At 40.8% G+C, this 144,179-nt stretch overlaps 1 protein-coding gene across 2 annotated transcripts; it reads right to left on the bottom strand.

Moving 5' to 3' along the window:
* Nucleotides 1-23,333: 23,333 nt before the first annotated feature.
* On the bottom strand, nucleotides 23,334-84,668 carry LOC308684503 (uncharacterized protein). Of its 2 annotated transcripts, none has more exons than XM_081355748.1 (13): nucleotides 84,477-84,668; nucleotides 81,726-81,848; nucleotides 52,833-52,929; nucleotides 52,622-52,752; nucleotides 52,442-52,509; nucleotides 51,979-52,098; nucleotides 47,101-47,190; nucleotides 46,661-46,777; nucleotides 31,954-31,998; nucleotides 29,327-29,458; nucleotides 29,044-29,070; nucleotides 28,866-28,909; nucleotides 23,334-25,037 (listed from the first exon to the last, which is right to left on the bottom strand). In XM_081355748.1, the coding sequence occupies exons 1-13, from the start codon at nucleotides 84,613-84,615 to the stop codon at nucleotides 25,028-25,030; spliced, it is 1,143 nt and encodes a 380-aa protein (XP_081211874.1). In that variant the 5' UTR covers nucleotides 84,616-84,668; the 3' UTR covers nucleotides 23,334-25,027. The 2 variants fall into 2 exon arrangements, with proteins under 2 accessions (XP_081211874.1, XP_081211873.1); XM_081355747.1 differs by having other exon boundaries at nucleotides 29,024-29,070.
* Nucleotides 84,669-144,179: the final 59,511 nt, after the last annotated feature.

Below are 144,179 nucleotides of genomic sequence, written 5' to 3' on the forward strand. Positions count from 1 at the left end.
TAATCTCATACATTTATAAACTAATTAACTTAAATTTAATAACTAATTAACTCATAAACTCATGAATTCATAGACTTATGAACTCTTAAACTCATAAATTAATAAACTCTGAACTCTAAACTCATTTAAACTTATAAACTCTAAACTCAAAAACTCATACACTTATAAACTCATCAGTTTATTCACTTATAAACTCTAAACTCATAAACTCTGAGTGTGTGTGTGTGTGTGTGTGTGTGTGTGTGTGTGAGTGAGTGTGTGAGCGAGGTAGTCTGTGAGTGTGTGTGTGTGTGTGTGTGTATCTATCTAACTTATTTATCTATCTATCTCTCTGTCATAAACTTCAAACTACTTTAAACTTTAAACCAATTTAAACTTCTTAAGTTTAAAGCTCCCAGCTCCCAAGCAACTCCATAGCAACCAAACTTGAATACCCTAGCAACCGTTTTGCAAGACCTATATCTCTGTATCAGAACATCGTATAGAGATGAGGTTTGGCTCTTTTGACTCATGCTAGCAAACAGCACTTCTAACATGCTACATATGCTAGCAGTGAATAGCTACATGCTAATAGCGATTAGTTAAGTGTTAAATCATGCCAAGATCATGCTAAGAACTCTATAAAAACTCCATAGTAACCATCTGTGACAACTACCAACCACCTAGTAACACCATATCAACCGCCCTGAATACCATAGCAACCCCCCAGAACACCCTAGCAACCGCCTAGCAACCACCCAAAAGACCCTAGCAACCACCCAGAACACCGTAGCAACCACCCAAAAGACCCTAGCAACCACCCAAAAGACCCTAGCAACCACCTAGCAACCACCCAAAAGACCCTAGCAACCACCCAAAACACCCTAGCAACCACCCAAAAGACCCTAGCAACCACCAGAAATATCCTATCAACCGCCTAGCAACCACCCAAAAGACCCTAGCAACCACCAGAAATATCCTAGCAACCGCCTAGCAACCACCCAGAATATCCTAGCAACCACCCAAAACAGCCTAGCAACCACCCAGAACACCCTAGCAACCGCCTAGCAACCACCCAAAAGACCCTAGCAACCGCCTAGCAACCACCCAGAACACCCTAGCAACCACCCAAAAGACCCTAGCAACCACCCAAAAGACCCTAGCAACCGCCTAGCAACCACCCAAAACACCCTAGCAACACCATAGCAACCACCCAGAACACCCTAGCAACTGCCTAGCAACCACCCAGAACACCCTAGCAACCACCCAAAATACCCTAGCAACTGCCTAGCAACCACCTAAAAGACCCTAGCAACCACCCAAAATATCCTAGCAACCGCCTAGAAACCACCCAGAATACCCTAGCAACCACCCAAAACAGCCTAGCAACCACCCAAAATATCCTAGCAACCGCCTAGCAACCACCCAGAACACCCTAACAACCACCCAAAAGACCCTAGCAACCACCCAAAATATCCTAGCAACCGCCTAGCAACCACCCAGAACACCCTAGCAACCACCTAAAATACCCTAGCAACCACCTAGCAACCACCCAGAACACCATAGTAACCACCCAAAATACCCTAGCAACCACCCAAAACATCCTAGTAACCACTCATAACACCCTAGCAACCGCCTAGCAACCACCCAGAACACCCTAGCAACCGCCCAAAATACCCTAGCAACACCATAGCAACCACCCATAACATCCTAGCAACCGCCCAGCAAAAAAACGTTCTCCTCCAAACTTTCTCAAGCCAACTTAAAGTTTGTCTCGACGAACTTTCGCATCTAGTTAAGTTGGCTTGAGAGAGCCAACATATTGAAATCCTATTTAAACTTATTATTAAGTTGGCTTGAGAAAGCCAACTTACTGAAATCCTATTTAAACTTATTATTCTTCTTCTTCTTCTTCTTATTCTTCTGACCCAAAATTTATCAACTCTAACTCCTCCTAGAGCTTTAACTCTACAAACTCCAAACTCGGGTCAGACTTTCAGACTGTTCTGACTTGGTGTGCTATATCTTTTCAGACTGATTTGACTTTCAGTTTTCTTAAAAATTAATATTAAAAACCATAAAAATCCCTTAGACTTACATGGCAGACTGCTCAAATTGAGCCAAGACTACGGTGGCCCATTAGTGTACAAGCCAAAAACTCAAATCTAAACTCCCTGAAGCCCTAGACTCAATTAAACTACCATTCAATGACCTAATAAACTTCTATCTATCTATCTATCTATCTATCTATCTATCTATCTATCTATCTATCTATCTATCTATCTATCTATCTATCTATCTATCTATCTATCTATCTATCTATCTATCTATATTTCTAACTAACTTATCTTTCTATCTATCTTTCTAACTAACTTATCTATCTTTCTTTCTCACTAATCTATCTATCTTTCTAACTAACTTATCTATCTATCTTTCTTTCTAACTAATCTATCTTTCTTTCTAACTAACTAATCTATCTTTCTTTCTTTCTTACTAATCTATCTATCTTTTTAACTAACTTATCTATCTTTCTTTATAACTTATCTATCTATCTTTCTAACTAACTTATCTATCTATCTATCTATCTATCTATCTATCTATCTATCTATCTATCTAACTAACTTATCTATCTTTCTTTCTTTTTAACTAATCTATCTTTCTAACTTATCTATCTTTCTTTCTTTTATCTTTCTAACTTATCTAACTTTCTTTCTTTTTAACTAATCTATCTATCTTTCTAACTAACTTATCTATCTTTCTTTCTTTCTTACTAATCTATCTATCTTTCTAACTAACTTATCTATCTTTCTTTCTTTTTAACTAATCTATCTTTTTCTAACTAACTTATCTATCTTTCTTTCTTTCTTTCTTACTAATCTATCTATCTTTCTAACTAACTAATCGATCTTTCTTTCTTACTAATCTATCTTTTTAACTAACTTATCTATATTTCTTTCTAACTTATCTATCTTTTTTTCTAACTAACTTATCTTTCTATCTATCGATCTTTCTATCTTTCTTTCTAACTAATCTATCTTTCTTTCTAACTAACTAATCTATCTTTCTTTCTTTCTTACTAATCTATCTATCTTTTTAACTAACTTATCTATCTTTCTTTCTTACTAATCTATCTATCTTTCTAACTAATCTATCTTTCTTTCTTTTTAACTAATCTATCTATCTTTCTAACTAACTTATCTATCTTTCTTTCTTTCTTACTAATCTATCTATCTTTCTAACTAACTTATCTATCTTTCTTTCTTTTTAACTAATCTATCTTTTTCTAACTAACTTATCTATCTTTCTTTCTTTCTTTTGAACTAATCTATATATCTTTCTAACTAACTTATCTATCTTTCTTTCTTTCTTTCTTTCTAGCTAATCCATCTATCTTTCTAACTAATTTATCTTTCTTTCTTTCTTACTAATCTATCTTTCTAACTAACTAACTTATCATCTTTCTTTCTTTTTAACTAATCTATCTTTCTAACTAACTAATCTATCTTTATTTCTTTTTAACTAATCTATCTATCTTTCTAACTAACTTATCTATCTTTCTTTCTTACTAATCTATCTTTCTAACTAACTTATCTATCTTTCTTTCTTTTTAACTAATCTATCTATCTTTCTAACTTATCTATCTTTCTTTTTAACTAATCTATCTCTTTCTAACTAACTTATCTATCTTTCTTTCTTTTTAACTAATCTATCTATCTTTCTAACTAACTTATCTTTCTTTCTTTCTTTTTAACTTATCTATCTTTCCTTCTTTTTAACTAATCTATCTATCTTTCTAACTAACTTATCTTTCTTTCTTTCTTTTTAACTAATATATCTATCTTTCTAACTAATTTATTTATCTTTCTTTCTTACTAATCTATCTTTCTAACTAACTTATCTATCTTTCTTTCTTTTTAACTAATCTATCTATCTTTCTAACTAACTTATCTATCTTTCTTTTTAACTAATCTATCTCTTTCTAACTAACTTATCTATCTTTCTTTCTTTTTAACTAATCTATCTATCTTTCTAACTAACTTATCTTTCTTTCTTTCTTTTTAACTTATCTATCTTTCTTTCTTTTTAACTAATCTATCTATCTTTCTAACTAACTTATCTTTCTTTCTTTCTTTTTAACTAATCTATCTATCTTTCTAACTAACTTATCTATCTTTCTTTCTTTCTTACTAATATATCTATCTTTCTAACTACCTTATCTATCTTTCTTTCTTTCTTTCTTTCTTTCTTTCTTTCTTTCTTTCTTTCTTTCTTTCTTTCTTTTTAACTAATCTATCTATCTTTCTAACTAACTTATTTATCTTTCTAACTAACTTATTTATCTTTCTTTTGTTCGTTTTAACTAGTCTATCTTTCTAACTAACTTATCTATCTTTCTTTCTTTCTTTCTTACTAATCTATCCATCTTTCTAACTAACATATCTATCTTTCTTTCTTTCTTACTTACTAATCTATCCATATTTCTAACTAACATATCTATCTTTCTTTCTTACTAATCTATCCATCTTTCTAACTAACATATCTATCTTTCTTTCTTTCTTACTAATCTATCCATCCAACTAATTAATCTTTTTTCTTTCTAACTAATCTTTTTACTTTCTTTCTTTCTTTCTTTCTTTCTTTCTTTCTTTCTTTCTTTCTTACTAATCTTTCTTTTTTTTCTTACTTTTCTTTCTTTCTTTCTAACTAATCTTTCTTTTTTCTTTTTCTTACTTTTCTTTCTTTCTTTCTTTCTAACTAATCTTTTTTCTTTCTTTCTTTCTTTCTTTCTTTCTTTCTTTCTTTCTAACTAATCTTTTTTCTTTCTTTCTTTCTTTCTTTCTTTCTTTCTTTCTTTCTTTCTTTCTTTCTTTCTTTCTTTCTAACTAATCTTTCGTTCTTTCTTTTTCTTACTTTTCTTTCTTTCTTTCTAACTAATCTTTTTTCTTTCTTTCTTTCTTTCTTTCTTTCTTTCTTTCTTTCTAACTAATCTTTCTTTATTTCTTTCTTTTTCTTACTTTTCTTTCTTTCTTTCTTTTTCTTACTTATCTTTCTTTCTTTCTTACTAATCTATCTTTCTAACTAACTAACTTATCATCTTTCTTTCTTTTTAACTAATCTATCTTTCTAACTAACTAATCTATCTTTATTTCTTTTTAACTAATCTATCTATCTTTCTAACTAACTTATCTATCTTTCTTTCTTACTAATCTATCTTTCTAACTAACTTATCTATCTTTCTTTCTTTTTAACTAATCTATCTATCTTTCTAACTTATCTATCTTTCTTTTTAACTAATCTATCTCTTTCTAACTAACTTATCTATCTTTCTTTCTTTTTAACTAATCTATCTATCTTTCTAACTAACTTATCTTTCTTTCTTTCTTTTTAACTTATCTATCTTTCCTTCTTTTTAACTAATCTATCTATCTTTCTAACTAACTTATCTTTCTTTCTTTCTTTTTAACTAATATATCTATCTTTCTAACTAATTTATTTATCTTTCTTTCTTACTAATCTATCTTTCTAACTAACTTATCTATCTTTCTTTCTTTTTAACTAATCTATCTATCTTTCTAACTAACTTATCTATCTTTCTTTTTAACTAATCTATCTCTTTCTAACTAACTTATCTATCTTTCTTTCTTTTTAACTAATCTATCTATCTTTCTAACTAACTTATCTTTCTTTCTTTCTTTTTAACTTATCTATCTTTCTTTCTTTTTAACTAATCTATCTATCTTTCTAACTAACTTATCTTTCTTTCTTTCTTTTTAACTAATCTATCTATCTTTCTAACTAACTTATCTATCTTTCTTTCTTTCTTACTAATATATCTATCTTTCTAACTACCTTATCTATCTTTCTTTCTTTCTTTCTTTCTTTCTTTCTTTCTTTCTTTCTTTCTTTCTTTTTAACTAATCTATCTATCTTTCTAACTAACTTATTTATCTTTCTAACTAACTTATTTATCTTTCTTTTGTTCGTTTTAACTAGTCTATCTTTCTAACTAACTTATCTATCTTTCTTTCTTTCTTTCTTACTAATCTATCCATCTTTCTAACTAACATATCTATCTTTCTTTCTTTCTTACTTACTAATCTATCCATATTTCTAACTAACATATCTATCTTTCTTTCTTACTAATCTATCCATCTTTCTAACTAACATATCTATCTTTCTTTCTTTCTTACTAATCTATCCATCCAACTAATTAATCTTTTTTCTTTCTAACTAATCTTTTTACTTTCTTTCTTTCTTTCTTTCTTTCTTTCTTTCTTTCTTTCTTACTAATCTTTCTTTTTTTTCTTACTTTTCTTTCTTTCTTTCTAACTAATCTTTCTTTTTTCTTTTTCTTACTTTTCTTTCTTTCTTTCTTTCTAACTAATCTTTTTTCTTTCTTTCTTTCTTTCTTTCTTTCTTTCTTTCTTTCTAACTAATCTTTTTTCTTTCTTTCTTTCTTTCTTTCTTTCTTTCTTTCTTTCTTTCTTTCTTTCTTTCTTTCTAACTAATCTTTCGTTCTTTCTTTTTCTTACTTTTCTTTCTTTCTTTCTAACTAATCTTTTTTCTTTCTTTCTTTCTTTCTTTCTTTCTTTCTTTCTAACTAATCTTTCTTTATTTCTTTCTTTTTCTTACTTTTCTTTCTTTCTTTCTTTTTCTTACTTTTCTTTCTTTCTTTCTAACTAATCTTTTTTCTTTCTTTCTTTCTTTCTTACTAATCTTTCTTTTTCTTTTTCTTACTTTTCTTTCTTTCTTTCTAACTAATCTTTTTTCTTTCTTTCTTTCTTTCTTTCTTTCTTTCTTTCTTTCTTTCTTTCTTTCTAACTAATCTTTCTTTCTTCCTTTTTCTTACTTTTCTTTCTTTCTTTCTAACTAATCTTTTTTCTTTCTTTCTTTCTTTCTTTCTTTCTTTCTTTCTTTCTTTCTTTCTTTCTTTCTTTCTTTCTTTCCTTCTTTCTTTCTAACAAATCTTTTTCTTTCTAACTAATCTTTTTTCTTTCTTTCTTTCTTTCTTTCTTTCTTTCTTTCTTTCTTTCTTTCTAACTAATCTTTCTTTTTTCTTTCTTTCTTTCTTTCTTTCTTTCTTTCTTTCTTTCTTTCTTTCTTTCTTTCTTTCTTTCTAACTAATTAATCTTTTTTCTTTCTTTCTTTCTAACTAATCTTTTTTCTTTCTTTCTTTCTTTCTTTCTAACTAATCTTTCTTTCTCTTACTTTTCTTTCTTTCTTTCTAACTAATCTTTTTTCTTTCTTTCTTTCTTTCTTTCTTTCTTTCTTTCTTTCTTTCTTTCTTTCTTTCTTTCTTTCTTTCTAACTAATCTTTCGTTCTTTCTTTTTCTTACTTTTCTTTCTTTCTTTCTAACTAATCTTTTTTCTTTCTTTCTTTCTGTCTTTCTTTCTTTCTTTCTTTCTTTCTTTCTTTCTTTCTAACTAATCTTTCTTTCTTTCTTTTTCTTACTTTTCTTTCTTTCTTTCTAACTAATCTTTTTTCTTTCTTTCTTTCTTTCTTTCTTTCTTTCTTTCAAACTAATTAATCTTCTTTCTTTCTTTCTTTCTTTCTTTCTTTCTTTCTAACTAATTAATCTTTTTTCTTTCTTTCTTTCTAACTAATCATTTTTCTTTCTTTCTTTCTAACTAATCTTTCTTTTTTCTTTTTCTTGCTTTTCTTTCTTTCTTTCTTTCTTTCTTTCTTTCTTTCTTTCTTTCTTTCTTTCTTTCTTTCTAACTAATCTTTTTACTTTCTTTCTTTCTTTCTTTCTTTCTTTCTAACTAATCTTTTTACTTTCTTTCTTTCTTTCTTTCTAACTAATCTTTCTTTCTCTTACTTTTCTTTCTTTCTTTCTAACTAATCTTTTTTCTTTCTTTCTTTCTTTCTTTCTTTCTTTCTTTCTTTCTTTCTTTCTTTCTTTCTTTCTAACTAATCTTTCTTTCTAACTAATCTTTCTTTCTAACTAATCTTTCTTTCTTTCTTTCTCTTTCTTTCTTTCTCTTACTTTTCTTTCTTTCTTTCTAACTAATCTTTCTTTCTCTTACTTTCTTTCTTTCTTTCTTTCTTTCTAACTAATCTTTTTTCTTTCTTTCTTTCTTTCTTTCTTTCTTTCTTTCTTTCTTTCTTTCTTTCTAACTAATCTTTCTTTCTTTCTTTCTTTTTCTTACTTTTCTTTCTTTCTTTCTAACTAATCTTTTTTCTTTCTAACTAATCTTTTTTCTTTCTAACTAATCTTTTTTCTTTCTTTCTTTCTTTCTTTCTTTCTTTCTTTCTTTCTTTCTTTCTTTCTTTCTTTCTTTCTAACTAATCTTTTTACTTTCTTTCTTTCTAACTAATCTTTTTACTTTCTTTCTTTCTAACTAATCTTTCTTTTTTCTTTTTCTTACTTTTCTTTCTTTCTTTCTTTCTTTCTTTCTAACTAATCTTTTCTTTCTCTTTCTAACTAATCTTTTTCTTTCTTTCTTTCTTTCTTTCTTTCTTTCTTTCTTTCTTTCTTTCTTTCTTTCTTTCTAACTAATCTTTCTTTCTTTCTTTCTTTCTAACTAATCTTTTTACTTTCTTTCTTTCTTTCTTTCTTTCTTTCTAACTAATCTTTTTACTTTCTTTCTTTCTTTCTTTCTTTCTTTCTTTCTTTCTAACTAATCTTTTTTCTTTCTTTCTTTCTTTCTTTCTTTCTTTCTTTCTTTCTTTCTCTCTTTCTTTCTTTCTAACTAATCTTTTTACTTTCTTTCTTTCTTTCTTTCTTTCTTTCTAACTAATCTTTTTTCTTTCTTTCTTTCTTTCTTTCTTTCTTTCTTTCTTTCTTTCTAACTAATCTTTTTTCTTTCTTTCTTTCTTTCTTTCTTTCTTTCTTTCTTTCTTTCTTTCTTTCTTTCTTTCTTCCCAACTATTATTTCTTTCTAACTAATCTATCAATCTAACTTTAACCTACTTTAAACTTCTAACTTCTTTAAACTTCTTCAAACTCTCTGGTCAGGCTTTCTCAAGCCAACTTAAAGTTTGTCTCAACAAACTTTTTTTTCTAGTTATTATTATTAAGTTGGCTTGAGAGAGCCAACATATTGAAATCCTATTTAAACTTATTATTATTATTATTATTCCGAGACTAAAATTTCTATATGAAACTCGTCCTAGAGCTTTAACTCTACATACTCCAAACTCGGCTCAGACACTCAAACTGTTCTGACTCGCGTTGCTTTATCTTTTCAGACTGATCGGACTTACGGTTTTCCTACAAATGACGATCAAAACTCGGAAAAACTCCCATTGACTTACAATGGGGAGTTCTAAAAAATTCAAATCCAGATTCAAACTCACCAACCGACAAAAATTTAAATCTAAACACCTTGAAGACTAAACCAAACTGCCGTTCTATATATATTAGCCAATGAAACTCATTTAAACTAATAAACTCTAATCTCATACATTTATAAACTAATTAACTTAAATTTAATAGCTAATTAACTAATAAACTCATGAATTCATAGACTTATGAACTCTTAAACTCATAAATTAATAAACTCTGAACTCTAAACTCATTTAAACTTATAAACTCTAAACTCAAAAACTCGTACACATATAAACTCTAAACTCATAAACTCTGAGTGTGTGTGTGTGTGTCTGAGTGAGGTAGTCTGAGTGTGTGTGTGTGTGTTTGTGTGTGTGTGTGTGTTTGTGTGTATCTATCTAACTTATTTATATATCTATCATAAACTTCAAACTACTTTAAACTACTTTAAACTTCAAACCACTTTAAACTTCTTTAGTTTAATGCTTCCAGCTCCCAAGCAACTCCATAGCAACCAAACTTGAGTACCCTAGCAACCGTTTTGCAAGACCTATATCTCTGTATCAGAACATCGTATAGAGATGAGTTTTGGCTCTTTTGACTCATGCTAGCAAACAGCACTTCCAACATGCTACACATGCTAGCAGTGAATAGCTACATGCTAATAGCAATTAGTTAAGTGTTGAATCATGCCAAGATCATGCTAAGAACTCTATAAAAACTCCATAGTAACCATCTGTGACAACTACCAACCACCTAGTAACACCATATCAACCGCCCTGAATACCATAGCAACCACCCAGAACACCCTAGCAACCGCCTAGCAACCACCCAGAACACCCTAGCAACCACCCAAAATACCTTAGAACACCCTAGCAACACCCTAGCAACCACTCAGAACACCCTAGCAACCACCCAAAATACCTTAGAACACCCTAGCAACATCCTAGCAACCACTCAGAACACCCTAGCAACTGCCTAACAACCACCCAGAACACCCTAGCAACCACCCAAAATACCTTAGAACACCCTAGCAACACCATAGCAACCACCCAGAACACCCTAGCAACCACCCAAAATACCTTAGAACACCATAGCAACACCATAGCAACCACTCAGAACACCCTAGCAACCACCCAAAATACCTTAGGACACCCTAGCAACACCATAGCAACCACCCAAAACACCCTAGCAACCGCCTAGCAACCACCCAGAACACCCTAGCAACCACCCAAAAGACCCTAGCAACCGCCTAGCAACCACCCAAAAGACCCTAGCAACCACCCAAAAGACCCTAGCAACCGCCTAGCAACCACCCAAAATATCCTAGCAACCACCCAAAACACCCTAGCAACCGCCTAGCAACCACCCAAAATATCCTAGCAACCACCCAAAACACCCTAGCAACCACCCAAAACACCCTAGCAACCGCCTAGCAACCACCCAAAAGACCCTAGCAACCGCCTAGCAACCACCAAAAAGACCCTAGCAACCACCAAAAATATCCTAGCAACCACCCAGAACACCCTAGCAACCACCTAGCAACCGCCTAGCAACCACACAAAAGACCCTAGCAACCACCCAAAAGACCCTAGCAACCGCCTAGCAACCACCCAAAATATCCTAGCAACCACCCAAAACACCCTAGCAACCGCCTAGCAACCACCCAAAATATCCTAGCAACCACCCAAAACACCCTAGCAACCACCCAAAACACCCTAGCAACCGCCTAGCAACCACCCAAAAGACCCTAGCAACCGCCTAGCAACCACCAAAAAGACCCTAGAAACCACAAATATCCTAGCAACCACCCAGAACACCCTAGCAACCACCTAGCAACCGCCTAGCAACCACACAAAAGACCCTAGCAACCGCCTAGCAACCACCCAAAACACCCTAGCAACCACCCAAAACACCCTAGCAACCACCCAAAAGACCCTAGCAACCACCCAGAACACCCTAGCAACCGCCTAGCAACCACCCAGAACACCCTAGCAACCACCCAAAATACCCTAGCAACCACCCAGAACACCCTAGCAACCACCCAAAAGACCCTAGCAACCACCCAAAAGACCCTAGCAACCACCCAAAACACCCTAGCAACCACCCAAAATATCCTAGCAACCACCCAAAACACCCTAGCAACCGCCTAGCAACCACCCAAAAGACCCTAGCAACCACCAAAAATATCCTAGCAACCACCCAAAATACCCTAGCAACCGCCTAGCAACCACCCAAAAGACCCTAGCAACCACCAAAAATATCCTAGCAACCGCCTAGCAACCACCCAAAAGACCCTAGCAACCACCCAGGACACCCTAGCAACCACCTAGCAACCACCCAGAACACCCTAGCAACCGCCCAAAATACCCTAGCAACACCAAAGCAACCACCCATAACATCTTAGCAACCGCCTAGCAAAAAACTTTCTGCTCCAAACTTTCTCAAGCCAACTTAAAGTTTGTCTCAACGAACTTTCGCATCTAGTTATTATTATTATTCTTCTTACTAAAAAATCTGACTCAAACTCCTCCTAGAGCTTTAACTCTACATACTCCAAAATCGGCTCAGACACTCAAACAGATCTGACTCGGTGTGCTCTATCTTTTCAGACTGATCGGACTTACGGTTTTCCTAAAAATGACGATCAAAACTCGGAAAAACTCCCATTGACTTAACATTGGGCATTCTAAAAAAATTCAAACTCACCAACCGACAAAAATTTAAATCTAAATCCCTTGAAAACTAATTCAAACTGCCATTCTATATATATTAGCCAATGAAACTCATTTAAACTAATAAACTCTAATCTCATACACTTATAAACTAATTAACTTAAATTTAATAACTAATTAACTAATAAACTCATGAATTCATAGACTTATGAACTCTTAAACTCATAAATTAATAAATTCTGAACTCTAAACTCATTTAAACTTATAAACTCTAAACTCAAAAACTTGTACACTTATAAACTCTAAACTCATAAACTCTGAGTGTGTGTGTGTGTGTGTGTGTGTGTGTGTCTGAGTGAGTGTGTGAGCGAGGTAGTCTGTGTGTGTGTGTGTGTGTGTGTGTGTGTGTGTGTGTGTGTGTGTGTGTGTGTGTGTGTTTGTTTGTATCTATCTAACTTATTTATATATCTATCATAAACTTCAAACTACTTTAAACTACTTTAAACTTCAAACCAATTTAAACTTCTTAAGTTTAAAGCTCCCAGCTCCCAAGCAACTCCATAGCAACCAAACTTGAGTACCCTAGCAACCGTTTTGCAAGACCTATATCTCTGTATCAGAACATCGTATAGAGATGAGGTTTGGCTCTTTTGACTCATGCTAGCAAACAGCACTTCCAACATGCTACATATGCTAGCAGTGAATAGCTACATGCTAATAGCGATTAGTTAAGTGTTAAATCATGCCAAGATCATGCTAAGAACTCTATAAAAACTCCATAGTAACCATCTGTGATAACTACCAACCACCTAGTAACACCATATCAACCGCCCTGAATACCATAGCAACCCCCCAGAACACCCTAGCAACCGCCTAGCAACCACCCAAAAGACCCTAGCAACCACCCAGAACACCGTAGCAACCACCCAAAAGACCCTAGCAACCACCCAAAAGACCCTAGCAACCGCCTAGCAACCACCCAAAAGACCCTAGCAACCACCCAAAAGACCCTAGCAACCACCCAGAATACCCTAGCAACCACCCAAAACAGCCTAGCAACCACCCAGAACACCCTGGCCACCACCTAGCAACCACCAAGAATACCTTAGCAACGCCTAGCAACACCATAGCAACCACCCATAACACCCTAGCAACTGCCTAGCAACCACCCAGAACACCCTAGCAACCACCCAAAATACCCTAGCAACCGCCTAGCAACCACCCAAAACCGCCTAGCAACCACCCAAAACACCCTAGCAACCGCCTAGCAACCACCCAAAATACCCTAGCAACCACCCAAAAGACCCTAGCAACCACCCAAAATATCCTAGCAACCACCCAGAACACCCTAGCAACCGCCTAGCAACCACACAAAAGACCCTGGCAACCGCCTAGCAACCACCCAAAACACCCTAGCAACCACCCAAAACACCCTAGCAACCACCCAAAATACCCTAGCAACCACCCAGAATACCGTAGCAACCGCCTAGCAACACCATAGCGACCACCCATAACATCCTAACAACCGCCTAGCAAAAAACGTTCCGGTCCAAACTTTCTCAAGCCAACTTAAAGTTTGTCTCGACGAACTTTCGCATCTAGTTAAGTTGGCTTGAGAAAGCCAACATATTGAAATCCTATTTAAACTTATTATTATTATTCTTCTTACCAAAAAATTACACTCAATCTCCTCCTAGAGCTTTAACTCTACATACTCCAAACTCGGCTCAGACCTTCAAACTGTTCTGACTCGAGTTGCTTTATCTTTTCAGACTGATCGGACTTACGGTTTTCCTACAAATGACGATCAAAACCCGGAAAAACTCCCATTGACTTAACATTGGGCATTCTAAAAAAATTCAAATCCAAACCGACGTTTTCACACACACAGACACAAAGGGCCTGACACCCCTGCATTTCTCTCCCTCTCTCTCTCCCTCAGAGGATTTATATTATCAAGCAGCCAATAAGTAATGGCCTAAAATCTTCATAGCAACCACCCAGGACACCCTAGCAACCGCCTAGCAACCACCCAGAACACCCTAGCAACCACCCAAAATACCCTAGCAACCGCCTAGCAACACCCTAGCAACCACCCAAAACATCCTAGTAACCACCCATAACACCCTAGCAACCACCTAGCAACCACCCAGAACACCCTAGCAACCACCCAAAATACCCTAGCAACCGCCTAGCAACCACCCAAAAGACCCTAGCAATCACCCAAAATATCTTAGCAACCACCCAAAATACCCTAGCAACCGCCTAGCAACCACCGAAAATATCCTAGCAACCGCCTAGCAACCACCCAAAAGACCCTAGCAACCATCCAAAAGACCCTAGCAACCGCCTAGCAACCACCCAAAAGACCCTAGCAACCACCCAAAATATCCTAGCAACCGCCTAACAACCACCCAAAAGACCCTAGCAACCACCAGAAATATCCTAGCAACCGCCTAGCAACCACCCAGAATATCCTAGCAACCACCCAAAACAGCCTAGCAACCACCCAGAACACCCTAGCAACCGCCTAGCAACCACACAAAAGACCCTAGCAACCGCCTAGCAACCACCCAGAACACCCTAGCAAACACCCAAAAGACCCTAGCAACCGCCTACCAACCACCCAAAATATCCTAGCAACCACCCAAAACACCATAGAAACCGCCTAGCAACCACCCAAAAGACCCTAGCAACCACCCAGAATACCCTAGCAACCACCCAAAACAGCCTAGCAACCACCCAGAACACCCTAGCCACCACCTAGCAACCACCCAGAATACCTTAGCAACGCCTAGCAAAACACCATAGCAACCACCCATAACAGCCTAGCAACTGCCTAGCAACCACCCAGAACACCCTAGCAACCACCCAAAATACCTTAGCAACCGCCTAGCAACACCATAGCAACCACCTATAACACCCTAGCAACTGCCTAGCAACCACCCAGAACACCCTAGCAACCACCCAAAATACCCTAGCAACCGCCTAGCAACCACCCAAAAGACCCTAGCAACCACCCAAAATATCCTAGCAACCACCCAAAACACCCTAGCAACCGCCTAGCAACCACCCAAAAGACCCTAGCAACCGCCTAGCAACCACTCAAAAGACCCTAGCAACCACCAAAAATATCCTAGCAACCACCCAGAACACCCTAGCAACCACCTAGCAACCGCCTAGCAACCACCCAGAATACCTTAGCAACCGCCTAGCAACACCATAGCGACCACCCATAACATCCTAACAACCGCCTAGCAAAAAACGTTCCGGTCCAAACTTTCTCAAGCCAACTTAAAGTTTGTCTCGACGAACTTTCGCATCTAGTTATTATTATTATTCTTCTTACTAAAAAATCTGACTCAAACTCGTCCTAGAGCTTTAACTCTACATACTCCAAAATCGGCTCAGACACTCAAACTGATCTGACCAAGTGTGCTATATCTTTTCAGACTGATCGGACTTACGGTTTTCCTACAAATGACGATCAAAACTCGGAAAAACTCCCATTGACTTAACATTGGGCATTCTAAAAAAATTCAAACTCACCAACCGACAAAAATTTAAATCTAAATCCCTTGAAAACTAATTCAAACTGCCATTCTATATATATTAGCCAATGAAACTCATTTAAACTAATAAACTCTAATCTCATACACTTATAAACTAATTAACTTAAATTTAATAACTAATTAACTAATAAACTCATGAATTCATAGACTTATGAACTCTTAAACTCATAAATTAATAAATTCTGAACTCTAAACTCATTTAAACTTATAAACTCTAAACTCAAAAACTTGTACACTTATAAACTCTAAACTCATAAACTCTGAGTGTGTGTGTGTGTGTGTGTGTGTGTGTGTGTGTGTGTGTGTGTGTCTGAGTGAGTGTGAGTGTGTGTGTGTGTGTGTGTGTGTGTGTGTGTGTGTGTGTTTGTTTGTTTGTATCTATCTAACTTATTTATATATCTATCATAAACTTCAAACTACTTTAAACTACTTTAAACTTCAAACCAATTTAAACTTCTTAAGTTTAAAGCTCCCAGCTCCCAAGCAACTCCATAGCAACCAAACTTGAGTACCCTAGCAACCGTTTTGCAAGACCTATATCTCTGTATCAGAACATCGTATAGAGATGAGGTTTGGCTCTTTTGACTCATGCTAGCAAACAGCACTTCCAACATGCTACATATGCTAGCAGTGAATAGCTACATGCTAATAGCGATTAGTTAAGTGTTAAATCATGCCAAGATCATGCTAAGAACTCTATAAAAACTCCATAGTAACCATCTGTGATAACTACCAACCACCTAGTAACACCATATCAACCGCCCTGAATACCATAGCAACCCCCCAGAACACCCTAGCAACCGCCTAGCAACCACCCAAAAGACCCTAGCAACCACCCAGAACACCGTAGCAACCACCCAAAAGACCCTAGCAACCACCCAAAAGACCCTAGCAACCGCCTAGCAACCACCCAAAAGACCCTAGCAACCACCCAAAAGACCCTAGCAACCACCCAAAAGACCCTAGCAACCACCCAAAAGACCCTAGCAACCACCCAGAATACCCTAGCAACCACCCAAAACAGCCTAGCAACCACCCAGAACACCCTGGCCACCACCTAGCAACCACCCAGAATACCTTAGCAACGCCTAGCAACACCATAGCAACCACCCATAACACCCTAGCAACTGCCTAGCAACCACCCAGAACACCCTAGCAACCACCCAAAATACCCTAGCAACCGCCTAGCAACCACCCAAAACCGCCTAGCAACCACCCAAAACACCCTAGCAACCGCCTAGCAACCACCCAGAATACCCTAGCAACCACCTAGCAACAGCATAGCAACCACCCAAAATATCCTAGCAACCACCCAGAACACCCTAGCAACCGCCTAGCAACCACCCAAAAGACCCTAGCAACCACCCAAAAGACCCAAGCAACCGCCTAGCAACCACCCAAAAGACCCTAGCAACCACCCAAAAGACCCTAGCAACCACCCAGAATACCCTAGCAACCACCCAAAACAGCCTAGCAACCACCCAGAACACCCTGGCCACCACCTAGCAACCACCCAGAATACCTTAGCAACGCCTAGCAACACCATAGCAACCACCCATAACACCCTAGCAACTGCCTAGCAACCACCCAGAACACCCTAGCAACCACCCAAAATACCCTAGCAACCGCCTAGCAACCACCCAAAACCGCCTAGCAACCACCCAAAACACCCTAGCAACCGCCTAGCAACAACCCAAAATACCCTAGCAACCACCCAAAAGACCCTAGCAACCACCCAAAATATCCTAGCAACCACCCAGAACACCCTAGCAACCGCCTAGCAACCACACAAAAGACCCTGGCAACCGCCTAGCAACCACCCAAAACACCCTAGCAACCACCCAAAATACCCTAGCAACCGCCTAGCAACCACCCAGAATATCCTAGCAACTGCCTAGCAACACCATAGCAACCACCCAGAACACCCTAGCAACCGTCTAGTAACCCTAGCAACCGCCTAGCAACACCATAGCAACCACCCCGAACACCCTAGCAACCGCCTAGCAAAAAACTTTCCGGTCCAAACTTTCTCAAGCCAACTTAAAGTTTGTCTCGACGAACTTTCGCATCTAGTTGTTAAGTAATATGCCATTTATGGGTTTTGACAGTTTGCACATGCAGTGAATGTAATGTTGGTGAATGTGTGTGAAGGATGGGTAAGTTGGGCTACACACAAATATCAGCACACCAGAATCTGAACTCCTGAAGCTGTTACACTGTGTTTAAACTGGACGAGACCAGCTGTCTACACCTGGACATGATAGACCATCACAAGTCCATTTGTCCTTCATAACAGAACTAGCACAAGAGCTCAGAGTACGTCAGTAATAGAGTGTGGCATCGGTTTACTGACTGGGTTTTGTCGTGTAGTGTCTCGACGCATCCAGTGTAGTATCACTGACTATAATGGACGTTCTATTGTCTTTGTCCAGTCTAGACAGTGTTATGAAATAGCAGAGCTCAACCGCATGTGCTCAGTGTATGTTAACCTGACATAGTCCTGTGCCATGAACAACAAAGTTCATCGGACTCAGTGAAATCTTGGTTGTACATGGTTGGAAATTGAAATCCATGGCTTAGTGTGGATGTCCAAACCAAAATGGCATATTACTTAACAATTAGTTAATAGTCATGTGCCTCAACAAGTAAAGTCATAACATAATGATACATTTGCAAATCATTAGTTAATGATTAATTAAAGCAGACAACTGGAAGTTGAAGTACATTGCCTTGACCAATTGTGGTAATTAACGCATTGATTTAGACTTTTAGTTAATAAAATAAGTTATTAATGAATTAATACATTATGACACATTTAATTAATAACAATTCATATATTACTTTATATTAATCATTTAGAATCTTCATGATGCAGTAATCATTAATTAATGGTTTAGTTCTTCATGAGTCATACATTAACACATGATTATCTGTGCATTAGTTAAGCATGAATTAATGGTTATTAGTGCACCCGTATTGTAAAGTGTTACCAAATATTATATATAGTAATTACATACGGTTTTTCTTTTTACTTTTATTACGACAGCCAGTAATTACGAGAGCCATCTGCAAACGGAACAAAAGTCTGCAAGTTTTTTTTATTTTATTTTTTTATTCAAGCTGTTTATTCTTTTACAAGTCCGCAAGTCACAAATAATGCAGTCAAGCTTCATGTCAAACCATTTTCTTTTCACTTCTGGGACTGTTCGATTAGCCTAACAGATGAAACTCCATTAACTGCATCTATGCTGCCAAGCTTCCTTTTTTTTAGGCCTGATACGCCACTGTGTACGCTTGAAAACAAAATGTGGCGTTTTGAATGAACTTCTGATAATAAACTTCAATTTCTGCATCTGAGAAATTTCTCTTCTTAATTCGTTTTTGAGAAGACAAGTTGAAATCCTTCGTTTGGTGTCATAATATGATGCCCATATAGCCTATAGTTTTCAGTCGGTTTTAATGGGTGGGATTTATGGTAATTTAGAGAATGAGCGTGCACACGCGTCCCATTTACAACTGATTGGAATTCATTAACACACACACACACATTTCACTATCACATCTGACGTTTACGAAGTATTTCTGAATCAGGAGAAGAATTTTCGGGAATGTCGCCTTTACCACTTTAAATCACTCACATATTTACTTGTATATTTACGAATGTTTCATGAATGAGACCCATTGAGTGATTAATGAGTGTCTGTGTTAAATAACTGTCGAAAAGTTCGATTAATGTGTCATTTGAACTGCGCATGTATATGATTTGTTACTGAAATGTTGAATCAGAAATTAATTATTGTACGTTTGCCTTGTGTTTTCCAAGGCTGCGTTTTCTTGTTCTCTGTTTTTTTCCTATGTGAACGTGATCGGCAAGTGTATCCTGTTTTGTGCCATAAATAATCCTGTGGAGGTGAATCGCCTGCCTATTGAATACAATTAAATATGCACAAATGGCTAGCTGACCAGTGCCCATGGACCGGTTTCCACTTTGAACCATAATTTGAAACCATCAACTGGTAGGATAATTACAATTTTCTTTTGTTTTTCGGACTCACAGGACTTTTAATTTGTGAAATAATTTTTTTTTTTTTTACATCTGAAATGGAGAGACTTGAACTGATCGAGAGAAGTCTGAACAACTCTTTAAACTGAATCATTTGATTCACGAACTCTGGTCAGCTACGTCGTTATTCATGTTGTTGAACATACTATTTTACTATACAAAGATAAGGTGGTTAATTGGAAGGAATGATGAATCACATTGTCTTTTGAGTCAGATCCGATATCGGATTACTAGTATTTCTTTCGTCAACAAAAATTATAACTAAATATTGTCGTCAACGAACTACGTGACGAAAACGAGACGCAACGTAAATGCTGGTCATGTGACAATAACTATAATTAAATGTATAATGCAATATTGTTGACGAATAAAAACGAGACTAAATGTGGTTTACAAAATAAAAACTATGTTAAAATGTCTCTTCATTTTCGTTGACCAAAACGAGATGAAATGTTATGACGCTATTTCGTCTTGTTTAGTCACATTATTATTATTATTATTTTGCAGTATTTCTGTTTCCCGTGTCTCACTTCAGGGGCTGCATCAGGGCGCACTGCGCAGACGACGTCACTTCCTCAAGCCTCACTAGCGGCATTATTTAGAAGATGCAGCTGCGGTGAGTTAACGTAAACGACAACAAACAAAGTTAAGTCTGACGCCCGTTTCACACATAGGGCCCGATTTTAACGATCTGAAACGCAAGTATCAAGCGCGAAACGCAAGTAACTTTGTGGCCGGGTCTTGGGCGCTGTTGCTATTATACCGGCGGGATAAATGACTCTTGCGCTCAACGCAAATCTAAAATGGGTTGGTCTGAAGTAGCTTCATTATTCATAGGTGTGGTTTGGGCGTAACGTGAAATAAACCAATCAGAGCGTCATCTCACATTCCCTTTAAGAGCAGACACGCTTATTCTATAGCGGATTCCTATTATAACGGTGGATTTGCCAGACGCGCGCCAGGAGCGGTTCACAGCCGAGGAGACCGACGTTCTCGTCAGGGCCGTAAAACACAGAGAAGTGACATTGGGGATGGAGAAACACACCCAAATTAACTTCGGTTAAACAGGCGTATGATAATTTGGGTAAATGTGTAAACTAGAAGTATGCTTTTATAATTATCTATCTATCTATCTATCTATCTATCTATCTATCTATCTATCTATCGTAATGTATGATTTGCAAAAATGAAAACGGCTGCTTCTGTGTGAGAGAATCAAAGTGTATGCGCGTTGTGCACACGCTACATTGATTATGGCCAAGCATGCGCCCTTAAAATATCATAAGAATAACATGTGCAACGCGCCACTGACTTTAAACTAGATTTTTTCAGTTAGTGGCGGAATTGTTTTCTAAACGTGCAAAATAACATGAGGGAACGTTTGCGCCGGAACACGCCGCCTCTTTGCGCTGAACCGCCCCCGGGAGCGCAAGTGTATTTCTTAGTTAACCGACGTGCGTCTGTGGAGGGAAAAGTCCGCTGTGCGCGGGTGCAAAATAGGAATGATACATGCGTCGGTGTACAAAGTCAATTGCGCTGGGTGCAAGATAGGGCCCATACTCCGTGTGCAGTGCATATGCGGTGCAGGAGCAGCACTCGCTATAGTGCTTTCACATATGCTGCGTTTGCAGTGCGTAACTGATCCACGGCTGAACCACAAACACATACTCACTATTTTTATTTCAAATCCAGAAGTTATCAAATACTTTTATTTAAAAAAAGTTTTGTCAGCATTACGATTCTCTTTGTACACACATACTCTTTAATGGTCGTAATTCACATTTAAGCACAATTTAAACAATGTATTCAATGCACTACTTCTATCTAGATTTATTAGCAAGTGGTAAAATATTTAGCCATATAGTTATATTAAAATGACAAATATTTTAAATTAAAACTTAAAATTGACAAAAACAACTGACTCTCATGCCTTTTCTTTTGCATTTAAATTAATACAGTAAATCTTGGATGTCAGAAAGAACTTGTTTTTCAACCTCCACGAATGAGACGAGTGTTACTTTTCTGTTCACTATTTTAGCTATTTTTCCATAGTGATACACTATATTGACTGGGTTAAATAGAATTGCATTTCTAAAAAGAGACTAAAATACAATTTTCATTGACTAAAACTAGACTAAGGGCGCTTTCACACTTGGTTCGATTGCCTGTTCCTAACCCGAGTTCGATTGCTCCCCCCCTGCCCCCGATGGACTTTTGTTCACATATTATTTGTATCCGAACCGCAGTATGCTTGTGTCATCAAGTTGCAGCTGGTGCGTAATCGTGTTGCTTGGTAACCGCTATGAATGAAAAGGCGTCAAAATGGATAGAATTGCTCGCTTCACATTTGTTCTTTTTTTTTTTTTTAACCTTTGGTTTTGTTTTCAAAGAAAAGATCCAGAAAGAGAAACACATTTGTGTTTGTCTGCCGCAAAAGTACTAAAATCGTTCCAAAGACAGCGGGCTGTCCGCCGAAGACAATTTTTGCGGAGGCAGCCAGAAATCATCTCTCTGCTTGCAGTGCGTCAATCCCGCTTTTCATCAAGTTAAGTGTATACATGACGAGAATAATTCCTGTTAGTGATCCAGAGCGCGATCCATTTGGACGCCGACAAACTTTATTGCTGCGGATAAAACAATAAACCTCCGCAGAAGCATTCCAGAGGTACTCCGCGAGGAACAAAACATGTTCCAAACATAAAACAGGCTATAACCACCTGACCGTTAGTCCAATTGACTTGAAAATTGGTATGCAGTGTCTTGGTCCAAGGTGCCATGTATGTCTATGAGGACGTTGGCGTATCTCGAAAAACATGGCCGCCATCGACCAATGAAATTTGAGCACCTATTAGACAAGATTAACGGAGGCCAATCGGAACGAAACTCGATGGGCATGTTCGACTCATGGCCCTAGAGGTCTGTAAGAGTTTTGAAAGAAATCAGCCACTAGTTGGCGCTAATGAGTTTTATGGCTCTGTAATAACGTGGTGTAAAACTTAACAACTTTTGATGCTTTTGTGCTTAAAGTCCTTAAAGGCCTTAACTGCTTGAACCCCGATAAATGCTGCTTGCAGCTTTAATTAAGGTTGTTTTAATAGCATAATCAACATATCTCAGTGTATAGACTTAAAATGAGGTTTTATTTAACAAAGTTCAGGAGGAGCAGGTTCAGATAATTAACCAAATTATGCACAGCTGTTGATTAATCAGTAATCAACTCAATGACAGAGTATAAATTCACAGCAGACCTATCTCTGTTCATTGAAAGTTTGTCAGCATCCCTCCTCCACCCCATCTCCTCACTTCCAGTTCCATCTACACTTACCAACTGGGGGGAGTACTCTGGGTTCGGGCCTAACTCCGAGCCCTCCCCCCGGACAGCACGCCAAATACGCATAAACTTATTGTATTAATTATATGTAGATGTGAACTCGTGAAATTAAGATTGTTTTCAGCATAATCAACATATCTCAGTGTACAGACTTGAAGTTAGGATTATCCCACGGTGCCAGAGGAACTGCACAGGCGCTTCCGGTGGCCTGGAGTGCTATCTGGTGTTTTATGGTGCTTAATTTAACCCCTTGTTTGGGTCTTAAATATAGACACCTTCTACCTTATTTTGTTTATTCTCAGGTTAGGTAAAGTCAGTCGAATTCGTTCTAAACAATAAGTATATAAATTTCCATACTTACAATTCAGTCGAAAGACTGCTCCGTGGTTTAGTTCAGCTCAATATTTTGTAAAACAGAGACTTAAGGCAGGCGAGCTTCTTACTTTCAATTATATGTATTGTTTATTAAATACAGGTTAACTAGTTTACATAAACGGTACTAATATATAAAATAAAAATAAAAGTAAATCAAAACCAAATAATTTACAAGCTTTCATCTTCATGAGGCGCAATGGCAAGGCATCTCACACCGGAGACGTCCTGGTGAATCAGCGTCTGACTGGACATGTCATTCCAGCTCTTTTGAAGTCCATCAATTTTTGGACATCTTCAGAAATCTCCTCCTGGAAACTCCCTATAACTTGTTCATTGGTCATCCTCTCCTGGAAACCCCCTAGGACTTGGTTATAAAGCCTTTGTCTCTCCGTCCTCCTTCTTCTGGACCTTTTCTTCATCGCTGTATCTTCTGTGTCTCGTCCGCAACACCTAGACGGTAATGATTGCATTTTTCTTCTTTCTTTGGTAAAGCTCTTTCTAATACATTTTCAATTCCTCTCTACTCTGCCATATGCTTAATAAATGCTTACAACATTCAGTGTGGTCTGTTTTTCTTTATAAACCATCTTCTCAATAAATGACTTTACATCACCAATTGCAGTGTCTCTTTATAAACCATCTTCTCAATAAATGACTTTACAAACAACAGTTGTGGTGTCTTTTCTTAATGACAATTTCTTAATAAACATGTTTATAAAACCAAGTCTCAGTGTCTTTTCTAATGAACCAGATTCAAGGGTTTCTTATAAAAACTCTTTACAGTGTTTTTCTTAACAATAAGGTTTCTTATAAAAACCTTTTACATTGTTTCCATATAATAAGGTTTCTTATAAAAACCTTATACAGTGTTTTTCTTATACAACACTTTTCTTACACAACGTTACAATTATACTTAATACCCTATTAGAAGCCTATATATTATGAGGCATAAAAGAACAAATTGCATGTTTCACACAACACTGGGTCGCTCCATCGCTGCCAGAGGTGCCCTGGGCACTATCTGGTGTTGGGGCAGACAGCGGGTTTTTAAACCACCAGTTGAGTCTGCCCTTGCTGGTCCGGCAATTGGCGACCGCGCTTGTAATTCATTTCTCTTTTTACCCGGTGGAAATATCTCCCAGTAGTCTAATGCATGTACCTCACTTATGATTCATAAAAACTTTAGAATATTAAAAGAACTCTGTTATAAGAGTAAAATGATTAGTAAGTGATAAAAATAGTAAAAACATTCTTATCTTTTCCCTTTATATCTGGTTGCATTACCTCTCATTCACATATTCATATTTGTGACAGTTAGTGTGATTATATGTAAAAATATTCTCAGTAGGATTATAAGTGTAAAAAAAGAAACACTCAGGAAGGGGTCCTTTATAAAAGTCAAAGAAACAATTCTAATTTTACCCCAAAAATAAAATACAAAGTGTGGCTACCTCCCTCTCTATCAAAAACAGTGTCAAATTGTTAAACCCAATAATAGTAAAGTAAAAAGAAAGAAAAAACAAGAATAACAAGGCACCCTCTTCCTTACTCCTCCACCAGGACTTTTTACAGGAAGTCGTCTAGCTCATCCAGTCCTGGCCCAATCTGGTGCACTCTTGTGTTCGTGCACCCGATGTCAACTCCCGAATTATTTATTTATTATTTTATTATTACAGGGACAGTGCATATTAATAAACATTTCTGCCAATATGCCAGAGTTAGCCAGAAGGCTATTTTTCATCTGCAGTCCCGGACAGATGTCAAGTCACCCTAAAAGAGAGTAAAATGACATATAAAAATAAAAAAATTGTACAATGCATTTAGTAAGAAATCCTATTATGTTCAAAAATACAGTCGAAATACAACAAACCAACAATCAAACAAACATCTGACAAAAACATGACATATACACACACACACACACACACACACACACAAGGCAAGAAGCCAGCAGTGGATAGAGCAGGTCTAGAGATGTGTTAATGTTGACAGATCTGAAATTCATTTCTTTAAATGGTTCTTAAATGTACAATATGTGTTTAGATTTCTGATGATTAAGGGAATGCGGTTCCATTCAGTAGCAGCTCGAACAGAAAAAGAAGTATGACCAAATACACTTTTTCTAAAGGGAATGACACAATCTCCCCTCGCTGCACGTCTGGTTCTGCTGTGATCAGCTGTACGGATGTTAACAAACTGGTGGAGTGGAGGAGATGATAAACCATTAATAATTTTGTATAGAAGACATAGATTTGAGTATTTGACCATGTTTTCCCAGCTGAGTAATCTATGTTTTTGTAATATTGGACAATGATGAGAAATAATTGGTTTCTTATCCAGAATTTTAACAGATCGTTTGTAAAGTGACTGCAGAGGTTTCAGAGATGTAACACCAGCGTGACCAGATGGGTAGACAGTAAGTGATATGTGATAAGATCATAGAGTGCATGTGCATTTGCTGCCTGTGTGGACATTTGATGGCGAATGTATCTAAAATTCTTGAGGTTAAATTTGATGCGATTACAGACCCTTTTTACATGCGATGTAAACGACAACTTTGAATCAATCAAAACCCCCAGATATTTGTATTCTGACACGATCTGCAGCCTTTTCCCAGAAACGAAAATATCTGGCTCAACACTAAAGTTTTTGTGGGACTTTGTGAAAAACATTGCTACTGTTTTGATGTATTCAGCTGTAGGCAGGAGTGTTTCAACCAAGCTGTAGAGACATAGAGACATCAGGACAGACGGACGGAAGGTCATTTATATAAAGTGAGAACAATAGAGGCCCTAAAATAGATCCTTGAGGAAGACCGCTGGACAGACTAAGAGCGGCTGATTTAAAAGACTGGACTCTGACATGTTGGAGACGGTCAGTGAGGTAAGACTCAATCCATTTAAGCACATCTGAGGAAAAGTTAAAACTGCATAGTTTTGCCAGCATAATTGTATAATTAACAGTGTCAAAAGCCTTCCTGAGATCCAGGAACACCGCACCAACAACCCCAAATCGGTCCAACAGAGCCCTGATGTTTTCAGTAAAGAAGCAAGTCGCAGTCTCGGTGGAGTAATTGGCTCTGAAGCCGAACTTCATAGGGTGGAGGGCAAAGGGTGTGGAATTTAGATGGTTAATAATTTGTTTTGCTATTAGTTTCTCTGCAATCTTAGACACTGTAGGCAATATGCTGATGGGTCTGTAGTTTGACATGGAATGAGGATCTCCACTTTTGAAAACTGGAGCAACAACAGCTGGTTTTCACACGCTTGGGAAGATATTTTGTGAAATAGACATGTTGATTATTTTGGTGATGGGGGATATGATTGATGTACTTAGTGCCTTGAGCATTACCGTATCCATATCAAAAATATCTTTACATTTTGATGGTTTGAGTGATTTAATGGTCTGTGATACCTCTGATTCTGTGATGTTAATTAAACTAAAAACTAATTGACTTTTGTCTATTGTCGGAGTGTATATGTTCTCTGGTGTAAAACAGTTCGCTATGTTAGCCACAGAATCAATAAAATAGTGCAATACTTTTAAATGCAATACCGGAAGATTGTTTGTCTGTTTTTCATTTATTTTAATTACTGGCATAGGCGCCGATACCGTAGGAAAATACCGAGCACCCACGTGTGCCAGACTGCCAGTAGGCTAACGCTCTGACTACATTCATTTAAAATGAATCATTGCAGTTGGTGCTGTGTGAAGCGTCTGTCACACTGTGATTGGTTATGTCGCTGTCAGTCAAGTAGTATCACCCATAGATATCACCTGCTCCATAGCTTATCCACCAATCACAGCGTTTCTCGGATGAAAACGCCTCTTTAGTGACCTTTAGTTCTTTTAATTCTGTTCCTTCTGAAAAATTAACCGCAATGGTGAATCAAAAAATCTAATTTTTACTGTGTGGACTTGTGTGACTCACGGGTGCGGGTCGGGTCGGACACGGGGGAAACACGGGTCTAAACACGGGTTTAAAACAATCACGTGCAAAAGTAAAAATATATGCACATTTTTAGGAACACATCTACAAAAATATGCCCGTATTTCAAGTTAATAAAATAATTTAAAATCCACATCAGTTTATTTGTGCCCACGCCAACCCTGCTCTTGCCGATCGACTGTCCTGCACAGTTCATCTCCAACCCTAATCAAACACACCTGCCTTTAATTTTCAAGCAATCCTGAAGACGTTAATTGGTTGCTTCAGGTGTGTTTGATTAGGGTTGGAGATAAACTGTGCAGGACAGTCGATCGGCAGGAGCAGGGTTGGGCACCATTTCGTCGTTACGCCATTTCTCTTTAGGCCAGTCTATGTGTTCTTTGGCAAATTGTACACTCTTCAGCGCCTGTCGTTTTTTCAACAATGGGACTTTGCGGGGACATCTTGCCGATAGCTTGGCTTCACAGAGGCGTCATCTAATTGTTCCAGTACTCACGGATAACTCTAGATCTTCTTTGATCACCCCTGGAGATGATCATTGATGAGTCTTTGCCATTTGGCTATTCTTCGATTCATTCGAATGGTAATTTTCCGTTATCTTCCACGTCTTTCTGGTTTTGGTTGCCAATTTAAAGGATTTGATATCATTTTAGCGGAGCAGCCTAGCATTTTCTGCACTTCTTTATATATGTTCCCCTCTCCAATCAACTTTATCAAAGTACACTGTTCTTCTGAACAATGTCTGGAACAGCCCATTTTATTCAGATTTTCAGAGTGAAATGCACAATAACCCCCATGTACAGTACAGTACTGCCTTCGTCCCTAAATAAGGGACACTTATTGACAATAGTTTTTTCACAGAATGAATAACCTCTCTAATTGAACTCCACACTGCTATTATTTTATAATGTGCCCCTTTCAATGATTCAGTTACACAGAATCAGCAGCATGTCATGACTGTTGGGTCTGTTGTTTTTCTATTACTCTACTACACCTACTAGTCATTTTTTTGCCATGTGGAAATATAATTTATACCGAAGACAGTGATTGATCTGGTTAGGGATGTTGGACTGCTATTATTTTGAACAAAACTGTATATATATGTATGTATGTTAGATTACTTCAGTAGGTAGCTACATGTATATGTAGGTTTATACTTGTTTAAGTTATACTTCTACTGTTTATGTTTATATTTGTTAAATATGTAGCCGTGATCCTGCGAGGCATTACATTTCATTCCACTGAATGTCTCTATAGCAGAATGGCAATAAAGCTCACTTGACTAAAAGACAGAATGATATAATGCAAGGACCGTAAAAGGTTTTGCCACAAACTCAACACCATCATGCTTGTATTGTGAGACAGCTTTTCACCTCGACAAGAAATATAATAATAATATAATAATATCAGCACATCCCTAATAACAAGTAATAAAAAATAAAAAGCCATATGTACAACCACAATGCTGACTGTCACAACTGTCATCTCTTAGTTACTGTGTTTCCCATGTTTACACAGTAACTGTGAGCTCTTCATCTGTGCAGTCATGATGGCGTATAACTATGATTGAGTTACTGACAGAACATTGCAGATCATCATGCTGACACTGACCTTCTCTCACTGAAATCATGAAATACTGTGATACTCACATTACTTTCTGTGTCTGTACATCAGTAAATAGGCTTCTGAACTCCTGTGAAGAAACACACATTTTAAGATCCGATCAGATATGAACTCACAGAAACATTAATATCTGTCAATAACAAAAGTCTCAGAAGCTGCAGTGATCAGAATATAAAACTGATACCCTTGGTCTTTGGAGCTCACGTTTCTGAAGACGTCGTTCAAGGATATCTTTGAGCAAAAAATAACATGAGATGTGAGTAATTATATACTGATTTTCAAAATAAATTACAGGAGACCTAACAATCAGTTTGCAACAAGAATATGTTCATACTCCTAAGGCATGTTCAGACTTTTATTTTGAAATAGTGATGAATGTGGGGTGAACACTTCAGGGGTTAAGAAATATGACAGACTAATACTTGACTGGATACTTGACAAAACAAAGCTTGTGCATAACTTATATATATATATAATGTATAAATACCTCTGATACACTGCAGTCATCAAATCGACGCCAGTTTCCATCTTCACATTTGATGTCTGCATCATAGTGTCCACCATGATATGAGCCATAATGGTTTATAATGGCATAGAGTTCATACGTGTGGGAGGAAACCTGCAATACAACAGGAGGAACTCAGTCAAAAATAATGCAACTGTGTCAAATTTTATGTAATATTACAGCTTTTTTATTGTCTGCTTTGGTTAAAAAAACTGTAATGGGTTTAATTATAAAGTCAGACAGGTCTCAGTAACTGCTGAAGAGGATGGATTCACAATCCCTCTCCTTCTATTATATAATGAATTGGAAATCATAGTGTTACGAGTCTGTTTCATTTCATTGTGTTTTGTTTTAATTTGCGTATTTTTCATTGTTTTCGTATACAGTTCCATTGGTTCCGTTTTACCTGTATTCTTGTTCATTATTAGTTTCCATGGTTTCTGAATAATAACCCACATGTTTCTGCTCCAGTTAAGTAGCTTACTCTGGGCATTTCTCAAATCTTTCAATTGCAACTAATGTACTAACTAGTTTTGTTTTGGTATTGACTTTGAAGTGCTACATATTGCAATACAATATCGTCACTATCTATAGCAATGCTCTCCCACAAATATTAAGCTATTGTAACTGCACTTATTTCCGTCGTTGGTATACGTGGCAGTGGGTGGTAATAGACAAGAAATGTGCAGTTTTCAACCATCTTGCCAATAACGTAATTTAGTCATTCGGCAGTTCTTGCAGCTTGAACCACTGCAGGAATTCCACCCTTACACCAACATGTTTCTGCTCCAGTTAAGTAGCTTACTCTGGGCATTTCCCAATACCAAGTATGTACATTTCTTACTTGCGTCATTGGTTGTTTGGATTTGTCAAGTTTGACTTAAGAGAAAGAACTCCCAAGGGTGGGAGGACAAATGGTAAAGCAGCGTTCTTGATAACGTCACTGAGCTCGCTCTGTCTACTCCAGTTATATTTTAGGCAACATTAGGGGCTTTCGCACTGGGTAGTTTTAGGGTTCCCCTAGGAACGTTTTCCTGGTGGCATTCGCACCGCCAGTAGGAACTCTGAAGGGACGTAAGCCGCGCTTCTTGTTGTGACTTATTTTGATGGCGCTGAGAACGGCAGAGCCTGAGCTCATAGAGCCCGCATTCTCTGTGTTCATTAGTTTACGATCTAATAGTCCTGTCTAATACGTTATTATATATAACTGTTATACATAGATAGACAGTAAATGAAAGGATATTAGTGTATGCCGTGTGGTTGATGTCCAGTGTTGCTGAGCACAATTCATGTTTGGTTTGGTCCCTTCAAAGTCGCAATGGATGTTCTCCTCAGCGTAAAGGTTAAGAGGCTCATCTATCACTGTTTTCCATGTTCATAGAGTTAGTTTCTGGAGTAAATATATAGGCTATAATCTGCTATAAAACACAGCTTTTTAAATGGCGTGTGCTGGTGTTTCGCGTGCGTTCAGCCAATCAGCGAACACTACCGTCACGGATAGATCCTATAGAGCTGGTTCAGTCCCGACTCTGAATTAGGAGTAAATCAGTTCCTCAAAGGAGTTCCTAAAACTAAAATCGTTCCTAGTTCCTGCGGTGCGAACACGCCAAAATCTGGGTATTTCCACCAATAGTTCTAGGAACTGTGAAAAGGTTCCTCCGGCTTAATAGCCACAAATGTGGTTTAGGTAACGCGTACATTGATTAGGCTATCTTCACTGCATGCATATATTTATAACAAAACTAAATATAAAACTCAACCCTGCCTCTTTTCATTTACATTTTAAAAATATGAAACATATTAATGGTTCAGGCAATATATGATCATATATAAATATAAATAAATATTTCATTTTATTACAGTGAAGATTATCAGAGTACATGTACTCTAGTACAGTGGTTCCCAAACTTTTTGAAAGCATGGCACCCTTTTGTAGTGTTTTTTTTTCGACGGCACCCTAACCCAATTAAACTAAACGAACATATGTAGGCTACATACATATATACAATTATATCCAGATGAGCAAACAACAAATGAAGCATAAACAGCAGCATGAATTTATTATGAATGCATCACAACAGACATAATATGAGGCGAAACAACCCCTTCAGATGAATCATCAGTCCATTAATAACTGGACACACGTCAACAGACTGATTTTAACCAATTAGGCTACTGTACGTGAGAATCATTGGAACAAAACAGATTTAAAGATACTTAACTCTTTAAATAATAATAAACAACTCAAAATATTTTTTTATTTTGTTCCTCGTTTGCTTTGTTCAAACCTAACCTTATTAGTTTTAGTCTTTTTTTGTAATTTGGGTTATTTGTCAGGGGCAAGATTCAAAAAGATTCAAAAAGACATAATGACATAACATTATTTAATATTTGAATCACAGCTTATATAGTGTTTTGACATCGACAACCACAACCAAAAAGTGCATTTTACCTCAAACTTGCGACTAGTTAAATTTCTAAAGAAGGCGCAATCGCTTCTCGGGTCGACAATAACACACTGACAAAATTATATTCAGAATTTAAAATATTTTTATACCACTTTTTAATGTGTGATTGTGTAAAGGTGTTCACGAGATAGAGATACCAACCTTTCGCGAACTTGCTTTCAACGTCGAACGAACACTCGTTCTCACCTTACAGAAAAAACACATGAATTTCACGTTATCACAACGTTTCACCACATGTGAACAACGTGTCACCACATGTGAACATAATGGAGCATGTGGCACATGTGGAAAACACGTTAATTTTTAACATGTGAATCATCCCAGCTAACAATGACCTGGCGGTCCACCAGCGTTTTTTGGGCGGCACAAAGTCAGCAGTTTGACATGGTCGGACCTCTGGCGGCACTCCATCGGCAACCCGAGCAATCTGAAAATCCCGTCGGTCTGCCAGCGTTTTTTGGGTGGCACGCCACCAGCGGTTTTCCGCGGCTGGGCCACCGTCGGCAGGGTTGCCAGGTGCCAGCAAGGTTTTCCAGCCCAAAACCTCGTCAAAAACCGCCCAAAAAACCGCCCAATTTTTTGTGTGGCTTGTTTCTCGTTTAAACACATTAAAATCATTAACAAGCTTTAAAATGACCCATTTTTCGACTTAGCCTATCCAATTTTAGAAACAATATTCAATCAGATGAACGCAAAAGTAGGCTACTGACCTCAATCAGACTATTCTACTAAACTATAAGCTTACGTTACGGAAAATAATGCGATCAACTTATCGATGAGTCTCTTTATTGTCAATAAAAGTCACTTGGAAAAAAAGCATTCAGTAACAGTGGATATATGGACATAAAAAATAATCCACTTTAACATTTCAGTTATTTCAAATGGCAATAAAACATGCATATTAGGGCTTGGAGAAAAAAAAAATATTTTTTTAGTGACTTTAAAATCGATTTTTTTTATTACAGATATTAATTCAAATTAAATTGCTTTTTTTTTTTTTTTTGCCCTTGCTTATAGATGAGGTTGACCGAAGTTATAGCCACTTTCGTTTCAACAGAGGATGAAATGTGTCGTTACAGAGCTGCACCATTCTTTAAAAGTCTGTGATCTCGATTCAAACACTCGCGCGCGTTCTTCTTCATTTCTAGGTCTATTAAACCTTTGACAAAATCATATCGCAACATTCAAATCTGTGTTGGCGTGCGTGCGTCACTTTAAGGTAGTGGGAGGGAGTGTTGTGAGGTTCAGCCAGAGTTGTAGTGTGTGTGTGTGTGTGTGCGTGTGTGAGTGAGTGAGACTGCTGCCTGCTGAACATTGGGTCGCAGGAATAAGGATCTGAAGTGCCGGTGTTTCGGGAACAAAAACCCGCCGAACTGATCCGAAACCAGCCCAACTTTTATCCACCCGCCCAAACCCATTTTTGCCCGCAAAATAGATTGCAAAACCGCCCAATCTGGCAACCCTGACCGTCGGCACACCAGTGGCAAGCCGATAGTCGGTCCACGTGTTTCTGAGCGCTTTCAGGACATCTTTAATTTATAAATGTATATTTGTTTTAATTTATTTTTTACAGTTAAAAAGAATCTGAAAGCAAAAAAAAAAAAATGGTGAAACTGACCTAATAGCTGTAGCAATATCAAAAGCTGGTGGTATAAAAAAAAACTGCCTATGAGCATTTTTAGCACGCGTTCAAATGAAATATGGGGTTCGTAAAAACAACAATAAAAAAAATTGAAATTATAAAAAAGCCACAATTGTCCCACTAATACTATCACGTGCAGTAGTGGTAATTTGCACCTATGAATGGGTCATAGAACTTCAAAATGAGTTTTAAATTCATGATTTAATAATGAGATTTTTATTCAGTAAGGTTCTTATTCTAGATGTTTATGTTTGTAAATGCTGTGTGACTTTGACGCGTTACCCTCTGGTGTTCTTCATTTCAGAGTCACACTCAGGACCTTCGGGACCAAATGGTCCGGGAGGGTGGGAATAATATTTATAAAAAAAAATCATCATATTTTTTTTTTATAATATTTTTTCTTTTCTTTTTTGGTGTTTTGAGAAAATTTTATGATTTATAATTAATATTTATGCAATAATTATGACCCATTTTTTCCCATTGAATATAATAGAATTTTTTTATATATATATAATTTTTATTTTATTTTTATTAAAGCTGTATTTCATTTTAGAGTCAAGCCTAGGCCTCATGAAAGCAATTTTTGAAATGAGATGGGCGCCAACTGGTGGACACACTGAGCATTTTTATCACGCAATAGCACGTTTTTACCACTAGTGGATTTACAGCTCTCTGTAGAAAGGCTTGCGAATTCTAGTGATTTTGCCTGAACAGATTTAGTCTGTTTTGCACTCTTGATGTTTTAGAGATTCACCCCTTCACTGTTGAGTCCTTTTTTCTGCATCCTGGCTGATTTGTAGATTGTATGCACGAAAAAACTTTGTGTTTTCATTTTTTTGACAATTTCCCATTAATTTCCTATGGGGGTCATTTTTGACCAAAGAGCAGAAGTGTGACGACCACTTAGCATGCTTGGATCATGACCTCAATATTTTTTGTGTGTTCACATACCTAATACCATAAAAGTCACCTAGTTTCGTAACATTCCGATGAAGCTGTGATTTTTAAAAATTCAAAACAGATTTTTGTAATCTGAATTTATTAGTGTGTATGTGTATAAAAGTGTGTTTGTGTGTGTGTGTGTGTGTGTGTGTGTGTGTGTGTGTGGATGTGTCTGTTTTGCACTCTTGATGTTTTATAGATTCACCCCTTCACTGTTGTGTGCTTTTTTCTGGATCTTGGCTGATTTGTAGATTTTTTTGTGCGTACAAACTCTGTATTTTCACATTTTTGCCAATTTCCCATTCATTTCCTATGGCGGACCATTTGGTCCCGAAGACCTTGAGTGTGACTATTTTTTTTTACAACCACTTAGACTATTCAAATCCTGTCACCAATTTTTTTGGGTGTTCATATACCAAGTACCAACAAAGTCACCAAATTTCGGACCATTCCGATGAAGCTATGATTTTATACATTTTTTTATTTAAACATTTTGGGACCATTTGGTCCGAAGGACACCAGAGGGTTAATGTGCGTGCGCGTGAACACTCGAGCCGCCTTCAAGTTCAAACACTGGAGCGGAGATGAGTTGCCATGGAAACGGCAACCGTTTACTGCAACTGTCAGCAAAACTCATGCTGAGTCCCAATTCGCATACTATCCGTCCTAAATAGTATGCGAAACAAGAATTAGTACGTCCCAAATCGTAGTATGTTGAAAAGAGTATTCCAAAGATACCCGGATGGTCTACTATTTCCGGTTAGAATTCGAAGTGCAGATCAATGCACACTCTAACGGCTAATATTGCCCACAACCCATTGCGTGCGGGAGGGAGAAGCTTTGTGGTGATGGTGGTATCTATGGTGATGTAAACATGGAAGCCGGATGCAGCCGCGGAGATTCGCCCTCAGTTTTTAAGTGTAAGAATTCAAATGTTTAACCCTTATTAAAGTTATATTTTATTGCCTCGTAATACTAATGGGGTTATGTTGTGCCAAAAAGTACCGTGTTTATCTTGTAGGGTCCGATGAAATAAAAAGTACAGTGTCATGCAAGTGTCTTTTTTTTATGTATTTCTTCTGATGTTTCTGTCTTAGATAAGTTACCTTACTATAAACTCTAATGAAAATAAACACCTTTTACTACACTAACCATAGTTTAACCACACTGACTTATTTGTAGTAATACTGTGGCTGTACAAATATTAATTTTATCAATCCAACCAAAGAAATATGGTTACTACACTTTTACTATAGTAAAAGCATGGTTCATTTTCATCGGGGTATTTTTGAGTATTATACATAAGTATAAAATACGTTAAACAATAGTTATACTATAAACTTTAAATATTTTAGCTTTCGTTACACACATTGCACATGAACGTCAGAACCAGCCGCCTCACAAACGACCTGCGTTTGGTTGATCTACGACGACAGCCTGCTTCACTCCTCAATTTGGTAGGACCAAGGGCGTAACTTTGGGTCTACCATTGGGGGGGTTAAACTCGCGGCATATTTATTAATTTATTTATTTATTGAATAATTTTCTTGTGTAAAAGGTAACATGCTAATTTGTATTATTCCTGTATTAGAAATACATTGTGATACTTTTACTGATTTAGGCTACTTAATGTAAATGCAGCTGTTCACTTGACTATGTATGCCATAATGACACAGTAGTTAAATTAAGTGTTTCTCAAACTTTCTCTGCCATTCCCCACTTCGGAGGTAGGAAAGGGTTCCGAGCCCCACCTGTCCCCAATCACCCCAACAAAATGTTAATAAAATAGGCTTTAAGTTTAACTCTTAAAATGTATTTTATTAACATCACATTTTAAAAACTTTACATCAAATAACAGCATTAAAAACTTTCAAATAGAGAAAATGAAAGTGCAATTATATTATCACTTTGCATGAAATAAGACTCAAAAGTAGATAAAAAAAAAAAAATGTGTGTTTGCATTTAGCCTCTGATAACATCAAATTCAGAAACTGGGAAAATACAAGTGTGGACTAACGTTAGCAGCTAACTTAGTTGTGCTTTGATTCATTTTGTCACTTTGCAAACTCCATGCAAAAAGAACTAAATAATAATAATAATAAAAAAATTAAATAATAATAATATCAAATTGAGCCGGAGGTGGTAAATTCCTAATAATGTACGTATTTTTTTTTTAGGTATTTTAATAAGATAACGTTACCTAAAATACGTTGCGCATACAGCTCAACTAACGCGATCGTTATAAAGGTGTTTGAACAACAAAACACATCCACTTGCACATATTTGACAATCGGAATATCATATACAGTGTGTGCAGAATTATTAGGCACGTTGATTTTCTGATCATATTTTATTTCCAGGAACATTTTGCCAATTCCAAACCATATTAATCTTAATAACTACTATTAATTTTGTATTTAATCATGTATAAGTGATATATAATTGTTCATGAAGGCTGGAAATGAAAAATGTCTTATTTTCAGGTGTGCAGAATTATTAGGCAAGTTTTCTTTTACAGATAAAATAAGCCAAAAAAGAGATTTAACAAAGACTGAAAAGTCAAAAATATTAAATGCCCATGAGAAGAATGCAAAACTAATGCAATACTAGAGATTACAGTTAAGGCATGACCATTGGACAGTGAAATGCTCATTGGGTCAGCAGGGTCAGACAAATACAGGTGGAGAAGAAAAGACACATGTTAACTGCAAAAGAATGAAGAATTAAGGTGAAGAATTAAGTGTGAAAACCATCGGGAACCCTTTAGTCTTCAGCGCCACCATTTTCCAGAACTGCAACCTACCTGGAGTCTCCAGAAGAGCAAGGTGTCAGGATCTCAGAGACTTGGGTTAGGCAAAGAATCCTAAAAAATGACCCCCTCTTAATAAGAATCACAAGCTGAAGAGTAGTAAAATACATGAAGACTGTTTTTTTATAGGCTTTATAGACAGACAGATTGAGAGAGACTCTTGAAGGACCAGCACCACGTCCTCTTCTACCACTGTTTGAAGAATTCATCTTCCAGAATACGTTTTAATACGTTTTGGGAGTTAATTTTTAGTCCATCTCTGCAAAACGGACTTCAGGGTAGGAGATGGACTAAAAAAAAAATCACAAAACGTATTAAAACGTATTGTGGAAGATGAATTCTTCAAACACTGGTAGAAGAGGATCTGGTGCTGGTCCTTCAAGAGTCTCTCTCAATCTGTCTGTCTATAAAGCCTATAAAAAAACAGTCTTCATGTATTTTACTACTCTTCAGCTTGTGATTCTTATTAAGAGGGGGTCATTTTTTAGGATTCTTTGCCTAACCCAAGTCTCTGAGACCCTGACACCTTGCTCTTCTGGAGACTCCAGGTAGGTTGCAGTTCTGGAAAATGATGGCGCTGAAGACTAAAGGGTTCCTGATGGTTTCACACTTAATTCTTCACCTTAATTCTTCATTCTTTTGCAGTTAACATGTGTTTTTTCTTCTCCACCTGTATTTGTCTGACCCTGCTGACCCAATGAGCATTTCACTGTCCAATGGTCATGCCTTAACTGCAATCTCTAGTATTGCATTAGTATTGCATTCTTCTCATGGGGATTTAATATTTTTGACTTTTCAGTCTTTGTTAAATCTCTTTTTTGGCTTATTTTATCTGTAAAAGAAAACTTGCCTAATAATTCTGCACACCTGAAAATAAGACATTTTTCATTTCCAGCCTTCATGAACAATTATATATCACTTATACATGATTAAATACAAAATTAATAGTAGTTATTAAGATTAATATGGTTTGGAATTGGCAAAATGTTCCTGGAAATAAAATATGATCAGAAAATCAACATGCCTAATAATTCTGCACACACTGTATATCCTGCTATAGCTAACAAATTTGTGAAATGTTGAATAAAAAAGGAAATAAAAGCAGATCATCAGTCATTCAGCGCTATTGTGGCTGCGGTGTGACAAGCAATGAATGACGCGTCTCCATGGTAACCATAAAGTGATACTACGATCAATAACGGTCGCCTTGAAAAACTTTTAAAATTACGTGTGTAAAGGTTAAGTAAGGCTTACATTTAAACGTGTCTTTGTTTTGTTTTGAGTGTATGGTCAATAAATAAAGGAATTAAAAAGTTGGGCACAAATCCTGTTTGTCGCGCCCCACTTGTCATGGCTCTATTCCCCACCAGTGGTCCGCGCCCGCGCCCCACACTTTGAGAAACGCTGAGCTAATATAGGGGGTACCTCCGTTTGGTCAGGATTTTTCCTCTTTTTGTCTGGTGTTGACCAACAATGAAAAATCGTTGTCTGGCTGCCTTTCAGTGTCCTTTTCATCTTTCCATCCGTTAGCATGCTCTCCAACCATTCATCCCAGCGACTGCGCAAAATAGTTAAACAAACTTGGTAGAGAAAGCGGGTTGGGTAATACCAAGTAGTCGGTGCGGTGGGCGGGGGTACATTACAGATTTTTTTTAAATATGATACTATCTTTCTTGCTGGCAAATGAAATTAATAAAGAAAACGAACAAAAGTATTAATTCGGAATATTTCATATTTATTTTAATCTGAATGATGTGATGATATTGAGGGGGTTATATTAGCTGGATCTGATTTTTGAGGGGGTCATGACCCCCGTAACCCCCGTGCAAATTACGCGCATGGGTAGGACACATTGTAAATGTATTTTGGAAAAAAAGATGGGAATAGTAAATACATTTATATATGACATAAGAATGAATGAAATGTAAAATGTTTTGTTAACAGTCATGGTGTGCGTAACTAAGCAACCACGTTCTCGTTCACGTTGCATGACGTCATCGAAGTATGTCCCAGAACGTGCATACTTTTTTGCTACACACTCAAAAGTATGTACTTTTTCCTCACAAAAAAAGTACATACTTTTAGGTCGTAGTATAAGTAGGCGAATTGGGACTCAGCCTCAGTCTCTCGCTGTTGTTTTCACTGCTTTCAGGTGAGTTTAGCCTCTAAAATCACACAAATAATACACACAACTGTTCTTGACACTTATCTTACTTGTAATTGACACGCTTCTGTTGAATATTTACTTTATAGAAATGGTTTAGTGTCTTCGAAAAAGTCCGTTATTATCTCAACCGTTTTCAGAAGAGGTAGGCTAACTTTATAGCTTGAGCTTTTGTTTATGAAAGTTTGGGCCTTTAATCACATCTTATGTGTAGATGAGAGGTTTTGATAGTTTTGTAAAGATTTTGCTTGGACGTGAGCTAATTTATTTAACGTAAACGTACTGTTAATCGGTGACGTCACTTACATGGAGTGCTTAAAAATTGCTGAAACAAATATTGATAAAAATTGTTCTGTGATTTCAGCAGCAACACAAATAATCCCTCTACAACAGAGGAAAGCTCCAAAATGTCAACATTTCTGAAGAAAGCTGCTGCCAGAGAAGTGGGAAACACAGGTGAGGTGAGGAAGCTCATTAAATAACAGAAGGAAAATTGGTTGCAACTCCGGTTTCATCACAAATTTAAGGAAACAGGCCTAACTAATATAGTTATGTTAAATTATTTTATAAGTGTCAAATTATTATTATTATTATTTTGTGATCAATTGTACTTTTATTTTTTGTGATCAATTGTACTTTTATTTCTCCATCAGGGTGTGGCCAAAGTGATGCTCTGTCGTCATTGCAAGTTTTCTGACAAAAAGCCAGTCAATTCTCCTACAGCAAGATCTACTGAAACACTGGCACGTGACCAGAACACTTCACTGCATTTACATACATTCAAAACCAAAGGTGCGTTAAAGACTCATCTGGCAAGATTTCACTCTGGAAAAAAAAGCAAGAGAGTTTTCTACATTCAGTTGTTCAGTTTGTGAGTTCAGTGACATCTGTGAGGAAAAGACATAGTTTAGCCATCTAAAGCAACATGAGACTGTAACATGCCCTTTTGCCCATAATTGGGCAATTCCACGCAAAACTGTCACATCCATAACGCCAACTAAATACAATGGCATTGTGCTGGCGTTATGGATGTGACAGTTTTGCGTGGAATTGCCCAATTACAAGATTCTAGAAAGTTCTTCAGCACTTCAAGTGGCTTTCTCTATTTTCTTTCTCTTGTATACCTCTCCTCTTTCTACACTGATAGAGAGACTACAAAAATGATGTAAAGGAGCTTGAGGAGAGGCTGAAAAACCAAGGAAAAGGAGATAAGGCGTTTGCGAAAATTAAACTGTCAAATGCAAGAGGGTAAGCATTTCAATTTTACAGTTCCACCTGTACTGCATTTTGCAAAAAAAAAGTGATGTGAAAATTTAGATGTTTGGGTGAACAATTTTAATTTGATCATTCATACATGTATCGCCTTTTGCTTTGTTTCACACTGACTACTCACTGACATAAACATCTTTATCCTCATGGAAATAATATACAACTTTAATAGCTTGTTTGCATATGACGTCACGTCACTGCGTTGCCATGGCGCGAAATGCAGATGGAGGGCAGGAAGTGTTGTGCTACATTTAGGAAGCACTATAACAAACTCAAAATGCCTATGTTTTGCGTCGTTTATGGTTGCTCAAATCGATCAAACTTTTCAATTTTGCTTATAGTTTCTATAATTAGCAAAGAGCATTTGTGTTAAATAGGAATACATTGTAATAATGTTAATCAAGCTGACTAAATCACACGACTGTGCAGCAGTTCACATGCACTCACAATAAAAATACAATATAATTTAAAACAAAGACAAGCTCATTATACAAAGGAAATAATATTACATATCTAGACAAATTGGGTTGCTTATAGTTAAAAGAATGTCATGAACGATTTAGGCTAGATGTATTGATTGCATTAGTGCGTGATATTGAAGAGTGCGCGCCTCGAGCGCACGGCTGACACGACAGGAAAGTTCGTGTTTCTGAGTTTTATATTCGGACATATACCGTGACAACATCTCATCTGACAGAGGACTGTGCGGCGCTGCTGACTGCGTTATTTATAAAATTAAAAAAAATTGCTGTGAGATTGTTTGCTGTTGCGCGCAAATCCTGGAGAAATAGGCTGAAATCATTCACGTGGTGCGTCTCTGAGTGAGACAGATTTCAACAATCACCAGTCAAAGACAGCAGCAAAACCATAGCACAATGAAATAAGGCAACTTATGATTTCGGAGGTTTACAATAGGCTGTTGTCCGGTTTCATATTTGTCAGTTAAAATTTCAAAATACATTCGGGACTGAAGCCCCGGCAAAATCGGCTGGCTGCCTACTCTGCTTGCAAACCTACGTCTGCGGTCGGGAGGAGCCGAATCGGAAAATGCCCGTTTGTGCAGTGATCACTTCGTCAAAGGTGAGTCTTATGTGGCTAGTATGTTTGTGTAACGTACCAGTTTCCGAACTTTGTAAAGTCAAAGTAATTGTTTCTTCTTTTCTTTGGGTTTGTAAGTTACCCCTGTAACTGAAGACAAACGTAACGTTACAGGCAAATCTTTCAATTCAGTTGAAAAATCGCTCCTCTTCCTAGCGTAAAGATCACGTCCAACATATGTTTCGATTTTTTTGTTATATCTTTCTTTTGTAATAGCGTCTAAAGTAGTACAGTATGGACTTTCCTCCATCTCGTCCATTCCGCTCTTCACTTCCTGCCCTCCATCTGAATTTCGCGCGTCATCACAATCACGTGACTGCAAACCACCTATTAAAGGTACACTATGGCTGCGTTTACACTCGCGTCTCGCCCTTCCTCAGTGCTACCGCGACAAAGCACGTACGCGACAAATGACGTCAGAAAAGTGTCAGTACATTATAATCGGTTATGGTCTATTACTATACCGATACCGAATCGTCCTCGTTTGCATCGCGATGCATCGTTGAAACGATTAATTTCGACACCCCTAATGTCACGTTGTCACTTCACTGTACATTCGCTCCTTAGTACTCAGCTGCTGCAGTGTGCCAAAATCGAAATCGTTGGCACTTTAAATCGTTGACGCTTTAAATGCCGTTTCAGTATTTTATATTTTGTTCCTGGAGTTCATAAAGTTTGTGAAGTGTTTTGCGCTAAAAATGTCCAATGTTTGTAAATGTGATCATTTTCTAATCTCACCTCTTAAATGTGTAAATATCAAGAATATTTTGATTATCCATTTCATGACTCCTTTAGCACACAAAAATGTTCTTTTTCACGTCTCCAATTTAAAGCTATGGTAGGTAATCCTGTTCAGAAACACTTTTTTTTATACTGGGTGAAATGGTCCTTCCATCCTGAGAGTAGTCAATACATTTATGTGCTCAGAAAAAGGAATGAAAACAATCAGACCTCTGTAGCAGCTGCAGGACAGTAAAAACTCTGACCAATCACTGCCACTCGGTCCGAATGTAAAGAACCAATCAGATGCCTTCATGTCTCGTGCCCGAGCCCCACTGCGTGCACAGCCCTGCGTGCACTCATCACGTGTCACCGTTCCCGGAAATATTCAGCTCACTACACCGAGTAAGCAGGAGTTTGCGGCACAATGGCAGATAAAATGCAGCAAAAACTACCAATGCCAGCTTTGCTTGTAACTACTCGCCCTGATAAAAAGGCTAAAAAAAGAAAATCGGAGGCAGAAAAGGCTGCAACGAAACAGGCACTGGATAAAGCCAGAGGAAATTAACACAGACGCGTTTCGGCGCATGCCTTCCTCAGTGTGCAACAAAGCTGTTGCACACTGAGGAAGGCACGCGCCGAAACGCGTCTGTGCAAATAAAAATAAAAATATATTTAAGCATAGTGCGGCCTCTCTCCCATTTTATGTATTACATGTGATTCTGACATGATGTCACTGCATGCACTGCGCTCCTTCCTCTCCTCGCGCGTTCATGTGTTTTGGGGGCGTGGCTTTGGAAGGAGCCCAGAAGGGAGGGGGTGGAGTGAATGGAAATAATGAGCTGTGTTTACAACAGTCGTGAGAGGTCTACATACACTCGATTTTTATACTCTCTTTTTCAGAGTACTTACATTTTAATTATGTATTGGTATATAAAGACAGTTTAAACAAATTTGGAATGTTTTTTTTTTTGAAAAATCCTACCTACCCTGCCTTTAAAGAGAGGTCATACTCTAATGAAAATAATACTTTTGCACTTTTTGATGAATCATTGACATCTTTTTTACACAGTATGGATTATTGGATTATTTAGGCCCTCTTTGGCATTCCAAACTTGTTTTCAAATTTTAATGTTATCAATCTCATTTCTTACAGACCATGTCAAAAAGACACATCGGAGGCACTGAGATCAAGGTCTGCATGGCACAAAAGTTAAAAGATCTGAGGAGACGAGCAGAAAGGTAATCTTCAGATGATCCAACATCAGTCTATTCCTCAGTCTATTTTGTGATCTATTCACAAATTGTCAATAGTGCTTTTTATAAAAAAGATGCATCACTTTTATACAGTTGTTTAAGCCAAGATGAAAACGACATTGCTGTTCGCCAGCATTTTTTGTTTCCATAGCATATTCACAAAACATTTAATGACTGACTAATAACAATACAATTACAAATTATTAATAATAATAATATCACTAAAAATATATAGGCTAATAGCTAACGGTCTTTAGATCCGAACACAGCAACACAGTCATCTGTGAAAATCAAAAGCAGCTTCAAACACCGCCTTAAAAGAAAACGTATATCATGAAATCAAAATTGACCCTATTTACTTTGTTAGTGCACATTACTTTGTCTTTAGGTGAACAATTAATCTGTTTAAGTTAATACACAGAAAACTAATTGTTTGTCGTGGTAATCATTAATCAAAATCTGAAAATTTGCTTTCGCCCTGGAATGGCGTCCCTTCTCTGATGACGTCTGTTTGACGAGTTGGGTTTGAACATCCTTAACCCTCCCGTCCAACCGTTAGTCTGCTATGAGCAGAGATGGAGAGGAGGAGCGCTAAAGTAAAACCCTGCCCTCTGTTCAATATTCCCTTTCACTTGGAAATGCGTCACAACACTGAAATAAAGTCGGTTGCAACTTCCGATTCACGCAGACTTTAATGAAGAGACAGATGCCAAAAGTTAGGACCATTTTGCTTTCACTTTTAGGGAATAAGAGCACGTTTACATCCATGTTCTTAATGCTATTATGCTTAATAAGCCGACCATGCATGTATGGTCACGTAAACGTGTTAATCCATTTTAAACTCCAGACAGAGCGAGCTTTTCGCGGGCGCAAACTTTGAATCTTTCTTAAATGTGTTTTCATCTTGTGCAGAAGTACTGTCAAAATCCTATGTAACGGCATGAGAAGATATGTGTCCGTAAGTTTCCCGATTTCATGTTGGAATACTTTATTTACATCACAACAGACATAATAAATGGAATACTCTGAGTCAAACAATAATATCGTGTATCGCCGCTCGAACAGGCTGACGATAGGATGATATGAAAATTGAGCATATCGCCCAACACTAATTTATTCTGCATATCAGGGGTGCCCAATCACGCTTCTGAAGATCTACCTTCCTGCAAAGCTCAGCTCCAGCCCTAATCAAACACAGCTGAACCAACTCATTAAGATCTTCAGAAATGCTTGATAATTGGGCACAGGATTGGGTATTGCTAAGATACCAATGACACTAAATCCATTTTAAGGTTTTTATCCAAAGGAAACTTTAAAGACCATATATACGTTTTTTTTTTTTTTTTTTTGCTCTTTTATAGCATTTCAACTTCTTACATGCCAAGGAACCTTGGCTGGCATGCCATTAAAACACCAACCAACCTACAAAGATACTAATAAATGTGTAATCCTTAGAACCTTCTAGAGGGCATGCTGTAGGATCTGCTTGTTCATCGTTTTAGAGGCTTTTTTTAATGTATAATTTTAATTTGGTTTTGCTTTGTTTTAAACATTCAATTTGTACTGCATATTTTGAAATGAAATAAAAGCTTAATTTGAATTATTTGTTTTAATGTTGGGAAACATTAGGCCCTACAAAAGAACATGGTAGGCCTACTGTTTTCTGTGGTATAGTGCTTAATGATTTTTACATGGGTTTCACATGAAGTTGCAGGTTACATGGGGTGTAGGTTTAACATAGATTGTTGATGGGTTTCAAATGTTATTCCACGGGTCTCGCATGGGAATTTTACGTTTCGCATGTGATTATAGGTTTCACATATGATCTCATGGGTTTCACATGGGAATTTCAGGTTTCACATGGGAATTTTACATGTTTCACATGTGATCACATGGGTTTCACGTGTGATCACATGGGTTTCACGTGTTTCACATGTAATCACGTGTAAATGTTCCAAAAGCACACATTTCCCATGTGCAAAACACATGTTTCACATGTGCAAAATCACACGTGCATGTGACCACATGAGTTTTTGCACATGTGAAGTTCATGTGTTTTTTCTGTAAGGGTCATGGAGACGCGGTGTGCACGGAGGGGAGGGGCTGTGTGTGTGTGTGTGTGCGCGTGCGCATGTGAGAGACGCATGAGTGACAGAGAGAGCAGGGAAAGGTACGGAAATGCAGCTGAACAAATACGCTGCGTGTTTTAAATAACGTTAAAAAATGAAAGACCTTGACAAAGACGAAAACTAAGGACATTAACTCTATAATTTTATTTTATTTTACTTAGTTTTGCCAAACACTCATTACAGTTTTAGTTAGTTATCGTTTTTTTGTAATGCCTCGTTTTTATTTTTATTTCAGTTAACGACAATGTTTTTTCCCACCTAGTTTTCGCTTTTTCGTTCGTTTTCGTTAACGATTAGGCTATAACCTTGGCTCAGTCTGTAAAAGGTTATTATATGGTACGATAGTTATTTTAGGCTGTTTAAATTGGAAAATAAAGCTGAGATTCTGCGGCACCCCTAGCCAGTTGTCACAGCACCCACTTTGGGAACCACTGAGCTAGTAGACTACAACGGTAAAGTTAAATAGCCTAATTGTATACAGTTACGAAACTTCACTTTGTCCTCAGCCAAAACGATTTGCAACAAATGATAGATTCATGATACCAAAGATCGCCCGTTAGACAAGACGAATTATACAGTATATCTCATGTTTAACCACTACAGAGTCATCAGAGCTAGCGGCGATCTTCAGAAGGACTAGCCGAGGAAAGGCTGTTCCAGGCGGGGTACATGAGCGCCCGGGGATCGCCTGGATCTCACAACTCCGAAAAAGGCAGATCAAATTTTCAAATAGGTGCTATCTTTATAAATGCATCACAGATTTGAGATTTAAACAAATACATTCTCACCTGAAACATTTCTTGACACAATAGTAATACCTTAATATGAGGACGAATGTTCACTTCCAGGTCACTTTTTCTGTAGCCATATGAGGTGATCTCAAACCTCCTTAACTGAATAATCAGTATTTCTGGAAGGCTGATCATCACACTTTTCTGTTGGGAAAACAATATAGATCATAATTCACTGCAAGAGTTTAATATGAAACAACCCAGCATGAATGAGTTGTGCTTTCTTTCTTCAAAATATGTATGAAGCAAATACAGCATTAAACAATTAAATGCAAACATTATTACTAACTAGTCTAATACCAAACCAAAGCATGTCACAACAACATGGTCCTGTCTACCAGAGAACCTTGTAACAAATCAAAGAGAAAAATAAGTTTTTTTTTTTTTTCTTAAACTGATTTACTTAAATGTGGATCAAATCCACACTATATTTCACAATTGATATTACATGTAGGAAATATACTTGCCTTTTCCCAGACTGTCGTGTTTTTACAATGAAAACAATGCAGCTGATACTCTCCACACATTTGATCAACATATTCCTCTATAGCATTTTCCTACATTGGAAGAAATATTAAAAATAAATAAATAAGATAAAGCACAGTTACACTGTTTATTAAATTCATGTGATGTGCTTGTACATGAATATGCATTTAAATACAGACATTTATTCATCAGAGTCCCACTGAAGCCGTGTTTCAATAGAACTCTATAGTAGATACTGATACCTTTGATTAGCAACAGAGCAAAGATACATGTTGATTGGATGAGAAGCTCTAAATATGTCATTTTCCCTGACTTTTACAATGAACAAACAAAATGGAAATTGACATTATACTGTATGTATTTCTGTTTTGCATTGCAATGGATATGATTATCTTGACACGTTTAGTCTAGGCGGAACAGATCTGCTGTTGGTTATTGGTGCTGCTGAGCAAGTAATGAGCAAGGACAAGTAGCTGTGAGCAAATAAGACATGCTGCTGTTATATACATGAATTATATGATACATACATTCATTACCAGTAGCAAATCTACACAGGTGGTGCTGGGGAAGATGTAATGTGTCTGAAAGCAAGTATTTGAATGTGAAAGGAATACACCAGGAACCAATTCTCTACAGAGAATGATGTGATTGCAAGCAGACTGAGTTAAGGACCTATTAGCCCATCATTATCCAGAGTTTCATGACAGAACTTTGTATTTTGAAGACTCAAATCTCATCATTTAATATTGTTTATTATTATTACTTTTGATCAATATTCATAATCATTTGTAATCATTGTATTTTGTGAAGATGTGGGAGAGAGAGACTTTGGGAGACTCTGAGACTTTGTGTGCTGGAGAGACTGAAATGTATATGCAGTGTTTTCCACAAGCATAGCATAAGGATATACACTCCAACATTAATGGAAACCACATGTTCCTCTGGTAATGTATATGTTCCTCTGGTGATGTAGTTTTTTTCCCTTTGTCCAGTAGTATAAAGTCTGAGCTCTTTTGTCCGAAAATCAGGAAGAGATGGAAAGGCTGCTGAATGAAGACATTTGTTTGGTCCATTGTCTCTTCCTCCTGTGTCTTATATAAAATAAATAAATAAGAGATCTCTTGGCAAAATCACTGGTGTCTGTTTCCATGAAATCAACCAACAGGTTCTATGGTGTTTGCAAATGGTGCCTGACGAAGTGACGAAGCTTGATGACGCTATGAAGGAGAGTGGTACGATGGGAGAGATCCAGAGATGAATGGAATTCATGAATCATGTTCACGGCTGAGGTAATACATTTCAGGAAAATGTTGCCGTTATTTTGTCACTTATTGGAGCAGTATGCTAGCTGGAGCTGTTTACCTCCAGTCTTTGTGCTAAGCTAGTCTAGCGGTGGGTGCGTCAGACAGAGTTACGGCACGCACGGAGATGAGAAGGGTACGTGTGAACTTAGCTAACTGTGAATAAGCTAAAGTCCCAAAAAGTCGGTGTGTTCCTTTAAGTAATTTAATCTTACTTACATTGGTAATGTGGTATTGTTACACATTACATTTTACTAGGTGAACTATTGCCATACTAAAATGTGTAAAATCGAATGGGGGTTAGGGTTATTTAAATGTTTAAATAAATCTAAATGTCAAATGATACGAGGATGTTTTTATGCTCTAAATCTACGGCTCGAATCTCGCTTTGCCGAGGCATTGTGTAGATTACAAGACCGTCGTAGCAGAAGCTAACCCCGTGGAGGGATGAGCAGAATCACTCCTCCGCGGAGCCCTCAGGAAAATCGATGTTTGTATCCCGCCGTTAAGTGCGCTTCAGGACACATCGGTTTCCAGCGAACACACGCTGCTCTGTCTGAGATTGCGCCCTCTATCCAGACTGGCGCATCAGATCTCCTGTGTCTCTCAGAGCAATGCAAATCCCAGGGGAACGGAATCAGAGAGCAGACGTCCTGTTGAGGCAAGGGCTGAGGCCCGGGGAATCGAGACTTCACACAGAGGTGGTGAAGACGATATGTGAGAGGTTTGGCCCAGTGGACGTGGATTTGTTCGCGTCTCGAGGGACGTCCCACTGTCCACTGTGGGTTTCTCTCACCCATCCAGCCCCATTGGGTTTGGATGCCATGGTACAGACGTGGCTGAGGCTATGCCTGTATGCTTTTCCCGAGATCGCTCTGTTCCCGGGAGTTCTGGAGAGGGTCTGTCGAGACGGGATCAGTCTACTTCTAGTTGCCCTGTACTTGCCGGGTATGGTTTTCTGACATCATAGCACTCCTGGCAGGCCAGCCTTGGCCGATCCCTCTGAGGAGGGACCTGCTTCCACAGGCCGGGGGCTCAATATTCATACTGGTCGTATGTATCCTCCGTGGGGCTCGGAGGATGAAACCTGCGGCTCGTACCAGAGTTCCCACAGGGGACCTGGCAGTGGTTCTAGTAGGGCTGGTCGAGGCCCTCTTCAAACCTCTGGAGTCGGCTGAGGCCAAGATCCTTTCCCTCAAGGTAGCTTTTTTATTAGCCATTACTTCTCTGAGGAGAGTAGGAGACCTTCATGCGATCTCTATTTCTCATGGGTGCCTGGAGTTTGCTCCAGGCGACATTAAGGCTATCTTGCATCCCAGGCCGGGCTATGTGCCTAAAGTGCCATCTGATGTGGCACGGCCTACGGTTCTGCAGGCTTTTCATCCTCCACCTCACGTGACGCCGGATGAAGAAAGACTTGATTTGCTCTGCCCTGTCAGAGCTCTCTTCATGGCGGAAGTCAGACCAGTCGCTGGTGTGCTTCAGGTCGCCCAAGAAGGGGCCAAACAGACCATCAGTAACTGGGTCGTTCAGTCGTCTCTATGGCCTATCAGGTGCACAGCTTGTCTTCACCTTTGGCCGTGAGGGCTCATTCAACCAGAGGCATGGCATCCTCTACTGCCCTCCTTTCAGGGGCCCCGATCCAAGAAGTGTGTGATGCCAGGATGGGCCACCCCTCATACTTTCATCAGATTCTATAGCCTGGACATTCCTTCTATGCCAGACACTCTAGTGCTCTCGTCCTAAGTGTGCCGGTGCGCAGCTTCACACTGGGACAGGCAGTGGGTACTCGTTCCCCAAATGCAGTTCAAGTTTCCTCGAAAGGGAACGTCTCGGATTACGACTGTAACCCTTGTTCCCTGAGAAAGGGAGCGAGAACTGCGTCCGCCACGCCTTCCTCTGCCTGGTAGCGACTTGCTTCATCGCAGAAGTAGGGCTGGGCGATAAAACGATAACAATAATTATCGCGATTTTTTTCTTGAATTTTTCTCGATAAAACGATATCAAGAGGTCGATAAATGTTCGATAATGTTTGCGCCAAAAGCAGAGCGAAACTCATTTGAACAGCGCGCCACACGGACCATTTATCCGCTCAGCTCAAAGTCCAAACGGCAGCGCAGCGCGAGCTCACTAGAGCAGATGCGTTTATTCTGATCGGTCTCGGTCACGAGATCCAGTGAGAAGCGCTTGAATTCAGCGAGGAACACAAATGTCTCAGTGATTTAAACCAGTTTAAAGGCAGATGAAACAGCGCTGACAAACAGGAGAAACACTGCGCGCAACGATACAGTCAGAAGGCTTTTCCGTCTACAAACTCCCATCATTTACCATGGATTTGCTGTAACGTCAGTCTAGTAATATTAACTGCACCATGAAATGTGTGATACATATTGAATTGTATTATATTATTAATGTAGACAATGTATTAAAGGACTAACTGAATATAATTACAGTATTTAATAATGTATTTAGGATGCTGTTTTTCATACAAATACCATAGAAACCATAAAGTTACATTTTGCCATGACAGTGAGGTCCTATAGGCTATCTCTGGTTAGAGATATTTATTTCGTTAAGGAAAAATGACAAATGTTTGAATGTTCAACCTCAGATTTGTGAAATGTTCTCCTGTTTGGCAAGTGTTTGTCCTGATATGTTCTGACAATAAAGAGTAGTTTAAAACCACAGTTAATGCTCTGGTTTCTACAACTTTCACTTAGGAGCAAAAATCTGCCTTTAAACTCGAAAGAAATAAAGATTTGACTTTTACCGTGATAATTATCGATATCGACTGATATAAAAAAAATTAACGTGATATTTTTTTTTTTGGCCATATCTCCCAGCCCTACGCAGAAGCTAACTCTGTTGTGTGCCGGCGTCCCTTTGTAGCTTCCTTGTATGCCGTCACGTTATGTCATGATGCAGCACCAATAAGGATTGGATTAGTTTCATTCATACTTCAGATGCGTTACGCTAAGGGCGTTCCCCAAAGTGTTGCAGTCGTAACCCGAGACGATTTATAGCCTCATTTCAGTGACTTTTTTCCACCAACCACGCATAAACACAATTTTGTCAAAACTACATACTTTTACATACATGCTGCTCACATATTATTGTAGCAGAGTTTGTGCTGAATACAGCGTAATCAGACTTTAGACATGAAAGTGTAATACACTTTCAGAAATAGAAATAAGCACAAATGTCAGAGCACCTCCAGGGCCCAGAACACACCTCAGAGGGTTAAAGAGCGCTGTTTGGATAAGAAAAAGCTTTTGGTCGTTTACTGGACATTATGAAGTGTTCAAAATAACTAAATTAAATGTTATTTTTGTATGTTGTTGAATTAAAGGTTCACTTTACCAAACTTTGTTGTTTTCTGCTAAGACATGCAATTAAGAACAAATGAGATAATATTTAGAATATGAATCTAACTTTCACTATTAGCTTCATCATGGGAATGACGAATCTCTCAGTCAAAAGTATAAACCACTGACAGTAAGCATTAGTTAATCAGATATATTTGATCAGACATATTCAGAAGAGCCAAGATCTGCTCACCACTTCCGGAGAGTTCTGAAGAGACACTGGCAATGAGAGAAAATACTCATCCGGGGTTTCTTCTAGTTTGTCTCTGCATGACCCGCATGTTCTCGTCTTCTCCATAGCGCCCTTAAAAAGCTGCACAGATGTGAAGAAAACAGACTTTAGTGATGATCCACAGATATACGTGTGCTTTCACTGTTAAAATGATCATTCTCTGCAGATCAGCCTCCAGCACATTACACTGCTGATAAACCTTTAATTGTGTCTCATGCCAACAAATGATAGTCAAGGATCCGTGTGAAGTAAGTTTGTAAAGACAATGAAGAAGCAGGAGATCAAGACCAAATATGAGGCAATAATATCTCTGGAAATCACCTGAACTTTCTTTGTAGAAACACTTCCAGAGCTGAACTGCTGTGAGATGATGATAGATGGTCCTTATGAAAGTCATTGAATAGATTCAGAAGAAACTAGTTACCTCAGAGGATCCAGGAGTCTTTTCAATGATCGAATGTAGATGTTCTGCTGCATCTTGTTGTATACCAACTTTGGGTTTGATGGAGAGAAAGCAAATAATAATCAAACACTTATATTGAGTAACTTTCATCAGCAGAAACATTGACTGAATGCTGGAAACAGCAATAAAGAGACCAACCACCTGTAATGCCGAGGCTCTTCAAGACTCCAGCTGCTGAAACTGCAGTGTTCTGTTGTGTTTCTAATTCACTGAACAACTTCTTCAACTCTCCAGCCAAGTGTCCATCAGATGAACCGACTCGTCCTCCCAATCTACAGAAGACATTGAGTGTTTATCGATCGGCTGTTTGTCATGTTGTTTCCACTGCTGGAAGTGAAAGATGTTTCTTTACCTCTGGACATGTTGCCTGAATCCCTTCGTCATGAAGAGCGTCTGAAGAACTGCATTCAAGTAGCAGGTGTTCCCTTGATTCTCCAGCCCACGGTATCCTGATATGAGAAACACATTAACACTGGACTGACGTCCATCCAGCTGACCAGAGAAACTCCAGAAACACATCCAGCAGATCTTACAACATACAGAGCCATCGAGTGTCCATCGAGATCAGAAACTGATCAACACTTTAAAGAAAATCTAAAACTAAAAGCATTTTTATTCCACATAAGCCAACCAATATTCATCAGCTTTAACAGCAATGAGATGAAATGTGAAAAAATAAGTCATTTTTCAGCCCATGTGTGACAATAATGTCCATCTTAAGAAAACAATCCAATTCTGAATTGATGAGTGAACTACGGTGAACAAAGTCACTAAAGATGAAACTGTTTCTCACAGAAAACAAACTGGATCATTGTGACAAACACAGACAGTAACGTGAGGCATCAATGCTTTTGTGTAGCAGGAGATTTACATCTCCACAGGGTTTCAGGGACGGAGACAGTGTTTTTTGTCAGTGCAGCTTCTCTTGCTTTATTGATGGAGGATGTTCAGAGAAGTACAAGGAATTTTCAAAGAAAATAAAATGGCTTAACCGTGGTGTGAATTGAACAGAATGTGATCTATATTGTATATCTTCTCTTTCTGGGACTGGATTACGAAAACATCCTTACTAGTTTAAATTCTATTTCAATCATAGCTTATTTTAAGACTGAAGATATGAAGTTATGTAAAACGGCCCCAGATCTCTTAGTGGTTTCAAACAAAACAACCTATATATCATTGGTGAGACTACATAAGGGCCAGGGTGGCACTGGTCCACACAGAGTATTATTTTCTGAGGAAGGAGAAACACATACATGACAATAATAATTACTCAAATACATGAATTAGTGGATGTTGCTCCCAAAACTTGGCAGCGTGTACATGGTTGCTGGTCAAGCATGAAAAAAACAAACAAAAAATTTATTTAAATTCTGAATGGATTATATATTGCCTAGAAAGCGTGCAAAGAGTGGTCCATTTATAATCACTAAAGTTGTCACTCATCTTAGTTCATCGCGATGATGCAGTCTCATGAAGTTCTGTTATAATCAAGGAAGTTGTCTACACCGTCATAAGAAATGATTCGCGAGCGTGCAGAGCTCATTGCTCAATGTCGCAAAAACGTTGTCACCAATATGCTACTATTATGGAGAAAACTGATCCTAGAACAACAGTTATGAGCAGATTCTCCCTCTAAAATCAGTCAGAAGAAGCAACAGGCAGTGGTTTAAGCGAGAAAATTCCACTAAAATGATATTAACGCTTTTCCCGCCATTGACTGAATTTTCTGGCTATCTGTGTTTTCACTGTTATACGGTAGGGGGCGCTATTAAAGATCTGAACGAGTAGAGAATCTCCTGATCGAAACACATGCGAAGAAGCAGCAGAAACAAGTGATAGCATATGCAATGACGTGTAAAAGAACATGATCATGAACATTAAACTGCATATAAGTCAAAACTGCCTAATGTTCCTGAATGAAATGTGGGCCCAGGACGAGCTATAGGACTGTGTAGCGTTGAGGTGTTGATGGACTCGATCATCATTCTGAATCTGATCTGGGTGTAGTCTTTGACAAAAACACCATTTTATCAGCTTTTTGCTCAAAATGTTGCTTTTTCTATGAAACTTGCCCACATTCAAGTCTTGATAAAGAATGCATTAAGCTAGAATAAAACTGTTCTTTCTTTTGATATTGCATGTTCAGATATTAATACAATAAAATGTTCTGGGGGCTATGAAATTTTGTGAAAATTATCAAATTTTGGCAGCTTTAAAAAAAGAAAAACTGGTGGCGAAAGAGTTAAGCATCCCAATCATTTACAACTACATATTCACCGAGCTATCTAGATAGTCAGCTTGCTGACAGTTCTGGAATTATCAGACACAGGCTATTTTCACTATGTATAAAATATGCAATATGCTTAAAATTATTATTAAAATATGTAAATAACCTATGCTCTATGTTTGACAAGACAAGGCGATTTAGCTGTTGTGGAAAAACTCAGAAAGAATAGCAGTCACATCAATTGTTCTCCCCTCAGCCATGTTAAAGATTGTGGTCTGCCCAATATGGACACTCCACATCAAAATTATCTCCGAGGCTCCTAGTGGGAGAGGGCTTTCATGTCCAATATTTAACTAAACTAGTCTTACACATGCTGCGCTGATTATTTACCTCATTTATTGTTCTTATTCTGTTAGTTATTTTATTTATGAATGAATTTCGTTGTTTTCATGAAACTTGCTGACAATAAATGCCATTTAACTAATCTTAATTGTAAAAGTATTTTTATCCCATACTGTAAAATGATGTAATTAGAGATGCACCGATTACAATTTTCTAAGCCGATTCCGATTTCCGATTTTTCATTGAGTTTGAACTGCCGATACCGATTTTAGCCGATTCCGATTTAATTTTTTTCTAACCACTTTACAGCACACACAAATATTTATTTTCGATCTTTTCTTTAACCCTTTCACGCGTAAGTTTAAAATATTCTAACTGACACCCCCACCCACAGAGTGCACATTCTCTTTAATGTTTCCATGGCGACGCGTCACGCGATACACCGCAGCCACAATAATACTGTATGACAGATGTGTCGCTTTTATTTCGCTTTTCCTTTTTTATTCAAAATATTCACAAACTTGCTTACCATGTCATCAACTAGCCTGTCTGATATTCCTATTTTCAAATACGTGTTTGGTCGTTTAAAAACCTTTATAAATAATCTTGATCTATATGAGATGGGCGCCGCAATGTTGTCCTGTCAGTCGGATTTACAGCACGTGAATTCATCAGTTTCTCCCGAAATAAATGCAAAAAAGGTGAACTGAGAAGAATAGAGTAAACTTTATAGTTAACGTTACTTCCACTATGTTTGTCTGATATGATGAATAACGTTAACACATGTCGGCAAATTATATTTGAATGGATTGTTATTGCTGCTTCCACAGACATCAGTGTGTATTTTACAAACTCCAAATGTATTGTTTTACTCGTGCATATGTGTATTTAAATATCTGAAACCTAAAATAAACATTATGAGGTTGAAAACACTGCTTAGTTGTGATGACCCCAGCAAACACATTTACGTTGTGGCAACGTCTCTGGCACGTTGCATTTCTGCTATGGCAACGTCGCTGTCTACGTGCTCACAACATTGTAACAACGTAGAATTGTAAGACGCGACAGGGCTGTAGCAACGCTGTTGCGCGACATTCAGCAACTGAGAGACGACGTTCTGACAATATTTTTATATGGTGTAGCCTATTTTGTTAGATAATTATATACTTTTTATCGTTTATTGTTTATATTATTATTTAATGGGGCTATCAACACCTGCAAGTGTAGCCTACACTTTAAAGAGTAAAAATGACAGAAGGTTTCGTTAATTCAACTTTATTAAAATTGCATATAATCAAATTGCACTTCCAAAAGTCATACATTTGTTGTAGAGATGAGTGAGGAGTCCATAAATCCAAGCCAGATATGTTTATTAAATAAACCTCTGTTGCATACAATCAACTTATACGGCCACAGGCAACATGCTAAACTAGCAACTTAAACTCCGCGGGGGAATCACACGAGCGCAGGCAGAACTAATGCGCATGCGCGCTTCCTTCAGTACGGTGACTCATAGTGTCCATACAGTATGCAAACGCAATCATTCACCAGAATGATCTACATCCCCTTTCTTTAGTTTGAGCTTTCTACGGCAAACTGAATAAAAGGCTAGGCATTAACTTACAACACTATGACAGTTCAATTTTGTATGTTATGAAATAGTACTTTTAACATTCAAAACATTTCAACATTCAAATGTGAATTCAGTGCATTGACGAGTGGTAACTGAAAACATTTTCACTAGAACACATTTTCTTTTCTTTTTTTTTTTCACAACATGGCTATGGCCAGAACTATAGAGTCCCATGGAGCCTACTGCAGAATTATATATAATTTTTTTTTCTTCTTTAAATGTCTTTGGTTTGCAGTCCATGACAGCAAAATATTCATTGTTCATACTTTGGATTAGGCCTACAGACGCGACCCGAGCGTGTCACGTACAGTGTGTTACCTGGTGTTACCTTCGTTGGAGACTGAACAGCAGGCCTCTGCTGCACACTGGTGGGCCTAGGTGATACCTGGGTCTCTCGAGGTGTGTGTGGTGTGTATGGGGAACTGACTGGTGCAACTGGATCGGCATACTGACAATCAAGGTCTGCAGGGTCGACCTGTCGTGGTGGTGGCTCAGCGACGGGGAGGATGTGGCGGCGATTTCTCCTGTAGGTCCCTCCGTTGGACTCGATGATGTAGGAGCGTGGTTCCTCGCACACTTCCTTCACGGTGCCCAAGTTGTCGTGTCCCTTGATGGTCTGCATCCTAACGACCTGTCCCTCTGCAAGCGGCTGTAGTGGGCGGCTTGATTCATCATAGTAGCGCTTTTGAATGAGTCTTTTATTTTTGAGTTGGGCATTGACCCGCTTTGTGTTCTTTGGGGCTGGCTCCAGCAGTCTGGTGCTGACAGGAAGAGTCGAGCGTGTCTGTCGTGACATAAGACGTTCCGCAGGCGAGCCCAATGCTTGGTCACGGGGAATGTTCCTTATGTTAAGCAGGTTGAGATACACATCAGTCCCATCTCTGTGAGATTTTTCCATCAGTAGTTTGGCACTGCGGACTGCTCTCTCTGCCAGTCCGTTTGACTGTGGATACCCCGGGCTGCTGGTAATGTGGGTGAAGTCCCACTGCTCGGCGAAATCCTTGAAGCGTTGGCTTGTGTATTGCCTCGCATTATCACTGATGAGGGTGTGAGGTGTTCCATGGACAGAAAAGTGCCTTTTTAGCTTTGTGATCACAGCTGCTGAAGTTGTGTCACGGAGAAGGTCGATTTCATACCACCCTGAGTACGAGTCTACCAGCACGTGGTACTGTTGTCCGTGCCACTCAAACATGTCGGTAGCCACTGTAGACCATGGCAGCACTGGAACTGGATGTGGCTGTAAAGGTTCCTTTTGCTGATGTGGTCTGGTGCTATTACAGACGGAGCATGATATCAGTTCTTCTGCAATGTCTTTGTTCATTGACGGCCAAAAAACAGTGCTCCTGGCCCTGCGTCTGGTTGACTCTAAGCCTGGGTGACCTCTATGTACAATATTGATGTATTCTCGGTGCAGAGAGTGCGGAATTACTGCTTTATGGCCCTTGATGACTATTCCATCTTCCACCACCAGCTCATCTCTGTAAGGGAAGAACGAACGAATGGATGGGTGGACACTGCGTTCTTTGTCAGGCCATCCTCGTTGAATGATTGTGCTGAGAGTCTGTAGCACCTGATCCTGTGCTGTGTGGGTCCGGAGCTCCTCTAGTCTGTTAGTTGAAATGTAGCTGATGGACATCACCTCAAATGTATTGTTTGCCGCTGGGCTTTGTGAGACAGTTTTGTTTGGAGCTCGTGATAGGGTGTCAGCTAGGTACATGTGTTTACCCTTCTTGTAGACGAGCGTGATGTCATAGGCTTGTAACTGTAGTAACATCCTTTGCAGTCGGGCAGGAGCAGTGTGGATGGGCTTTTTTAGGATTGTGACCAGAGGTTGGTGGTCGGTTTCAATGACAGTGGGCTTTCCATATACGTAATCCTTAAATTTGGTGCATGCAAACACGACCGCCAACAGCTCCTTTTCAATTTGAGCGTACCGTGTTTCTGTGTCAGTGAGCGTGCGAGATGCGTAAGCGACTGGTCTCTCCTCCTGTAAACATGCAGCACCAAGTCCGTAACATGACGCATCACAGGTCAGTGTAACTGGTTTTCTCACATCGTAGTAGGATAAGACTGGTGCGCTGGATAAGCATGACTTGAGACGGTCGAATGCCTGCTGATGTTGTGGAAACCAGCACCACGCAGTGTCTTTGTGTGTGAGCTGTCTCAGAGGCGCTGCAATCTCGCTTAGGTTTGGGATGAACTTCCCAAGATAGTTCACCATGCCAAGGAATCGCTGCATAGCTGGGACGTCCTGAGGGACTGGCATGTTTGTGATCGCCACGGTCTTGGCAGGGTCGGCTTTGAGGCCCTCCTTTGTAAATATGTGGCCAACATAACAGACCTGATCCAGGCGAAACTTGCATTTGAGACGGTTCAGCCTAAGGTTTATCTCTCGGGCCCGGTCGAGCACTTGTTTTAGGTTGGCGTCGTGTTCAGTGGCATCACGACCTCCTATGATGATATCGTCTACTATAATGGCACACGGATATCCTGCAAACAGCTGTTCCATCGAGCGCTGGAAAACTTCGCTTGCTGAGCTTATGCCGAATGGCATGCGAAGGAATCTGTAGCGCCCGAAAGGTGTGCTGAAGGTGGTCAGCATTGATGACTTGTCATCGAGACATATTTGCCAGAATGAGCTCTTTGCATCTAACACAGAGAACACTGTAGCACCTGACATCTGGGTGGCAACTTCCTCAACGCTGCGCATTGGATAATGGGGTCTCTTCAGAGCAGTGTTGAGGTCTTTTGGATTGATACACAGTCTGATTTCCTGTTTGTCTTTTTTGTGCGTTGCTACCATAGACGAAACCCAGTCTGTAGGTTCAGAAACTGTGGTTATGACACCTTTATTCTGCATGCTGTCAAGCTCAGCTTTGACTCGTGTCTGCATTGCCACTGGAATGCGGTGTGCTGGACGAACCACCGGTTGTACAGTTGGATCTAGTGTCATAGAGTATGTGATAGGGAGTTTTCCGAGCTCATCACTGAACACATCTTTGTATTGTGCGAATATCTGTTTAGTGAAATCGGCATCGCTCTCAGTGTTGACCTGATGAACGTGGGGGCTCATTGTGACAATTCCTAAGCGCACACATGCACGAAATCCCAGTAGTGGCACTACATCTCGGTCCACAAGGAAAAAAGGTAGTGTGTGTTGCTGTCCATCTAAACAGCAAGGCAGTGTGACAATTCCGTTAGTCTCTATTTTGCTGCCTCCATAAGCCACTAAGTTAGTGTCTTTGCTGCATTTCACTGGTCGCTCACCGTCAGCAAGCTGTTGAAAGGCATCTTTTGACATCACGTTACACTTAGCACCTGTATCTACTTTCATTTCAAAGGGCTTGTTATGTATGTGCAGTGTAACAAATCCTTCATTCTTTCCTTCTGTTTGAGGAGTAATGGAATTCACGCACTTGTCGTCAAGTTCGACACCATCCACATAAAAAGTGTCATCACAGGTGCTGTTGTCTGACTTTTCCAGTTCTAACTGGTGTACAGATTTTCTGTAGTCGTTGTGCTTTGCATAGCTTTTCCTTTCATAGCCTTGGCGGTGTGACATGGACTTACAGCATTTTTTGTAATGATTGAATTTTTTACAGTTATGGCATTGCTGGCCAAAAGCAGGACACTTGTCTCTCTGCGCCGTATGGCTACTTCCACAATTGCTGCAATTTGTAATGGATTTTGTCTCGTATTTGCCTGCTTGAGGTTTATATTTTGATCTCTGGTGCCGCCCGCTGGAATTTGGCTGAATTGCGTCGACAGTGGTGGCTGTTTGGGGCATGGCAAGCGTCCTATTACTTTCCTCCGTCATCTCATATATGCGGCAGATTGTGATAGCTTTTGTTAGAGTTAATTCGCTGTCACGTAGCAAAGCCTTCCTTATACTGTCATTTCTGATGCCACATACTATTCTGTCACATATAAGTTCATCTGTCAGGTTTCCAAAGTGACAACTGTTAGCTTTGATCCTCAAGTCACTGATGTAGGATTCAATATTTTCACCTTGCTTTTGATTTCGTGAATGAAACTTGTGTCTTTCCATAGTTTTGTTGTGTTGAGGGTTACATACCTCCCGAAATTTTCGTTTCAGGCACTCGGGGTCTTCTCTAGACTCAGCTGGAACGACAACGACTCCCTCTTCACCTGGCGCCCTCACCTCTGCTGCGTAAACAAATGAACGCTCCCGTTCGATGGCCTCCGCTCCTGCGAGATTGAGGAGGATATATGCCTTTGTTTTGGCAGGCTTGTCAGAGTGCGCCGCTGCTATGAAGATATCATATTCTTGTTCAAAAATCCGCCAATTCTCGGCGAGGTTCCCGTCGAAAACGAGGGGGTCTGGTCTACGAAATCCATCCGCCATCACGTCTTTAGTCGTAACTTTAACGACGTCAGTAGTTTTCTCCGCTCCAGACAGAAAATAAAGCACGTGAAACTCACAGACGATAGATCCGTTTCATCTTCTGACACCATGTAGAGATGAGTGAGGAGTCCATAAATCCAAGCCAGATATGTTTATTAAATAAACCTCTGTTGCATACAATCAACTTATACGGCCACAGGCAACATGCTAAACTAGCAACTTAAACTCCGCGGGGGAATCACACGAGCGCAGGCAGAACTAATGCGCATGCGCGCTTCCTTCAGTACGGTGACTCATAGTGTCCATACAGTATGCAAACGCAATCATTCACCAGAATGATCTACATTTGTGAAAAAATAAAAAAAATAAAAATAAACGAATACACATTTATTTTAAGTATAATAAATAATACATGAAAAGCAAAGGCAGATCAGAACATTTAATGAACAAACCCGGGTCTGTAGCCTATGGCAGACAGTAGCCGAGCAAGTGTCACCGGGGAAACATCCACAAATCCAGAGGAGCAAAGAAACAAATGAGACTAAATAGCGGAAAAATCAAACGAAAAACTAAACAGTGCGAGCGATGCTACACTAATCACATTAGAAATTAAAGTTGTAGGTTGTGTTTGATAGCTGAGGTAGGCTAAACGCAATACTCACGTATCCTTGCTCGATGATGAATGAGAACACAATGATGAGCCCAATAACAGGTGGTTGGAATTTAAAAGGCTGATTCCCGCTTCAGGGCAGTGACGAGTACATTATGTAGTCCAGTGGTTGTCAAGACACCCATAGGCACAACCTTAAGCAATGGCCCTGAACGGTGGTTTAATGTCAACATTGTGACAATGCTGTAACAACTTCACCACACAATGTAGTTATAGCAACCTTTTGGCCATGTTGTTAAAACGTTGTTAGAAGGTTGGCTACGTGTGCCAACGTTCTGTGTTTGCTGGGACAGCGCTGAACGCGTCCGACTCTGGCTCAAGCCCCTGCCCCTTTTGTCTCTAAATAATTGTGACCCTCTCTGATAAATGTAAATAATAATAATTATTGAAATTAACATTATAATAAATAACAATACACTTATACACCATTGCCACTAACAATAATAATAATAATATTATTAATAATATTAAATAAAACATTTTTGGGCGGAAGCATTTGGAGGTGAAGTGGTTGGCGGAGTTTCCTTTGCAGCGCTATGTACGCAGCAGTTCGCCGCGAGTCTTCAAACTGCACGGGCAGCAGGTAACATGAAGCTAATATGGAAAAGTTACATTTATCCTACATGCTACTGTAAAAGTTGCGGCAGCATGTGAGTTATGCTTAACAATCATAAAAGTATAACTCATTTTCAGCCGCATTCTGAGTCTGACAATGTCATTCATTTTTATCCAAGGCAGCAAGTGTTAGCTTGTTATTAGCCATGTCCAGCTCTAAATTGTAAGGAATTTATATCTTTGATTTCATAGTACACTTTACAATAAGGTTCATTTGTTTATTATTCATATTAACTAATGTTAACTAATCATGAGCAAAACATTTGTTAGGCTACTGTAGGCCTATTTGTTAATCTTAGTTAATAATAATACAACTTTTTATTGTTTGTTCATGTTATGTCACAGTCAGTGCATTAACTAATGTTAACAAAAATACTACTTTTGATTATAATAATGTTTTAGTAAATGCTGAAATTAATATTAAAAATGGTGTAGAAGTGCAGTTCATTATGTTAACAAACTTAACTAATGAAACCTTATTGTAAAGTGTTACTGATTTCATGATAGCTAACACTTTAATGCAGGGGTGGGCAAACGTTTGGCTCAAGGGCCACACTGGGGTTTAAAATTTGACAGAGGGCCGGTGTTGTGCCGAATTTTGATCCCCTGCCAAATTACCCCCCTCCTCCCCCTCATTTAAGTCAGTACCTGATTGCCTAATCCTAACCCCACCCCTAATCCTAACCCCTCCCCTAATCCTAACCCCTCCCCACAACTAATCCTAAACCTACCAATACTAATAATTTAATAATTAATAATAATTAATAATTTGGGGGTAATAATTTGTCGGCGGTCGTAATTCAGCACAACACCGGCCCAGTAGCAGATTATGAAACACGATCTCATGAAAGTGCGAATCTATACCACGAATTTTATTTCTCGTGCCATTTATACGTCAAAAATGTTTTTTGCATAGGCCTACATATGCGCACTGCAAACCCCTTGGTTAGGATTAGGGGTGCGGAGTGCGTGCCTATTACACGCCATAAAGTGTGTATCACATGCACGCGAAAACTATCATAAGCACTACAAAAAAATGTTGTGGTATTCGCACTTCATGATATCGGGCTGAGCAAACACATTTACGTTGTGGCAACGTCTGCGCGAAATTCTGAGAGACAACATTCTGACATTACATTATTTTATGCTAGATATCCCCCATTTAGCATCTTATGTTTTGAGGTTAATTTTTAATTAGTCAGATGTTAGATAATTATAGCCTATACTTTTTAAATATTGTTTATCCTTATTATTATTTAATGGGCCTAACAGTGAATTAGAAACAAAACACCTGCAAGTGTAGGCTACACCAAAGTCCTTTTAGGCAAGTCGTGCCCATAGACAGTCTATAAACTGGACACAGCGACCCCATAGGTTTCAATGGAGAGAAGTTGAAGCACATTAGAAGCAGTCACTTCCTGATTGCCGAGCGTACTGCGCAGACTCAAACTGAGCTTGACGACGTGGATGTGACGTGAGCAGCCTGCCTGACAGTTGTAAGTTTTCTAGTAGCCGTGCGAAACGAAATCGGAATCATTCCCTTCCGAATCTCGCAGAGATGCAGAGTGTGAGTAGGAGCTGTCCATGAGCTAGGAGCAGGAGCAACGTCATGACTCTCTATGGGCTTCTCCCTTGACTTTATCGGACTTTATGCCTCCACGTCCCCCCGATTGACTGCGAGCTTCTCTTCCTGTCTCTACGGTAATTTCCAGAGAGTCGCGTGGGTATGATGCAATCGTTAGCCTACTTTTACAAAAACTGCTGCTACGGGGCCATAACGTAAGCTACAAGGTAATGGAGCCTTTTATACATTGTTGTGTTTCTTTAGAAATAAATAATGGACAAATGGAGTCTTTAAACGCCTCAGATGTAAAGTTATTCGCTGTCAAAGTGACGCCAAAATGAATGGGAGTCAATGGGATGCTAACAGCAGGTGAAGGCTTGTTAGCCAATGGCGGCGTCCGGGGGTACCTTCAAAATAATATGAAACCCTGACCGCCTGGTCGTGCCACTCGGCCGCCATCTTGGCAACGCCTCCGGGCAGCTATTTCGGACTAACAAGACCAGGCTCCTATCTAAATGAATGGGCAGAGAGTCAGAACTGCACTTTCACTGGTCACCGGGACATAAAAACTGCATGTATAGAAACAGCAGTAAAATAAACGTCTCGGGTTACGTATGTAACCCTCGTTCCCTGAGTGGGGAACGAGACGCTGCATCGATACTCGATACTTTGGGGAATGCCCTCGGCATGACGCGTCTGAAGTCTGTAATGGAACTATTCCAATCTTGATTGGTGCTCGTCACTCGTGACGTTGCATGTGACGGTGATCCGGAAGCTATAAAAGGGCAACGGAACATAGCCGTATCAGCTTTTAAAGGGTCGAAGCAAGTCGTTCTCAGGAGCACGAAAAGTGTGGCCGAGAGATGCAGCGTCTCGTTCCCCACTCAGGGAACGAGGGTTACATATGTAACCCGAGACGTTCCCTTTCGTAAAGGGAACTCCCGCTGCATCGATACTCGATACTTTGGGGAACGAATACCCACGCCGCCACACTGAGAGACCCTGCCCTGGTGTGAAGCAATCTGGCACACTCAAGACATGAGAACTTGTGAACCTGGTGTAGAGGACAGATCCAGACTGTAATGTTTGATGAAGGTGTGTGGGGAGGCCCAGCCAGCGGCATCACAGACCTCTTGAAGAGAAACCCCTGCTAGCAAGGCTCTAGAGGATGCCACTCCTCTGGTTGAGTGAGCTTTTATCAGGAGAGGTGAAGGCAGATTGCGCACCTCGTAAGCTGAAGAAATAGCCTCTACTATCCACTTGCTAATAGTCTGCTTGGAGACCGGGGAGCCCTTCTTGGATAACCCAAAACACACAAACAGCTGGTCCGACTTCCTCCAGCCCGAGGTCCTATGTACATAGGCCTCAAGAGCTCGGACCGGGCATAACAAGTGTAACTTAGCTTGATCAGCCGACACATGCGGTGGAGGATGAAAGGCCGGAAGGATTATAGACCGTGCCACATTTGTGGGCACCTTAGGCACGTAGCCAGGTGTGGGGTGGAGAATGGCTCTCACTCTGCCAGGAGAGAACTCGAGGCAAGAGGGAGCCACAGATAGCCCTGCAGGTCGCCAACTCGTTTCAGGGAAGTAATAGCGAGCAGGAAGGCTACCTTAAAGGATAAAAATTTCTCAGACACCTTATCCAGGGGTTCGAAGGGTGCCAGGGATAAACCTTCGAGGACCACTGCCAGGTCCCACGTGGGGACCCTAGGCTGGATAGCAGGCCTCATCCTCCTGGCTCCACGAAGGAAACGAATTATGAGTGGGTGTGTCCCCAGCGTGCCCACCCCTAAAGGCGTGTGGAAGGCTGATATAGCCGCCACATAGACCTTAAGCGTGGACGGGGAGAGCCCGTCAGAGAAACGATTCTGGAGGAACTCCAGTACTGAAGCCACTGGGCAGTTAACTGGGTCCAACTGATGTTCTCTGCACCATAAAATAAAAATTTTCCATTTAAATGCATAAAGTTTCCTCGTGGAGGGGGCTCTAGAGTTTACAATGGTCTCAACAACCTCGGTTGAGAGACCAGAATTTATGAATTGGTCCCCCTCAGGGGCCAATCCAGTAGCTTCCTGGGCTACCGCCAAGGGTGAAATATCATGACCTTGGGCTGAAGAGGGAGGACCATCCTGATCCGGATTCACCGCGGAAGGCCTGCCAGAAGGGCCCAGATGTTTGGAAGCCATATTTGGGCCTGTCAGTACAGGGCCACTAAGAGTAAGCTGATCCCGTACTGCTGAACCCTCTTGTACTCTAGAACCCCCGGGGGCAGAACAATCGGGGAAAGTATACACAGACATGGCCTCAACCATGTCTGTATCATGATATCCAAACCCAGCAGAGCTGGAAGAGCATGGGAGAGGTGGCGCAGAAGGTGGCCGTCCACATAAAGGGGAAACAGGAGCACCTCTGACAAACCGACCTCCATCCCGGCTAAAGCCAACTTGGGGTGGAGTTCGAAATCCCCGGGCTGCAGCCCCTGCCTCGACAGGATGACTGCCCCCTCTTTGATCAGAGAGACCATCGACATAGTGTCTGTCAAAAATAGAACCTAATGGTCTCTCTGAAGTTTCCTCAGACCCTGTGTTTCCAACACAGGCACTAGGAGCAGGAACCATAACTTCCTCCCCATGATCAGAAAACGAGGGCATGTGCGCGTAACTCTGGTCATGCGGAGTGGGTTCCCTCTCGGGGAAAACCCATTGGTCCTGAGCCACTACTACAGGGCCCCCATGTACAGCAGGCCAAAGAATAGTATGTTGAACACTGCTGCCAGCGAGCCCACTCTTTAATAAGGTCACATAGTGGTGGCCTGGCCTAGCTTGATATTCATGACTATGGTAAGGAAGATGAGTGTCTGAGCTGGAGACAATTGTGCCTGCATCATGACTATAACCTACACCGCCCCCAGGAATCGGTTTCTCTGAAGAGGCACTGGTGATTTTTCCTAGACTCTGAGCCATATTCCCTAGCACCTCACGAGACTCGGAACAACACCTCGGTGTTGAACCGTCTGCTCTAGTAGTCAATGGACAGGAATGAGGATGCCCTGAAGACTCCATGGAGCTAGGACAGTGACCATGCATTCCGAGGAGGTGCGGGGATACAATACTAGGCCGAATGGAAGAATCCGGAACTGATGTGCTTTTCCCCCAAAAGCAGATCTCGGAAACTTCCCGTGATGGGGTTAGAAGGGAATGAGGAGTTAAGGGCCTTGTGGATCTATCACGACAGACCAGTCCTCGGAGCTGGTCTGACTGACAGTCGGAATCTTGAATCTGAACCCCCTCGGAGGTTGATCCATTACCCTGAGATCCGAAACAAGGCCTTACTCCCCTTCCCTCACAGGAACTATGAAGTACCGGCTGTAGAACCCGGGCTCCCGAAACCGAGGAAGAGCCCACCTTGAGGTTTCCTTTGTTAAGAGAGACTTGACTTCCTGTTCCAAGAACCAACCCTGCTCGGGGCTGGCAGACATGTGAACCACCCTTAGTAGATAATATTTTTATATTAGCTCCGCTGTAAGCAGGACCCTCCAGGCTATATTTTGAAGACCCCTCGGGGTGTCTAAATATGCTATTACGGGGACCAGTCCCTCGAGACTGGCCTTGGCTAAAAATGTTCAAATGGTTTCGGTGACCTGAAGCAGCTAACTGGCAGGAACTAACCGAAATATGCTCTCTACAGACCTCCTGAGAGGCGGCGAACTCGACAGGGCCGCAACGTTTCCGGGCAGATACTGCGATTTGTGTTCGCTGGAAGCCGATGTGTCCCGAAGCGCCATCGGCGGCGGGAAGTAAACATCGATTTCCTAAGGGCTGTATAAGGGGGCGAGACTCCTGTACTCGCTCTCCTGGGGGAACGGCCATAAGGGTCTGCGTGTTACGACAAGACCTCTTAGTTGAAGCCATCTTAGCCCGAGAGACAGTCCTCAGACCTGTCCTCGATATAGAGGGCTTCATACGAGAATGTCTCTTCTGGCCCCAAGCCTTATACGGGGGGGCACGAGAGGAAACCTTCTCAAAATATGTTGAACTGGCGGCTGTCCCCTGAGGCTGCCCCCTGGCAGCAACCCCATGAGACCTAGACTGACAACTGGGGATAGCTGATTGTCGCTCTGCCTCCTGAAACCTTTCGACAACGGTTCTCGCCGCGTCGCCAAAGAGGCCAGAAGGTGAAAGGGGGGCATCGAGAAGGAAAGCCCTGTCTTTCTCCTCGATCCCCAAGCGATTAAGCCATAAATGTCTCTCTGTGACGACTATTGCTGCCATAGAACGGCCAATAGCACGAGCCGTCTCCTTAATAATACGGAGAGATAAGTCAGCTACTCTACGAAATTCAGTAATACCGTTGAGTGAAACCTCCCAGTTATCATCCACCTCTTTGAGGAGGTCAGCCTGGTATGCCTGTAATAACCCCATCGTGTGTAGGCATGCACCGGCTCGACCCACCGCCATATAAGCTTTCCCTAACAAATTCGATGTACGAGATTTGGAGGGAAGTGTCTGAGCTATCAGGGGTGACGCAACGTCGGGGAGAAAATATTTCGCAAAATATTCCTCAACCCGAGGCATCACCCCATAACCATTCTCATTAGATTCCCTAATAGATGAGTAAATATATACATGGGGGGAAAATAATTGAGATGAACATGGATTTTCCCACGATCTCAATACCTCAGTATGAAGATCAGTGAAAAAGGGAAGGCTCTGACACAAAGATTGTGACTGGGTCTGCAGGAAGCGCTCATCCATTTTATTTTTCTTAGTTGCTTCCTGCTTATTATATGGCCATTCAACATTTAATTTAACCACTGCCCTGGTCACAACCTCCAGCAATTCCTCAATAACTGGAATATGGGGTGGCGAATCCCCATATTTATGTGATTCAGTGTTGATAATATCTAACCCCTCGGAGCCAGATAAATCAAACGCTGTGTCTTTAACACGGTCGGAAGAAGCCGCAGCGCGGGCTCCCGAACCGTGCGCGAGACCAGTGGAGCTGGTTAATAAACACTGAGAAAGGGTCGCAACCGTCTCAGTGTTATCTGCCAGCTCCATGTGCGAATCCCATGCATACAAGCGGCGCGCTGCCTCAACAGACGCGGGGCCTGATGCACTGGAAACGCAAGCCTGATCTGATTGATCGAACAAGCTCAAACGGGAGCGGAGCTCTCTCATAGATAGCTGAAAACAGTTTGCACAGACAGCGCCCTCGAGCACTGCCCGTGCATGCTCCACTCCCAGACAAACAACACAAAACGAGTGCGTGTCACCCTCGCTCAAATAGCGCGAGCAAGGGGACGCACACCGCCTGAGTCGTTTCTCTATATTCGCCATATATATATTGAGATAGACAAACAACACCAAATAAGACAATACAGTCACACAGAACGCTTGCTGAAGACAGAAAGCTGATACGGCTATGTTCCGTTGCCCTTTTATAGCTTCCGGATCACCGTCACATGCAACGTCACGAGTGACGAGCACCAATCAAGATTGGAATAGTTCCATTACAGACTTCAGACGCGTCATGCCGAGGGCATTCCCCAAAGTATCGAGTATCGATGCAGCGGGAGTTCCCTTTACGAAAGGGAACTAAACTTCAGCACTGGGTGTATAGTCAAAGTCTAAAGTCTTTGATAAATGTGTTTAAAATCTATGTGGAGACATTTGTCTGTCTTAAAACAACTATACAACTGTCCAATGCATCTGCAAAAAACAGCACTGTAAAAAATGTCCGTAATTTTAACAGTAAAAAACTGTAAAAAAGCAACGGAAAAAAAATGTTAATTCCTTAACGGTATGTACCCTTACTATATACAGTGAAAAACTGTAATAGCTCTCACGGGATATTTCATGTAATTTTACATTAATATACTGTTAAATGTACAGATTTTGGAAGTACACTGTAAAAACAAAACTTACCGTTGCATTTACCATACCTTACCGTAAAAAATACAGTAGCAAATGTTTACTAATTTTACATCATCAAACTAAAAATTATGGTGAAAAACTGCCAGCTGGTTGCCAGTACTTTACCGTAAAAAATACGGTATAAATATTTATGTTTTACGGCATTGAACTAAAGTTTACGGTAAAAAAAACGGCAGCTGGTTGAAAGCGATTTACCGTAAAAAATATGGTAGTAATATTTTAGGTTTTACGGCAGTGATCTAAATATTACGGAAAAAAACTGGCAGCTGTGGTTGCCAGTACTTTACCGTAAAAAATACGGTAGAATTTTTTTTTTGCTTTTACGGCACTGAACTAAAGTTTACGGTAAAAAACTAGCAGCTTGCAAGTGCTTTACCGTAAAAAATACGGTAGTTATATTTTAGGTTTTATGGCATTGAACATTGAACTGAACTTTTATATAAAAAATAAAAACCTGCCAGCTGTGGTTTCCTGTAATCTAATTATTGAGAATTACCAGAGGTTTAGACGTTGATGTTTTTATTGAAAATAATAAAGTTTGAAGTTACCATTATGGAGATGAGTGTTTGCTTTAGTTGGGCTCTTGACCCTTGACTTTTTAACTTTAGATTTACTCTGACTGCCTTAACTGTGTGGTTATATAACACAAATTCACTGATCTCATAAAGAGTCTTATCTCTTACTTTATGAGCAAAGTGATAATATTGATTATTATAATAAAAATAAATATTTCATATTATTGAGTATAATATTTCTGTAAATGAGCAACAGATAATCTGAAGAACTTTAAAAATACATGGTGTAGAAAAAAGGTTTTGAACTACTGCTTGATTTAAACCAACACAGACATCAAGATTCAGCGTATGAATCTCAACAACGGTGACAATCAACACAATAATCAGATAAAACTCTGAACATCACAAAACAAGCTACTAAAAAGCTGCAACAAAAACAACATCAAAAATAAAAGCAGATATAATAATAAAAGAAAATACTAAGGCAATTCAGCATAATGTATTCCTGCTGCAATGCATGCTGGGAGATACTGATGAGTTTTGATTGGAGGCTCCATCAAGTGCACTGCACTTTTATCATCACCGTTGTTGAAATTCATACGCTGACGCTTGATGTCTGTGTGTGTCTGAAAGATACAGCAGTTCAAACCTTTATTGTACACAATGTTTTAAAAATTCTTCTGATTATCATAGCAATGATGGATCACATGCTGTAGAATCATAGGGCTACTACAATCAATAATGTAAAATTAATAACACATATAATCAAAGATAAGAGCTCAGTGAATCAAACATGGTGATTGCCATCACTGATACACAACTGCCATCACATGATTCTTTTTCTCTCTGATTTCCTAGCCATAATCAGCATGTCTTATAAACACAGAGTTACAGCAGGCAGAGAAAAACTAATGTTAGAAAGTCAAGGGTCAAGAGCCCAACTAAAGCAGTCACTGATCTCCATCATGGCGACTTCAAATGAAACAATAAATCATCAACATCTAAACCTCTGTTAATTCTCAAACAGAACTGTAGACGTCTGACAGAAATAAAGTCAGTCTGGTTAGTAATAAGTGAAGCTGGTAATGCTGTTTGTGGAGTTGTTTAATCCTCCTCTGCTGAGATCTTCACAGATTTAATGTCTTCTTTTCTCTTCAGTGGATTTCATCTGAGGCTGTGGCTGAAGTCAGTTGTAGTTCTTGTGTTTCTGCTCGTCTCTTTTTCGGTTCCTGTTGTTTCTCTAAATGGACATTCCCAGAATTCCCTGTGTGACACTTCACATTTGATGCTATTTCATTTAAATAATTATGTTTCTTCTTGGTTTTTGTTATCAGTTTTATACATTTGGGGTTTATATTACATCATATATTGTTTAATGAATGTTTATGGCATTATTTGGAGTCATGTGTGTGTGTCACCATGATGGTGTTTTGTGTTTGTGTGTATGACACTGTGCACCTTCTCAATATTAACATGTGCCTCAGTTTGTGGAAAACTAATGGTATACTTAAGTCATTGTGGTTTTTTTTTTTTTTTTTTTTTTTTTTTTTACCCCTTGTGTTATTATGATGGTTATCATTATATTACAAAGATATAAAGCAGACTTTAATACTTTAGTGAAATTTAATGATAACATTTATCATTTTATGTAATATAACGGTTGTTATATATATTGTTTACTTTTTCTTTATTTCTTGAATTCCGTTAGTTGTCCTTTATTTAATTCCTTTAAATAAAACGGACCAGTACTGTTATTAAGTTATAACACACACACACACACACACACACACACACTTTTAAAACTATACCTTCAAATGACAAATATCACTAATTTAAATGTAATTTAAAACCTAAAAATAATAATAGTAGTAAAATACGTTTTACGAAAAAATGAATCAGAAGCTCTATTTGCATGCATGCTGGGATAACATAGATCATCAGGTTTTAACTCTTTAAATAATGGGTATATATATATATATATATATACTAAATGCGGTTAAAAAATAAAAAGTTCTATATGCAAATAAAAACATTGGCATTACTGCATCTCTGTTTGAAATACATCGCGTCTAAAATCGCTAACAATTATTGAACAAACATAGCTTACTGCTAATAAATACAGCTCTATACTAAATTTATTTATTTATTTATTTATTTATTTATTTATTTATTTATTTATATAATTTATAATTAAACTTATATTCCATCCCCTTTTAAGCCTACCTTTACTCTGGGACATCTTCGATGTTCATGAAAAGCAAAGTTTAAATTTCATTCAGCCTTTACCCAACTTTTAAAGCTTTTAAATTTGACCCACCCCGAAATTTTAATCTATCACTTTCCAGTTTGTTCAGTGTCACGTGTGCATGGCAGATCATCTTAATCTAATGTCACATTAATGTTTATTTTTTTATTTTAAAACCTCAAGGCTACGTTTAATATATTTGATAACAATTCAACCATAGATGTCTCTCAGCAACAGTGAGAGAGGCCATGTTCCGCCCTATGGCCTGTGCAGCGGATTTAGTGGCGCGGAGTGCAAGATCTGTAGCGCTTCTCAAATCCGGCACGCTGACAGCTTCCGGTCTTTCCTCATCCAGTTTTCGGAGAAGGTTGGCTTGGAAGATCTGCAAGGTGGCCATTGTGTGCAGCGCAGATGCAGCCTGTCCAGCGGCAGTGTAAGCGCGACTGTGCATGGCTGAAGTAGTGCGGCAGGCTTTCAGATGGAAGCGCCGTCCAGCAGAGGGCGGGCAAAGATGGGCAGCTACAGCTTCTTCCACCGCAGGAAGAGAATGGTATCCTCTGCTTTTAACACCGTCCACCACGGAGAATGCTGCTGAGGCAGAGGTACACACCCTGGCTGACAAGGGGGCATACCAGGACTTCGCGAGTTCTTCATGAAGCTCAGGAAGAAACGGCGCGGGTCTAGAAGGCGGCGAAACACGGTCTCCATGCAGGAAACAACCATCCAGCCGGTTGTGCGCAGGCTCCACGGGCGTTGACCACTCGAGGCCAAGGCTCTCCACGGCCTGTGTGAGCAGGCACGTCAGCTCTGCTTCAATGCTCGCTCTTTTTCCGGAAGACTAGCGAGCAGAGGTGGTGAGATCCACAGAGCTCGACCAATCCTCACTGCCCGACGCCAGGATAGAGCAGCTGTCCTCCTCTACAATAGCCACTTCTTCAGTGTCATCCGCAACGGAAGCGGCGGCAGACGGCGGCCGTTGTCCGGGAGTGATAGACTCAAGTGAAGCGGGTGGTGAAGCTGGCAGACGAACCGGCGAGCTTGTGTCGGTTGGAGGAGGCTCTGGGACCCGCTGAGCACGGCGCTTTTTACGGCGCGGTACCACAGCGGGCGGGGGTGCAGTCTCGTGGAAGGGTGCCAGGCGAGTCCTCAGAATCGCCATAGGCAGTAGCTCGCAGTGAGGGCATCCGCCGTCAGCGAGAGCTGCATGTCCTTCACCCAGGCAGGAAACGCAGATGACATGGCGGTCCCTGTCACTGAGTGGGGCTCGGCACGAGTCACAGAGGGTGCGAGACATCTTTAAAAAGATGCTCAAGCTCTTTTAGAGAGAGAGTGTGTGTCGCGGCGGCAAACACACCCTAGAATGCAAAGGATATGGTGCGCCTGATAGCGCAGCAGGAATGGCGGCAGAAGGCGGCTCGGCCAGCGGCTGCGATGCAAGGCTCGTCCCGCTGAAAGGCTTTCTCTGACGGCGCGGCTTCTTCTCTCTGGATCCAGCGATGCGTGAGCTTCGCTGAAGAGATGAAAATCAGCTATACCAGCCTCTCGAGCTATATTTATAGACCAAGGCCACGCCCGTTTCGGCGGGACGTGACGCAGTGGGAGCGAAGCGCCCTCATTGGAGCTGACGTCACGACGGGGCCTTTCGATAGGCTGCGTGCTGCCGCAACGCGTTTTACATTATTCCAAAATTAAGGATTTCCCCATAGCGTAAGATATTACGCAGTACGAGAGAACCTCTCGTAAGAGAACTCTGTTTATAAAATATCTGTGTACATAGTGATATTCAGAAGTAAAGATTCTGAAAGCATTGAAGGATCCCATAATAATTTATTATAGCCTAGATTTACAGCAGTAACAATAAATTATATTTTATATATGAATAATATCATATTTTTAAATATGATTATTTCATAATAAACATGGTGATTATCGCTTAATATAAGGTGGACATAAATATTTAATATGTTATACCATGGTTTGGGTGAATACTCGATTCTGATTGGCTGCAGGGTGTCCATTAAAAAGTGATAGAGGACACCTAGTAAATAAACCGTCAGGCGTAACCAGGGAAACCAAGTTTTTTTTTTTTTTTTTACTTTAGATTTCGATTGTAAAACTAACATTAAAATTGTAAAATTAAAATATAAACTAAAGTTTTAAAAATGTGTTATTTGGCAAGTGACCATGGTATGAGCGGGTTAATGCCCTTCGAGGTGTCCATTGTCAGGTATTAATGGACTTCGGCGGAGGCAACCGTCCTCCGCTGTGCGTTGGACAGTTCACGCCTCGCCGTCCATTAATACCTGACAATGGACACCTCGTCGGGCATTAACCCGCTCATACTTCCCATCTGAATCTAACCATATCATGTCAACAAATTGAAAAGTCAGACAGATATTTATTATCATGTTAATTATTGGGGGCAGTTGTGGCCTAATGGTTAGAGAGCCAGACTTAAATCTACAACATTTAAAAAATGTCTTTAAACGACAAAAGCAATCCCCAGATAAAGCACAAAGCACGGCGGGTTGCTTAACTTCGCTCATGTAGTGGCCCGAAGCAAAAGCCTGAGGCTGTAAGAGTATGGCCGGAACCCAAGCCGGTCAGTGACAGGCTTTAATAGGGTAAACAAAGGTGGGCCTAAGGAGGGCCACACTGTATGATGTAAATATATGTATGTGTGTTGGTTTTGCTTTTACAGAAACCGAAAGACATGCACTGTGTAGTGTTTGTGGGCACTGGATCGTGGGCACATTCATTACATGTACTGTATGTATGAGAACCGTAGTTTGAGTTAATAACAGACCGGATACATATCGGGCCCGATTTCATTTGTGCTTACACATTTTATATTGAAAGAACCCTAGTATGTAAATTGGGAACTTCCAAGTTATAATACCTGATAAATGTGGACGGCGAGGCCCAGCCGGCCGCCGCACAAATATCTTCAATGGGTATTCCACTCGACCAAGCCCATGACGAGGCCATGCCTCTCGTGGAATGAGCTCTGACGCCTAAGGGGCAAAGAAGGCTCTTAGACTCATAAGCCAGCGCGATAGCGTCAACTATCCAGCGCGATAATCTCTGCTTTGAGACAGCGAGCCCCTTGGTGCGGCCGCCAAAGCATACAAAAAGCTGTTCTGACTGTCTGAATGAGGCAGAACGCTCCAAATAAACTCTGAGAGCCCTGATGGGACAGAGTAAATTTGCGTCTCTTTCGTCCTCTGGTGAGGAGAGCGCTGCTCTGACGGGGATAGAGAGCACTTTAGGAATATATCCATGTCTTTGCCTAAGGACAGCTCTGCAGTCGTTAGGTCCAAACTCAAGACAGGACGCGCTCACTGACAGCGCGTGCAGATCGTCCACTCTCTTAACTGAAGCGAGCACCAGTAAAAGAGCGGTTTTGAGCGAGAGATGTTTCAGGTCTGCAGACCGAAGCGGCTCGAACGGGGTGGCCTTCAGCGCTTCCAGGACCGTGGAGAGGTCCCAGATAGGCACAGAGGGGGGTCGCGAGGAATTCAGCCTCCTTGCCCCTTTAAGGACGCGCACGATGAGTTTGTTCCTTCCCAGTGAATGTCCGGCCACAAGAGCATGATATGCTGTTATGGCCGCCACATATACTTTGAGCGTGGAGGGGGTGCGACCTGCGTCCAGGAGCTCTTGTAAAAAAATTAGTACACTTGGTACCTCGCATGAGCGTGGGTCCAGGTTCCGTGCTGCGCACCAGCTGGAGAACACTGCCCACTTTTGAGCGTAGAGGCGCCTGGTTGATGGTTTTTAGCACCCTATCCAGGAGACACCCGGGTACCCGTTGAGGGGCCATACATGAAGGGACGGGACGGGACGGGGATGCCAAATTTTCCTGTTCGCCTGTGTGAGAAGGAATCGGCCAAGGGGCTGTTTCCAGCAGTTGTGCCAACTCGAAGAACCATAACTGGGTCTTCCAGAGAGGTGCTATTAGTAGCACTGCACACTTGCTTTTCCTGATCCTCTTGATGACCTGTGGCAACATCGCGATCAGGGGAAAAACATATAGCGGATGGCTCGGCCAGTCGTGGGCGAGCGCGTCCTTGCTCTTTGAGAAGTATGTTTGGCAACGAGCATTGTCTTCTGAAGTGAAGAGGTCGACCTCTGCCTCGCCGAAGATGCTCCAGATTAGCTGAACCGTCTGAGGGTGAAGGGACCATTCTCCGGGGGGAATTTTGTCTCTGTATAACATATCCGCGCCCTGGTTCAGGATGCCTGGCACGTGCGCTGCCCTCAGTGAGCGCAGGCGCATGGTGTGCAGGTTGCTTGACCTGAGACCGCCCTGGCGATTTATGTAAGACACCACTGCCATGTTGTCCGTTCGGACCAGGACATGGTGGCCTTTTAGGTATGGGAGAAAAGCCTTGAGTGATAGAGCTATCCGCTCTCATCTCTAGACAGTTTATATGTAGGCGCTTCTCTGTGCTTGACCAAAGGCCAGAGACGGGCCTGCCCTCGTAAAGGGCTCCCCAACCTAGGTTGGAGGCGTCTGTCGAGATCACTTTTCTCTTTGAAACCACACCCATACTCACGCCAGACTGCAACCAGTCGGTCGCTTTCCAGGGAGTCAGGGCTTTTATACAACCGTGACTCGCTCTGATCAGTAAGTGGCCCGATCGCCACACGTGAGCTGATACGAGGGGTTTTAGCCAGCGTTGAAGAGGACGCATGTACAGTAGTCCTTGCTGGAGTACTGATGATGCTGAGGCCATGAGACCTAACATCCTCTGAAATCTTTTCAGAGGAGCGAGAGCGCCCGTTCTGAAAGATACCGCTATGCGTTGAATGGTGAGCGTGTGCTCCCGTGTGAGGCGCGCTTTCATTTGTATAGAGTCTATCACCATACCCAGGAAAGAAATATTCTGGCTGGGGGACAGTGTGCTATTGGAAGTGTTGATCATGAGCCCCAGGCATTCTAGATGGCTGAGGAGCCAGGATCTGTGAGTTATCAGTTGTGCCTCCGATTGAGCTATAATCAGCCAATCGTCGCTTCGTAGCCTTTCTCCTTCGTGCCGTCCAAAGAGGAGAGCGTCGGGGAGAAGGAAGCCTTTAAGCGAGCTGAGTGCGGTGCATTCCATGACCTAGTCAGCTCGTCATGTACTTCAGGGAAGAAGGGGGCGGGTCTCTGCTGAGGGGCCAGTCGGTGCCCCTGCAGGAACCACTCATCCAACCTGCTTCGTGTGGGCTCCTCAGGCGAAGACCAGTCGAGCCCGGAAATCTTCGCGCTAGCTTGTGTTGACGGCGCGGGGTTGGAAACGGAGCCCGCCCACTCAACGTCGGATGCAGCAAGAGAAAGGCTGTCATCCTTATCCTTATCCTCTTCCTTGTCCGAAGCCCTCGAAAAGAGACGAGACCCGCCGCTCGGAGATAGGGATGCTGGTCCGCCCGACCGGGGGTTTCCTCTGGAGAGAGCGAGACACGTGGGGAGTGAGCCAGCATGTGTTCGCTTGTCTCCGTCCGCTCTGGCGTCCTTTGCGAACGGCGCTTCTTTTTGCGCGGCTCAGTCAAAGGGAGAGAGAGAGCGGGAAGTGCGGGGTCGTCCTCAGTGAAGACAGCCAGTCGAGCCAGCAGGGTGGAGAGATCCAGGACATCGCACTCAGGGCAGCCGCCCTTGGCGAGTGCAGCTTCTGCGTGGTCATGTCCCAGGCAGGAGATGCAGAGAATGTGCAGGTCTCCACCGAAGAGAGGGCCTTTATTTTAGTGGGCATCTGACTGAGCAGTGTGTGAGATTAAAATAAGTGTGTCCCAAAGCATATTATGTTGAAGAGAGTATGCCAGAAGTCTCCGGATGATCTACTATTTCCGGTGGATTTTCTAAGTGTGGATCTGTGCTCACTATAAAGGCTATTATTACCCACAATCCATTACACTTTGGAGGAGGAACTACAAACACGTAAAAAGTGTTGGAAATGCGCGACCGACAGTGAGAGGTTTAGATGAAGGTTTGAGTGACTAATCAAAGTTTAACCTGATAGAAAAATATTTATGTAATGTTATCTGTGCTATATTTCATTTGCAATAACAATGTGGACTTTTAAAAAGATCCATTTAGCCATTAACTATTAAATGCATCATTATGAGGAGTCTCCACATGATCAATGTGCTTCTGCATTTTTATCTGATACAGTAGGAAAATGAAATGAAATGTGGAGGATTTTAACTGTGTAAGATGATTAACAGCTCAGTTTACTGTGTCAGGACAACGCGATCTCATGAGAATACGCGTGTATTTTTACGTAAAGTGTAATTCTACCATACATACATTTACTTACGTTTTATACACACAGAAAAGTATAATACTGACGTATTTACAGCACTAAAACGTAAAATGTTTACCTATTAACAGCACAAAAACGTTAATTATTTACGTATTAACAACTCTACCGACGTACATATTTGTATGTATTCTTAATGCATATAAAAATCGCGGCTCTATTACATTCAAATGTCTTATCAATTACGTTCAGTCGCATTTATTAAATGCAGTTTACTCAAGAAGCTAATAACATTTCGCTCTGTTCGTGCCTTCTGCTGCAAAATCGTTTCGGAGGATTAAAGCCTGTTTTATACTTCTGCGTCGGACTTACGCCGGAGCCTCTACGCTGTAGGCAACGCGTTGGTTTTCATTTAACCCCTCATTTACACTGCAAACGCCTGCGGCGCATTACGGCTGCGACAAGGTTTTATTCCGTCCTCCATGCGGTGCCAACTCACACCGGGAGCATATCAGAAGTGGAGCGACTGTATGCGCGAGACCACGTGATTTGCTTTTCTGATTTGGGGGTTTTGGCAATACATTTGGGAATCTGCACAGGGTGTTTATTTTGAAATTGACAGTTTTTTTTTACTTTTATTTTGTATTTCCGGTGCGATTTGGACGCGCGTCCGTCAAAAATAGACTAGGCGCCTATATTTAGCGAAGCGGCACGAAGAGCCGCTTCTGGGAAGCTTCTGAAACGCGCCGCGTCGCGTCGCGGCCGGTGTAAACACAAGCATTGACTAGAATGGGCGCGATCAGCTCCGGTAGCCGTGTCGCAGCCGTAATGCCTGGTTTATACTCGACGCGTCCGCACGAGCGCGAAGGTGCACGCGGCAAAAATGACGTCATTGCGGTGTGGCCGGTCGTGCGCGTTGGGTTCGCAAGACCCAATTTCGCCTGGCGGTGTGCGCGACATTTTTTGTAACAACGCGCGCGGCGCCGCATCCGAAGATGAACGACTTCGAGCCGAATCTGGCCGAGCTCGAACTTCTCACCACACCGGCACCCAGTTTGCACGTCTAAATGAGTTGCTTACATTTAAAAAATGAGCATACAATAGCATAAGAAGTATTTTTAATGAACATAAAGGTCCATGTTTAATAAAAATGTTCACGAAACTTAATGAAATGTTTAGAGAAATTAGAAAAAATGTAAGAGATCGTTAATTTAGTTATGTTGTATACATTCTCATATCCATATATTTTGTTGTATTGTCACGAGTAATAATCTCAGGGTTTTTCTGGGTTTTACACGATTATTTTTGTAGTGTGGTATTGGTGGTGGTGTGGCGCGGGGAGGTGCGCGCGCAGTCTGCGGAGACTCGCGCTGCGGAGCCAGGCTAAAGTATAACCAAGGCTTTATACTTCTGCGTCGTTGTCCGCGTTGACGCGCATGCAGAGGGAGCGTGTGAAAACCGAGGGAGGGGTCCTAGCAGACCAATCACAGCGCTTGCATCCGCGTAGAGTTGACGGGTTGTTACATTTTTGGAGAGGTGCAAGTCAGGGTACGCCGAAGGGTATGCGCGCTACACACAGCCTACGACGTAGCTACGGCGTGAGTTCGACGCAGAAGTATAAATTGGACTTTAAAGGCTGTCAAAAATTACTGTCAAATCCCGCGCTCGTGATGAATTCAAATTCAAAAATTGCGCCCTCAAGAAGGTTACGACATGTTTTACGGCAGTGATATCAAACGCTCATTGGCTATCACCTGTTCGTCTATGTTCGCCCCAGATTGCGACATGCCGTATTTCAGTCTGTAAACTACATTTGAAATGGAGAAGCGTGCACGCCTTCACATAAACCGAAACCAGATTAACATTTCCATGGATTAATAACTTAAATTCTGCTCTGTGCCTCATTCAAAACTGTTATATTGAAAGAGAGGACTGTGACTGCAACACATCGTCATGTGAAGGACTTTTGGTACCGGTTTTGACATTTTCGCAATAAATAAATTATTGTGATTACACGTATATTGTTTTTCTTCATAATTGTAACGTTAGCCTATGTAGTTTTTAGAAGTTGTTATGGGTAAGTTTAGCGGTAGGAGTGGGATTAGCTGCTTAAAAAAATCTTTTAATGCTATATTGTTAATAAAATTGCCATTCCCTACACATCTCTGTACGTTTTATCCTTTTTATACTCATTATAAAATGGGTAACGTTATGTTTAGGTTTGGAGTAGGGTTAAGGGATCTTCCATTTATCTATAAAACGGTAAAAGGTAAATTATACAGATATCTTAATGATATGAAAGAATCATAAATATTTTACGTTTTGTAGCTGTAAAAACGTAATAATGTTACGTTTAATTGTTGCAGATACGTCCATATCATACGTTTCAGCATCTATCCAAACGTACAAAACGTACGTTTTCTATCTTTGAAAACTACGTATTAATACTACGTATTAACAATGAGACCAGGCTGGTCAGGATGACAGAGAGCAAACGTTAAAGACGCAATTGTATGACGTGTTAGTATGTCCCAAAGCTTGCCTACTCTTGTGCTACACACTCAGAAGTGTCTACTTTTTCTTCACAAATAGAGTACATACTTTTAGGGGGTAGTATAAGTAGGTGAATTGAGACACAGCAACTTGTTTCAGCTCAGTGGATGATTGACGTGAGTAGACGGAGCTAAACTGTGGTCAGGGACACATTCAGGACGGATAGAGATTTTGGTCACATGCGTTTTTGACAACCTCCATACCTTAGTGTTTCAAGATCACAGCCAAAAAACACAATCATTTATACTACTAGAACTATAAACATAGTTTTTACTGCTTAAACTTAATTTAAACAATGGAAACAATATGCAATTTTCAGTCATAGGGCCTACCTCCTCCACCACCCAATCTCATCACAAATAGAAGAGTGCTTGCATGTGTGATGTTATAAAACCCCAGTGTTTTCTCATCCTCCAGTTGCTTTGCTCCAAAAGTCACTCGTATTCGGTCTGGTTCTAACAGGAAGAGAAAAACACACTGATGTTACAATGTGACTGTAAATGAGCATTACACAGTTGAGTGATTAAGCTTGTGTACACCTTTTGTCTGCTGTTCATAAACACATTGCTGAATTGAAACACACATAAGATATAAATCATCTTATTTTGTATTTATAAATCATCTTATTTCTGCCCTTCCAAATATATATATATATATATATATATATATATATATATATATATATATATATATATATATATATATATATTTGGAAGGGCAGAAATAAGATGATTTATATCTTATGTGTGTTTCAATTCAGCAATGTGTTTATGAACAGCAGACAAAAGCTGTACACATTATATATATATATATATATATATATATATATATATATATATATATATATATATATATATATATATATATATATCAGAGTTTCCGCTAGAAAAAAAAAATGTTTCGTTTTCCGGACATTTCAATGATATGCCGGTCAAATATCGCCTCTTAATTAGTCAAGTTGAGGAAAACTGGAGGAAGGCTATGTAACTTAAAAAATGAAATAATCAGGCCGAATGCAACATGTTTATTAGCCTAACTTTCAAAAAAAAAACAAAAAAAAAAACATGAACGTCCGTTTGGCGTCAATCAACGCCAATTGTTTTTACTAGGGTTTCACATTCATAGTTTAACAAACCAATCCCCCTTCCCCACATAAAATATCTGAAGCCTATTGCTTTTACTCAAGCGAATTTCCCAGTGTCTCTTCACAACTTGCAATGCGCATAAGCCGCGTAACCTTGTTCTCCGCAAGGCGACTTCGCTGCTCCGTCTTGATCCGATTCTGCAGCGAGAACCCCCTCTCTGCAGGAACACTCGAGACCGTACGTTTCTTCATTCGGATCTTTTTGTGATCCATTCCATTCTAAACAAACAACGCAGTTTATATGCTTTGTCCTGGTTTCATTATTCATTAAGATAATAATTAGCCTAATAAATGCGCGCATAATTATCAGTGAACTTGATAAATGTTGCAGATATGTTTTGTTATGCATGCACAAACAAATGCCTTTCAACTTATGTGTGCAAAATTCAGAATAAAATGAATGTGCAGCAATTTGTACAAATAGAGATTGTTGTAGCCATTAAATAAGCTCATTTAGTTTAATATTTGTTAAAATATTATAATGTTATTTTTTAATTTATGTTGATTATGAAAAGTGAACAGCACGAGTATGCGCAATATCGAGAGACATGGAGCAGGTCAGACATGATTTTGACCACTTCATTAAGTTTGGTTTTGTAGAAAGACTTTTTTGAAGTGAATTTCGTTTTGTATAAATTGTATCTTAATTTTGATAATTTTTTATCAACCAATTGCCTGTATTTAATATATAAGCAGCAAATAAAGCAGACGATAGGCCTAATCATGCAGGCGCCGGCGAGGTCACTTGCATTGCTCGTGAACGGGAGCGCATCTCATCCTAATTTAACGAAACTCAGCGCGTAGGCCTCACAGACATGAAATATATCTTAAGAAAGCTTGAAATGTCTTTTTAACAATTTAAAACGAAAAGAAATAGGCTGCTCTCTGATTATGTAATCCATGATGTGCATTTCTCTCTATAGGCGCGTTCATAAGGAGATGGCGATCGTCAACTTCATCTTTACAGCTGTTGTTGCTGTTAATAAACTAAAAAGATAATAGGCCTATCATTTTATTAAAGAATAAATTCAAAGAAATTGTAATTGTATTAAAAAAGAAAAAAAAATCCTGTTTGAGTTTTTTTTTTTTTTTTTTTTACGCATTAAATTTAGGTAGGCTACTGAGTCACTGTCCTCTGCCCAGAAAAGCGCTGAAACTGAGATGAAGGGGAACCCGTTTTTTTTTTTTTTTTTTGGCTTATTTTAACTGGTTTATCCAGTTTTCTGGAGGCACCTACAATCAAAATCCTGGCGCCGCTAGTGCTTCACAGCGTCTGATATCAAGAAATAACAGACCGCATTCCACATTGGAATTCAACCAAGCCATGTAATAATGTTTAATAACTTTCAAACGGTAGAGCCTGTTCCTTTATAACATAGCCAAAGGTCGGTGTATTTTTGCTTTATACATTTTAGGCTTATTCTCAAATTCAGATTGTGTTAGGGGGGCGGGATTATTAGGCAATTTTAATCGGACAATTTGACCGGAGAGATTTATTTTTGTCGGACATTTCATTTTTTTTCCGGTCAATGTCCGGTAATTACCGGACAACGGAAACCCTGAAATATAAATATATATATATATATATATCACAATACATAATAATAATTTGTCAAAATAAAAAAAAATATTTGATTCCTTGTGTGTGCAAGCAAAGCTCTTTCTGATTTTGATTCATCCTGTTGGAGTTTCCTCACTGTGAACTGATGGATCTCAATATCTTACAGCCACTGTTGGGAAATGTTCACAAATATACAGAAAATGCAGGAAAGCCTCAGCAGAAACCCATTAGCAACCATTAACAACCATCACAAAACACAGTGTAGGACTATATATATATATATATATATAAGACTACAAGTATATATAAACAAGTACATTTATATGATCTCATATTTTCTACTCGGTGTTAAACTTTAGCAATAAATCTTTATCTTACCTGGTGCCCTTGGATTTTTCTGTTTGAATTTTTCTTTTATCCCTTTAATTGTGGTTTTATTGAACTCTTCATTTGAATGTGCCACAGTTAATACTGTTTCTTTCGTATCATTAAAGCGTATAAGAACCTGAAAAGCCATCCTGTCTCCAGTTGCAGTTTTGCTAGCATGCAGCGATGTGCTGGTGTGCTGAAATAAAAGCTGTACAGTTTTGCCTTCACTTTTAGTCACACGTTCGTCAGGGGCGTTGCCGTAACATTTTCTCACATACTGAAAATAAGCACATATAGAGTTGCCTGCAGTCTCGGGATTACAGCGGTCTTCTCACAATATCTATGCAAACACTATCCTAAGTACTTTACAGGTTTTAGGGTTTAAATGTACTTATATACCCACAAATATGTTTGGATCAAATATGGACAATTATTTTTCCAAATATTAAAATTGTAATCCCAACAGTTGGGTTTTTCATATTTGACCCAAACATGGATTAAAACAACCCAGCATTTTTTAGTGTATGCACACATTTGACTGTTCTGAAAGTGATTACCTTTGTGTTCAACTGTTGTCCAAATTTTGTGTATTTTGATGTTTTAATTATTACCCACTCAGTAATGTAATGTAAAGGTTCAACAACACTATTCGTACTTCACACAAATCCACAAAGTGTAGAAATAAATTGATTTAAAGTTTAAGACTAGTTTGTTGTAGTTTGAATAGTGTAAGAAAACAAAGTCACAGAGATTGTAACACAGTGTTATAAAACACTCCAAAACTCACATTTCCAGAACATTATATTTATGTATAAAACTACACATGCACAAACGTTTTTCCATTTAGTTTGTGTATTTTTATTTTCATAAAATCTAAAATTTTAAATCTAAATTTGTGATGTCATTTTTGACATTCCAAATACATTAACAGCCCAACATCAATGTTCATGAACAGTTGGTCTTATATATATATATAAGATTGTGCTGGTCCATCCTAGCTTAAAAAGGGTTACATTATTTATTTTCTTTCTAACAAGAGAGGGAGGAGTGGTGCAGGAGTCGATAGATACCTTTTAAAAACAAAACTCTATAGGTCTATATCTTAAAATGAATATATTCCATATATTCCAGCCTATTTTAATATGAAGAAATAGACCAGAATAATGCAATCAAAGAAATCTTATAAGATCAAATGGATTTGTTTAAAAACTTAACGAATTGTTCTCTATAATATGAACATTTTAGGCTATTTTAAGACAGGACATATTGTACTAAACTGATTCAGACATTGGAACACTCCTGACAAAGAAAATAACAACATTCATTAGTTATAATCAATCAATCACATCTGATAGAATTTGCTCAAAATGACATACAATTGAATCTATTATAGGCCTATTGTCGCTGGAGCTTCTGTTGCAGACCTGTTATGAGAGGCGAATCATGACTACTTCAGAAAACCCAGCACAATAGGAACAACCAGACATAAGTGTACGCTGAAATAAAGTTTTTCACCTCAGAAAAACTTACTTTCTTGTCCTGTCAGCCGCTATCCTGTAGTCGTAGCGCACACTCAATTGCACGCGCAAATGCGGCGGCGCGCGCTGTGTCGCCTCACTGATCAAGTGCCAAAGAAACTACGAGCATGCAACGCCGTTACGTTGTAAATTACTCGAAATACAAGTAATGGAGGTATGATTTTCATTCTTTTCACCAGGAGCAGTTTCCATGTTTCATTAAGTTATTGTATTAGGCCTATGTATTCAACTATGGTAGGCTAACTGTCGTTTCCATATTAACCCCAAAATGACACTATTTTTCTTTGTGTTATTTATATGTTTAAATTACTGTAGTGGCTCATACCAACATTGTATTAACAAAAACTAGTTTGGGACTGCCATTTAATAACTTAATGTTACCAAGGGGTACCGTTCCTTTAAGCCAGGGGGGAGAACAAAAAAACTAACTACAATGTATTCACAAAAATAAACAGATTTATTGACAAATAAACCAATAGGACAATACCTATGTCGAATCAAAGAAAAGAAAATACATTTGTAGAACAAAAAAACTCATTCCCCCTCGAGGGATATTAATGACCAGCCAGCCTCCTATGAACCCCAATACAATCCCAATTTTGTCACAAAACAATTCAAATTAAACACAGTAAATGCCACAAACAGAAATCATATTAAGTAAGTTATGTCGTCAATTATTCCGCTTATACTACAGTTACCACACCTCGAAACATTGTTCAGATTATGTATTTCAAGACGTTTGTAAAGTTTTTGTCATTAAAACGCTCTTGTATGTAGGACTAATTTCTTACGCATCTAGTCCAATGCCTCCGTTGCTAATTCCAAAACGTCATTTTAGAGTTAGTAACGAAGGTTTGAGCCACTGATAGAAGACTAATGCTGGGCACACACGACATTCTCTGACTGTTTTCATCGCAGCATATTTTAAACACCGACTTTTTGAACACAGACTGAATGCGCTGAACACGCGTTTGGGCATGATCAGTCATAAGTATCAAATTACATTCATAACCGGCCTTAAAGTGTGTCCCCGGCTTTATGCAGTTATTAATGCAGTTATTAGAGAGAGATGTGCAATAATGAGACAGAAAAGCATGTGCGTCAATATTATTATTTATTATTTTAATTATTTAATTATTTTCAATTCGTTTTAATTAATTCGTTAATTTTTTTCTATTATTGACAGATGACAGTAGACTAGCCAAATAAATGAAACACAAAGCCCTTTTAACAAGTAGGCCAATCAATAATTATTTATTTGTTAAATTATCTGCAATAAAAATCCATGCTGCAGGACTATCCATTTATTTAGCCTATATTCAGTTTAATTTTCTATTGATTATATAGGACTATATACTTTATTTATTAAAATTAAACTGCATGTTTCCATTGATTGTGAAGCTAGACATTGAAAATTCCAGATCAAGCGCATGCGGCTAAATGCTTTTTCTTGTTATGAATTGTATCCTATTTTCCGTTATTACGGTTAACTACGCGAAGTGATATGGAACTGTAATGCGGTCAAGACCTGCCTGGAACTACTTTAGCTGTGCGTTTCCCTGAAAATAATGCACACCTTAGAATGTTTGTCAACCAATCAGATTCAAGCATTCAACGGCCCTGTAGTATAAATGAAAGTAAACCATACTGGGAAGTGACATACAAACAAGGAAAAAAAAAAGAAAAAAAGGAAAAAAGAAAACACCCCACTAGCCAGTACAAGACACAACATCCATACACATTGCGCTGGAGGCATACAGTGCACACATATCAGTACTGGCTAGATGGGGAAATCAAAACAAAAACTCAAGAGGAACAGCGATCAACTAAACCTGCAACACAGCCACTAATCCTGGACTAACTTCCAAGATAGAAACGGGCGTGACCAACGGCCTACAAATCCACACTGTTTGGCGTCTACTCACCAAACCGTTCATGCACAAACCAACGTGGACCTGTCACCGGACCGCACAATGTTTGTGTCTTCTCAACCAGACCACATCTGTGCACCAACGCCACAAGGAAAGGCTACCAAACAGCACAATTCCTCACAACAGATTGGACTTCCTCTCTAGGCCTCCCTAGAGGTGCCTGCTTAAATACCCTCTTCCTACCTGGCCACGCCCTCCACTAATTGCCACCTCACCGGCTACATTAAGCATATAGGCCTAATTTATTTATTAGGATTTATTAGTACTAGTCTTTACTATTAGTCATATTCTTACAATTTATGATATGTATGTATGTATATATATAGGCAAATTATAACATGTTTACACAAAAAAAATGTATAGCCTATATATATATATATTCAATGTAAACTTTGATAATCATAATTAATAAATCGCTATTACAATTTGAAGGGAATAATCGGCAAAATTTAATCGGAAACCTTTCTTTCTTTCTTTCTTTCTTTCTTTCTTTCTTTCTTTCTTTCTTTCTTTCTTTCTTTCTTTCTTTCTTTCTTTCTTTCTTTCTTTCTTTCTTTATTAATTTATATAGCACAGTTTAATACAACTTGCGTTGCCCAAAGTGTAACAGAGTAAAAACACAGAACAATAGAATAAATAAACATATCACATAAAAAAGACACAGACAATAATCCAGTTAAAAAGCTCTCCATTAGAGTTTAAGAGATGTTGTTTTAGCATAGCTTTGAACATGGATAAGGTTTTGGCAGATCTAATCGATTGAGGAAGGTCATTCCATAGTTTTGGACCTGCTCGAGAAAATGCTCTATCACCCCTATGTTTATATTTAGTCCTGGTAGTACAAAGCAACTGTTTATCTTCAGATATCAAGGATCTAGAAGGGCTGTAAATTGCCACCAGGCTAGATAAATACACTGGGGCTAAGTTGTGCAAGGCCTTAAAAACTAATATAAGTTTTTATAATATAATAATAATAATATAAGTGTTAGAAATTAAGAATTCCAACACGAAAAGTGCCTTTAGCCTTCGTCTTTATTCGGGCATATGAACAATTAACCAGCTGGGGAGACAATGCTCAAACTCATGAAACTCTATGTCTGGAATATATAGTGTAAGACTAAGGGGAGTTTGACCATCCTAACCAATGATACCATACATGACATCATATACATTGTATAACAAATCTATAAATGGTCAATATCCGGTAAAGTTTCCTTCTGAGCCTTGTGGTCCGAAGGCTTCCACACAATGCATAGAATAGAATAGCATAGAGGGCTCTCTCTACAGCCGAACACTCGAGTCCACTTAATAGATAACAGATGTGCATTACATACTTACAAAGGAATCTTGAACATACAGAACTGTTCTCTGGACATGGCTGAGAGGGAGAAAACTATGACTTCTAACAATAAGTTTTATATAATATAATATCTTATAAGTAATTCTACATCTTACTGGCAGCCACTTTAGTGAAATTAATAGTGGAGTCACAGAATCATATTTCTTTGCCGACTTTATCATTTTAGCTGCAGCATTTTGGATTTTCTGTAAACGCACAATTGCTCCGGCATCAACACCATAAAAAAGGGAATTACAATAGTCCATTCTAGAAAAAACAATGGACGTAATGGCTTTCTCAAAATCTGAAATAGATAGAAATGGTTTAGTCTTAGCTAACAGACGTAGGCTAAGAAAACAGGATCGCACCACAGAGCTAATTTGCCTGTCCAGCTTTAAATCACTATCCAGAACAAATCCCAAATTCTTTACACTAGATTTAACTAAACCATTCAAAGAAGTTGTATTCAAGTACTGCAGCACATCATGTTTTTTAGGGCCAAACACGATGACATCAGTTTTATTTTTATTAAGATTCAAAAAATTTGCAGCCATCCACTCCTTAACATCATGTAAGCATGCCAATAAAGTATCAAGTGAATTTGAATTTAATTCTCTCACGGGCAGATAAATCTGCGTATCATCAGCGTAGCAGTGGAATGACACTTTATGTTTCCGAAAATTTTCCCCCGTTTATTATTTATTCATTTAATTTTGCAACTGTTCACTGAAATAGCCGGTTTCAATAAAACTACTTGTGACGTCATATTTGGCTTTGACTTTGACTGAACATTTGCTCTCACTTTGCGGAAAAAATATCAGGATATTTATCGTATATCGATATTCAGTCTAAATATATCGGGGTATGACTTTTGGTCCATATCGCCCAGCCCTACAAGAAATCAAAGAATTTGTTTTGACAAATTATTATTATTATCATTATGTATTGTGGTATATATATATATATATCCTATGTTCGGAAGGGCAGAAATAAGATGATTTATCTCTTATGTGTGTTTCAATTCAGCAATGTGTTTATGAACAGCAGACAAAAGGTGTACACAAGCTTAATCACTCAACTGTGTAATGCTCATTTACAGTCACATTGTAACATCAGTGTGTTTTTCTCTTCCTGTTAGAACCAGACAAATTACGAGTGACTTTTGGAGCAAAGCAACTGGAGGATGAGAAAACACTGGGGTTTTATAAGATCACACATGCAAGCACTCTTATATTTGTGATGAGAATGGATGGTGGAGGAGGTAGGCCCTATGACTGAAAACTGCATATTGTTTTCATTGTTTAATTAAGAGAGATACCACACCGTTTTTGTTTTTATTTTTTATTGAAACGAATCAAATCACTGATTTCAGCTTACAACAAGAATGCTTCACAGGACAGATATCACATATCCTCAAACAAATTAGCAAGTCAAACAAAAGAAACAACAACAAGAAAGAGAAAACGGAAAAACAAACAAATCTGGAATGGTAAAAAAAAATCTTCCTTTATCTTATTGACACATTCAAGATTCATAGAATTTGGTGGGGACATTACAATATAAAGAATTCCTCCATAAAGTTTAACAAAATTTCATTATTTTTATTTTTAATTAACTTTAATGACTTCTTCAGTGATTCCATCTCTATTAAGAATAAATCACATTTAGGTATGCATTCTGTAAATTCTGCGTCTGTGTGTGAAAGAACATATAACATCTTTTAGAGATAATTTATAATTCACCTTTCTTGGGGCAAAAAGAAAAGAACTAACATCAGACCAAAATTCTAAAGATAAATCACAGTTGTAAAACAAATGAGCCAAGTCTTCCTCGTGTACAGTACAAAAACCCCCCCAAAAAAACAAACAAACAAAAAACATTTGTAGTCAATGTCCATGAATTTTGATATCAAAGCTTTACATGGCTATATGTTGTGAAGTATTTTAAAATGTACCTCTTTAACTTTATTCAGCATACAACATTTATTTGGATTTAACCATGCCTCTATCCAGTGAATATCAGCGATTTGTGCATTCCAAAGAAAATACCCTCTAGCCTCCTGGGACCCAGGAATAGACTTTTGTCTACTGTAGTGGACATTATATTTTAGTGAATTTCTCTGACATCACTCATGTCACATGTCACACCTGGGTGTCCTGTGAAGAGCACATTCAGGACTTTTCAGAGACACCAAATGTTTGGAGATTTCACCATGAAAACAACTTCTCCTTGGTCTTTAAAAATGTCTGACATTAATTTAGTGATCAAATGTAGCACTCTTATGGAAATATGATAATATATTGTAATTATAATTTAAATCGGACTACTTTTCAAATTGTATTTCATAAACCAACATCTCAGGAAAACGTTTTATGGGGTTTCAAATCAAAACAATGACTTTCTGTTACAGAACCGGATGTTGATTTCATACGTGTCCACTGTAGAGGACATCAGGACTTACATCATGTTTATCAGGCATTTTAGGAGACACAACAAGAGAATATGGAAATTAGTTATACATCAATTTTCCTATGAAATATTAGATATTATTAGTAAAATCTAGCTAATTATTACTCCAATTAATAATTCTTTTTTCATTAAATATTGCTCCAAGAACACATTAATGTGCACATTAGATACAGTGTACAGGTCCTTCTAAAAAAATTAGCATATTGTGATAAAGTTCATTATTTTCCATAATGTAATGATAAAAATTAAACTTTCATATATTTTAGATTCAATGCACACCAACTGAAATATTTCAGGTCTTTTATTGTTTTAATACTGATGATTTTGGCATACAGCTCATGAAAACCCAAAATTCCTGTCTCAAAAAATTAGCATATCATGAAACAACCCGGTATCACGACAAGACGTGAAATAATCACGTTGGTCCCCTTTGGAAAACGTGTAGATGTCACAGTTTAACGCCCTCAAACGTGAATCTTACACGTTTGCCATTGAAGATATCTGTACAATTTCCTTACCATTTTATAGATTATAAATGTAAGATCCCTTCTACTCCCACACCTAAACATACCCATTTTATGGACAATATTAAAATGATAAAACGTGTGGACAGATGTGTATGAAAATGGCATTTTTATGAACAATATGGCATTAAAAGATAGTTTGAGCCACGAATCCTACCCCTAAACCTAACCATAACCATTTCTTAAAACTAACGTTACCTAGGCAACAATTATAAAGAAAAACAACAGACAGACGGGTATAATCACAATAATTTATTTATCGTTCCTAATAACCATAATATACTAACCTTACAACACAACATCGATTCACAAAATACATAAATTTTATTAGCTTGATGTAATCCAAACCTTCAGAATCCATATATTGTTTGCAAGAAAAAGATCCAAACTCAGCCCTTTATCCAGTAAGCGTCATCTTGACCGTAAACGTCAAACCCCGCGCTTGTTATGAATTCAAATTCAAAAATTGCGCCCTCAAGGTTACTATGGTTACGGCAATATCAAACGCTCATTGGCTCTCGCCTCGCCTGCTTCGTCACAGATTGCGTCATGCACATTCACATTTGAAATGAAGCGCGCGCGCAGCCCTCAGAGCGAACCGAACTACCGAACCGAAGACGGATTAACATTTTCATGGATTTGAATTAATAACTTAAATTCTGCTCTGTTACCTCATACAAAACCACTGCCAGAGAGGACTGCGACACATCGTCACGTGAACAACTTTTGGTACCGATTTTGACATTTTCTCAATAAATAAATTATTGTGATTATACTTGTCTGTCTGTTGTTTTTCTTTATAATTGTAGCCTATGTAACTTAGTTTTAAGAAATGGTTATGATTAGATTGGGGTAGGATTAGCAAACGTCCCGGGATAATGGTACGTGTAAGATTCACGTTTGAGGGAACGTGTAAGATTCACGTTTGAGGGAACGTGTAAGATTCACGTTTGAGGGCGTTAAACTGTGACATCTACACGTTTTCCAAAGGGGACCAACGTGATTATTTCACGTCTTGTCGTGATACCGGGTTGCATGAAAAGGTTCTCTAAACGAGCTATTAACCTAATCATCTGAATCAACTATTAACTCTAAACACCTGCAAAAGATTCCTGAGGCTTTTAAAAACTCCCAGCCTGGTTCATTACTCAAAACCGCAATCATGGGTAAGACTGCTGACCAGAAGGCCATCATTGACACCCTCAAGCAAGAGGGTAAGACACAGAAAGAAATTTCTGAACGAATAGGCTGTTCCCAGAGTGCTGTATCAAGGCACCTCAGTGGGAAGTCTGTGGGAAGGAAAAAGTGTGGCAAAAAACGCTGCACAACGAGAAGAGGTGACCGGACCCTGAGGAAGATTGTGGAGAAGGACCGATTCCAGACCTTGGGGGACCTGCGGAAGCAGTGGACTGAGTCTGGAGTAGAAACATCCAGAGCCACCGTGCACAGGCGTGTGCAGGAAATGGGCTACAGGTGCCGCATTCCCCAGGTCAAGCCACTTTTGAACCAGAAACAGTGGCAGAAGCGCCTGACCTGGGCTACAGAGAAGCAGCACTGGACTGTTGCTCAGTGGTTGCTCAAATTTTGCATGTCATTCGGAAATCAAGGTGCCAGAGTCTGGAGGAAGACTGGGGAGAAGGAAATGCCAAAATGCCTGAAGTCCAGTGTCAAGTACCCACAGTCAGTGATGGTCTGGGGTGCCATGTCAGCTGCTGGTGTTGGTCCACTGTGTTTTATCAAGGGCAGGGTCAATGCAGCTAGCTATCAGGAGATTTTGGAGCACTTCATGCTTCCATCTGCTGAAAAGCTTTATGGAGATGAAGATTTCATTTTTCAGCACGACCTGGCACCTGCTCACAGTGCCAAAACCACTGGTAAATGGTTTACTGACCATGGTATTACTGTGCTCAATTGGCCTGCCAACTCTCCTGACCTGAACCCCATAGAGAATCTGTGGGATATTGTGAAGAGAAAGTTGAGAGACGCAAGACCCAACACTCTGGATGAGCTTAAGGCCGCTATCGAAGCATCCTGGGCCTCCATAACACCTCAGCAGTGCCACAGGCTGATTGCCTCCATGCCACGCCGCATTGAAGCAGTCATTTCTGCAAAAGGATTCCCGACCAAGTATTGAGTGCATAACTGAACATAATTATTTGAAGGTTGACTTTTGTTGTATTAAAAACACTTTTCTTTTATTGGTCGGATGAAATATGCTAATTTTTTGAGACAGGAATTTTGGGTTTTCATGAGCTGTATGCCAAAATCATCAGTATTAAAACAATAAAAGATCTGAAATATTTCAGTTGGTGTGCAATGAATCTAAAATATATGAAAGTTTAATTTTTATCATTACATTATGGAAAATAATGAACTTTATCACAATATGCTAATTTTTTGAGAAGGACCTGTATAGATACATTGCATTAAATGGGAATATCAATGTATGGCCATTTTACCCACATATTGCATAGAGTAAAATGGTGCATCAATTCATTCCGTTATATCTTTCATAACATAGTTGAGAATCATCTTTATACAAATTTTAGTTAAAATAAATCCTGAAAACCCAACATTTATTGGTGATTGAAAAAAAAATCCCATTGTTTTTGCCTATACTTATAATTTCATGTCATTTTATTTTTAAACAACTGAGTCCTGGTGTCCCCTACAAAGGACATAGCATAACGTATGAATAAAATATCATTTTTCAGAAATGTTTTTTTTTTTACCATTTGTTTGTTATGCTTTAAACAATGTGATAACATGAAAAAAAAAAAAATTCTGGGTCTCAGGAGGCTAGGAGAGATTTTATAATTGGATTGAAAAATGAATCTGATATTTTTATTATTACAGGAATGAAAAGATAGTTTGATACCATCAACTATTATAGGAACACTCCACCGTTTTTTGAAATAGGGCTTATTGACCATCTCCCCTACATTTAGATAGGTGTGCAAACACATTTTTGTCTCAGTGCATGCATTGTTTTTAGCCTGGGTTTCCCCATACTGCCTTGCTCGCAGCGCGATTCTATTCACGCTGCTATGGCAGTCTGGACACCATGGGACAATTTTTCCCCTGAAAAAGGGAACCAATCACAGAACGGGGAGGGAGCAGCAAGATGATGACGACACCGAAGCAGTTTGTTTATATCAGACTCGACGTTACCTTCTACCCTCATGTTTATCTTGCACAAACGGTAATATTCGGTAAACGCCATCGTGTACAAATAAATCTTTGACCCATCGTCTTTTTCCTCGTCGAATTTCTCTCACTCTACATACGTCATCTGGTATAATTGAAGCGATTGGCTATGAGCTACATACAGGCGCATTTGATAGACATTCGTAGCGCCCAATAAACGGCTCTGGGCATTCGTAAACCACGCCTCAAATACGAGAAAATGCGCACGTAGTTCCCAGACCAAGTCTCAATGAGACTTGGTCTGACGTTAGCCAGGCTACATTGTTTTAGTTTGACAGGGTCAGTGCTAGCTTAGCTTAGCATAATGAATGGAATCCTATGTTGCCAGCTAGCATGTTGTGGCCTGCGTATTCACAGTGAGTACAGATAGCGATGCAGATTAACACTAGGCGTACAGTCAGATAATCGACTTGGGACTATATTAGGGGGAAGCACAGGCGAAGCACTAATGCACTGACGCAGAGATATCACGCAACACATGAACTCCAGAGGCTATTGTTCCACAGAAGCATTTTGTGAGGAGAAAAATTGTGATAGAAACCAATTTTCTAAGCTAATAACACTTGCTGGTAAAATGTGGATAGTTTAATTGGTCATTTCCCTGGCAGATAGTTACATCTCAGTAGAAAAGATAAGCCTCCAAGCTTTTTGAAAATGGTCTGAGGAATAAAGAACCATAATGAGACCAATTAACCAATTAAGTTTAAAAGTATTGTTATATAAAAAAATAAAATAAGAATAAAAAAAAAGTATAAAAAACATCTAACATCTCTAAGCCACCATCGAGCATCTTTAGAACGAGCCAATGCACAGATTTGCATCTCACACTCGCGGCGCGGTTATAAATACAGAAGTAGATGTTTTTTCTTATACATGTAAGAGGTAAAAACAGTGTTAGTTTATAATCTTTAATCTGACTCTTCGTGTCGTCACTGAAGACAAACTCTTGTTTTCTCTATAGCAGTGATTTTATATTAGTAATTCTGCTCTTAAACTGAATGTATATTCGGGGGGGGGGGGGGGAGGCGGGGGGGGGGGTATGGATGTGTGTTTATGACATTCTGCTTGGTGTGACAAGGAAGTGAATGTTTTCCAGGGGGTGTTTTTATTATAGTAGGATAATGTCCGCAGAATGATGAAATTATGAACATGAATAGATCTGCCATAGATTTGGTTTTCAGATGGCGTTGCAGAGTCCATAATGTCTGTGGGAGAGAGTAAAAAAGTCAGGGAATCAAAACAAAAGAGCCAGGAAGTTACATTTGATATAGCCTACTCTTATCCAGTGATTGCTCTGATAAGCTAAATCGCCCTCTTCCTGGGGAGCCGTCCCCCATCCTGTTTTTCTACGAGAACATGTGAAAGAAAGATCAAACCCAAACAATGACACCACAATTCTGACAACTTTTGAATATCAGAACTTTGAAGATTAACATTTAAACTTAGAACACATTATTCGAACACCCTTTGACTTTATGAATACACAAAAATTACATCTTAATGATTTTTTATATTTTTTTATATTTTATGGGGGGGGGGGGGGGGGGTATGGATGTGTGTTTATGACATTCTGCTTGGTGTGACAAGGAAGTGAATGTTTTTCAGGGGGTGTTTTTATTATAGCAGGATAATGTCCGCAGAATGATGAAATTATGAACATGAATAGATCTGCCATAGATTTGGTTTTCAGATGGCGTTGCAGAGTCCATAATGTCTGTGGGAGAGAGTAAAAAAGTCAGGGAATCAAAACAAAATAGCCAGGAAGTTACATTTTATATAACCTACTCTTATCCAGTGATTGCTCTGATAAGCTAAATCGCCCTCTTCCTGGGGAGCCGTCCCTCATCCTGTTTTTCTAGGAGAACATGTGAAAGAAAGATCAAACCCAAACAATGACACCACAATTCTGACAACTTTTGAATATCAGAACTTTGAAGATTAACATTTAAACTTAGAACACATTATTAGAACTCCCTTTGACTTTATGAATACACAAAAATTACATCTTAATGATTTTTTATATTTTATGCATTTATTTAAAGACTGCATGTAGGCCTACCATTTTGACGCTTATGTTGCCTTACTTCTTTGGTAATATTAAAAGTTTTTATGATTTTTTTTTTCAGCACATGTAGTCAGAGTTAAAGAAAATAATAATAGTGCAACAAATAGGAGATTATGTTTTATTTGTTTTAATCAGGTTTGTTAAAAGTGTGCTTGAATGATGTTAGTTCATCTGCGCTACCATGTGTTTGCTATAACAATGAAAATATTTGAAAAACCTGTTAAAATCAAGTAATGATGCAATCCTTTAAATCTGAACTTTTGAATGTAGCAGAATTAAATGGATGTAAAATTATTATCATATCACATGTGTCCTTTTATTTAACGTGACAGAACGCCGGTTACTGGTGTAACCTTGGTTCTATGAATAGTGGAAGACCGCCAGAGACGGTCGAACATAGTGGAAGGAGTCGCGTCTCGCGAGCCATATCGAGAATCTCGTACTGATTTGTCACCTGTGACCCTGACCAATGACGTGTTGGAAGCTATATCCGCTTCATTCGCGTCACGGTCGTTCTCTGAAGTCATTCTCTCAGTCCGAGTGACCAGAGACTCTGGCGGTCTTCCACTATTCATAGAACCAAGGTTACACCAGTAACGGGTGTTCTATTTCACTGTTACAGACCGCCAGAGACGGTCGAACATAGTGGAAGACGAATACAACCAAGTCACGAGGGCCACCCACCTAGATACTGTCCACTAACACAGCAGAACTGATCAAAGGAATAGGGGCCACATTGATCCTGTAGAATCTTATGAACGTGCAAGGTGACGTCCATGTAGCTGCTGCACATATTTCGGAAAGGGGCACCCCACGTAGTGCTGCCCAGGAAGTAGCAATTGACCGAGTTGAATGGCATTTAATAGAAGTTGGAACTGTCTGACCAGCCGACTCATATGCCTGTACAATGGTATCCACCACCCAATGAGACAACCTTTGCTTCGACAAGGGTGAGCCTCTCTGACAGGCATCAAAACGGACAAACAGCTGATCAGTGGTGCGCCATGAAGCAGTTTTCAACACATACTGTCGCAATGCTCTCACTGGACACACAGCTGTCTGGGAAGCCTCCTGATTAAACGCTGCAAGCTGAATGGGTTGATTCACAAAGCGATCAGACAACACCTTAGGTCAGAAAGCTGGATTCGGCCAGAGTGTAGCCTGATTGTACTCGGGCCCCCATCTGAGGCATTGTGGACTCACTGAGAGGGCATGAAGCTCACCTACTCTTCTGGTTGATGTTATAGCCAAGAGAAAAGCAGTCTTCATCGAGAGACTCTTAATATCAGCTTGTTCAAGTGGTTCATAAGGCGGTAAACGCAGGCTGTTAAGCACCATTTGAAGATCCCACTGGGTATGCATTATCCGTGCCGCTGGATTAAGACGTACTGCTCCCTTAAGGAAAGCCGCCACCAATTTCTCCGCACCAATCAATATCCCCCCCAAAGGATTCCGATGTGCTGACAAGGCTGCCACGAATACCCTTAGAGTTGCTGAGGACCGCCCAGTGTCCAATAAATGCTGTAAGAACTCCAACACTGAACTGATGGAACAAGTGACTGGGTTGACAGACCGATCTGTACACCATGAAACAAAAATCTTCCATTTACTGGCATAAGTGCAACGTGTTGATGGGGCTCTTGCATTCATGACAGTGTTTCTCACATCTGGTCGACTGCTGCGGTCCCATAAAGTCCCCAAATTGACTGAACTACCGCCTTGTGCAGACACCAGTCCCCTGGCTTCGGACCCGATCGAGAGTGTGAGTCTGCCACACTGTTGCAGTGACCGGGAATGTGTGCTGCCCTGATCGACAGGAAGTGCTGGTCTGCCCACAACAGCAGCACTCGTGAAAGACGAAGGCAGGGTAGAGACCTCGTGCCCCCTTGGTGATTGATTAAAAACACCACTGTGGTGTTGTCGGTCCGCACCAGGATGTGCTTCCCTGATAACTCCTGTCTGAAGTGCCTTAGGGTGAAAAGCACTGCCCGCAGCTCCAGGATGTTGATGTGAGATGACATCTGCTGCAAGGTCCAGCTCCCTTGAACACCACGGTGTTGCTACAGCCCTCCCCATCCGGAGAGAGAGGCATCTGTTGTCACCACTTCTCTGCGTGATGGGGGTGGTCCCATTGGTACACCCCCTTGTAGAAATTGTTCCCGTCTCCAAAGCCTCAGTGAGACAGAACAACTGGTTGTCACCAGAACAAGGACATGACGGTTGTGAACCGCTGACAACCGTCTGGCTATCAACCAACGCTGAAAGGGGCGAAGGTGTAAAAGCCCCAAGTGAATGGCTGATGAGGCTGCCGTGAGAAGTCCCGCTAGCCGTAAGAAGTGGAGATAAGGTAGCTTGCGCTGAACCTGGAACCTCGCTATGGCTCCAAGTATAGCCTGCGTCCTGCGTGCTGTGAGGGTAGCCCTCATTACTCTGGAGTCCAGCTGCAAACCCAGAAAGCATATTGACTGGCATGGAGTAAGGCAGTTTTTCTCTAGGTTTACCCTCAGTCCTAAAGCAGTAACATGCTCCAGTAGGCGCTGTGTGTTGTTGGCCACTTGCTGAGGTGATCTGGCACAAAGCAGCCAATCGTCCAGGTAAGGGAGAATCAACATGCCCTCCCGTTGTAGAGGTTCTAGTGCCGCTTGCATACATCGTGTGAACACACGGGGAGAGAGGGAGAGGCCAAATGGTAGGACTCGATATTGGTATGTCTTGCCCTGGAATGTGAACCGAAGAAACCGTCTGTGATGAGGTGCAATGGGGATATGGAAATATGCATCCTTCAGATCCACAGACGTAAACCACATGCCGGGTTCGACTACTTGTAGGACATCCTTGACACGCAACATGCGGAAAGGAAGGTGTTTGAGACTCCTGTTCAAGCGTCTGAGGTCCAAGATTGGCCTGAAACTCCCATCCTTCTTACGAACTAGGAAGTACTTTGAATAAAATCCCTCCGGATGGACCTGGGGGTTTACTAGCTCTATCGCATCCTTTTCCAGTAGCTTCCGGACCTCGAGAGATAGAGCAAGAGCTTGACGAGGGTCCCGAACCACTGTGGGCCGAGTGTGTGTGCATAATTGGGGTCTGTGACGGAACTGAAGACAGTAGCCCTTGTCGAGTGTATCGATGAGCCACTTGTTGTCTGTAATCCCTCTCCCAAGTTGAGAGGTTGAAAAGTGTCCCATCACAGACCCTGGACCATCACCGACGACGGGGAGCGGTTCCCTTATCCCTGGGGGGGCGACGATGAGTTGCCACAGGGCGAGCAGGTGGTCTACGAGCACGGGATGCCTCCCTTCTCGAGTCATACCCAGGTCGAGTAGCCTGCTGTACAGGCCTGTAAGACTGTCCCTGCCTGTGTTGGAGTGGATTTGCCTGACGAACAGGCATTCGATGTGAAGGTGGTCCATAACTCACACTGTGCTCAAAGTGCTGGGACCGAGACTCCACTGCATGAACTCTGCGCTCAAGAGCTTCTTGGGCGGCTGGACCAAAAACATGCCCAGGTACCAGTGGTAGTTGACGAAGATTGTTACGGCAAACCTCTGGAAGTTTAGACTGTGCCAGCCAAACCTGTTGCCTAGCCTGTGATGTAAGCCCAAGAGCCTTTCCACTAGAGAAAGCGATTGAACCCAAGGCCTATAAGGAGGCCTCAAGTAACTCTGATGCAGTACCATCCGGTGGATTAGTACTTAAAGCGGAATGAAGTGCCAACAGAAGATGAGCCATGGAATTCCCCACACGACTCAAGCCAGAGACAGTATTATAAATCCTCACCAATAGATCATCTGTGCATCTACACTCTGGGTTAGGACAGCGAAGGTTCTGTCTAAGAGCCTCATCTGGTGACACTATCAGTGAAGAAACGCATGGCTCAACTGGAGGCATGTTACCAAGGCCCTTCTCCTCGGCCTCAGCCATTGCTGCTAGTATACGAGCCACACGATCAGGTCTGGATAAAGGAGCTGACCAAAACGCAGAAGAGACAACATCTGTGAAGTCCGGACAACTCGGCATTAGGAAATCCTCTTGCTGGGAAACTGAGCGACGCAAGAGGTTTGACTGGCCTGGCCCAGGAAGTGGAGGATCCAAATTCCGCTTGGCAAGCGCCATCTTGAGTGTGTCCTGCAGAGTGAAAACCACTGAAGAAGGCGCATCCTGAAGGCTAGAACCGTCGTCACTATGAGAACGTTCGAACTCGGAATGTGAGGGTATGGTCTCCTGCATGGGCGTATAATAATCCTGTTCCTCCCGGTCTAAGGAGTCAGAGGCCGCAATAGATAAGGTGTCTGATTCTCTTCTGGAAAAGCTGGACGCCGGCTCACACCTGGGCAAGGGAGGAGCTAAGACACCCATATTCCCCTCACTCATATTCTGACGGGTAGGGGGTACAGATAATAAGGCCTTAATACCCTGAACAGCGTTCGCAAGCTCAGCCACTTGCTGGGTCAACGTACTTGACTCTGAAGAGGTTCTCATCTTCTTCTAAGGCCTTCCAGTCCCACTGGCCACACGCTTGCTGGCCACACGCTTGCTACTCACATGTGACACTGCCCCAACTGATGGAGCAGAACCCCGGAATTCAGGTTTTAATTCAGCCAGCCGATGTCGTCTCATCTCCAAGGACATCAAACCACATTCAGGACACGGGTCTACTAAAGCCTCTCGGAGATGATCAATGCCCAGGCAAGTGGGACATTGCATATGAGCATCCATGAGATCCATTGGACCTGAGCAGATGGAATATGAAGCTGCCATAACCTCCAGACCAGTAGTTGGAAAAAACCCCTGGTCAACCAATGGGATTATAATCACAATACAGGCAGAAGAAAACAGCCACTCAAAATAAAAAAGGCTTTGCAGTTGCTACGATAAGCCTTGTCAATGTATCACCCTGGTTAACCAATGAGCATACACATAGCAGTCGTTAGACAATAAACAATACTACACGCAGTCTGAATGAACCCTGGTTAACCACTAAGTTCACGTGAGTACTCACCTCAACACTGCTAGTAGCGATCGGTCCAAACAAACCCTGTTTAGGCAATAAACAATGCTACACGCAGTCTGAATGAACCCTGGTTAACCACTAAGTTCACGTGAGTACTCACCTCAACACTGCTAGTAGCGATCGGTCCAAACAAAACCCTGGACAACCAATGGGTATAACGTTATGGTCCGATGCACGCGATCCAAAATAATCCAAATATAATCCAAATATTTCTCCCGAGACACAGCCGTAGCGGGGAGCAGTTGCTCACCAAAAACGCTGTGCACGCTCGAGCGAGATCTCTTCGCGAGAATGACAAAGAGAACGACCGTGACGCGAATGAAGCAGATATAGCTTCCAACACGTCATCGGTCAGGGTCACAGGTGACAAATCAATATGAGATTCTCGATATGGCTCGCGAGACGCGACTCCTTCCACTATGTTCGACCGTCTCTGGTGGTCTGTAACAGTGAAATAGAAAAGACAGTAACACCAGTGACACAATGGGCCCTATTTTAACGATCTGAAATGCAAGTGTCAAAGTGGGTATGTGTGTAAGGTAAATGTGTAAATGTGGGTAAATGTGTAAGCTAGATGTATGCTTTTATAATAAATCTATCGATAAGTCTATCTATCTATCTATCTATCTATCTATCTATCTATCGTTTGTAATAATATGATTTGCAAAAATAAATGTTGCATCTGTGTAGATTACATAAGCAAAGTGTATGTGCGTTGTGCACGCTATACATTATGGTCAAGCATGCGTCTTAAAATAGCATAATGAACAACGCGCAACGCGTTTTTTCTGGTCTGTGGCGCAATTGTTTTATGGAACAGTAAAAAACAAAGTCAATTGCCCTGGGTGCAAGATAGGACCCATTGAATCACCAATGATATGCGTAAGACCAAAGATCATTATTCTTCAACTATCATTAAGTAGATGAGACTAAATTGTTACATTTTTACAAAATGGATACTACAATGTTTATCGACTTTTTAAGATCAGCTGATGCTGTTCATCATTCGTTACTCTGAATAAAAGCAGCTGCTAAATCAACTAGAATGCATTTCCGGAGGAACTTGCTCGGGTGCGGTTCACTAAAGGCGGGCATAGGCCTACACTGTGCGATTTTCGCCCGATTTTGAGCCGAATTCTGACTCGTGCGACTCTTTTTCGGGTCGGGCCGATTTTCAGCTTTGTCGTGTGTCGTTTGTCGTGCAGTGTTCGTGCAGTGTACAGAGGGAAAGGAGAGGCGATTAACCTCTCCCGACCGGCGATCGGATGGTAGGATGAATTTCTGGCATGTTAGAAATTTTGGTCGCTCCTCGTGACTATATCGCACAGTTGAAGCAGAGCTATGAAACGATTGCCCTAAACTCAGTGTTTTCCCCCTCACTGCACCTGCGCGAAAACAGAACCATTTCATCTGCAGCAAAAAAAAAAAAAAAAAAAAAAGAACGAAAAGAGGGAGATCTAAGTTCTGTAGTTCAGCTACAAATTACTGTTTAGTTCTTACCTCCAGTTCGTGTTGCAAAATGGATTAACCATTACCCAAGTCTTCCAAGCCACTTGCGATCTACACCGTGCCTTTTTTATTAATTTGTTAAACAATGTTTTGAAATAAAGCTGTTTTAACATAAAGCTGTTTTTAACTTTCATTGATGACTCAGTGTTCGGACTCGGACATATTATAGACTGTTAATAATTAATTAGGCCTATATGGCTATAATTCACTAATCGACCTTAATGTTTTAGACAAAAAGGAGGAAGGGGGTTTCCGGTTATGGCGCACGAGGAGTAGACGTGTACGCGGCTCGCTCCCTAAACTTTTAAGTTTATCTCTAAAACCTCAGCATTTTCGTTGACATCTGACAGCATTTGTTTTATAACCACTTCGGGATTTTATTCGATCTTGAAATGTCCAAAGGAAGGGGAAAACAAGTCGATAAAGACAGAGAAGGCGCCTCTCCGACGGGTGTTAGCGTTACGCTAGCCGAGATCAGTGCTTTACACGATGACCTCAGAGCATCTATCGCCGCGGACTTCAAAGCATCTTTCGAAAGTTTGGCAACGAAGTTGGACAACATTCAGTCCACAGTGGCAGATCATGATATTCGCATCAGGAGTCTTGAGGCCGGCACTACGGAGTTCAGTCAACAGCTTGAACGACTCGAAGCTACGTGTTCGGGGCTCCAGAAGGATAACGAGTGGCTTAAGGCTAAAGTCTCAGATCTCGAGAGCCGCAGTCGGCACCAAAACATTCAAATCCTGGGTTTACCTGAGTCAATCGAGGGGCCGCGTCCAAGTACATTTTTTTCCCAGCTTCTGGTCGATGTCCTTGGATCTCAGGTGTTAACCTCGCCGCCCGAGCTAGATAGAGCTCATCGCAGCCTCGCACCTAAACCAGCGCCTGGGCAGAGACCGAGACCCGTCATCTTGCGATTTCATCGCTTTCAAGTTAAGGACTTGGTCATCCGTGAATCTCGCAAAAAGGGTGAGTTGATGTATGAAGGAAACAAAATCCGTATCTTTGAAGATTACTGCCCTGAGGTTTTGAAACTTCGCTCCGAGTATAAGGATGTGATGTCGTCATTGTACAAATGCGCTTCTGTTCCCTGCTAGACTGCGAATTACTCTTCCAAACAGTGAGAAGAAATGGCTGGCTTCAGTTGCGGAAGCCAACAACTTCATCCAGAGCTTGGACTCATAGTAAATTGAATGGACTGTAGGCCTATTCTACTATGAGCAGTCTTTATTTTTTTGGCGTTTTTTCCCCCATTATTTTAAGTAATAGCTTGGCCGTTGGCCCCGCGGATTTGAGGCTAGACACTTGGCTAAACTGGACAAAGTTGTTTCTTTTTCTCTTTCTTCAAACTTGCTAACTACAAGGTCCCTTCAAATCTTGGCATACAGACAAACAACTTTTAATTTTCAAATCAGACTCCATCATACTGCGAGCAGGCTGCTTAATTATTACTTGTTAAGGATAATGTGGGCTGTTTAGTGAATTTAACATTATATTGTTTGTTAAACTTGACAAAGTGAGTTGTTTTATATTGAACTTGTTCACCACAAAGTTCCTGCTATTTGATTAGCCTAAGCTTAATTCATACATGGTGTAGTAATTTTGGACAGCTAGTTTTACTGTCCTTTTGCCCAAGTTATATATTTGTATTATTATTATTATTATTTTTTTTTATTATTATTATTTTCTTTAAAAGTTTGCGCTTATAATTTTACATTAGATTTGTTTCTGAAGAATGTCTGTCAGTAATTTCTGATAATCACTATTGAGGTTATGCACCTTTTATGGGAGGACAAGGAGTTAGGAAACTTGTTATGGTAAAGTGGCTCCAGCTGCTGTTCTTGTCAGCTCATGGGAGGGGTGGGGGTAGGAGTTGTTCTTGTTTTTGTCTCTTGGTCGTTTTTTTTTTTTTTTTTTTTTCTCTTCTACCTTTTTCAATCTGTGTGCAATCACTATGGCACTTTATATCCTTATATGCTACAAACAAGGTGTACTATTGGCTGAGATGTTGGTGTGGGGGTCTCAGAAATCTTGTCATGTTCAGGGAATTAATTATCCACGCCCGTGATGAATAACAAGATGGCAACTCGTGGTGCACTGAAATTCACCAGCTGGAACGTCAAAGGACTGAATTCTCCGGTGAAACAAAATAAAGTTCTTAATTATTTGAAACAATTGAATACTAGCATAGCCTTTATTCAGGAAACACACCTCATGCCTGCAGACCACCTAAGTATTAGAAAGGGCTGGGTAGGCCAGCTCTACCACTCCAGCTTCCAGGATAGGTCCCGCGGGGTAGCTATTCTCATACATAAATCGGTTCCTTTCTCCGTTTCTGAGGTCATCTCGGACCCCAATGGGCGTTTTATTATTCTTAGAGGACAGATCAATGGAGTTTGTTTGATTTTGGCCAATGTATATGGCCCTAACTGGGATGATGAGGCTTTTTTCAAAAAAGTTTTGTTTTCCCTCCCTGATTTGAACTCCAACCAGCTAATTCTGGGTGGGGATTTTAACTGCTGCTTAGACCCTCTTTTAGACCGTTCCTCATCTAGGCCATGTGCACAGTCTAAGTCCAGCAGGACGATTCAGTTATTCATGGAGCAGTATGCTATTTCTGATGTTTGGCGTTTTTTTAATTCTAGCACAAAACAGTTTTCTTTCTTTTCCCCTGTACATCATACTTTCTCCCGCATTGATTACTTTCTTGTTGATAACAAATTGCTTCCATTGATTAGCTCATGTATCTATAATACTATTGTTATTTCAGACTATGCTGCTGTTACATTTGACCTCGCTTTACCAAGCCTTTCAATGTCCCGGTCTCCTTGGCGTTTTAACTCTCTGCTTCTCAATGATTCTAATTTTATTTCTGTCATTAATGATCGTATTGACCTTTTTATCTCCACAAATATTTCCCCTGGTGTTTCAGCTAAGACAATTTGGGAGGCATGTAAGGCATATTTAAGGGGAGAAATAATTTCATATTCAGCCTATAAGAGAAAAATAAACAACGAAAGGAGAGCTAATCTTTTGAATACTTTGGCAGACCTCCAGTCTATTTGTGTTAATTCTACAAACTCAGATGACATTGTTAAATTTCTGACAACAAAGACAGAGTTTGACTTACTTACTACAAATGAGGCGACTGAAGCTCTACATAAGACTCATTGCAATTATTATGAATTCGGTGATAAATCAAGTAAATTGCTTGCCCATCAGTTGCGTCAGTCTGCTGCTTCACATCTCATTACTCAAATTTCCACCTCTGTTGGGTCTTCAGTTAATCCACTAACTATTAATAATGAGTTTAGGAATTTTTATTCCTCGTTATATACTTCGGAAAGCATAGCTGAAGTAGCCCAATTCGATAATTTTTTCAATTCCTTCAATATGCCTTGCATTGATCCAGATATCTCCTCAAATTTGATAGGCCCTCTTACATTGAACGAAATTAAGTCTGCTCTTAGTCTAATGCAGAATGGCAAATGCCCAGGGCCGGATGGCTTCCCTGCTGAATTTTTCAAGACATTTTCTGACAAATTATCACCTCTTTTACTTAACATGTTCAATGAGTCTTACAGCTCAGGTTTTCTCCCTCATTCCTTATGGCAGGCTATCATTTCTCTTATTCTCAAAAAAGATAAAGATCCTTCTCAGTGCAGCAACTATCGCCCCATCTCCTTACTTTGTTCAGATGTGAAATTATTAGCTAAAGTCCTAGCAAGACGCCTGGAGGTGATCCTTCCAACTTTAATTTCTACTGACCAAACAGGCTTTATTAAAAACAGACATTCTTTTCATAATATTAGACGCCTTTTTAATATTCTCTATTCTTCTTCTTTAAATAAAACACCAGAGTTAGTTATTTCTTTGGATGCCGAGAAGGCGTTTGATAGAGTCGAATGGCACTATTTGTTTTATACACTGAAGAAATTTGGCTTTCCTGATCAGTTTATATCTTGGATTAGGCTTTTATATACATCTCCCTTGGCCTGTGTTCTCCCTCAGTCGCGGGACTAGACAAGGTTGCCCACTTTCTCCCCTTTTGTTTGCAATAGCCATTGAGCCTTTGGCAATTGCTCTAAGATCCAGTGCGATGGCTGGCATTCAGAGGGGAGGGTTGGAGCATAAGTTATCTCTGTACGCAGATGATCTTCTCTTATATGTCTCTGAGCCTGGTACTTCCATTCCCTTGGTGCTTGATTTGCTAATGGATTTTGGCCTAATCTCAGGCTATAAGTTAAATTTGAGTAAAAGTGAATTAATGCCCATTAACACAGCTGCCTTGAATTATCCATTAGCATCCCTACCTTTTAGATCTTCCTTAAGTTTTAGATATTTGGGCATAAATGTGACAAGAAATTTTTCAGACTTATTTGACCTCAATTTTGTCCCACTGCTTAATCGTCTATCTCAGGATTTTAATCGTTGGTCTCTCCTCCCTATATCCCTGATCGGTAGGGTTAATTGTATTAAGATGAGCGTGCTCCCTAAATTTTTATATTTATTTCAGTGTATTCCTATCTTTATTCCAAAGTCTTTTTTTGTTACACTCAACAGCTCTATTTCTAGTTTTCTTTGGAATGGAAAAACCCCAAAGATTAAAAAAGGCATTCTGCAGAAGACAAAACAATTAGGTGGTCTAGCTCTTCCTAATTTTCTAATATATTACTGGGCAGCAAATATACACACCACTCTTTACTGGTTCCAGCCAAGCAACTCCGTCAACTCCCCATCCTGGCTGCATATCGAGAATGCCTCATGTAAATCATCCTCCCTGGCTGCTCTTTTATGCCTCCCATACACACTGTCCCCAATGAAATATTCAAATAATATAATTGTTAAAAACAGTCTTAAAATCTGGACCCAATTTTTGCGACATTTCGGTCTTCATAATACCCCCCTGTTATCCCCAATACATTCTAACCCGTTGTTTCAGCCCTCCATTTTAGACCGTGCTTACACCTCTTGGAGAGATCTTGGGTTGGTCTCTGTTGCTGACCTTTACATCGATGGTGTTTTTGCCTCTTTTGAACAGTTGACTTCTCAGTTTAATATTTCCAAAAAACATTTTTTCAGATATTTACAAATTCGAGACTTTGTACGAAAAAAAATGGTCAACTTTCCAAATGCACCTCTCCCTTCAGATTTAGACACCATTCTGGGTGTGGATCCTTGTACTAAAGGGTCAATTTGTAAACTAGTGAATATAATTGTTCATTTGCAATTTTCCTCTGATGATTTACGCCTTGTCTGGTCCCAAGACATCGGTACTGAGATTAACGAGGAGACATGGAGGGCAGTCCTGAACAGGGTTTACTCCTCTTCCCTCTGCGCGTGTCACAGGCTCATACAGTGCAAGGTGGTTCATAGAGCCCACTGGTCGAAGACCAGGTTAGCACGCATTAACCCGTCTATTGACTCGGAGTGTGACAGGTGTCATTCTGGTTCAGGCACTTTAATTCACATGTTCTGGTCCTGCCCTGCCCTGTCTTCCTTTTGGAGACAAATTTTTGTTTCATTGTCAGCCATTACCTCGGCGGATTTCCCACTCTGTCCAGTCACAGCTTTATTTGGGGTTCTCCCGCCTGGCCATTCGCAGCTCGACGATCGGACCGTATAGTGTGAGCACATAAATCCTGAGCTTTGGCTTTACATCGCATGCGATCTACTCGTTCAGTGTGAGTAGGTACCTTGCTGAAATCGCACAGACATCGCACAGTGTATGCCCGCCTTAACGTGAGCAGGAAGTGGGTAAGGGTGCATTGAAGTTTGCTTGATTGGGAGTGTTTTGGGGGATGAAATAGTATTGAAAAGAAGTTGACAGTCTTCATTTACTGTATCCAATAAGCCAATACAAAACTCCTGTTCTGTGGTTGAGTGTTCCATTTGATTAGGAACAAATTTACTATCTCAAATTAAGGTCTACCGTAATTAGCGATGCTTTGATTGCTGCTGTCAAGATGGTTGTCATCACCTACACAGAAACGCTGATTTTTATAGCCTACCGTCAGTCCTCATATTGTAATTAAATGAAAAACGCTATCAGTTTCACTATTAGCTTACTCTAGCGATGCAATCGCAACAACATGGATAACGCTGTTTGGCCTTGCCTAACTTTATATGACATATGCGCCATATGCTAGAGTTACACATCCCACTGCCATTTCAGGGCTTGAATTTCGGTGCGGGAATGTGGGGATTGCGCATAATTTAAACCATTCCCGCAAGGTTAGCTTTTATAGTGCGAGAAATTCCCACACAAATATATTCGCTTCATCTCAGAGCAAATGATTAAAAAATAAATTCACAGATGCGAGAAAAAAAGTGTCAAACTGTCTTTTATTTTCGAATTTAATTCCTCAATCAGCGCTGGACCGGCATTTTCTGTCTTCCGCTGAGCCCTGGCCGTAGACAGATCATGCTTCACGCTGTCAATGTTTGCGTTGCGCTGATCTTATTCACACTATCGAGTGTAGGTGCAGCATTCTAACATTGAGTCATAATGAGCTGTTTGTGAAGAAATTATCCACTTCCAAATTATGTCATTTTAATCACGAAATTAAAACATTAAAAAACAATTTGCTCTTTATGGTGTGTGAGTGATAGAGCGCGGCAGCAACGAACCAACTGATCAGCTCGCAGCGTAACAACATTGATCGCTCGGCCGAACAGCTGATCATAGCTGGGCGCCTTATTATTTTTCATCTCCATAAATATATCTAGTAGTAAAGCTAATGCAAGGACTAGAAATCAATTAATCTTTTGCTGATACTTCCTTGTCATCATGGAGAGCGCAGTTCATGGTTGCATAGCAACGACAGACGCCACAGGAGAACAAGCGCTTGTGGAAAGGACTGTTTTATGTAGTTTTAAGAAATGAGGAACCAACCAAACACAGGGCGGTTATTAATACTTTCACTAAAGTTTTTGTCGACATCACCACCAATATGGCAATATAGTAGCACAAACTCAATTTACAGTTTATGCAGTTTCTCATTCTCAATTTTAAGTAGGCTGTTGTCTGTAGCAACTAGTGAAGTGTTCGGCTAGGAGACGGTGCCCTCAAAAGGAAAACTTTGTACCTTAATTATTTACCCCTAAAAGGTTTATAGTAGTAATATATTACTGGTCTATGGTACTAACATGCACCTTTTAGGGGTAGATAAGGTACAAAGTTGTCTCTTTAAGGGCACCGTCTCAGTGACAAGCTGTTGTTCCTCTAAAGGTAATTTTTTTGCGAATATGTTTTCGATAGTGATTGAAATTCTTAATCCAGAAGACATCTGCTATAGCACCCTTTTTGGAGAAACAAAAGGAACGTGCTGTGTACTGCCACATTTTGAATTGCAGCGGTGCACAATCTGTGCATAATCAAGCTTGCATATCTAGAAACATCTGTGTCCGCATACTTGTGTAAAATGTTTTAGGCTGAGTGCTGAAAGAAGAATTTGGTCTTGGTGATGGACTTCATGCAGGCCAGTGATTCATTGAGCTTTTTCAAATCAGTGAGGGTGCCAGCTTTTGACTTTCCTCGAACACACAAAACGCACCCCCCTCCCTCCTTTGCTGTAGCTTAACTGAAATACAGCTCTAGAATACCAACATCCTCAGTGAAAAGAACCTGGAGAAGCTATTTAGTCCGAGGAGCTTGGATATTTACACAGGAAGAACATTCAAAGAAAATAAGACCTTTGTGCCTGAGCCTCTCAGTGGCATTGCAATTAAAAGGTGTAATTCATGCTGGTGAGAATATCCGCATGGATAGGTAGTTGGTTTGTTCGCATTGAATGATTCAGCAACTTTGGCACAGCTTATGCTGTTGTTGAGTGATGGTTACCATGGGTGATGGGATGAACCATGCAGGAACTCCAAGGCAGTTTCATCAAGCTGTGAAATAATAGTTGAGCTTCTTTTTCAGCTCTTTAATTCAGCAACAGACCTGACCATAATGCAACTGTTGTGGAATTATGCAACATTTAATCTATTGTCACGCAAGTTGTAGCTTGCAAGAAATGCCTGGAAACCCTCACAAGGGCACTCATATTTACATGTGGAAAAAATAAATAAATTTCTCTTTGTTCCCTGGTCCCATTAAGGACAACTCTGTCGACCTGGTCTGTTGAGGGGAAGCTTTTTGGGACCAATGCAGACCCCCCCTCAGATCCTCACTGTCAGTGCCTGTGCGTGGGTCAGCAGTTTTTGTCGCTGTAAGTGGTTTTAGACACCTGCTTGCTCCCTGTTCTCGTTCACCCATCAACAGCCATTGACTGGCCTGGCCCAGGAAGTGGAGGATCAAAATTCCGCTTGGCAAGCGCCATCTTGAGTGTGTCCTGCAGAGTGAAAACCACTGAAGAAGGCGCATCCTGAAGGCTAGAACCGTCATCACTATGAGAACGTTGGAACTCGGAATGTGAGGGTATGGTCTCCTGCATGGGCGTATAATAATCCTGTTCCTCCCGGTCTAAGGAGTCAGAGGCCGCAATAGATAAGGTGTCTGATTCTCTTCTGGAAAAGCTGGACGCCGGCTCACACCTGGGCAAGGGAGGAGCTAAGACACCCATATTCCCCTCACTCATATTCTGACGGGTAGGGGGTACAGATAATAAGGCCTTAATACCCTGAACAGCGTTCGCAAGCTCAGCCACTTGATGGGTCAACGTACGAGGTTCTCATCTTCTTCGAAGGCCTTCCAGTCCCACTGGCCACACGCTTGCTGGCCAAATGCTTGCTACTCACATGTGACACTGCCCCAACTGATGGAGCAGAACCCCGGAATTCAGGATCTAATTCAGCCAGCCGATGTCGTCTCATCTCCAAGGACATCAAACCACATTCAGGACACGGGTCTACTAAAGCCTCTCGGAGATGATCAATGCCCAGGCAAGTGGGACATTGCATATGAGCATCCATGAGATCCATTGGACCTGAGCAGATGGAACATGAAGCTGCCATAACCTCCAGACCAGTAGTTGGAAAAAACCCCTGGTCAACCAATGGGATTATAATCACAATACAGGCAGAAGAAAACAGCCACTCAAAATAAAAAAGGCTTTGCAGTTGCTACGATAAGCCTTGTCAATGTATCACCCTGGTTAACCAATGAGCATACACATAGCAGTCGTTAGACAATAAACAATACTACACGCAGTCTGAATGAACCCTGGTTAACCACTAAGTTCACGTGAGTACTCACCTCAACACTGCTAGTAGCGATCGGTCCAAACAAAACCCTGGACAACCAATGGGTATAACGTTATGGTCCGATGCACGCGATCCAAAATAATCCAAATATAATCCAAATATTTCTCCCGAGACACAGCCGTAGCGGGGAGCAGTTGCTCACCAAAAACGCTGTGCACGCTCGAGCGAGATCTCTTCGCGAGAATGACAAAGAGAACGACCGTGACGCGAATGAAGCGGATATAGCTTCCAACACGTCATCGGTCAGGGTCACAGGTGACAAATCAATACGAGATTCTCGATATGGCTCGCGAGACGCGACTCCTTCCACTATGTTCGACCGTCTCTGGCGGTCTGTAACAGTGAAATAGAAAAGACAGTAACACCAGTGACACAATGGGCCCTATTTTAACGATCTGAAACGCAAGTGTCAAAGTGGGTATGTGTGTAAGGTAAATGTGGGTAAATGTGTAAGCTAGATGTATGCTTTTATAATAAATTGTCTATCTATCTATCTATCTATCTATCTATCTATCTATCTATCTATCTATCTATCTATCGTTTGTAATAATATGATTTGCAAAAATAAATGTTGCATCTGTGTAGATTACATAAGCAAAGTGTATGTGCGTTGTGCACGCTATACATTATGGTCAAGCATGCGTCTTAAAATAGCATAATGAACAACGCGCAACGCGTTTTTTCTGGTCTGTGGCGCAATTGTTTTATGGAACAGTAAAAAACAAAGTCAATTGCCCTGGGTGCAAGATAGGACCCATTGAATCACCAATGATATGCGTAAGACCAAAGATCATTATTCTTCAACTATAATTAAGTAGATGAGACTAAATTGTTACATTTTTACAAAATGGATACTACAATGTTTATCGACTTTTTAAGATCAGCTGATGCTGTTCATCATTCGTTACTCTGAATAAAAGCAGCTGCTAAATCAACTAGAATGCATTTCCGGAGGAACTTGCTCGGGTGCGGTTCACTAAAGGCGGGCATAGGCCTACACTGTGCAATTTTCGCCCGATTTTGAGCCGAATTCTGACTCGTGCGACTTTTTTTCGGGTCGGGCCGATTTTCAGCTTTGTCGTGCGTCGTTTGTCGTGCAGTGTTCGTGCAGTGTACAGAGGGAAAGGAGAGGCGATTAACCTCTCCCGACCGGCAATCGGATGGTAGGATGAATTTCTGGCATGTTAGAAATTTTGGTCGCTCCTCGTGACTATATCGCACAGTTGAAGCAGAGCTACGAAACGATTGCCCTAAACTCAGTGTTTTCCCCCTCACTGCACCTGCGCGAAAACAGAACCATTTCATCTGCAGCAAAAAAAAAAAAAAAAAAAAGAACGAAAAGAGGGAGATCTAAGTTCTGTAGTTCAGCTACAAATTACTGTTTAGTTCTTACCTCCAGTTCGTGTTGCAAAATGGATTAACCATTACCCAAGTCTTCCAAGCCACCTGCGATCTACACCGTGCCTTTTTTATTAATTTGTTAAACAATGTTTTTGAAATAAATCTGTTTTTAACATAAAGCTGTTTTTAACTTTCATTGATGACTCAGTGTTCGGACTCGGACATATTATAGACTGTTAATAATTAATTAGGCCTATATGGCTATAATTCACTAATCGACCTTAATGTTTTAGACAAAAAGGAGGAAGCTTCTATGTAATATTTTATTATCATCACAGCGCGTTGGTTATGCGATGCGCTATGAAATTATTGCGTGGCAATTTAATAAGCCTATAAATTTTATAATAAAAATAGCCTAGTCCTTCCCTAATAATAATAATAATAATAATACCAATTTAATACATAAATTAGAAATGCTAAATCATCTTGATATTGATAGCTGATGCTTGTTTTGATAATATCTCTGGATACATGATATCTATAGGCGCAACCTTATCGCGCGATTCACGCATATTTCACGTACAGTGTGAGCAGTGAAGTCGCAGCTCGACGATCGGACCGTATAGTGTGAGCACATAAATCCTGAGCTTTGGCTTTACATCGCATGCGATCTACTCGTTCAGTGTGAGTAGGTACCTTGCTGAAATCGCACAGACATCGCACAGTGTATGCCCGCCTTAACGTGAGCAGGAAGTGGGTAAGGGTGCATTGAAGTTTGCTTGATCTGAGAATTTCAACAATAGTACTTTTTTCAAGATTGTGCAAAAAAGTGAAAAGTTATGTGCATTAAGAGACATGTCTGCAATGTAGACTAGTGCCAATGGCATTGTTTATGTGGCTTGGTTGTTGGTTTTGAAATAATTGGTTATGAATATACAGCAGAGAGTGGGAGTGTTTTGGGGGATGAAATAGTATTGAAAAGAAGTTGACAGTCTTCATTTACTGTATCCAATAAGCCAATACAAAACTCCTGTTCTGTGGTTGAGTGTTCCATTTGATTAGAAACAAATTTACTATCTCAAATTAAGGTCTACCGTAATTAGCGATGCTTTGATTGCTTCTGTCAAGATGGTTGTCATCACCTACACAGAAACGCTGATTTTTATAGCCTACCGTCAGTCCTCATATTGTAATTAAATGAAAAACGCTATCAGTTTCACTATTAGCTTACTCTAGCGATGCAATCGCAACAACATGGATAACGCTGTTTGGCCTTGCCTAACTTTATATGACATATGCGCCATATGCTAGAGTTACACATCCCACTGCCATTTCAGGGCTTGAATTTCGGTGCGGGAATGTGGGGATTGCGCATAATTTAAACCATTCACGCAAGGTTAGCTTTTATAGTGCGAGAAATTCCCGCACAAATATATTCGCTTCATCTCAGAGCAAATGATTAAAAAATAAATTCACAGATGCGAGAAAAAAGTGTCAAACTGTCTTTTATTTTCGAATTTAATTCCTCAATCAGCGCTGGACCGGCATTCTCTGTCTTCCACTGAGCCCTGGCCGTAGACAGATCATGCTTCACGCTGTCAATGTTTGCGTTATCGAGTGTAGGTGCAGCATTCTAACATTGAGTCATAATGAGCTGTTTGTGAAGAAATTATCCGCTTCCAAATTATGTCATTTTAATCACGAAATTAAAACATTAAAAAACAATTTGCTCTTTATGGTGTGCGAGTGATAGAGCGCGGCAGCAACGAACCATCAGCTTGCAGCGTAACAACATTGAATGCTCGGCCGAACAGCTGATCATAGCTGTACAGGGCAAATATATCTAGTAGTAAAGCTAATGCAAGGGCTAGAAATCTATTAATCTTTTGCTGATACTTCCTTAGCTGTGTCTGAAACTGCTCACTCATTCACTAATCCCTACATAGCGAATGGCAGTTGAGTGCACTACATCAGCAAAGAATTCGGACGCTGACATAATTATCACGCGCCAGAGAGCTCAGACAATTTGTCATAAACATTACCTACCAATCTTTAATATTTCCTTTTTTTGGCTGTATGAATTGTATGTAACAATTGTATATGTTTCACGTTTATTCCGTTATTTGATTTAAAAAAAAGATAATAAAAACACTTGCTTGTCATATTTATTTACTTTTTACATTTATATGTGAAAATAAAAGAGAACAAAACACTACACAACACATTTGTTTATTCAAATATAGATATAACGGTATATATAAATAAATAACCAGGCGTCTGGTCTTATAAATGATTGTTTTCTAACTCGCGTGCACCGTTGCCATGGTGACATTTTTGTTTATTTTTCATTCGCGCTCTATCGCCTTATCATGTTGGATTGTGGGAAATAGTGTCTCAGCAAGTGTACATCGTATGTACACTCGAATTCAGAGAGGATTGTGGGTAAAAGTAGTGAAGAATGTAGGGAATGATGTCGTTCCCTCAGAATTCGGACACCACTACAAAATGGCCGACACCCTAAATAGTGCACTATATAGTGGATAGGGAGCGATTTCAGACACAGCTCTTGTCATCATGGAGAGCGCAGTTCACGGTTGCATAGCAACGACAGACGCGGGAGAGCAAGCGCTTGTGGAAAGGAGACAGCGGCGCGCTCGCGCTTTCCACTAGTTTTTACACATCTAAGGTGCGTTCCATAGACCAATTTTCAGTTGGTAAACATGGTGACGTTTTTGTGTGGGCGGAGCTTAGGTGGTGGCAGAGCCCTCTGGCCGCTTCACTAACGTTGGTTTGCAAGTTTTGTTAGCTTGTTTTTTTAATAATGACTGGAGAAAATCCGATTTTATCTTAATGTGCAAGGTAATTCACTGTCCAGGACCGCGATTGTTATTTGCAAAAGTTCATTTTAACAGACATCCCAGATTGGCTGACCTGTACACGCAGTCAATGAATGGACGATCTGACAGGATTAACGTTAACGCTAGCTGCTACCTCCGGTTGAGTGGCCTGACTTCTACACCTACCCGATAGAGAAACTGAGCGTAAAGAGAAACTGAGGGCATATAAATCTTTAGATGCAACTGTAATGGTCACATACAAGACTTGTGTGGTAGCCTACGATCCGCAGTTCTGCCTAGCCAGCGCCACGGCCAGACACAAAGACGACAATGTATGTGACATTATGGTGCAATTTTAACGATGTGATTAAATAAAAATTCCAGATACAGCATATTCATTTTTTAACTATGTATTTGATTACCCTTTTTTACCAGGTTCTTCAAAAAGTATAGTCACAATCAATCAAAACTATGTATAAAATCATAGATGATTCACAAATAATCACAATCATTTAGAAAACATTATGCGATAAAATTTCAAATTGGAGCCTGTACTCCGTTGATTCTTGTACCCAACACAACAAGATGACATTTAATAACAATAATAATAATTTAAGCTCCTTATTATGTAGCCGAATATGTGCTGGTTTGTATTGGCCGCCTCCAATTTTCCCTTCCTTTTGCCACCAGCTAACGCCGTGACGTAACTGTGACGTCGGCTTGAAATTGGTCTATTCGACGGGGTCCATACGCACTGTTCACTGCTCCCCTACTCCCTGAGCACGGTATACCAGTTGAAGTGGACTTCACTGACAATAACCTCTCATTTGAAACGCCCTGCAAATGTCATCAAAGAAAGTCAACGACCGAGTCGCGCAGATTATGATATAACATAAATATATATAGGACTTGTAACGCTTGGACCGGATAACTCGAGAGAAATCGAGGGAAGAAAGAGCTTGAAGGCGAAAAAGGCTGTATCACGCACGTTTAATGATAAGTGCACAGGCAATGCAATCCTCTCATACATGAGAGCTGCTCTTTCTTAGCGTCACAAAACTCAACAAATAAAATATACAGGAAAAAGGTAGAGCACGTCTAGCATCTACAATGGTCTTAACTCATTCTTCTTTCACATCTCACAACGTCATCACGCATAGTACACGTCATGAGTGACGTAACCATCTCTCTTAAAGGGCACACTGCACTATAATGTGATAAACATGAATACACAGTAACGATCGTTACAGATTCCCCCCGGCAAGAAAAGGCTGTCCCCAGCCGTACACAACATAAGCACATAACTGGCATACATGTCAGCATGAGCAACACATTACACAGTATACCCTCCCAAAGCATTCTCACAGAAAACAAAAAATAAACCTGTGACAATATACCATATGTGCAAAATACAATTTTCCTTTTTCTTTTGAACATAACCTGAACTCAGGAACCACTTTCAAATGTACATGTTTATATTCCCTTATTATACCAAACATTTCAGAAGATACATTTCAAACATCGCATTCAAACCATCAAACACAATATTACTTAAAGTCCAATCTGTCAGTATGATACTCATTAGTCCATCCACTGTCTGACCAACCAGAAGTAATTCTAGGGGCTAACCTAGGTCTGAGATTGTAACAAGGACTCTCTGGGGCAAAGTCAAAGTCAGGGTGGCATGTACTACCTATAGACTCAATGTCATGAACAGTGTCAGTGAAGTCGTCACAATCAAAGTTCTCATCATGTAGAGCAGTGTATGTCTCCTGAGATATGTCCCCATTCAAGTGAGTTGTTTGCTGACATTCATCAGATGCATCAAAGGGCGTTTCAGATGCAGACTGAGGCACATCCATCATGTTACTGTCACACAAGTTTCGAGTGTGGAAAGGCTGCATATTTACAACATGAAAGACTCCAGCATCCTCACCAGTGTTCAACTTCGTAAGCCTATAGTTCACGTCAGACAAAACTTTAGTGACACGGTATGGACCAGAGTACAAGGGCGCTAGTTTAGCAGTAAAGTTGGCTAACGCATCCGACTTAGGGTGAGTTCTCACTCTAACAAGGTCACCAACGTTATAAGAAGCTGATCTGCGCCTCTTATCATAGTGCAGCTTTCTTTTTTCGTGACCGGCGTCCAGAGCTAACTTGGCATGATCGTGCGCTTCTTTCAGCGACAACCTCAAGCGTTCAGAGTACGGGATTTCAGTCTCCTCCATCCCAATCCAGGCTGGTTGAGTGACCAGATCTAGTGAAGTGTCCAACTCTCTCCCATATAACATCATGGCCGGCGTTTCACCCGTGCTTTCATGAGGTGCAGTCCTTAGTGCAAAGCAAATTTGTGGGATATATCTGTCCCAGGATGTGTGTTTCTCATCCACGTACGCTCTAATGGCTGTTTTGAGAGTACAGTTCACCCTCTCTGTTGCATTAGTCTGCGGGTGATACGCAGTAGTCAGTCGATGTTCAGTTCCCAAGGCAGTAAGCATCCGTCCAAACAGTTCACTCACAAAGGGGGAACCTCTATCCGAAATCAAGTAAGTGGGGGCCCCGTGACGGGAGAAAACTTCACTCAGCAGTTTACTGGCAGCTACTTGAGCCGTGGCTTCTCGTACAGCAACTATCTCGACCCACTTTGAAAAGTAGTCAACAAACACCAAGATGTGAGCATTTCCTCTGGATGTACGAGGTAAAGGGCCAACGAAGTCCACACCCACATACTCCCAAGGCTTCTGAGGCTGAATCGGAACCATCAGACCGGAAGGCTTTCTCTGGCTTGGTTTCGTCAATTGGCAAACTGTACAGGATGTCACATATTTCTTTACTTCTGATGCCATTTTGGGCCAGAAGAATCTCATTCTCAGTCGGGCTAAAGTCTTAGTAATTCCCAGATGACCTGCCGTAGGATGATCATGATAATACTTTAGCAAGGTATCTTTGAGCGACTCTGGAGCGTACAACTTCAACTCTTTCAAAGGGTGGATACCGCAAGCATGTTTTGGATCATTGAAGTATAACAGACCATCCTGAATGGAATACTCGGAGCATTGATCAGTGTCATCTTTTTCAAGCGCAACCTCCATTTTACGGAGAAGTTCACCTGTGACTGGATCATCCAGTTGGAGCTGTCTTATATGAGAACGATCTGTAAGAGTCACAGAAGAGAGTGTTCGAAGATCAAGACCACCAATCACAGCGTATTCAGGTAGTATATCCATCAGCGACTCCTCAACATCTAGTGGATTTCTAGACAAGGCATCAGGCACTTTGTTTCGATCACCAGGCCTGTGAACAATGTCGAAATCGAAATCCTGAAGGTGGAGAGACCAACGAGCGAGACGTCCAGTGGGATTTGGATGTGACATTAACCACTGAAGTCCACTGTGGTCAGTGAAGATAGTGACGTGGAGACCCTCAACGTAAGGTCTAAAGTGCTCAAGGGCCCAAATCACCGCAAGGCACTCCTTTTCAGGTGTGGAATAAGGCTTTTCGGCTTTATGTAAGGCTCGACTCGCGTAGGCCACAGCAACATCTCTACCATTTTCATCTTTCTGCATCAACGCAGCTCCCAGGCCCGCATCACAGGCATCCGCATGGATGAAAAATGGTAGATTGAAATCGGGAAAACTTAACACAGGTGCTGAAGTTAACTTTCCTTTTAGAGTGTCCATAGCATCCTGACAAGCACTGTCCCAGACGAAAGGTACATCGGCTTTTGTGAGGTTGAAGAGTGGTTCGGCAAGGCGGGCGTAGTCTTGCATAAATCTGCGGTAGTAACCCGTCAAGCCTAGGAACTGCCTCACTTGCTTCACGTTAACAGATGGTTTAAAATCCGTTACGGCCCTCACTTTGCCTTCTTCCGGTAAGATGCCACTCGGACAGACCCGATACCCCAAAAAGGTAAGTTCACTGCGACAGAACTGGCATTTGGTTGGTTTAATGGACAATCCGGCAGACTGGAGCCTCGAAAACACTTCCTTCAGATCCACAAGATGCTGCTTGAACGTGGGCGACGCCACAACAATGTCGTCCAGGTAAACTGCACAAGACTTATAGATGAGTCCCGCCAAAACGCTGTTCATAAGCCTTTGAAAGGTCGCCGGTGCATTGCACAAACCAAATGGAAGCACTCGGAACTGAAACAGTCCACAATGAGAAACAAAGCAGTCTTCTGTCTTGAGTCTTCTGCCATGGAGACTTGCCAGTAACCCCGAGCGAGGTCAATCGTCGTCAAGAATTTCCCCCGTGATAGGAAGTCAAGGGACTCGTCAATTCTAGGTAATGGATAAGAGTCTTTAGTAGTGAGCTGGTTTAACCCACGATAATCCACACAAAACCGTGGTTCGCCACAAGGTTTTTGTACCATCACCACTGGAGCAGCCCAAGGGCCCGTAGCTGGTTCAATAATGCCTTCATGCAGCATTTTCTTTATCTGGTCCTCGATCAATTGCTTTTTAGCTGGGGAAGTACGATAAGGAGGAAGGTGAATAGGTTTTGCATTTCCCGTGTCAATGGAGTGCTCAGCTAGAGTGGTGTGGCCTAGATGACCGTCGAAGAGATCTGGAAAGCTTCCAATTAGGTCAGCCAACTGTTTTTTTTCGGCAGTACTCAGACACGCTTCCTCAATTTTATCATGAAGTGCTGATGAAGAAACTTCCATGAACAATAAACTATCATCCGACTCATAGTCTGCTCCGCTATCCAAATTCTCCATGAATAAAGGAATATCGCCCATTACGACAGTTCTAGATGGGACGTGAATGGAAATGGAAGCACGCAACATGAAGTCCATCCCTAGGACCAATGTAGAGGAAAGGCGTGGCACAATAGCAAACCGATGATAAAACCGCTGACCCATGAAGCTAAAAGCCAACCATGTAAGCCCCACTGGCTGGCATGCCCCACCATCTGCGAGTTTTATAGGGGGAGAAGTCCATGGCTGAATTCTACCCTTCAATCCGCCATGATTCTGAATAATGTCTGCCTGCACTGCAGAAAGTGATGCGCCAGTGTCAATTGTAGCATCCAGCACCTGGCCACGTAGGTTAACTTTAACAGTAAATGGGGTACTCCAATAGGAAGAGGATGTGGGGTCCTCCACATGACCAAGGACAGGTTGTGCAGGAACAGCGCAGTAAGTCAATTGAGGCGAATTTATTTGCTGGAGGGAGGATTGCCTCCGCGAATCATCCTCCCCCCTTTGTAGTTTCCCTCATGCGTGACAAAGGGGGTATTTTCACCTGCATCACAGCTGTCAAATCTGTTTCTGTCTCTTGTATCAGGAAAAGGTCCTGAATGCACATCAGGAGCCTCACTTCGTCGTCGTCAGCTCTTTCCTGGAATTAGGTTGCAGTCTGGACATGTGCGTGAAGTGAAGCCAGGACGTGAGCATTTGTAACAGTAAGTGTCTTTAACAAGCTTAGCTTTACTCTGCGCTGAAGTTGGGGAACAACCACTTGGTCCAATGACTACATGGAGCTCATGAGCTCTCAGAAGGAGATCCATGACTGAGGTGACAGAAGTTCCATAGAGTGCAACTCTGTATTTTTCAAGGGCATGTTTAGTAATGAGGTCAATTTGTTCTTGCTCTGGTGGGGGTGTTTTTAGCTTCTTGAACTCACTTAGCATGTGGGCCACAAAGGTAGGTAGGGGCTCATCAGGGCTCTGTATGCAATCTAAAATGCCTCTTAATATCTGCTCCTGACTGTTGGAAGGAAGAAAGACTGTCCTGAAGAAATCACAGAACTGTGACCATGTGACAACATGTGAGTCAAGGACAGTGAACCATTTCTTTGGTTCCTTCGACAAGAATCGTGGCAGCTCTAGAAGAATTTGGGCATCAGTTAAGTCAAGCGAGGTTCTGTAAACATTTACTGATTGGAGCCAGTCCTCTGGGCTTACATGTCCATCACCCGTGAATACAGGTGGCTCGAGCCTTGACTGGTGCAGTACAGATGCAAGGATTCTACTGGTATTACTCACATCGCAACAATTTGCCTGTGGTGAGCATGTCAAGTGTCTATGGGAAACATTAGCAGTAGTCGTACCTTGTGATGGCACCTGGCCTGTGGAGACACGGATATGTGGCGTAGAACTAGCCATCGGAGGTAGCTGATCATGTGGCGCTGCAAGGGTGTCCACATCAGGTGGTCCCCACTGTCTTAATATTCTCTGCTGTAACTCGAGAGAGTCATTTAGACATTTCTGCAGCACAGATACTTCGGCCTGTAGACGTTCCACTTGAGTCTCCAGACCCACGGTAGCATGCCGAGCTGACTTGTGTCTCTGTCTGGGAACAGAAACTGGTAACGAGTAGGTTAAGTCAGTCTTAAAGTCTGGGTAGTAAGCCATCACAGTAAATTTGCATTCGCACAAACAACAGTACAACACCGTAACCTTCCCAATGTAACACAGAAAATGTAAATTGACATTAATATGCACAGCATCAATAGAATCTCAAACAAAATTTAGCAACCTGTGTAGGGAAGAGAGAAAAAAAATAGTGTCACCAAAACCATACAGATTAACCTCTTTTTTATATATATATATTGTCCTTCAGTGTATTCAAGGGAAAAACACGCTGCCTCAGAGTGAATGGAAAGCTCTCAAAGTCACTCGACCTCGCAATTGAGTTCAAAAGTTATAAATCAGCCAGTTCACATCAGCAAGTTCAGTTCACGATGGATTTGGAGAAAATAGAAAAACAAGAAAACAGTTCAAAAAAATTGTCCGTTTCTTCCGTGCTTACAAATACAGTTCAGATGAAAGCGAATAGGCCGCACTGTCCGTTTGTGCATGAAACATAGTCAATGTCCCCACACCCCAAGCAAAAGGGAGAAAAGAGAAGAAAAAAAAATATATATATATATATATACAGGTATATATATTTCTGCTGAAATTTCCACAAAAATTACAAGCAAAAAAATGTCAATCTGCGTTTGGGACCAGTTTGGAAGAGGAAGGGAAAAAAAACGTAACAAAAACAATCAGACTGAAGTGGAAAATGTTCCGCTCACACAGCATAACTTAGCACGCGGTCTGCGCACGTGTCGTCCAGCATTAGCAAGCTAATCTCACCAGTCTCTGTTGTACCAGCCGGATCGTTCCAAAAACCTCCACACACGACTGGAGATGTAGAAATACCAGGTTCCACGTAGATGACGGATCCAGCTTCAAGTTGTTCGGGCGCCAATTGTAACGCTTGGACCGGATAACTCGAGAGAAATCGAGGGAAGAAAGAGCTTGACGGCGAAAAAGGCTGTATCACGCACGTTTAATGATAAGTGCACAGGCAATGCAATCCTCTCATACATGAGAGCTGCTCTTTCTTAGCGTCACAAAACTCAACAAATAAAATATACAGGAAAAAGGTAGAGCACGTCTAGCATCTACAATGGTCTTAACTCATTCTTCTTTCACATCTCACAACGTCATCACGCATAGTACACGTCATGAGTGACGTAACCATCTCTCTTAAAGGGCACACTGCACTATAATGTGATAAACATGAATACACAGTAACGATCGTTACAGACTACATTCATATTTACATTTTTATTATTATATTATATATTTACAATTATATTGCACTATTTTACAACTACTTAAAATAAAATCACTTTACTTCACAAACTAGCTAAGCTGGCTGCATTCACTGAGGTAAATTATTATCATCAAAAGTAGTATATGTAATATTCACAACAATAACCGTTAAAATACTGTCATTAGTATAACAATGGCGAAATGTATGAATACTTACACACATACGTAAACTCCTCCATCGTTAGTTATGACCGTTCTGACTGGTGATGACGTGGTGCGCGAAATGACAGTTCCCTTTCGTGGTCACTCCGAGTTACGTCGGATGACGACGATTGGGGTTTCGCTTAGAAGCCTATCACCTTCGAGTATATAAAACGAGCCAATGGCAATGAAATGCCATGGGTCTGCGGAATTTGCATAGCGTAACTCCGCCCGCCGCAGGGGGTATATAAGGAAGTACGCTGCACAATGCAGACATGCTTTCGCTTCGGAGCCGAGAACTTCTCCACTCCTGCAAGCCAAAGATTCTGAGTTAGTCTTCTCTTACCTTCGAGACGAGCGAGCTCTCCGGTGTTGGTGTGACGGCGATTTCAGCGAGTGCACACTTCCCTGCTGATCTTGTCAGTGATCTGACAGTTAGTGTGATTTCTCCCTGTTCGCTTCAACATCCGCGGAGTTTTCCTCTCACAAAAAGAGCATTGCATGTGGCACGTCTTTTTAAAGATGTCTCGCCCGTGCACTTCTGGTTGTGGTCGCGATGTATTTTCTCCTGATGGGCACAATCTCTGCTTAGCGTGTTTGGGCGTTGATCACGCTGAAGCAGCGTTTGTGGATGATTCATGTTCTCATTGCGGGAACATGACCATCTCCATGCTGCGGTCGAGACTCAATGAGCTCATCAGAGCGAGAGTCCCCTCATCCACACCCCGATCTACGGTCTCCCCGAGAGGCTATACTTCGGCTGGTGGCCAGGGTGACCTGAGGGTATCTGTGTGGGACAAACCGCCGATACGTCCACGGTCCACACACCCCTTTTCAGCATTGGTACCCGCGAGCGTGCAAACCGAAACCGCCGGTCCCTCTACGGAGGCCCCGCGCGTTTCGTTTCGCGTTCCACAGGAGGATGCAATGTCGATCACTGCATCACAAGGTGGGCATGAGTCCTCGGGAAGTGAGGATTCGGCTGTGTTGCCGCCCTCGGGCGTGCCAGCATTGCCCGAGTCTGATCCCGAGCTGACTGCCATGCTTTCCCGGGCAGCCGCGGCCATTGGGCTCGGGTGGTCCCCGCCGCCCGATCCAGTGCGCTCGCGGCTGAATGATTGGTTTTTGGGAGCGGCCGCTGACATTCGTCGCCGCCCAACCCCAATACCATTCTTCCCGGAAGTGCATGAGGAAGTCATGGAAGGCTCCCATGTCTTCCCGCGATCGTTCGTCGGCTTTCTCCGCCTTTCCTCCCCTCGATAGAGCTGATGCTTGTGGGTACACTGGGATTCCCACGGTTGAACGTTCTGTCGCGATGCAGCTGTGTCCGGCAGGCGCTTCATCACGTGGTGATCCTAAGCACCCGTCCAAAGCCTGTGGATTCTCGTCCACTCTCGTGGCGAAGTCTTACAGTGCGGCGGGACAGGCAGCTGTCTCTTTGCATGCCATGGCCATTCTGCAGGTCTACCAGGCCCAGATGCTTCGTGACATGCACGAGGGCAGGACAGACCCAGGGCTCGTTGATGAGCTGCGCGCCGCCACCGACCTCGCTCTCCGAGCGACGAAGGTGACCGCGCGCTCCCTGGGTTTGGTGATGTCCACAGCTGTGGTCCAGGAGAGACATCTCTGGCTGAACCTGGCTGATATGTGTGAGCCCGAGCGGACTCGTCTGCTTGATGCTCCCATATCCCAGGCCGGCCTTTTCGGCGGTGCGGTCGAGGATTTTGCCCAACAGTTCTCGACCGCCCAGAAGCAGACTGAGGCTATCAAGTACATTCTGCCCCGACGCTCCGCTGCTCAGCTGTCGGCACAGAATCCTCAGCCTGCTCTGTCCCAGAGGGGGATGACAGCACGCGCCGCCCACGGGCCACGCTCCTCTCATCCCCCTCTGTCGCCAGACCCCTGCCAGAGCACGCCCCCGTGGGACGCGCGCCCTCCCCTGGCCTCCTCTGGCAGGACGCGGTTAATGACCGTGCCCCCGCACAGGGCCGCTATGCCACCCTCGCCGGTGCCGGTCATTCCGCCTCGCTGCCCCACCGACGGTACGTCTGTGGTTCGTATGACCCCGCTGGTGCACTTTCTGGAGGCCTGGCTAGAGCTTCCCAGACTGTCCCGCTGGGTCGCGAGAACCATCAGGCTCGGCTACGCGATTCAGTTCGCGAGATCTCCTCCCCGCTTCAGGGGAGTCCGCTTCACTATGATCGGTGGCAATGCCCCTGTCATGAGAGCGGAGGTCGCCACCCTACTGGCGAAGGGTGCGATCGAGATTGTCCCTCCAGCCGAAATGAAGTCCGGCTTCTACAGCCCTTACTTCATTGTACCCAAGAAGTCCGGTGGGTTACGGCCAATCCTCGACCTGCGCGTCTTGAACCGCTCCCTTCACAGGCTGCCGTTCAAGATGCTAACGGCCAAACACATCCTCCAGTGTGTGCGGCCGCAGGATTGGTTTGCAGCGATCGACCTGAAGGACGCCTACTTCCATGTCTCCATTTTACCTCGACACAGACCGTTTCTACGGTTTGCTTTCGAGGGGCAGGCATACCAGTACGCGGTTCTCCCTTTCGGGCTAGCCCTGTCTCCTCGCGTCTTTACGAAGGTCGTCGAGGCAGCCCTTGTTCCCCTCCGGGAACACGGGGTTCGCATCCTGAACTATCTCGACGACTGGCTGATCCTAGCTCACTCTCGAGACCAGGTTTGCGAACACAGGGACCTAGTGCTCCGGCACCTAGCTCGTCTGGGCCTTCGGGTCAACTGGGAGAAGAGCAAACTCTGCCCCGTGCAGAGGATCTCTTTTCTCGGTATGGAGATCGACTCGGTCGCCATGTGCGCGCAGCTTACGAGCGAGCGCGCGCAGTCACTGCTGACTTGTCTTCGTCAGTTCGAGGGCAAGAGTGCGGTTCCACTGAAACTTTTTCAGAGGCTCCTGGGGCATATGGCATCCGCAGCCGCAGTAACGCCGCTGGGATTGCTTCATATGAGACCGCTTCAGCTTTGGCTTTGCGATCGAGTCCCGAGGTGGGCATGGCAACACGGCACGCTCCAAGTCCCAGTGACTCCAGCCTGCCGTCAGACCTTCACCCCGTGGGCGAACCTCAGTTTTCTACGGGCCGGAGTGCCCTTAGAACGAGTTTCCCGGCATGTTGTTGTATCAACAGATGCCTCCAACACGGGCTGGGGCGCCATGTGCAATGGTCATGCTGCCGCGGGCTCCTGGACAGGACCCCAGCGCCTTTGGCATGTCAATTGCCTCGAGTTGCTGGCTGTACGTCTCGCCCTGCACCGCTTCCATGCGCTGCTCAGGGGTCAGCACGTACTAGTCCGATCAGACAATACCGCAACAGTAGCGTACATCAACCATCAAGGTGGTCTACGCTCCCGCCGTATGTCGCAACTCGCTCGCCACCTCCTCATATGGAGTCAGAAGCATCTGAGGTCGCTTCGAGCCATTTATATCCCGGGACACCTGAACCAGGCGGCCGACGAGCTGTCTCGAGTTCGGCCTCTCGCTGGAGAATGGCGACTCCATCCCCGGACGGTTCAGCTGATTTGGGATCAGTTCGGCGACGCACAGGTAGACCTGTTTGCCTCCCACGACTCGTCCCATTGCGACCTGTTTTATTCCCTGACCGAGGGCACGCTCGGCACGGATGCACTGGCGCACAGCTGGCCGCGGGGCCTACGCAAGTATGCGTTTCCCCCAGTGAGCCTTCTTGCGCAGACCTTGCGCAAGATCAGGGAGGACGAGGAGCAGGTCATTTTGGTTGCCCCGTATTGGCCCAACCGGACCTGGTTCTCCGAACTAGTACTCCTCGCGACAGCACCTCCCTGGCCAATTCCTCTGAGGAAGGACCTCCTTTCTCAGGGACGGGGCACCTTATGGCACCCTCGTCCCGATCTTTGGAACCTCCACGTGTGGCTCCTGGACGGGACGAGGCAGGTTTGAGTACCCTACCACCTGCGGTGGTGGCTACCATCACTTCCGCTAGAGCATCGTCCACGAGACATGCCTATGCGTTGAAGTGGAACCTCTTCGTCAACTGGTGTTCTTCTAAACATCAAGAACTCACGAAATGCCCGATCAGTGTCGTGCTTTCCTTCCTGCAAGAAGGGTTGGAGCGAAGGCTGTCTCCCTCCACCCTGAAAGTGTATGTTGCCGCCATTGCCGCACATCACGAAGCAGTTGATGGTAAGTCTCTGGGAAAGCACGACCTGATCGTCAGGTTCCTGAGGGGAGCGAGGAGACTAAATCCTCCTCGTCCTCCCCTCGTTCCCTCTTGGGACCTCTCAGTGGTTCTAACTGCCCTGCAGAGTGCTCCATTTGAGCCTTTGCAATCAGTGGAGCTTAAGTTCCTGTCAATGAAGACAGCGCTCCTGGTTGCATTGGCCTCCATCAAGAGGGTAGGGGACCTGCAGGCATTTTCGGTTGACGAAGCGTGCCTGGAATTCGGGCCGGCTGACTCTCACGTGATCCTGAGACCCCGGCTTGGATATATGCCCAAGGTTCCTACCACCCCCTTTCGAGACCAGGTGGTGAACCTGCAAGCGCTGCCCTTGGAGGAGGCAGACCCAGCCTTGGCACTGCTCTGTCCAGTACGCGCCCTCCGTGCTTACGTAGACAGAACGCGGTGTTTCAGGACCTCAGACCAGCTCTTTGTCTGTCACGGTGGGAAGCTGAAGGGAAAGGCTCTCTCAAAGCAAAGGTTATCTCACTGGATAGTGGATACCATTGCTTTGGCATACCAGCAGCAAGGTCGCCCGTGCCCCCTTGGTGTGAAAGCCCACTCCACACGTAGTGTGGCTTCCTCTTGGGCTCTAGCGCATGGCGCCTCGCTAACAGACATTTGTAGAGCTGCAGGCTGGGCGACACCCAACACATTCGCGAGATTCTATAATCTCCGCGTAGAGCCAGTTTCTTCTCATGTACTCGCTTCAACCAGCCGGTGCTAGATTCTGCTCAGGTGTCTTCGCTTGCTCGCCATTCCTCTCCACGGACGGGATACGTGCGATATTCTCTCAGGTGAGTCTGATAAGCTCTGAGTTCCTCCAGCACTGGTGACGTCAACGCCTGAGTTATGCCAATCTGCCATAACGCAGCTTTTGCGCTTGACTAGGTGCCTCCATGTGCATGGTTCCCCCTCTGGGCGACCCCCACATGTGTATTCCACTGTAAGTCTCCTTGTGAGCGTGTGTCTTTCCCTTGGCAAGCCACCTTGCCACCCCTGGGGTTTAAAATTCCACCTGCGGCTGGACACCCCAGTGATTCTCCATATGCATCCCTCTGGGTCATATGTGTATTCTAAGTCCCCCCCATCATGGCTGGGCATGATTGCATATTTCTCTCTGGAGATATGCTTCCCAGTGTACCTTGGTATCCCTGTGTTAAGTAGGACTCCTTCGTTCGACTAGTCTCACAACAGGGAGCTCAGACTTACGCAGGGCACTGGAAGACAGCCGAGGTGGCGTGATTAGACTGGAACCCCAATCGTCGTCATCCGACGTAACTCGGAGTGACCACGAAAGGGAACGTCTCGGTTACGGATGTAACCCTCGTTCCCTGAGTGGGAACGGAGACGTTACGTCTTCCTGCCACTTCCGCTGTACCGCTGAAAAACGCCTGGGGCCAGTCTCGGCTCCTCAGCGAAGGCATGTCTGCATTGTGCAGCGTACTTCCTTATATACCCCCTGCGGCGGGCGGAGTTACGCTATGCAAATTCCGCAGACCCATGGCATTTCATTGCCATTGGCTCGTTTTATATACTCGAAGGTGATAGGCTTCTAAGCGAAACCCCAATCGTCGTCATCCGACGTAACGTCTCCGTTCCCACTCAGGGAACGAGGGTTACATCCGTAACCGAGACGTTGTGTGGTCATTGCTCTCCACTTCCTGTGAAGTGATGTATCGATGTTCCCTTATTCCCTATGCCGTGCGCAGTGCCCTTCGAACTGAACATGTTCGCTCCCTTTGGATTGGAATCTCACTTAAGATGGCGGAAAACCCTGTGAAGTCCACTTCGCAGTCCACAACGCACCTCTAGAGCGACGTTGTTGATTGTTTGAGCATGTGACTGCGCGTTTCTCCTTGTTTTCTATTGTTATGCGCAGCATATTTCCCGTGCGCACAAACACAGCCACAGACAATGAATTGTTTGTTCGGTTAGCAAAGAAGAGCATGATGTATTTTGTATAAAGTTTTTTTGTTTTTTTTGTTATTAACTGCTTTGAGAACTGGAAATGCACAATTCATGCATACAAATCTGTATAAATGAAGATGATTAAATTAGACCGATGCAAAAAACGAAATTCATGCCTGCATTTATTAAGCCAAACCTAGTAAAAACGAATGCAGTCTATACACTGACTTGGCAGCTCTGTGAAATGTAATACAACAGTGCCACCTACTGTCTAAATGCATTAACATTAAAAGTGTGAGGTGAAACTCTTGCATAGACATAGGTAAATGGGTTTGTCAATTAGCCTGAAATAAAAAAAATGTAAAAAAAAATTCAGATCTTGTGCTTCCTCACATTGGAGTCCCGCGATCATGTACAAAGTTTGGTTTCGATACGTGATAGAGTTCCTGAAATATGAGCTACTTCCTGTTTTGGCGACTACGCCGCTGATTTCGTTTGGCTGTGACGGGCAAACGCTTCTGAAAATTAAAAATCCTTCTAGTAACTTTTGTGAGGCTTGGTCCAAGGATCATGTACGTCCAGTTTCGTGAAGATTGGACCAAATTTGTGACCTGTGAAACTTTAGTTTCGCTTTCTGTTCAATCCACTATGGCGGACAAACGACATGGACTCGTGATGTCATCTTCGCGAGCAACTCACACCGGTACTGACCGTACGTTTTAAAGTTGGAACGGTGTCTCTGTCTCAAAGGGCCTAGGCGCAGGAGCTGGCCAAAATTTTTCTCCCGGGAATAATAATAATAACTAGAAAAATGCATTTCCGGAGGAACTTGCTCGGGTGCGGTTCACTAACGTGAGCAGGAAGTGGATAAGGGTGCGTTTAAGTTTGCTTGATGTGAGAATTTCAACAATAGTACTTTTTTCAAGATTGTGCAAAAAAGGTGAAAAGTTATGTGCATTAAGAGACATGTCTGCAGTGTAGACTAGTGCCAATGGCATTGTTTATGTGGCTTGGTTGTTGGTTTTGAAATAATTGGTTATGAATATACAGCAAAGAGTGGGAGTGTTTTGGGGGATGAAATAGTATTGAAAAGAAGTTGACAGTCTTCATTTACTGTATCCAATAAGCCAATACAAAACTCACCCAGCTGTTCTGTGGCTGAGTGTTCCCTTTGATTAGGAACAAATTCATTAAATTTAATGCCTTTTTAATGCCATTTTTTTTATTTTTAATGCCATACACGACCCATGACTAACCACGGATATTATGTATGTATGTATGTATGTATATATATATATATATATATATATATAAACTTGATTAATCACACGTTTTTTACGCAATTAAAACACTTACATTTGTTTAGGTTTATATATTTTATAATGTAATCATTTCACAGTTAATCTACAAATGAATGTAGAGACAACATAAAGGCCAGTCTCACTGATACTAATACAGCTATTGATATCTGGATAAAAATGATTTCTCCCCCCTAATTTTAAACATTAATTATAGCCATCCAACATTACAGTGTAATTAAAAGCTATCAAGTTTTTAACATTAGGCTTCAAAAAAAAATATGACAACTTTTAATTTAAGTGAACTTAACAAACAATCCTCACATAAACCTATAATAAATGTCATATTTACCTTTGGCCTTCCTGTCTAACATACATTATCAAACAGTCTGCACATCATAAATTATAGATTAAATATAGACTACTGCTTATTAAAGCTACAAGAGTTCTTTAGTCAATAGCAGTGAGTAATTTTCTCTGGTGCCTTTGTTCTGTGATTAACTTTACTGACAGAAAGCTTTATTGGCTGCTGTCCCTTTAAGAGCAGCTGCTGACAGAAACACGGATCTAACACGCGCCTCATTCTCTCACAACTCTTTGCGTTCATTAAAGACTTTATTTCACTAATTTAAGACTGCTCTTATTTTATGAGGATACTCACAAAACAGACATTTTGGCAAAATTGTGTGTTATTGATCGTTGCGCGAAAGAGGACCGTTTTCTGGTGCGCAGTCTGTGCGCACGATCTGGCGCGCGTCTTTCTCTCTCTGTGTGTGTGTGTGTTACATAGACAGGACATTCGCAGGCAGCGCGTTTAAAAGCATTTACATGAATAAGAGCGGGATCATATAATGTAACGCTACCCAAGGGATGACAAAAATTAACGAATGCTGCGTTTGCGTTAAATATTTTAACGCGTTAAACTGGACAAAAATAATCTCATGCGTTAACGCGTTAAAAAACGCAAAGTGAGCTTCAACAGCGGATGTCGAGCTGATGAGGGAACGTTACTACACATAGTTAATTGCTGTCTGCCTTTTACCGTCGACCTGTGGCTGTCAGACTGCATATGAGATTTTACGCCATTGATTCCCATTGTAGCTACCCAATTTAAATACCTTTTTACAAACGCTGCAAAATCCTTCTTTATTTTGACCACCAGCCATGTTCTAAATTGTTTGTCTTCCATGCACTTTCCCAGTTTTCTGGTCTAGTTTTATTCCTGTTGTTCCTGCTGTCCAAAATTACTCTTCTTACTCGAAGACTATTCAAATAAATGGATAATATAACATTTTCTTCAAAACCATTAAAAAAAAATGTAATGCCTGTAGGATTACAATTTAATGCTTTTTAATGCCATTTAAGGCATTAATTATCGCAAAATCCATTTAATGACTTTTAATGCTTTTTAATGCCCCGCGGAAACCCTGGCTGATCATAGCTGTACAGGGCGCCTTATTATTTTTCATCTCCATAAATATATCTAGTAGTAAAGCTAATGCAAGGGCTAGAAATCAATTAAATCTTTTTTTTTAAATCGGAGTTCATGGTTGCATAGCAACGACAGACGCCACGGGACAGCAAGCGCTTGTGGAAAGGAGAGAGTGGCGCGCTCGCGCTTTCCACTTGTTTTTACACATCTAGAGAGACGTTGTTGATTGTTTGAGCATGTGACTGCACGTTTCTCCTTGTTTTCTATTGTTATGCGCAGCATATTTCCCGCGCGCACAAACACAGCCACAGACAATGAATTGTTCGGTTAGCGAAGAAGACCAAATGTATGATGCATAGGCTAATAATCTTTAGATCCCCCCCATGTGACCCATGTAAGTGGTGGAATTCCCTCCCAGTTTAAAAAACGAAATTCAGGCCCTGCATTTATTAAGACAAACCTAGTAAAAACTGCAGTCTATTCACTAACTTGGCAGCTCTGTGAAATGTAATACAACAGTGCCACCTACTGTCTAAATGCATTAACATTAAAAGTGTGAGGTGAAACACTTTTGCATAAGTAAATGTTTTTGTCAATTAGCCTGAAATAAAAAAAAAAATGTAAAAAATTCAGATCTTGTACATCCTCACATTGGAGTCTCGAGTTAATGTACAAAGTTTGGTTTCGATACGTGACAGCGTTCCTGAAATATGAACTACTTCCTGTTTTGGCGACTACGCTGCCGATTTCGTTTGGCTGTGACAGGCAAACGCTTCCGAAAATCAAAAATCCTTCTAGTAACTTTTGTGAGGCTTGGTCCAAGGATCATGTACGTCCAGTTTCGTGAAGTTTGGACCAAATTTGTGACCTGTGAAACTTTAGTTTCGCTTTCTGTTCAATCCACTATGGCGGACAAACGACATGGACTCGTGATGTCATCTTCGCGAGCAACTTACACCAGTACTGACCGTACGTTTTAAAGTTGGAATGGTGTCTCTGTCTCAAAGGGCCTAGGCGCAGGAGCTGGCCAAAATTTTTCTCCCGGGAATAATAATAATAATAATAATAATAAGAAAACTTAAGAAGAACAATAAGTGTGCTGCTTCAGTGTTTTGCACATTTTGTTGTGATTTCACCAGAACGAAACGAATAGCTCAGTCTCCACAACGGATTGAAGCGCGCGTCCGTGTGAAGAGTGAAGACTGCGCGAGCCACAAGACAACACTGCATCCACTTCACTGATCGAAGCGGCGACGAGCACTTATCACTCTGGTCACGTGTTAAAGACACACTTTAGAGAGTGACTGAAAGCAAGACTAAAGCAAGACAGTCCGAGGAGAGAAAAATCACGGAAAGACAGTTCAGGTACGTAATAAAAGTGATTGGAGATGTGGCTTTACAGCCGGCAATGCAATGTGTTAATCTACTGATTTAGGTAAACTAATTCCCTAATAAATCATAAAAATATATGATGATCGGGGGAATTCCCATACGGAAAAGTAATATATGACATATATGTCCCTATATCGCTAGTGACACCGTCATATATGCTACATATAAGACAATATATTGCTATCACATATATACATATCTCTAGATATATGTTGATATAGGTTTATAACATAAATTTTTTCCATATTAAATAAGTATATTGATATACACTGCTCAAAAAAACACTTTGAAAACACATCAGATCTCAATGGGGAAAAATATCATGCTGGATATCTATACTAATATGGACTGGGTAATGTGTTATGAACGAATGGATTCCACATCGTTTGATGGAAATGAAAATGATCAACCTACAGAGGATTGAATTCAAAGACACCCCGGAAATCTAAGTGAAAAAATGATGCAGCAGGCTTGTCAATTTTGCTGAAATTTCATTGCAGCAACTCAAAATGGTACTCAGTAGTTTGTATGGCCCCCACGTGCTTGTATGCAGGCCTGACAACGTCGGGACATGCTCCTACTGAGACGGCGGATGGTGTCCTGGGGTATTTCCTCCCAGATCTGGACCAGCGCATCACTGAGCTCCTGGACAGTCTGAGGTGCAACCAGGTGATGTCAGATGGACCGAAACACAATGTCCCAGAGGTGTTCTACTGGATGTAGGTCAGGTGAGCGTGGTGGCCCTTCAATGGTATCATTCCTTCATCCTCCAGGAACTGCCTGCATGCTCTCGCCACATGAGGCCGGGCATTGTTGTGCACCAGGAGGAACCCAGGACCCACTGCACCAGCATAGGGTCTGACAATGGATCCAAGGATTTCATCCCGATACCTAATGGCAGTCAGGGTGCCATTGTCTAGCCTGCAGAGGTCTGTGCGTCCCTCCATGGATATGCCTCCCCAGACCATCACTGACCCACCACCAAACCGGTCATGCTGAACGATGTTACAGGCAGCATAACATTCTCCATGGCTTCTCCAGACCCTTTCCTGTCTGTCACGTGCTCAGGGTGAACCTGGTGTCATTTGTGAAAACCACAGGGCACCAGTGGCGGACCTGCCAATTCTGGTGTTCAATGGGAAATGCCAATCGAGCTCCCTGGTGCTGGGCAGTGAGCACAGGGCCCACTAGAAGACGTCGGTTCCTCAGGCCACCCTCATAAAGTCTGTTTCTGATTGTTTGGTCAGAGACATTCACACCAGTGGCCTGCTGGAGGTCATTTTGTAGGGTTCTGGCAGTGCTCATCATGTTCCTCCTCGCACAAAGGAGCAGATACCGGTCCTGCTGATGGGTTAAGGACCTTCTACGGCCCTGTCCAGCTCTCCTAGAGTAGCTGTCTGTCTTCCTGGAATCTCCTCCATGCTCTTGAGACTGTGCTGGGAGACACAGCAAACCTTCTGGCAATGGCACGTATTGATGAGCCATCCTGAAGGAGCTGGACTGCCTGCGCAACCTCTGTAGGGTCCAGGTATCGCCTCATGCTACCAGTAGTGACACTGACCCTAGCCAAATGCAAAACTGGTGAAAAACAGTCTGAAAAGATGAGTAGGGAAAAAATGTCAGTGGCCTCCACCTGTAAAACCATTCCTGTTTTGGGGGTTGTCTCACTGTTGCCCATCTAGTGCACCTGCTGTTAATTTCATTAACACTAAAGCAGTTGAAACTGATTACCAACCCCCTCTGTTACTTAACTGACCAGATCAATATCCCAGGAGTTTAACTGACTTGATGCTATTCTCTGATTAAAAAGTGTTCCCTTTATTTTTTTGAGCAGTGTATATTAATATGATGTATATGATTATTATTTAGATGCTAAATATAAGACAATATATTGCTATCACATATATATACACATATCTCTATATGTTGATATAGGTTTATAACATATACTCATTTAATATGGCAAATGTATATATGTTATAAACCTATATCAACATATATCTAGAGATATGTGTATATATATATATGTGATAGCAATATATTGTCTTATATTGAGCATCTAAATAATCATATACATCATATTAATATATATATCAATATACTTCTTTAATATGGACAATTTATATATGTTTATTATTTACATAATACTGTATGTTGTGACCATATATGTCACCGATATGTTTAATTTATATACGCAAAACTATTTAAACATACATTTTACATGCCTATAGTTTCCTTATTCATTCCTTGTTTTCATTTTTTGAACAGTTTGAACTTTTATCAAGTCTACACACTCCTAGTCTACACACTTCAACGCTACACATTCACATTTCATTTCAATTTCTATCCCATTTTCAAATCTTTTATAAATAAAATGTATTTATTATTATTTTACCACTTCTTAACTGGCTCATATAAAAACAAAAACAAATACTGCACAAATTCTATTTGAATTTTTTTTGGTTTTTTTTCATCAATAGCCATATATCAATATATGTAAGAAAGTACATGCATGCACTACATATGCAGATGCATACAGATTACAGAATAATATACAGTTTTGTTTGTCTTCAAAAAAATCCTTAATTTAAACGTATTTCTCTTAACTTATGCAGCTATGTAAACCTGGGTTCTCCACTGGCATTCAAAGAAAACAAACTTTTGGTGCTTTCAACAAAGCTTGGCAGAGCTGCAAAAACTGATGTCACTGATGCCAGACTAAAAAAGACCAAAATTAAACGGTTACTTCATAATAGTTAAGAAAATTCAAAATGTAATCACATCTGTGCTGTTCTAAAGGCATGTACAAACATTTGTGTTCAATTGCTGAGGCATGTACAGCAGTTAGGTGAGACAGCACCTTCTCAACTGGATTAAAGTGTAGAGGATTTTGAACACAAGCAGAAAAGCTGTGCTTCCCCTCCTCAAAAAAGCGACCAATAGCATAACAAGTACTGCCGTTTCCTACATCTGTCACCATGAACGTTTTCACTGAGAAGTATGTGTTGTCAGTTTTTAAATGAACTACAGATGAATTTCTCTTCTTTGAACGGTGGTATGTCTGGGAGTGAACGATCGCACCATTGACAAACACTCGATCATAATATTCTACAACCTGCTTCTCCACCCTATTACCAACACTATGCAAAGCAATGTAGTCATCATGTGCCATCATTTTTTTCTTGGGTGGTCCAAAAGCTGTAACTCCCAAACACCTCACTGCATGCTTTCGCTCTTGTTTTCCACTCAATAACTGCCCAAGAACAGCACTACACTCTGAGGAGGGATTTTTCAGTGTTTGACTGGCATACAGTGGAAGTGCTTTTTTCATCCAGAAAACTTTACATATTTGGATGGGCACAGACTGGGTGATTTTCACCATTTCAATCAAGTCCATGTTATAGGCCTCAAATTGAAAGGCAGAATGGGCCCATAATGGCCCCCAATTCTGGACACTTCTAGAGAGATGAAGGCAGAGGTGAACATTGTAGCTGACATTGCCTATACCATAAAGGGGCTCCATCTCAGATACAAACTGATGAAGAAGGTCCTGTGCTTCTAAAAGCTGCTGAGATGAAATCGATGTGGTTAGCAGCAAAGCTATGCCACTTGCAAGTTTCAGCCAATGATTAAGGTATCTCTCAGGTAGAATCCCCTTAAGAATGGAGATACTGTAGTAAAGTAGCCACATCAGCCATTCATGGGCTTTCCAGTAACGTCTTTCTTTTATGGATCGAGGTGTTCTGGAGACATTACTTGGGGGCTTTATTTTTAACAGTAGTTTGTCAATTTGTGGTATGGACCTGCCCAAGTACCAAGGAGATTGGTGGTTTTCAGAGTCACACCATGGCAAAGTGATAGATCTTGTAACTCCAAGGAGGACACTGTGCATGTAATCAGGGACACATCCCTCAATTATATCAAATCCAGGTAAAAGGGACAACACCGACGGTCCTTTTTTACCTGCTGAAGGTGTGCCTGTCTCAACAGCTCTCGTAACCTGCTCCAAAGTCTGACTTTGACATCTAAGTTCTATATTTTCCTCAAATGGGTAAACCCTGGCCTTTCCCCGACCACGTTCGACAACTGTTCCCTTCTGAAGACAAAAAGAACATCCAAACTCCCCATTGAACTGCTTAAAGTTCTGTAGGAGTGGACGGGCAACGGAATCACTTACAAGTATTAAAGCATATACTTTGCTGGTACCATGTACACCATCAGATGTAACCCAATCAAAGCCACGCTCATGTAGATCCGTACACTCATTAACAAATGGCTCAAGATACATGTTCATCAGGGGCTTTTTAGCTCCAAACCACAATGCTGTTAACATAATATGGTCAGATCTCAGATCGGGAGGTAATTCATTTAAAGTGCACAACACGGGCCATATGGACTGTGAAGAGGATTTGAATAAAGGTACACCATCACAACTAAAGGTGATTGAAAAGTTGGGGCAATCATTTAAAGTTGTGAAGATTTGCAAGGTCTTTTTATAGAGCACACCATCACATACATCACCCAAGTGTCCATTTACGTCATCCTTGTTATTGACGGTCAACTGCGAAAACTTGTGTTGTTCAATAATATTTCGTAGTTGTGCTTCTAGAGGGAGAACAATAAAAAAGTTGCCCGATTTCACGTGCTCCTTTGCATCAACTTGTTTGCCGCAAATTCTGCAACCTACTTTTTCATCTTTTGTTTCAATTAAGACATTACAATCTAAACAGAAATGCTTCATAATAATATAGTCCTTATAATCAGTCATGTTTTTGTAGAAGTGATGTTTAGTAGCTGACACTGAGTGTTTACCGGTGATAGCATTTATGACTTGAAGCATGTCTTCTAGTGCTTCATCGGTCAAACCATGTTTTAATTTTAGAGCTAGGAGAAGCAACTCATTCTCTTTTCTTTTTTGTTCATGTAGTGCTTTCTCACTGTATTCTGACACTGTCCATAAGAAGATACATGGCTTTCATTGCTGGGCGCTTTCTCCATAATTTCATTCTCTGTAGTGCCATGTTGAATGTCATCATTGCCGTCACTTGATTGTTCTTGGTAGTCAGCCGTTTTCTGTTTCTCATGGAAGAGTACCTATACAAAAGGAATTTATTTAAAACATCAGTTAAACCCTTAAAGCATAACAGAAAATGTAATGTTTGTATGGCACCGTATCCTTACCTGCACATTGACTTCCACTTTATTGTGTAGGATGCTTGAACCATGAGGTGTAGTTGAATCCTTTGCAACTTCTTGCTGAAAGTTAAAGTCAACAATTTAACAAATCAATTCTCAAACAAAATACAAGAAGTCCTACCATGATACTACACATAAGGCAGGGCTCCAAACTAACTTATTAAAAGCACTGTAGCCCTTACTAAAAATGTTTAGGAGCACAAGCAGAACATTTAGGGGCACACCTTAAATCAACATGCAACACAGTTTTTCATATTTAAAAAATTAAAAGACATTACAATGTGCAGTTTTATTTCAAGTTCCCAGGGCTCCAGACTAACACTAACAACTCAGTTTTACAGAAAGTATTTGGTAGCACTGGGGGCTGACGATAAAGTACTGTGCTTGAGTTGTAGATACAATTAACTTTATCATCATTCATAATGTCTTAAAGGGTTAGTTCACCCAAAAATGAAAATTCTGTCAGTAATTACTCACCCTCATGATGTTCCAACCGCGTAAGACCTTCGTTCATCTTCGGAACACAAATTAAGATATTTTTGATTAAATCTGAGAGTTGTCTCACTCCTCCATAGGCTGCTATGTGACCGAAACTTGCTGGCCCAGAAAAGTTATTAAAGAGATCGTTAATATAGTCCAAGTGACTCCAGTGGCTCAATCTTAAGTATATCAAGTGACGAGAATACTTTTTGTGCGCAAAAACAAACAAAAATAACGACTTTATTCCACTTTTCATTTCCTTCTCTCTGGGCCTCGTAGTGTTTTTGCGCTGCGCGTCTGTGTTGCACGTCACCACGCATCTCACACATGACCGGCGTCGGCCAATAGTGAGCCTACGTGGTGACGTGTAACACAGACGCGCTGCGCAAAAACACTACGCGAACCAACTAGAGGTCCAGAGAGAAGGAAATGAATAGTGGAATAAAGTTGTTATTTTTGTTTGTTTTTGCGCACAAAAAGTATTCTCGTCGCTTGATATACTTAAGATTGAGCCACTGGAGTCACTTGGACTATATTAACGATATCTTTAATAACTTTTCTGGGCCAGGAAGTTTCGGTCACATAGCAGCCTATGGAGGAGTGAGACAGGGCTCAGTTTTCATCAAAAATATCTTAATTTGTGTTCCGAAGATGAACGAAGGTCTTACGCGGTTGGAACAACATGAGGGTGAGTAATTACTGACAGAATTTTCATTTTTGGGTGAACTAACCCTTTAATATTAATTCAAATCAAAACGATTAAAAATTGTAATTAGGGAGTGGAAAATAACTAATAACCGCTCCTCTGTAGCCAGTGTTACAACAGTAATTTACTGTATTTTTATTTTTAAATAAGTGAGTTTTCCTACATCTTGAAACTTTTTGTTTTATAAATAGGAACTATCTTTAAAGGATGAACAAATAATGTTTTGGTCATACATTTAAATATGGTAATATTAGAATTTTGAAGTGCTGGAAAATATGTCTAGTACTTGTAAGTGTTTGACTATTTCTGCAACAATACCATGGTTACAGTTAGTGTTACTACAGTAAATCCATGGTTCATTCATGGTACACGTTTCTCCTGGTTTGCATGTCAGCGCTGTTTGATTTGATACATTTTATAACAGAACTCTGCGCCAAATCTGAATGCTCCTCACTAGCAGCGATATTAATTCTGTGGCAAATTCAATCTATTTCTTCACTGAATCTCATTGCACTGTGTTGTAACGGTGTCGCGTTATTGAAACCGGGCCGGCTCACGACTCAAGTAGCTTGCAGTGGTGCGCTGTCTATTATTGGTCCGAATTGATCATTGGTCCATGATGCACAAATGAGTAGCGCAGTTTTAATCTTGTTTGTTGATATTGGGAAAAGTTGTGGTCGTGCTAGCACCTCCTAAAAATTTGGTCACATCGGCAGGAATGGTGGAAACATGCGATAATTTGGTCGCAGTCTGGACCCGTGACATAAGTTATGAAAATCAAGTTTTTTCAACAGTACTTTTAAATTTATTTATTTTTGTATACTCATGCATACACAAAACATGTACCATATGTATAACGTTTAAGGATCCATCAGGTGCGTCCAGATCATCTTGTCTGTCATCAACTTCTGCAAAAACCTGAAAAGAAAAATATTTTATAAAGAATAAATAAAAACCTTTACAGATCAATTACAGGTTATAAGAAAATGAAGTAGCTGTGGGAAGGAGGTTATATTGTGAGAAAGAAAAAAAAAATACAGTGCTAATGAAAAAAAAGAAAGAATAATGTTCAAAATATTATATATTCTATATAGAAATAAGAAATAAGCCAGAGTTTTGATAATATAACTGATTATTTGTGGGTTTTGGCAAAAAACCACATCACTTCACATTGACAGGCTAGATACACTTCCTTCACAGTGCAGCATCAACATTCTCAAAAAGTATATGTTAATTAAAAATTTTAGTGTTACACCATTTTAACACATTGTGTCGTCATACACAATGTGTGTCACTTTGTGTTAATTGTGCATTCAAATTAATAATAGGGACAACACAAGTTGAGTTTAAAGTAGGGCTGGTCCGAATACCATTTTTTGAGCTTCGAAGCTTCGGCAGTAATAAACTTTGAATATTCGGAGAGAGGGTGCTGGACATATTCTTCTCTCTAAAAAATCTCTATGTGTCTTTCTATCTTTTTGAATTTTTATTATTTCGAGAACCGTTCATCCAATCGACTTCATAAGGGAGTACAGTGTTGCATTTAGTGCAAGATAGACACACCAGACGCAACACGTTCTGAATTAATAAACTAGAACAGCGCGAGCGGGAAGAGGCGCATCTCACGCGGGAAGGGTTTAGATGCTCCGAGAACGGACACGCGAGACGCAACGTGTTCAGAATTAATAAACTACAGAACAGCGCGAGCAGGAAGCCGCGCGCCTCGCAGGCAGGGTTTCCTATAGGCTATGCCCCGAGAACGGACACTGCAATAATGATATAAAACGTCAACGGTTCTCTACAAAACATGCGTTTTATATCACTAGTGTGCGTTCTCACCGCCCTGCCCGCGGTGAGGCGCGCCGCTTCTCCTTTGTGCTGTTAACTGTGGCCCGCAGGTCTGTTAACTTAAGCAATACTTTTGATAAGGTAGTCTGATATTTTTCTGACTAACAAATTACTGACACAGTAAAGGAAAAGGGTAGATTTAAATAAAGAAAAACTCAATTTAAATAGGCTGAATATAAACAATTTTAATAAAGAAATTACAAATTTTTTATAAACAAAAAACGATATTTAAATATAGATGAACTAAATACAAATAAAGAAATAACGGAAATTAAACAAAGATAAACGAATTTTAAAGAAATAACGAAATTTAGGCTAAAGAAAAACGAAAAATAAATGAACAAACTAGCTGTCACGATACACACAGGGAAAAGGTAAGATCCAAGTGCATTTTATTAAGGGTAATCCATACTCGTAATCCAGGCAGGCAAAAGGTCAAAGTCCATACAAAAACAGTCCAAAACCAGAAACAAACAAGAAACAACCGTAAACAGAA

This window comes from Scardinius erythrophthalmus (assembly GCF_964197995.2).
Source record: "Scardinius erythrophthalmus genome assembly, chromosome: 24".
NCBI lineage: Eukaryota > Metazoa > Chordata > Actinopteri > Cypriniformes > Leuciscidae > Scardinius > Scardinius erythrophthalmus.

Excerpts from the sequence above, each read along its gene's own strand:
- LOC308684503 (XM_081355747.1), bottom strand. The coding sequence starts at position 84,615 with ATGGCTTTTCAGGTTCTTATACGCTTTAATGATACGAAAGAAACAGTA. Across the intron at positions 31,999-46,660 it reads ACATTCGTCCTCATATTAAG|GTGAGAACGAGTGTTCGTTC; the intron begins GTATTACTATTG and ends TTTTTCTGTAAG. Across the intron at positions 29,071-29,326 it reads ATGACTGCAGTGTATCAGAG|ATATCCTTGAACGACGTCTT; the intron begins GTATTTATACAT and ends TTTTGCTCAAAG.